Source organism: Squalius cephalus, assembly GCF_949319135.1.
Source record: "Squalius cephalus genome assembly, chromosome: 24".
NCBI lineage: Eukaryota > Metazoa > Chordata > Actinopteri > Cypriniformes > Leuciscidae > Squalius > Squalius cephalus.
Genome location: NC_137145.1, coordinates 5,361,291 through 5,491,292, shown reverse-complemented (window position 1 = coordinate 5,491,292; position 130,002 = coordinate 5,361,291). Strand labels below are relative to the sequence as shown.

The window sequence follows — 130,002 nt, the reverse complement described above, 5'->3', positions numbered from 1 at the left end:
TGATGCTATTCACTGGCATTAGAGACGAGCGCGACATTTGTTTGTTGAAAATCCTCCTTTTGTGGTCCATAAAAAAAAGAAGGCCATATGGCATTAAAACAACGGTGAGTAAATGATTAAGTAATTTTCATATTAGGGTGAACTATCCCTTTAAAAACAAAATGGTGAATATAACAAGCTGTAGTCCAGAATCCCCAGTAACGCTTTAACTAAATCACCGGTGTGTGACGTGTTGGCATACTGGTAATAAGTGTTGATAGAACGTTCTCTCCTCGGATATCCCAACTATAGTAATCCTCCTAATGAAGTAAACATGGATTTCTCCGTAATGCCCATCGTCTTGCACAGAACATTATCCCTAATCCGCTCCAGACGGCCTGATAATGACATGTGTTCCTATGGACCAATCAACCTATGCACAAGAACATTAAGAATAAATTAGCCTCTAGTTACGGTCTCCACAAATGTGTGCTGAATATGGTGTCTGTGCAATGTTCTTAGCAATAATTCAGCTACATTTTTGGTCATTGAAATCAATGGTAAACAGCAGCCCGATTCAACTGCATTGCCTACAAATGTATCAAATATGACACTCCAAAATCAGTGTTTTAAAAGACAGTATACAGTTTAATATTAAGGTAACTGTATTGATGAGGTCATTGCAGGGTCATGGGATTATCCCCGGCTCTAACACAGTTTTACGCACAGGGGGGCCCACAACTTTTTAGACAACAGCTTGTCGGCAGCCCACTCATTAGTGTCACAAACACGCACACATGCTCAAACATCCACTCAAACTGACACCAAATAGAAGGTGATGATAGTGACTGTTAAAATAGCACATTTGCTTTTGATTCAATTATAATTCTCAAGCTAAGCTGCAATCTGTCCTCATTATCACTTTATATTTAACACATTAATATTACAGTTAAACCCAACACACGACAAATACACTTTCAAACAGCCGAGATATCATTTTAACACCTCCTTTTCTACTTTTCCGACATTAATTAATTCCAAAAACAAAGATCATGACTTTACAATGAAGTTTTCTCCAAACTTTTAGAATGGATCCCCATTCACCTCTTCTGCTTCTCGGCACAGACATGCATTAATCCACTTTCTGCTTCTTTGAAGTCGAATCTCTTTCTAATTAAGGAACCACTGGCCTTCAAAAGACCTCATTCTGGAGTCATGTGGTATCTTCTATGCGACTTGACTGAGAAATACATTTGGAGTGAGGCGATTCGCTTTCTCTCAGAAATACAAATATGGTTGCAGTGCAACCTCCATGAACAGAAGAATGTCAAAAAAGGAGGAATTAACTATGAGGAGACATTGACGTATCTCACGAGACAACATTCCTGACGACTGAGAAACTACATTACACCTAGAAGTTGATGCAAATAATATTGTAATACTATTAAAGTAAAAAAAATAAACATACAATTCACCAAATATGCAGTACACTGCAAGTAACGCTTTGACATTGTTTACTAAAGAACTAAACAGTGGAACTTATGTATTCCACTCATCCGTATTCCTCAAATGCGAATGTTTGGAAGTCTGCACATGCTCCGTTCTGAGAATAACTTCTGCAGGGTTTTATGGAGTCTGCTCTCTGAATGAACCTGCGCTGTCTGTTCACCCTCCAGGCTCTCTGAAATGGATTCTGTATGTCTGAACCAGTCGCGCCACGCGCTTGTCCTTGGTATAAAAGAAAAGAGGGAGATTTTTTTCCCTTCAACACAGAGAGGTTATTATCAGAGCTTGTGCTGTTAATAGATCCGACAAACACCTACAGACTGATCCGCTTCATTTGCCGCTTGCCTTTTTGAAGCATCAGAAATGAAATATAATGAGATTTGATATGCGTTCTGGTACATCTGTCATGCAGGTATGACATTGATGTAACTCTCAGTGGAATATTTTATTGCTCAGTGGAGTTTCATTTAAAGTCAACATTATTTACTTGCATAAAGTCAGCATGAAATCAAAATAGACAATTCTTGTTTCCTTTTAAAATATTAGAATATTGCAGTATTTAATATAAATTACATCATTTGTTGTCTTCATTCAAAAAATATTTCCCTCCTATTGCAGCGACATCTATTTTTATCTCTGATGATGTGTTTACTGGCGTGAGGGCGGGGCAACCTGTCACTCAAATGAGATCCACCAATAGCAAACCACAACCATCCAATCAATTCCTGATGGACAAAATCAAGTCCCGCCCTACATTTTTCTCTTGTTCGAGAAGCTGTTTCACTCAGATCACAATAGGGAAGAAAAGGCACAACATCCGACTTTAAAGCACATTCTTGTGCTTATTGTGAACGATGCATGTTGTTCAAAAGGAAAATAAATGACGGTAAGACATTAAAGCGATCTCAGCTATGATTTTTCCTAAGGCTTTGTATCTGAACGAGGTAAATGAAGAGTGGTGTTGTGTGTGAGCTGTCAGAGCTGAACTCCGTGTGCCAGTGTCTGTGGGAGCAGCAGCAGGATTCATCACACAGAGGTGAGCGGCCCAGCCGGATCCACGGATCACTGCCAGAGGGAAACTTTGCCCTGGGCGATGCAAATGAAAGGCCCTCCAACAGATCACACATGAAGGAGACAATAAAGTCATGAGGTGTGACTGTGTGTGTGTGTGTATGTGTCAATCCACAAAAGACTTTGCAACACAAAACACAGTGCATTTTTATGTCTGACAGGACGTTTCAATTCATTCAAGGGGAATTTAAGAACATTTATAATTTTAAAATGGATCGTTTTACTATTGAAATAAATTAGTACAATAAAAATACTTACTATTAAATTAAATAATTAGGTATTACTGGACAAGCATCCCTATTATTAATACCTCTATCATATAGGCTACTTACTGTCATATCTATTATATCTATTCATATTAACCATAACTTTAGTGATAACTATATTAGTATCCACACCAGAGCTGCTCGAGCTCTTTACAGCAGGATGGATTCTGATTGGCTGTCAATGTTTTTATCATTCGTCAGCTGGAAAAATAATCATTCCGAAATTGATTCCAATGATAATCGTTTTTCTGTGTCGTTATCGTTATAGTTGTGGTGTGGTGTGGACTTCACTGTTCTCAATTAGAATGATTATTAAAACTTTTAACAATTGTTTATTGTTATAGCCTAGTTATCGTCTTTGGTGTGATTCACTTTAAAATGAAAATTCTGTCATCATATACTCACCCTCATGTTGTTTCAAACCTGTATGAATTTCTTTCTTCTGCTGAACAGAAAGGAAGATATTTAGAAGAATGTCAGTAAGCAGACACTTTTTGGGTCCCATTGACTTCCACAGTATATTTTTTTTCCTACTATGGAAGTCAATGGTACCAGAAACTGTCTGGTTACTGACATTCTTCTAAATATCTTCCTTTCTGTTCAGCAGAAGAAAGAAATTCATACAGGTTTGAAACAACATGAGGGTGAGTATATGATGACAGAAATTTCATTTTAAAGTGAACTATTCCTTTAAGTGTTAAAAGTTTGCATGCAGCTCATCCTACACTGTTTGTGCTCAATTTGCTTTAAGCTTCTTTTTGGACTTACAGTTTGAGTGGTGGATGATTAAACGGGTGAAAAGCAACAACATATAAACAACCTATAAAACCCCAGCAACCATGTAGAACACCCTAGCAACCCCTTGGAGATCCATAGCAACCATCTAGAACACCCTAGCAACCCCTTGGAGATCCATAGCAACCATCTAAAACACCCTAGCAACCACCTGGAGCACCCTATAAAGCACTCATAATGTAGCAGCAAAGAAAGAGCAAATACTGAACATTTTCAAGCACACTCCAACATTGCATGAGCAAGAACAAATAATTTTTTCTTCAGAAAATGTTAATTATCTTTTAAAGCTTAATTGTGTAATTTCTGCACCACTATTGCCACCGAATGGAATTTCAAAAATAATAACTGCTTTCAAACAGGTTTCTCAAACTCACACAATTGGTTGAAAGATGTTGAGATGCTTAAAAACAGCAATGTTCCACAGTCACAGTATTATTTGCATGGGAATTTCATGAGAATCAACCAATAAATGTCTTAGTTCTCTGCATATTTAACAGAGATAGAAGAAATTGTTGGATTAAAACTAAATTAAAGTACAAAAATGAATTGATGACTTTTATTTCTATACATAACCTGCCATGCTTCTTTCAAAAATGTGAAGTTCTTGAAAACATTTTAGTGAGTAACAAAAAGTGGAGACTAGATCACCGAAAGTTAAATTAAATCATCATATATCACCATTCATACACACATTCCATCATCATCCGAATACATATTCTAGCAGGTTCACACACACATGCGCCTTTAAAATAATGTCCTGAAGGACCACCTGTTGTCCATTATTGTGAAATATTTCTAAGGCATGAATCATAAGGGTGAGTAATTAATCACGGGCTGTCAGAATGGAGCGCAGGGGTCTCGTGGGAGGGTGAAGAGTCACATATGGGCAGATGGAGGTCAGAGTCACACCGCACACGCCATCGACAGGTTAACATGAGAGAGAGAGAGCGAGAGAGCAAGTGTGAAGACAAAAGTAAAAACAGATGAGATGAGAAATATGAGGGGAGGTTATTGGAAATAACCACTGATATTATCTTTAGTAGTTTCATAGTAGTTTCTATCTATCTATCTATCTATCTATCTATCTATCTATCTATCTATCTATCTATCTATCTATCTATCTATCTATCTATCCATCCATCCATCTGCATGTTAGTGCAGTTCACTATCTGAATTTAGAAAATGAAATGGACAGACATTTTTAGCACCACTAAATGATAGTACAAAAATCAACACTGAAAAATATTTAATGGTTTCATTCATAGATAAAGGATATATCTTAATTTCTACATTTAATTAAATGCTAATATCAGTCACTGTGTAGATAGCTGCAAAATGTAGATTGATCATGAAATTTAGTTTTTATGTTGTCAAAAAGTTTATGTTAGTTTATGACATTAAATCCATTATTATAAGAGAATATTCTGTAGGCTATACATATATGTTTTGGTATATATAATATATATATATATATAAATAAATTTGGTCTTGGGAGAAATTGATAAGTAATGCTACGAATTTTGATTGTAGATATTTCATCACAAATTTAAGAGACACTATTGGAGTCTTTTTTTTCTTGAGAGAAAAATGTGCGAGGGAAGAGATATTAATTGACTGATACATTTTATCTTTTGCTACATGAATAACTACACCAAAACAGCATCCACAAAATCCAGCAAACAAACATGAAACAAAAGCATGTGGTTTTTCAGTGCTGTTCCAGTCCCAGTAGTATCTGATACAGATAGCTCAGCTGAATAACACGTTTAAAGGTTTTTGAGATCGTCATAGAGCCTGAAGCCAGCGTGATGATCCTTCACTCTTCAGTAAACTCGTGCACTGTCGCCCTCTGGCTCTCTCCACTCAAACACTGTTGGCTCTCAGATAAAGATAATTACCACAGGCTGTAGGCTAGAGCGCGTCCCATTTTGATCTGCAGTACAAAAGATCTGAAGCCAGTGTTATCTATTCCTTCTCTCTTTAGACGTTACGCGAGTATTTGAAGTGTGTTTAGAGCCCCTTCAAGCATGTTTATTCTCAAATGAATGTCCCTTTTTGTTTCTGGCCTACAGAGAAGGAAGACAATTTTATCATTTAGCAAAAATGTATTCATCCTGAAAGACAATGAATCCACAGGGAAAACAGGCACTGAAGTGGTTCTTTCTACAGTTTTCCATGAACTCTCCTTGGGTTTACGAATACAACTCCTAGTACAAGCTTCTTACTAGTAAAACATCTGAAATAAATCCACGTATTAATGCAATAAGCAGTGTTGGGGGTAATGCATTACAAGTAACATACATAAAAGTAAAGACTCAACTCCAAAACTATAGCAAGGAGAGTCAAAAGGGTATCGTTTGATAGAAAACTTTTTACATTTGGAAATTCTCATGCTTAGAAACTGCTGATAAAAGACAAAAAATAAAAGTGTGCTCAAGGGAAATTTCACATATCTTTCTTATTTGATATGCAATATCTCAGGAAGGAAATAAGGTAGGTTTTTTTGGTGAAGTTCCACTACACTTTTTAATCGTGTGAATCTGCTGTAAATAATAATTGCCCATCATTTCCATTATCTGTGCAAGTTACAAGCAAAATGCGCCACATTAATGCTATTTTTGTATACAAGGCTCTATGAGTCTCATGTGTATGACTCCATGAGCAATATATTTACATTTGAGTGATGGATTATGTTGAGTTTGGCCTCTTTTTAATCGTGATTTTCCACGATCTATGCATGTTTCATGAAGTTATGAGTGAAAACAACATGTGAAAGCTAGCCTACCTTTTTTTTTAGCTACATCTGTTGGGTTTTATTTGCGTTATAACTCCATGAGGAATACATTTAGATATAAGTGATGAATTATGGTGAGTTTGGGCTCTATTTAATCATGCTGTAAACAATGATGTTCTATTTTCCACGATCTGATCATTTTTTATGAAGTTATACAAAAACGTGACATAAATGCTGCATCTGTTATTTACATATGGGTCTTGCAGGGCTTCAAGTACAAAAACTCACTCAAGTTTAATCAAAGCCCAAAACAATTATGCTTGTTGTTTTCTACTCCGCGATACCTTTAAAATGACATATGACACATGACTATCTGAGCTGTATGATGTTTTTGACATATTACAGTACATAGTACAATTGTTTTTTTTATTTAACAGCAAATAACTCAGCACTTAAGAGTTAATCAAATTGGGTAAATGCATTGTAAAGTTCAGAGTCTAAGCTTTCAAATGACCCCTATTTTGTGTTGATCAAGGCAGTAGTTTTGAAAAATATGATTATTAATTTCTTTGCCATAACGCAAAAGTAACATAACTACTTTCCAATATAAGTAAAGCAATTAGTTACTTTTTTAGGAAGTAACACAATATTGATTTGTAACACATAACTTTTAAAAGTAACTTTCCCCAACACTGGCAATAAGATTGAGTTTCCCTCCTTCAATGTAAATCTATGGAATTATTTTACATGTTATAATTTGAGGTATCATTCATGTCTGTATCAAAAACTATAATAAATAAAAAAGTAGTGTTACCCTTAACAAACACCATTAATGATACACTTCAAATGGTTGTATATCCTGCAATAATTCCCTATTAAGAACTATCAAAACAATAGCAAGAGTTAAAATAAAACCGTTCCAAATCTGTAACATGGTCTGGTTCACTCATAAAGATGTGCATGCCATGCAGCAATTTGCCCCAGAATGCGACAGCATTTCATACGTCTGAACCTCCAAATGACCCACTTAAAGTGGCACTGATGCCATTAATACTTTCTCAGGTCATGGCACCTTAGGATATTCAAATCAAAACACTCAAAGAGAAAGAAAGAGAGCGAGAAAAGGAAAGAAATCTTGTGTGTCTCTCAGGAATGCCCTCTATATTAAATTTATAATAGAGTCGACTGCCATTGGCTATATCTAAAACATGCTAATTTTCCTGCAAACCCCAATATCCATGGGAAAACACTTTTCTCCCAATAGACAAATCCAGCCTTAAATAGGAAAAAGAATCTTAAGTTTTAGTTTAAATCGACGCACGGTTTAGCATGGATTTTTTATATATATATATATATATATATATATATATATATAATTGATTAAAGCACAAAAACAAATCGACTCATACAGTAAATGATAAATCTCAGGAAAATACCTCCAAGTCACATTTCACATTAAAATCCACACACACACAAAAAAAATGCATTAGTCACACAGTGTGAAAAAATTAGTCATGTATAGAAAAAAAAAAGATACATCAAGATTGGGGTGATTAATTGACATGAAAATAATGCAGAAATTCTAAATAATCTTGGCTTTAATAAAGGCTTTAGTTTTATGTAAAATATAATTTCTTATTAGTGAAATATGAGCTGGGCATGTGCTGACAGGTTTTGTGAGATTCGCCAATGTTTTTGATTTAAAAATCTATATGGACGAGAAAATAATATTAAAGTTAACATGTAAAGTTTTTTTTTTATGTATTATTTTTTTTTTTTAGATATGACTAGAAACCAAGATCAAAAACCCAAAATAATTATACAAAATAAGGCTGTAAAGGCACAACAACTTAGTCATGCATTTAATTTTCTATGTTTTTACTGATTTAATTGGCCAGTTGATGAACCAATGAAATGAATAAGAGCCTCCAAGCTCCTGCTCTGCCTTTCCAGTCACGTCGCAGCATGGCATCTGGAGCGTTGTGGCAGGGGTCAATGTCAGCGAAACGGCACAAAACTCAACGTAAGCAATCAGTTTACCAGAGAGATGCTAACTCGGCGATGAGAAGAGAGGGGGGTGCATCAATGCCTAATTAGCCACTAGCATGTTCTCTTTAATAATGCAGAATTAAAAAGCCAGGAGGACCACACACACTCATGTTCACACTACAGTGGGGTTCACCCATATTCAAGTCTCAGCGGGCCCCAAAACTCAACAACACAAGCAGAAGGAGCCCCAGCAATTTACAGAACAATGGTAATGAATAGAGAGAGAGCATTTTGTTTGTGCTCGTATTCTGAATTTGTGACGAGGGAGTTGTCAAACGACTACCATCACGCTCTGTGGCTGTATGTCAGGCGCAGTATTCACTCAGGGGTGGACTGTCAGGGAAAGGCCCTGTCTCATTACACAGAAGCTGTGTGCTGGTTGGCTCTGTGCATCCACCGCTGGGGTCAGTGTAGGTTCCTATGGGGCCGGCATCTGTGTACTGACAGCTGGCGCTCCAGGGAGTGTGTGACGTTCACGCTCCCTGGAGCTCGGTACGGTACTGTACTGTACTGCATATGCAGGCAACGATAAGCTGAGCATGGTATCTTGTTTATATTTTTATTTACAAATTATCTAATAATTATATACTAATAAGATATAAACTTTTCTCCGAATTTTGAGTTTATATCTTGCAATTCTGACTTTATAACACGTGATTTCGAGTTAAAAAGTCAGAATTGTTTTTTCACTCAGAATTGGACTTCAGGGTCCAGTTTCACAAACAGGGCTTAGACTAAGCCAGGATTAGGCCTTAGGTCAATTAGGACATTTAAGTAGCTTTTATAAATGTGCCTTAGAAAAAAACATTACTTGTGTGCATCTTGAAACAAGACATATTTTAAGATATATTAGTGTAAGCTCAAACACGCATTTTAGTCTGGGACTAGGTTTGAGCCTTGTCTGTGAAACCATCTAGCAAATCAGACTTTTTTATCTCACAATACTGACTTTTTTTCTTAACAATTTTTTTCCCTCATAATTGTGAGGGAAAAAAGTCAGAAGTGTGAGATAAAAAGTTGCAATTATCTTTTAAATTGTTATATTCCATGTCAGAAACAAGCTTCCATAAAATAATACTTTACTTTATTATAGGCCTACTTTAGTTGCAAATACTCTATAAGTCATTTTATGGCTGAAATATAAAGTTATCTTAAGATTTCAAAAGATATTACTATCTTAAAAAAGTGATGTAATCGTGTGAGCGAGGTTGTTTAGCCTGTGTAGAAAGATGGGCAAGAAAAGTTTGTTGAGAGAAATTTATCTATTACCAGTTTGACATTTGGCTGCTTCATATTTATCATTAAAATCAAAACGATGATAGCCGCGGCCGTCCACTAAAAACAAAATGACATTTCCCCCCCTTTTTTCATTTTCGATAACGCTGCTGTCAGGTTCGCCCACGCGGCTTTTTTTTTTTTTTTTTTTTTTTTAAATTGGCGGGAGTTTACTGTAGGCTAAATGAGCGTGCAGGCAGCATATCAAATTCTGAGTCATTTGCTAAACTGGACGCTTAATTTTTAGGTTTAAGCAATGGAGTAGCCTACTACCCAGGCTTGTCCAAACCAACACATGTTTACGCCCTTTGAAACAACCCAGTGCAAGGGAGGTACACTTACCTGCATTCACAGCACATCACTGAAGACTAACCGTCTCTAAAGGCTACATGTCATGCGCAGAACGGATCTGTCCTACATCATCCTCAGTTCTTGTAGCAAACTTTGTGTAAACATCTGAGGTAAGCACTAGGCAACAATCAAATGTTGTGTTCGGAATGGATTGCTAGTAGGCCTACTGGTTACTGCGCAGTTACACTTCATACTGTTTCGTTTTTTTTTTCTTTTTATTTTTTTATGTGAATAAACAGTAGGCCTATGCCGTATACAATAAGGCCTGTGTTTTAAACATTAGTAGCCTATACTATATTGTTTTTTGTTTGACATATTTCATACTAGCAAACAAAATTATTATGGTAGTAAGCTATTCCAAACATAACCATTTTTATTTATAATTTCAATGTGTCTAGATTTTTTAAATAGACCTATGTCCTACATAAAATGAATATTTTAATGTACGAATTGAATGTGGTTTAGTCAAATGTGATTATGGCTCTGGCTATAACCATATGGGTCTTGACAGCTCTTAGATATATGGTTTCTGTGGTCTTAAATGGAACTACACTATTTTCCCTTGCTTTTACCATTGATTATTTTATTTTTTTTGCAGTAAGATTAAGGGACTTTAAGTTTACTTCATTTATTCATGAAAGTATTCCATATGATGTACTTTAGGGCCTAAGGTTTTGCATTCTTTCTCATGGATCCCCCCAAGTAGATGTGCGATTTTTGGTCAGTTAAGCTCATCATACTGTCCAATATTGTTCAGCAAGCACACAGTGTTGTAGTCTAGCTTCTCGTAATGCTGGAAATGAAACTGGTCCATCAGAAGTTTATCTACTTTATTAACATAGAGAGAGTTAGCAGCAGAGTTGTTCTCCAGAACTCGCTGCCCTCGCTGTGATCCGCACCTCGTGTCAGCGTCACCCTAGATAGAGACATTATTTCTCTCACCCTTTTTTTATACACCCACAGTTTTCATTTAGCATTCATTTCATTGCCTGGAGTCATGAATTTTTCATCACAGGTTTCATGATGAATAAAAGATGAAAAAGGGAAGGACGTAGAGAGCTGGAGTATCTGTGTGTTTGTGTATCGTAACTATGCGAGTCCACAAAAGGCACTGATAAAAATCTGTCACCACGCTGTATCGTTCTCTAGAGTGATAAAGTACATCACAGTATTTCCTGTACAAATGTGACTCTGATTGCACCATAACTGAGACTAATGGGAAGTTGTTAAAATTAGTTTAAGAGGGAAGTGACTGCATTGGTGGGGAAGGTCTTCTTGAAACAGAATGGCGAAAATCTCATGGCACATTAGTTTCATTAGATAAGAACTTGGTAATGAGTAATGTGTTACTTGTTATATTTATTAGATTATTTAGTCATTAGTAAAGCAAAGCAATCATTAGGCTACTTGATCAATTTGCACCATAACATCAGTGTTACTTTTTCCAAATATGCAATGTGCATTACCTTTCTATTTATTTAATTAGTTGATTTTATTTGCTTAATTTATTTTCTGAACCAATTTTATTTTTTCCAATGTACAGAAAAATAGGGATATATATTAAGATGGTTGTTGTAGTAAAAGCATAATGGGAATGTAGTTCTAGGGAGTGTGTCTCATACTAATGGAAGAAAAGTTTTCTTTCAACCCATTTTTGCTCTGGAGAAGAGAGAGTTTCAGGTAGCTGATGGTGGGGAAAAAATAACACAAAAATAACTCAAAACATTACTTTCCTTTAAAATGTATGATAGTTTTTATAATGAGTAACACTTTGCTTTTATAAATATACCAATTTTAAACAATACATTTACAAATAAATGTGAAAACTTCCCCAATGCTAATGGTAATCACAAATGGTTCAGGAGGAAGAAGTCTTTAAACAGAAAGGTCTAATTTTTTACCAGTTCATCGTCCGTTGAAGTAATTTTTAAACATTTTGCTTTGTACACCTTGACTCTCAAACCTAACTGCGTTTCTCAGGCTCTGCCAGAACCAGCCTTCCGCCGCTGGGTTTCTGGGCCACTCCAGCACACTATGTCCACACAGGCAGCGCCGCAAGTTTAAGATTCTTGACTGCCGAAGAACCGGTTCCAACAATACCAACACCATCACGTCCACGCCCTCTTCCAGAAGCTTTTGCTGCGCCAGGAAAGCCGCTATCTTAAAAATCCCACTGTGAACAAATCCCTCTGTCAACACAAATATCGTCTTCCGACTCCGGTGTACGCTCTGGTTCAGGTTATCCATGATGGGTGTACCAGGAGTCCAATCTCTTTCTGCCAGACAGAGTGGGCGAACTCCTCTTCCTTTATCTTCCAACTCAAAACGCAAGTGGTTCAGTACCCAATCTGCCACCATTGGATCCTTGGTGTCATACATAACAAAGGCATCATAGGTGCAGTCAGTCATCTTCAAGTAATAACTTTTAATTTTGGCTCTCCAGAAATTATAAATGTAGGATATGTCCCAGTAGAACACATGTATTGCGATAGTTGTAGACATCATGGCAATAATGATAGATGAGGTGAGTAGATAAAGGATTTGATCAATACTATTGTTGATGCAGGCATTTTTAAAGTCCAGATTGACCATTGGATGTCCCCTTTTGGATTCCGGAAGGTCACACAAGATGTCCGTTGCTAGACGAGGAAGGACTGTGTCACTTTTCTCTAACCAGAGATTGAAGTCCAGAAGGTCACAGGTGCAGTGGATAGGGTTTCTCTGCAGGTTCAGTGTGCGTAGGTAGTGATCGTTACCTGTCTGGAAGGATGTGTCACTGATATGTTTTAAGTGGTTGAAAGCAAGATTAAGGATCATCAAGCTTTTGACGTTTTTGAGAATGCTGTGATTCAACGTGACGATCAGATTATGACTCAAGTCTAAGACCCTCAATGAATTTGTATGTTTTGATAGTTTTCTAGTGACTTTACTCAATTTGTTCTTGCTTAGGTCCAGAGTCTCCAACTGGGGTAAATATTTGAGCTGTTCCCACTCAAAATCAGTGAGTGTGTTCCTGCTCATGCCAAGATATTTAAGCGTACATGGAAAATAGCTGAAAATATCGTCCGGTATTTCGGAAAGTTTGTTCAATGATATATCGAGGTGTGTTAGGTTTGAAAGAGACTTAAAAAGACCTTTGAATCCACGGTCCTTTTTCCACATTAAATCTAGTCGATTGGCTTGAAACTGTAGCTCCTTCAGCGAGTCGCTCCGCAGAGTCTTATTGGTCAGCGTATTTATCTCATTCCAACTGAGATTCAGCACTTTGAGGAACTGAAGGTTTTCCAGGAATGTCAGAGTGCTCCTGACACCCGCCACCTCAAAGTAATGTTTGTTGTGACTCAAATCCAAAACTTCTAATTCTTTCAGTTCATTCAGTGCTGAATCTGAACGCATGTAGACTCTGTTGTGAGACAAGTCAAGGTACTTCAGCTTGGGAAAGTAAGCAAACTCTGTACCATTGAAATATGAAGCAATGAAGTTGGAGGAAAGATTGAGGCAAGTGATATTCTCTGCTCCTGTGAATAAAATTGGATTGATGTGGTAAATGTTGTTCCTACTGAGGTCCAAAACTGGCCCTGTTGCCAGACACTCAGGTTTGGTAAACGGTGGGTAATTGCGGAACTGTTCATTTGTGTGAATGTAGGGGCCTTCGCGGCGGTTTCCCTCATTGTCATCAGAAAGAAAGCCACTTCTACACTCTTGTCTGCGAATAGGACTTGTAAATGTTAGCCTGTTGTCAATCAACGAAATCAAAGACAGGTTGTGAAAGTTCCTGAACACTGATAGATTGACATGTTGGAGAAAGTTGACTCCCAAGTTTAGAACGGATAGGTTTCTCAAATCGAAGAGAGGTCGGAGATCTTCCTCACAAAGATTGTGGAAAACGTAGCCTTCCATGTGAAGTGCTTGCAATGATTTCAAACTAGCAAAACCATTTGAGAGTTTAATTCTTGGGTAAAATGTTTGAGACGGATTGTTGTACGAGAAATCTACAACTTCCACTTGTGGGAGGACGCTGAAGAATTGTCCACTTTCAAATTCACTAATCAATGAGTTGAAGGAAAGATACAAGTACTTTAACATAGTAAGATTCCGGAACCATGACGAGTTGATTGTTTGTAAAGAATTTCCAGACAGTCGTAGGTCTTGCAGTTGGGATAGTTCATTGAAGGCATCCGGATGAATCTGTAGAGCGTTATTCTTTGTCTGACAGGTAGTGCATGGGAAAGGAGCGGTAAAACAAAAAGGGCAGTTTCCAGATAAATCAAGCACTGTCAAGTTTGTTAGATTGTTCAGATCAGAGGCATGGACTTGCTCAATCCTATTTAAGAGAAGTGAGAGTTCTTTGAGGGATCTGGGTAAAGCAGATGGTATTTTCTGTATTCTATTTCTGGACAGTTCTAGCACAGTTAGTTGTAAATGTTGAAATGTTTCATTGTGAATTGTCAGTTCTATACTTGCATTATGATAGCAGTTCTTATTTAATGTCAAAACGTTGAGTTTCTTTGTTCCTACAAAGTCTGATGGTCCAATTTTCTTGATACGGTTCGAATTGAGGCTCAGCCGTTGCAGTCCAGGAGGGAGGTCTCTAGGAATTACTGAAATCTTATTATTGTCGAGTAGCAAAGTCTCCAGGTTAGCCAGTCTTGAGAAAATCCCATGGTCTTTATCAAGGCATTTTTCAATTTGATTCTTTCGGAGGTTTATCTTTGTAACTTTAGCCAGATTCCAGAAGGCATCCTTTGGGAGGTAATGTATTTCATTTTTCGCAAAGTCTAGTTCAGTTGTATTCCAGATCAGGTTTTTCGGGATTCTTTTCAAAGATCTTTCTGAACAGTCCAAGACAACAGAGCTGTTGTTAAGCTTCACATCACATGGAAGCTTTCTCCAAGCCCAGATGAGGCCTTGAGACGAGTGGGCAATGCATATCAAAATGAACACAAATATCATTTTCTTGAGATTGTGGAGAGACTCCTGTGAATGAGAGGACGTATTGATTGAGAGAATCCATTATTCATAGTTACTTTCTGAAGCACAGTCATAAAGAGCAGGGAATTACATTGTTAAATGCAAACTAACCATAGTGGAAAAAAAATCCCCTTTCAACTAAAATTGGAGGAGAAACACATATTTTGTTGTTGGTGTCAAAGGCTTTGTTTGCATCCAATCAAACTCTATAGCATTTTAGTGTAAATTCTTCTGTCACTTAGTTAATAAAAAAATAAAATAAAAAAGCTAGTCAAATTGGGTATATGCCAACCTGGACAGGTTTCATGGCATGCTCTCATCCTCAACGTCTCAAGTTTTATCTGGAAAACAAGAAAAATACTGATACAAATATGTTTTGGGAGTATAGAGAGGTTATGTGAAGGAATGAAAATAAAATATGGTGAAAGTGTTTACTTATTATAGAACCAAAATATTATAGAACTGATGTTTTTTATATTTACACTACACTTTAAAAGTTTTGTCTCTGTAAGATTTTTTTATGGTTTTGAAAAAGTGTCTTATTCTCACAAGGCTGCATTTATTTGATGAATAGAAAACAGTGAAACAGAAATATTCTGAAATACTATTACAATTTAAAATAACTGTTTTCTATTTTGATATATTTAAAATTTTAATTTATTTCTGTGATGGAAAAGCTTAATTTTTAGCAGCCATTACAGTCTCACACTATCCTTCAGAAATCATTCTAATATGCTGGTTTGGTGCTCAAAAACATTTATTATCATTATCAATGTTTCTTTTTTTTTTCTTTTTTTTAAATCAATTTAGAGCACTATTCAACAACAAAAAAAATCCCCAAATTTCGATCGGTTGTGTAGTTGTATAACAGATCAGAAAGCATGCTTACCAGAGCAGTCCGTATAGGAAAGGCATGGTTAAGTAAAGCTGTCAGCATTTTTTACTGACTGTAGCTTCCCCTTTCAAGTTTCACAATGCTTTCTTATTTTCTGTCTGAACCACAAAAAATAGATGCAGTTTTAATCTGTATGCCTTAAAGGGATAGTTCACCTAAAAAAGACATTTGTCATTGTTTTGAACCCTATTGACTTTCATTGTAGACAAAAACAATTAGGCATTTTTCAAATTATATTCTTTTGTGTTCCATAGAAGAACAAATCATAGATTTGGAACAACATGAGGGTGAGCAAATGATTCAGAATTCCCTATTTTGTATATACACGGCTATTTTTGAATGACTGTCAATGAAGAAAGACAGTTTGCTGTCATGTGTAGTTCCTTGACCTTAACTAAACCTTGGGCTGGGTTGAGTTCGGATGGAAATTATAGGTTTTTCTCATGTTTTATCTCAATTCCCAGTAAAATAATTTTAATTGGGCCAAAATTGTGTTTATTATCCTTCAACAATATTATATTTACCAACAATTTGCAGAAAATTACTGCTAACATAGACAGGTGTATTGTGAGACTGACCAAACCAAAATACCTAAAACCTAAAGAATAGTAAACTCAACTCAAAGTCAATAGTAATCCTTTCTTAACCTTCTAATCCTACTTGATCCAGTACGTCAGATCTACTATCTACGATTGAAACGGTAACATTGTGAGCATTGCCAGCAGATCTAAACAATAACCTAATCTGCAAACACTCAGCAGTCTGTTTCTTCTGTTTGCACAGCTCTCCAGCTATGGCTAAAATCCCCCCTAATCAGCTCTACAGACACCAGGAGTATGCAAGGCCAGACTGGCACTCATCGCATGCAGAGCCGTGAGTGCATTAGTATGCCGAGGAGAAACACGGAGACTGTGAGTGGACACTCCAGCAATTAGATGCATAGCACTTTGTGTGAACCCGCAGAGGTGCCAGTGCTCATATTCTGCTCAGCACCTGGGGGCAGCTTTCATGCATTGCTTTCCAACCGCTGCTACAGTACGTGTTCCACATACAGATCGGACCATTATTAATTTTAAATGTGTTGTATCCATGCCACAGTCTTCTGATCAGTAGGGATGAGGTATGGAGATGAACAAGGCATGGTTCATTATATAGGCGTGTTTTACTCTGTGATTTGTTGCTTTACTCGTTTCAGCATCATGCATTGTGTTAGTGCTGGTGTTTAGCATGTCATTTTTATGTGCAGTGGTGACATTATAAGTTAGATTAAAGTGTTACCACTTTGTTTTCTGGGAACTTTGTGAGAGGAGCAAACAAACCTTGTGAGATGTGCTGCTTCTACTACTTTCAGCATATAAGCAAATCTTTACACAATGAGTTGAATCACTGTAAATACAATCTTGACAGTGATTTCCAGGTTGCATCCTGCACTTTTCACCTTTTTCCACCCTTTATGATCCGGTGGGGTATCTGAGCCTGAGGGGGTGTTGAATCCTGCCCGGGGCGTTATGTTTGAGTTGTGGGGATGAACTTCAAGCTCTTGAGGAATAATGAACTGCAGTTCAATAGTATTGGTGAGTTGCACAGGAGAAGATATATTTTGCTTGCACAGAGCTATGTTTTAGTATTGTGCGTGACTGGGTTTCCAGATAGCAAGCAAAGATATGATGAAACTTGATTGATGACTAGTGCTGACTAGAATTTTGCTTTTCTTTTCTCTTGTTTTTACACTGTATATTAATGCATATTTTCAATACAGTCTATATTCAATATCAGTATTCGGTCAATATAGACAGGTTAATCTCACAAAATGTCTGGATAATTTTTCAAACCAAATTCAAAACAAAGAAATTAGTTATATCTATCTATCTATAAATTTCAGGAACGTCTGTCTGTGTGTGTGTGTGTGTGTGTGTGTCTGTGTATCATTCGCATATCTCGAACCGTTAGTCCAATGGATTTCAAACTTGACAGGTGTCTTGCTACGGGCACGAATAAGTTTTACGTTGTTTGGATTAGAAATGCAAAAGATATCGCTAAATATATCGGTAAAAGAAGCACACATTGAAAATGTTTAGATGATGTTTAGAAGGTTGTGGTTTAAAAATAAACATTCTGACATAAACACTCTGTCAGCTACACTGTTTATTTCTGAATATTATATTTTATTCACGGCCATCATTTTGTAGTAGCCTATTCACAAACTGTTTGCTCAAGCGTAGTGTTTTTTCGGAGTTCACTGTGTAGCCTGCTCCCTGAATCGTCGCGCTTATTCATTTGTGGATGTTAACTGAATGTCTGTTAGTCAGATGTTCACCATCTCTTTCACGGCCATCATTTTTGTGGATGTTAACTGAATCTGTCAGTCAGCTATGCTGTTTACTTCTGAATATTATATTTCATTCTGGTGCGCTTAATGTTATCGCTACTGTTTAATAGTAGCCTACAGTAGCCTATGCTATTCACCATCTCTTTCAGGGCCATCATTTGTAGTAGCCTATTCACAAACTGTTTGCTCAAGCATAGCCTGGTCTCAGTGCTAAGTTATTACTGTGTCATGCGCGCTGAAGTTAGCCTGTAACTATAGCTATGTTTCCATCAACTTGTCAATCAAATTATCTGAAGTTCGGTAAAAAAAATCATGCGAATAAAGCTGCTGAAAGTGTGTTTCCATCAAACGGCTTTAAAGCGAATAAAAACCTGTGCGTAATGACGTCACATGCTGTTTTGCGAATTTGAATTGCAAATTGGTATATCGAATTGATTTGAGACATTTTAAGGTGTTTCCATTCATTTTCGCACTGAATCGCACAACATTCAAGCAAACATTTGCGAACAAAGTTTTGCTAGACAAAATGGATCGCGCCATCTACCAACAAATGATCAATATTGCACAAGTTGTAATGGTGCAGAGTCCTGCACGGGTTCATTTTTTGAGACCGCCCCCGCCTGTACCCGCAAAGTTCAGCAGATCTGACCCGTGCCCGCGATAAATCGCACACAAGCTAAAATCATTCAATTTAAAGTGCTTTATTTTTTATCTTGCACCTCTCTCAACATCACCATAGCCTCATGAATGGGCTAATGAGCGCTAAAGTGCACTTTGTTTTGGGCCATTCAAGTAGCCCTAGGCTACCTCCAGTTCACGCGCGGGCGCCTCTCCATGTCCTGATTATATTGCCTGAGATTTAGCTCTTATTTATTAAATCCAGGAAAATGGTTGATTAAACATTGATTAAAATTAAGATACAATTAATACGAAATGAAATTCACTTTAAAGAAAGTCTTTCTACAAAAACAAACTTAATAAAGTGGTCAAAATCATGTCTGCCCACTCCATTTGTCTCCCGATATTCGGGATTATCTTATTCATGCTTTTTTCACTTTTCATATAATCAACATAAAAAAATAAAATAAAAACTAAATCGTTTTTTAATAACAGGGCTACAACACAGGCTTATTAGCCTGCCCTACAATCATTGAATATTATTTTGCTTGATTGACGGGTTTTTATTTAAAAGAAAGAGCGTAGCCTACGTTTGTAGGCCTATAATAGGCTATGGGCAATTTATATATACAATACTTTGGCCTACTAAAATATAATTAATATTATTTCATTTTAGTCGATATTCAAGAAATTCAATCGAATTTTACTGTTTCCATAAGGCATTTTTCATTCGATATCACATAATTCGGATAAAAACGTGGTGATGGAAACATAGCTATTGTTGAATATGCTGTTAAATAGTTGCCCTGCCTATTCAACAGGATAGCTCATGTATGCAGGCTTAAACAAGCTTAACTCTCCTCTTACCGATCGTGACGGCAAATCCCCATCTTTCCAGTGTAAGCCATCTTTACTTTTCATCATTGAAACAACCAAGTTAGCTGTTTATGTGCTCTCCTTTGTTGTGCTTAACGTTGTTTTATCGGTCGTTAACTGGATAGTAGTCAACAAGTCAAACATAGCCTGATCTCAATGCTAAAACTGGCTATTATGCCCTTAAATATGAACTGATTTTGCACGGGCACTGCACTAGTTTTATAAAATTGTATTTTGATAAAATGCAAAATCCCCCATATGTGGCATGGATACAACACATTTAAATGCAAACCATTTTTTAGTACCATTTTACCAATTAAGCACATTTCCCCTTTCATTGATGCAACACAAAAAAGTCTAATTACTGCAATTTAAATTATATATATACATAGATAATATTATATAATTAGTATATTAGTGCTGCCAAATTGATTAATCGTGATATAATAATATATAATAATATACAACAATATATATAGATCTGTTGTTGAACTTGACATTAATTGTGCAATAGCAACTTCTCTTATGTTAGGAAAGTTAGGCACTTACATTATTGACTGTAGTAAAAACAGACATTTCTGTTACTTTGTTTAGTGTACTGATTGTACAGCTGAGTTTACCCAACCATCTGTGTTCTTCTGGATCTTTAAACCATCAATGGAAACATTGTGGAGAATTTCATTGGTCTTTATTGAAGTGGAGTGAGAAGGGAAACCCAAGACCGTTTTAAATTCTCATTAATCTCTTTTAAAAGCCAAGGCCATGGGAGAGACTGCTCTTTTGCTACTTTAAAAAGATGCCCTTCATAGCTCAATTAGTCTGTCCTGATTCCCAAAGAAGCATTTATTTAATAAGGCAGAGATTAAAGAAACTAATTATAAACCTTTCATTTGTAACTGGGAGATGGACCCTCCAGTTGCCCATATGAACGTGTTAATGTAGTCACAAAACTCCACCTGATGACTCATTCATTATCTCTTACTGTCCCTCCCCGAAAAATGCATCACTTCACACATACTGTATCTCTAATCTGGATTAGTTAATTGGATGCTCTTGGACAAATGATTAACAATCTACATTTTACACAAGGAGTAAATACTGGATTATGCAATGCCATATGCACTTTAAACCCCTTGGCACCATGTTTAATTGCATGTATTAATTTGTTTTTAATTAATGAATTTATTTTCTTCTTTGGGGTGTGGTTACTTAAAAGTCAACATAAAATCAAAATGGTCCCTATTTACTCTTTTAATACACATTCCTGGTCTTATTGTGAATGCAGCATTGGTGCACATTGTGGCAAACTAAAAAAAGTCATATTGAGAGTTGATCCAATAAATTCCTGATGGATAAAATCAAGTTTTTCAGTTTTACAGAAGTAAAATAGGTTGCAAATGTGATTTCTTGTTGAGATGTTTCATCATGACTCCAGAAGAGCAATAAATACAAAAACATAAATAACCATAAGTTCACAGAGAGAGGTTTTCATTGGTTGGCTCCAGCCCTGTATGAACATGCTATTGCCTTTTTTTCTTTGAATAAGCACAAATGTTCTCAGTTGGAAATTGTATAAAGTTTTCCAACTAATAATTATTATTCTCCTCGAGTACATCTGGTTAAGAATTATACATGCTCATATACCATAAAGAAATATTTCATCTCATTAACAAGCAACATAATGTACAAATATTACAATAAAACACAATTTCATCATTTATCATATAGCATATCTGTCAACGTCCAGACAAGCATAAATAATGTTTCCACATTGTATATTTACAGTCACTTTTTTCCATGCACACATATATTATTTCGATTCAGATGCACAGCATGCAGTTTCTCCATAAAATATGTGCTTGTGGATAAAATAATTATGATATGACCAGCAACCTCAATGGTGCAAAGTTCACTGTAAAGTTTTGGGGGTGTTTTCTAGAAAACCCGCAGTGGTCAGAGCTGAAGTTGAACCAGCTGCATACACTACATTCAATTGAGCAGAAGTTTGTGAAAGCTAAACACTCTCAAGCTGTTATTTTTGCACTCGAAAACACATTAGACTCAACGGATTGAAAAAGTAACATTTAAAAAGACTAATTTGTTGGAGCAAATGGCTATGACCAAGTGGTAGGCACATGTTTTTTGAGCTGTGGTGCTCACGTGGGCTACGCAAGTTCAAATTCAGCTTGCAACATTTTTCCCCACGTAATTTACTGTGCTCTCTTTTTATAAAAATGTTCAAGACACTGATTGTGAGTAAAAATGGGCATATAAATAATTAAAAGTACATTTTATGAACAACAGTTGATTTTTGTGCTATTATATTTGTGCAATTTACTTAAATAATGAAAGAAACGATATAAATATTTCTTTCTTTTTAAAACAATCTCCTTTTTAAAGTCTTTGCACAGTGTATTTTCCGTGAGCAGTTCTTTGGAGGCTGTTGAATATAAATGTAAAGTATCTATCTGGGGTTGCTCCTCCTTTTCCTGCTGGGACTCTGAGTGTTCTCCGGTTTGAGCTCTTTGTACTGAACCTGAAGAGAAGATTTTGCACAAATGAGTCGCGAATCATGTGCAAAAGAATGAAAATACGTCACTTTATCATCAATAACTTACCATCTGAATGTCTGATGGAACTCTAGACAGGAAGTCCAACAGCTCGTTGTTCTCAATGTGGTAGGGGTTCCGCAGTTTTTTGGTGAATTTATTGATACCTGGGTGGGACATGCATATTGTTCATATCCTAGTAAATCACCTGAATGCATGGACACGACTTATGTAAAAGCCTTCAGAGTAGGGATGCACCGATATGAAAATTTTGGCTTATACCGATAACCGATAATTCTTTACATTTGAAAGCCGATAAACGATGTATTGGCCGATAAACCATTAAAATCCATGTCCCAAGCACACAATTATGTTCTCATTCTAATTTTATGCAGCCTATATGACAGACTTGCTCTGCACATGTTGCACTTAACTGTATTTTCCTTTTTTGAAGCGATTTCAATCATATTTCAAGCAATTCAAAACCACCATGGCGAACTGAAGTGGCATCTGAAGTGTCTCCGCTGAAGGAAATAATCCATTATTTATCGGCTTTAATATTATTGGCCACATTTTTTTTATTGGCCAGATAACGATAACATTAAAAATGAACATATATCGGCCGATGCCGATATATTGTGCATCCCTACTTTAGAGAAATGCATCTGATCTAGATCAAACGAACACCTGTAGTTTTGGACATCTATATATAAAAAGTGCTGTGTAATTATTCTTTTTTAACAGACTAAGCAATCATTTGAATGGCAAATTGGAAAAGTGTTTTATACACAAGAGCAATAGGATTTCTCACCCCAGACCAGCACAATGTACCGTAGTGGGATGAAGTATATTAGCGTGGAAACGGCACATAGCACTGTTATGGCTAACCAGCTCAGAAAAGGCACAGACCAGTTAAACGTGCTAAAAAAAAGAGAGGAACAGCATGAGAATGAATATTAAAAAATGCATTCATTACATGAAATCAATACAATAAGGAAGCTACAAAGGTATGAAATTATATCCAAACTTCTCACTTCTTCACTCGTTCCCCAAAGCAGGCCACTTCATCCAGAGCGTTCTGAACCGTTATGATCACATCTTGAACCGCGTAGAATTTGTCCAAGAAGCCCTTTTTTTCCGAGTCCTGTTGTTTGGGTGCACAACACCCGGATAGTTAGAATTCATTTTGAGTCGTATGTACTACAAATTTTTGACAGTTGTGCTTTGGTCTGTAGGAAATCGTCTAGTAAGGTAATATGAGTTTAGTTGATAAGAGAAATGAAAGATGTGGGGGTGGGGAAGCTTTTGTTTGCTAGCTGGTGTCTCTTCTCTTTAGACTAAAAGGTTAGTTGGTGTAGCTAAACACAAAAGCAGCGAGTCTCCAATCCCAACCGCAGCTTCATTAATATGGAAAAGAGGGCCTCTGAACGACACACAACTCCCTGGAACCAAACAGAATCATATTAAACATTAGATCTAAATTAATCGCAATCAAATTATAATGGAAATCTTAAAAGTTACATTTTAAATATTGACCAATCAAATTCAAATTGTGATTATTCCATATTCTGGTGTTTGTTTTTCTAATTGTTCTTAGCGTTTTTGAGTATGTTAAATAGTGTTGAGAGTTCAAATTTTAAGTTTTCTTCGGAGATAATGGACCAAAAACATATAATATATATTAATATTAATAATATATATTATAATATTAATAATATATTTTCAATAGCAAGTAGCAAAATAATCAGGCTGCAATTCCATTTTCTAGTAAATGTCCATAAGATAAAAATTCCCAGTCCTTTCATAACAATAAATAAGTTACTACTGTATAATAAAGATATCTGCTAATGTTAATGTATAAAAATACAGTTAATAGTAAAGCAACACGAGAGGCAGTTCGGTATAGGGATTTTATATAATGATCAATAAATAATTACACTATTGTTCAAAAGTTTTTTTTAAAGAAATTAATACTTTTATTAGGACACATTAAATTGATCAAAATTGACAGTAAAGATATTTATAAAAAAAAAGTTTTTTTTACTTTCTATTTATCAAAGAATCCTGACAATGTGTCAGTTTCCACAGAAATATTAAGCAGCGCAACTGTTTTCAACATTGATGATAATCAGAAATGTTTCTTGAGCATCAAATCAGCATATTAGAATGATTTCTGAAGGATCATGTGACACTGAATAATAATATTTTCACAATATTACTGTATTTTGATCGTATAAATGCAGCCAGACTTCATTCAACAACATGAAAAAACCTTACCAACCCCGAACGTTTTTAAACTAAAGTCTGTTGACTATTCAAAAAGGAAGAGCCCTTCAATATCTCCCGCCCCAACTTCCTGTGTCAACAGGAAATACGTCAACACGTGATTTTTAATTACACAACTTTATGGGGTATTTAATGTTTGATCTAATGTTTCAATAAAATATTAATCGCTTTAAACCATGCTAGCTTGTGTTTTTCATCATGTTGCCCTTGTACACAAACGCATACGCAATAATGACAGAATTTATTCTGAACCCCAGGCCTCACCTGCGACGGGTCGGATGGAAAATCAGTGGGACGGGCTGCAAGATGTGTTATTCTTTCTCCGACAACTTACAGAGTCGGAGTTCAACAAATCAATTGTCCCCATAAATTAACAGGAACAATTTCTGAAAGCTTGGAGAGCGATACCAACCCTCGGCGTATTTTCATGACCAGCCGGCGGTAAGCTAAGTGCAAACATATGTCCAGGCTTAGTCCGGGCCTATGAGGGGTCCTTATGAATGGAAAACAGGTGTCTAGGTCATTTGTGCCAAAATACCCAAGTTAGCTCCCAGGGTCAAAGGTCAGGCCGCTAATGGCTGCCTTGTGGCGCACAAAGGGTTATGGGAACGCGAAGAATGGCTGGACTTAAACATCTGGGATATGTTGAGTATATTTGGCAACGCAAGCCTCAGGTGCAATTAAAATAAAGCACTGACACATATATTAAACTGAGTGTCCGTGCACCAACCTTTAGCTGTCCCACAGAGCTTCAGCCACGGCACAAGACCACGAACGATTGTGCTATTCTAGAAAAACAAGGCTAGATTTCCTTCGGCCAAGAGAGATCCTCTCATACTGCGCGTCACCAAGGGGAAAGAAAAGTCTTAATGAGTTAATCAGGAAATAATGAAATGTATGGTTACCTTGTCATCTTTGTCATAGTCTTCATCCACATCCTCAAGAAGGTCCTCCATCGCTTGCTATGGAGCAACAATAAGAAAAATCACAAATGCGATCTCTGAAATCTCAGTTGTTTCTGCAAGGGAAAGCAGTTTAACTCCTTCCCCGCCATTGAAAGAAATTTCCGGCTTTCTGTGTTTTTTCACCGTTATACAATTGGGGGCGCTATGACATCTTCTTAAAGAGTACTGAATTTGCGAGTACTGACTGAAACTATAAATATCAGTAGCTAGCAGATGCATATGTAAAATAACAAGATCATCAACATTAAACAGCAAATAAATCAAAACTGCCTAATGTTACTGAATGAATGATCGACACAGGACGAGCTTTAGGACTGTGAAGCTTTGGGGTGTTGATGGACTCGATCTACTCCATCTGTGTTCTGAATCCGATCTGAATGATTTTTGACAAAAATGCAATTTTCTCAGCTTTTTGATCAAAATGTTGTTGTTTTATGAAACTTACCCACATTCAAGTGTTGATAAAGAAAAAAGAATGCATGAAGCTAGGATAAAACTATCTATTGCATGCTCATATATTCATACAACAAAATATTCTGAGGGCCATGAAACTTTTGTGAAAATGATCAAAAATGCTGGTGAGAAAAGAGTTAAAATGGAGAGCAAATATATTTTGCTCTCCTGCTTCCGTCATTTCACATGCGTCTCCTCTAGATTTTCAGACGAGATCTCAAACTGCGCTACCAAAGATACCAAACTCTACAAAAGTCAATATAAATTTGAAATCACAATTCACAAAAATGAGATCCTGATATTAACTCAAACATTTCTCATCAAATTCTTTCAAGGCATGCATTTACATTATTTGATAAGGATAAAAAAAAAACACAATAAAAATAATAGCATTTAAAATAGTTTATCTTAATTTTATCAGTTAGAAAAAAAATGTTGAAATTTTTCCAGACTTTTCCAGGCCTGTAAATCACAATTTTACAATCATGAGAAACCTGTTTTCTATTCATACTCTGTGTCAACGACCGTCTCACTTGTATTTCTCCATAAGCAATTTTAACTTCAACTTCTGATACGAAGTGGATATCTAAATGAAACTTCCTTATGTCTCCTGAGCAATGAAAGATCAACCTCTGAGCAATATCACTTTCCTCCAGCGAGTTTAGAAAGTCATTTAAACACTCACGTTGCATCACATGCAGACTGATAGCATTTTAATGGCAACTGTTCCGCCATTTATTAGCCGTTAGGCCACATATGAAAACACACGCGCATACGACTCACATTTGTGACAGACTATATTTGTGTCAATCTCCTTCTGAAAGTGAAAACGATTCTCTCCGTGTGTCTGTCATGTGTCCGTCAGCTGAAATCCAGCTCACAAAAAAAGCAATAATTTTTTTTAATTTTTTTTTTATTCATGCTGGTCAATATGATAATTCCATATTTAAATTCGTAAAGAAGTGGAAAATTATTATTTTATTGTTTTGAGATTCATCTGATGCATATCGCTACTGACTCTTTGACCGGATACTCCTGAATAAAAATTTAATTAAAATTTTGATGGCTTAATTGGGAAGTGAACACCCTCTCGAGAAATGGCGCTCATTGAAAGTCATCATTCCACGCCATCTGAACAACTAAAATTGAATCAATTTTCAGGGAGTTTTGCCTACACCCTTAGAGTGATTGGCAACATTTCACGATGGCATGAAATTAGTTTGACACAATTTAATTGGAAAATGAGATAAGTAAATACACCAGGTAAGTGGAATGGCACATTTAAAAGCTCTATATTTGTGCTACTTTTAATTACCTGAAGTAATTGGAATAAAAACATTCAATTCCAGCTGTGCACACATCTTACAAAAATAAACATGCACAATATAACATAGCTGTTTATTGACCTGGAATAGTCGATGGCTAGTTCAAATAATCAAAGCTAGTTTGGGTTCGGGGAGACGTTTCAATTTCCTGTGATGGCCTACAACGACCATGTGCTTAAAATGAGCTCGAGATAAATGTCACAAATTTAGCAATCATTAGACTCATAAAAACACTCACCACACTTCCCTCGCGCGGCTCCATCCCGGAGGTCAGCCGGAAGTAATTCCAGGTCAGGAGCAGAAGCAAGGACAACGGGACCATGTAGATCTCGAAATTCCAAACCACCACCACAAAGATCTAAACAATCAGGACAATGCGACATTTAAGAGAATTATTTTACGGACTAACAGAAGTTTTGCAATTCCATTTTCCACCAAGTAAATGTCCAAATGATAACTTCATAACAATATATAACTTCCTACATTTAAGAGATCATCTAATTTTTAATAACATTAATACACTTACATATAAGTTAATAAAGCAATAAACCATGAGACAGCTCAATATAGGTATTATTATTATTCATTATATAATATAATAATATAGTTACATAGTAGTATACTAATATAGTTGTTATTCCTAATGTGTAAGTTTATGATTGCCAAGCCATTTTTTTTTTTTTTGTCAAAGAATATAATACTTTTATTCATGCATTGAATTGATCAAAAGTGAACAGTAAAATCCTTTTTGACAAAATATTTCTATTAAAAAAAAGCTGTTCTGAACTTTCTATTCATCAAAGAATTGAGGAATAATTCCATCACAGGAATACATTTTAAAATACTTTAAAATAGAAAACAGTTATTTTAAATTATAATAATATTTCACAATATTGTACTTGTACTTATTGTACTTATATATATAATATATATATATATATATATATATATATATATATATATATATATATATACTAACTGTATATAGTATTGAAAAATATATAGTATTGTATAACTGTCCTTTAAAGGGATAGTTCACCCAAAAATGAAAATTAATTTACTCACCCACATGTTGTTTCAAACCTGTATGAGTTTCTTTATTCTGCTGAACTCAAAAGTTATTTTTTGTTTTAAATATTTTGTTATTAAATATTTTGAAGAATGTTGGTAACCAGACAGTTTATTGACTTCCATAGTATTTTTTTTTTTAATACTATGAAAGTCAATGGGGTCCATCAACAGTTTGGCTACCAACATTCTTCAAAATATCTTTTGTGTTCAACAGAAGAAAGAAACTCATACAGGTTTAAAACAACATGAGGGTGAATAAATGATGACAGAATTTTCATTTTTGGCTGAACTATCCCTTTAGGCATCAAGTCGTAGCTGTAAACCAGATCTAAACTTCACTTTTTAAAGTGGAAGGTCAAATCTCGGTCGGCTAATTTTCAAGAACAGGTACAGATGAAAATAGCAATGTGAATCTATTGTTGGAGAGACTGAGAGTCTACAGCGCCTCCTCCAGGTTCAGGAGGGAGTGTGTGAATGTGAGGGAACCGTGTGAAGGGCTCTTGAGGTGTTCAGAGACGGGCAGGCGGGGGTGCGGGGTGAGGTCGGGCACGAGGTCACAGCGGGACGTCGTCTAAGAGATCACATCTACTCGATTTAGCTGAAGGGTTCTTCAGTGCTAAGCTATGAGCACACTTCACACATCACAGCTCTTCAACACACAAGAGTCACCAAACACCCTCACACTACTATCTATCTATCTATCTATCTATCTATCTATCTATCTATCTATCTATCTATCTAAAGTGAGTTTGAGTTTCTTTGAGTAGAATGTGTCATATCAATATGGTGTAAGTCTGTGGTTGGCTGTTTGTTTGTGTGTTTTTAGAAGTAGAGTTTTGCCACCTACCAAGAAAGCACATAAACTCCTGCGGGGCGACTCCCATTGAAAACAGCTGTTGATGTAGGAGCCCACATTAATGAGGAAGAAGATGCAGCGCTTCACTCGGTTAAAATTCTGCTGCAGCAGCTGACATGAGGGAATATGAGAGAGAAAATCAAGCAAAACACACACTGTTAGATATAAACCACAACACACCCTCTTCAAACAATAATGATCATTATATGGCAATACTCCTAAATATATCAAGGAATTGGAAATATTATTTCCAATATATTACCCAAATATAATCATATAGATATATATAAAATATGATATATATAATATATTCTGTATATATAGAATTTTATGACATTGAAACTAAAAGAATATTCATGTTCCTTCATATAATCATAAAATATATTTTATAAGTACATTTTCACAATTGTTTTAAGCTTTGAGGATACTCCTGAATGCCATGGAAATATTTGATATAATTTACCTATATTTTCAGAATCATAATAATTGTATTATATTTTGTATTCCAACCAAAACATTAAAACAATACACTACCCCACAAAAGTTAGGGGTTGGCAAGTCTCTTAAGCTGCATTTATTTGATCAAAAATACAGTAAAACTCTAATATTGTGAAACATTCTTACAATTTAAAATAATTGTTTTCTATTTGAATATATTTTCAAATTTAATTTATTCCTGTGATCAAAGCTGAATTTTCAGCATCATTCCTCCAGTCGTCAGTGTCACATGATCCTTATAAATAATTCTAATATGATGATTTGCTGCTCAAGAAACATTTCTGATTATTATGAATGTTGAAAACAGCTTAATATATTACTAAATAAATACAAAATATTACATACAGCAAACGTTTTACAGACTAAAATAGTTTTTAGTTACTTTATTAATCTTTTTTTATTATATTAAAGATAAAAGAATATTAATGAAAATCAAAGATAAATATTATTATCTCTTCCATCAAAGGCCGAACTAAAGAAAATCAAACAACTATGTTCTGGTAAGCATGATTTACACAAACCACCCCAAAAGGTGCGTAAAACTTGAGCATATCAAAAAAAACGAGGCAAATGTAATCATCTCCATAAGTGATGGTGTGACTGACAGCTGGGGTTAGATATACGGGTTGAATCCACGGTTGAACTCTTCACTGAGACGGGCATAAAGGACTGAAGAATCGGTCTGTTCTGCTCAATGCGCAGCTTTGTGACAGCGTCTGATTCAGCCCAGCCCCTCCAATTCAGCGCTTTTGTCACGCAGGCACATTGAGAGAGAGGACAATGAGCAGGCCCAGCCGTAGAGCCGCAGCCGGGCCCTCTGGGGTGGCCCCTCTCCTCTCATGAGGGCCGGCTTGACATTTCTATTCAACACCTAGAGCGGCAGGGCAAGGGGGAAAACGCTGCGATTCAGCACTTGTGCCCCCTGTCCCAAACACGTCGGCCTATTGTGTGGCGGGCATGGGACCGCCGGCCCTCGTTGGGGTGATTTTGATTTGATTGCAGCCATCGGATTAAAGGGACAGTTCACCTAAAAATTCTGTTTTATTATTTACTCGCCCCCTGATTCATACCCGTATGCTCTTATTTTATCTATGGAAGACAAATGTAGAGATTTCTAACACACACACACACACACACATTCCATAGATGTGATGGTTTTTATACTGTACTGTATCTTCTATCCCCTTACACTAACCCTGCCCATCACACAAAACTTTCTGCATTTTTACAGTTTTAAAATAACTTTAATTACTTTATTTTTATACCAGTTTTGCAAACGACGTCCTAAAGGGAGGTTTTTGGAGATTTTGCCAGGTTTTGGTCACTTCTGGGTACAAATTTGTCCCCAAAATATAGTTAAGTAGGCACACACACACACACACACACACACACACACACACACACACACACACACACACACGAACAAACAAAGAAAGAGATCACTAAAGCACCATAAAAGTGGTCCATATGACTTTTGCAATATAAGTCTTCCAAAGCAGGTTTATTATAGTTAACTAAAATAAAATATAAAACATTTGTATTACTTTATATAAAATAAATGATAATTGAAATTCAATTAAATATAAAAAATATTAAACTTCATTTCAGCTAATTGCAATGGAAACATTTCTCATTTTCATAGTTTTACTTGATGTCCTAAAAAAAACTAAAACTGAAATAAAAAATGAATAAAAACTATAATAAATAACCAAATTATAAATATAATAAATAATAAAAATGATAAAATTATTAAAGCTTTAACTAAATTGAAAATAGAATATATATGTATAGTGAGAATCATAATGTAAATTAATAATCCCGTTTAATAACTGATAAACCCTACAACGAAGCTTGCGACTAGCCCACATTCTTATACACAATTCAAAAATGCCATTTTGGTGTCGTCATTTTTAATGCATCACACGAGTCATCTGAACTACTTTTTGGGGTTTCTTGTCCTTTTCTTTAAAGTGTCTTTGTATCGAAAAATCCATTTAGTGATTCTTCCAAAATGATCCCTTTGTCTTTTACAGAATTCCATTCCATAATGTGGGTTTGGAACGACACAAAGGGGAGTAAATAATGACAGAGGTGCCATCATTTGTGAACTATTCCTTTTTAAAGAATAGTTATATTGTTGTCATATTACCTGTTTGGAGACTTTGGCCTCCTCTTCGATGTACTTCTGTTCTGGTGGAACGAACGTCCGCAAACTGGCTTTCACCTTGAAGCGAAACGAAGCACGTATGATTTGTTTTAATTAGTGCCGGAGTTCTCTATGCATCAATAATTATTGCATATTCGACAGTGTGAAAAAAGAAACAAAAGACACAACATCCAGCGCACACTTACGGCGTTGAAGATGACGTCTGCTTCGAGAAAGATGACCCCTTTTGTTGGCCCTGTCAGCTCCTTGTTTTTTAAGACGTAGGCCTTCTGTTCGCTGTTGCGGATCTGTGTGAAGAAGACGTGACAGCCTGCTGTCTGGCAGAGCCCCAGCGGACCCCCCTCCTCGACTGACCCCTGATCTCCCAGCGGCAGCATCAAACAGCCAGCCGCACATTCCCTCCCCCCCACCTCCTCCTTCCAGCGTTTCCAACTCTGACAAGTACCTGCTCATTACCAGCATCCCTCTGTCATCGAGACATTACCCAGGCACCGGGAGGCCCAGCTGTGTGCGCTTTTAAAGACGCGCCACCATCAATCTCGCCTTCCGCCGAGGCTATTTGTTTCAAACGCGACTATAAAAGCGCCTTTAAAAACACACGTGGATCTAAGAATTTGGAGAAGCTTGAATGGGGCGAACTTACGTTTAATAAAGGGATGGCCACTTTGCCCAGGAAATCTGCACTGCGATCTCTGTCCTCGTCGTACACCGTGATCTCCAGCACCGAGTGGATGTCTTTCACATTGCTGCGGGGTTAAAAAGAGAGAGCTTTTTGTTATCAAACACCAAACAAAATACCTAGAAATATTTCTATTCACCACAAAATTAAAATTCTGTCATTAATTATTACTCACCCTTTCGTTCGTGAGAGCTTTCTGTCTCTCCGTTGACGGCTACGCAACTACCACTTTGACGCTTCAAAAAGTTCATAAAGAGATCGTTAAACTAATCCATATGAATTGAGACTCGATTGCTTTATATGACGAACAGATTGAATTTCGTGCTGCGTAACACAAGAACGAACCTCATTGGTTCTCGCACGTCAAGCAAACATACTTCTGTTTACCACAACTGATGTGTGAGTTGATGAATGTTTATATGTGAATAAAAGCCTAAATTCAATATGTTCATCATATAAAGCGATCGAGTCTCTTCGGAAAATTTGGACTAACCCAGTCAATTCATATGGATTGGTTTAACGTTTCACTTTTTGAAAGTGTCAGTTGCGTAGCTGTCAATGGATGGGACAGAAATCTCAGTAACACTTTACAATAAGGTTCATTAGTTAACATTAGTAAACTACATTAGTTAACATGAACTAATAATGAAATACAGCATTTATTAATCTTTGTTCATGTTAATTTCAACATTTACTAATATTTGATTAAAATCTTGTTAACATTAGTTAATGCACTGTGAAGACAAACAATGAGCAGCTTTATTTTTATTAACTAACATTAACAAAGATGAACAAATACAGTAACAAATGTATTGCTCATGGTTAGTTCATGTTAGTTAATGCATTAACTAATGTTAACTAATTGTAAATTCTTACCGAAATCTCTCAGATTTCATCAAAAAGATCTTCATTTGTGTACCGAAGACGAACGAAAGTCTTACAGTTTTAGAATGACATGAGGGCGAGTAACTAATGACAGAGTTTTCATTTTTTGGCTTTCCCTTTAACACATTCCTGCATGAACCTAGAATAAAATGTTTTTTTATTAAAGCAGTTTAAAAGTTTGTTTTGATCATTTTGTGAAAATGATCAAAAATGCTGGCTGGAAACATTAAAAAAATAAAAAACACTGGCGGGGAAAGAGTTAATATTGACTATAATATTGCTTGATTTATTGCATTTATAAATATACTAAAGTCAACATGAAACACATCAACGCATTCAAATGGCATAATTTGATGTATTTCTGAGGGAAAGTGTTTGTAATTATTCAGGGAGGTACTTGACTTAAGGATTTGATTGGATGATGAATATCTTACATCATGAGGCTGTTTAAAAATAAAGGTGTGCTATAACTTATATTAAGTGATCAAATTTAAACTGGTTTTTAAAAGGCGGTCAATAAAATGGTCAATAAAAAAAACGTAGACTTGCTTTAAATAATCAATCTTATCTCAGTATACAGACTTTTTGTATTGGACTTAAGGCATTGTATTGATTCCTCCGTTCCAGCATTTTTATTTATGTGTGCTTTAATATAATTTAAAGTTTGATTGATAGATGAACTAGAAGAATTAATTTACGATACCGAACAAATATGTTTATCATGGTGAGAGATAATTGGTGATACTCTCATTAAATCACTAAAACCAAGTCATATCTATGGGGCAAAATATCATAAAGACCAGGCACTAACATCCTTTGACTCACTGGGCCGGTAAGAAAACAACCAAGCATAGCATCTTAGAATCATGATGTTGTCTATTGCACCATTCATATTTTCTGCAGAAAATGTAAACATTTGGTAACACTTTATTTCTATGGTCCACTTTAGACATTCTACTGACTAAGTATCTTTGCAACAACACGTAAACTTCTACTAAGTATTAATTTAACTAACCCTAATAGTCTACTAATGCTCTAATGAGAGTTAGTTGACATGTAGTTGCAAAGTTACTTATAGATAGTAGAGTATCTAAAGTGGACCATTGAAATAAAGTGTAACCATACATTTTTTTGATACCCGTGGTTATGCAAGCTTTTTGAAAGTCATTGCATTTTGATAAAAGACAATGTAGCCATTTTTTCCCCTCATGATAAAGTAAATGGGATACATTTTCATGTATTATTATATGAACCTATTATACTGCATTTTCATGTAATATTGTATATTACACAATCAAGGCAAGTTGCAGCTGACTGTTGGTTTTGCAAATGCAATCCACTCTGCATGTTTGACTCCAGGTGTCAGAACAACTTCATCAGCTGTGAATATTTTAATTCGTCCTCTGTTGGAAGCAGATGCGTAATGAACTCACAAGGTGAAGACTTTATTCCACTCGGGGTTCAGTGTCTTGTAGACCGTGTGTGTCTGCAGACGGTCGTTACACAACTCGGCAATGCAGAACGGGTCGCTCTTTCCTGAAACACAATGTTGCATTCAAAAGGTTTTAGTTTAAAATTCCCAACTGAGATATGAATATGATATGCATTAAATTAAATATTGAACTCTGTAGCTATAATACATTTCTAGTTAAGTATTTTTACTTGATATTATAATTAATGATGCATTTATTTAAAACAGCTTGAAATTGGTATAGGGCATCAATGCCGTGTCTTGTGCCAAAGTTTGAGCCCGGCCAACAATGTTACAAAACCATTCCCTCTCTTTCTCCACAGTATTTTAATAAACACTAGCATTCAAAAGCTTTGGGTCCTTAAAGTCAAAAGTGATAGTAAAGACATTTCTAATGTTTTATTTGAAATAGATTACTATTACCATTAATCCTGAAGAAGAAAAAACTGAAATATTAAGCTGTTTTCAACATTGATAATAATCAGAAATGTTTCTTGAGCAGCAAATCAGCATATTAGAAAGATTTCTGAAGGATCATGTGACACTGAAGACTGGAGTAATGATGCTGAAAATTCAGCTTTCATCACAGGAATAAATTACATTTTTAAATATATTACGAATAGAAAACAGTAATCTGAAAAAATGTGGCACTGAAAACAGACTGTGTGTGTGTGTGTGTGTGTGTGTAAAAGCTTTTTAAAAGCCTTTGTCCACCATGGTGTGGTATTAGAAGAACCGTGAAATCAGAGCCCATGAGGTGTGGGCCGCTCCTGAGCTCCTGAGAGAACAGCAAACCTAAAGAACTAGATAAACTCAAGAGTGAGAAAAAAATGAAATTAAAAGACTCCTCTCTTTCAGACAGTCATCTTTCCACCTCCTGAAGAGAGAGACTGAGTTGTTGACCTCACTAAAACATTAAAGGGATAGTTCACCCAAAAATGAAAATGCTGTCAGTAATTACTCACCCTCATGTTGTTCCAACTCCGTAAGACATTCGTTCATCTTCAGAACACAAATTAAGATATTTTTGATTAAATCTGAGAGCTGATCACTCCTCCATAGGCTTCTAAGGGACTGAAACTTGCTGGCCCAGAAAATGTATTAAAGAGATCGTTAATATAGTCCAAGTGACTCCAGTGGCTCGATCAGAAGTTCTCTCTGGGCCTCGAGTCTTTTCATGTAGTGTTTAAGCGTAGCGCGTCTGTGTTGCACGTCACCACGTATCACACATGACCAGCGTCGGCCAATAGTGAGCCTACGTGGTGACGTGCAACACAGACGCGCTACGCTTAAACACTACGTGAAAAGACTCGAGGCCCAGAGAGAAGGAAATGAAAAGTGGAATAAAGTCGTTATTTTTGTTTGTTTTTGCGCACAAAAAGTATTCTCGTCGCTTTATAAACTTAAGATTGAGCCACTGGAGTCACTTGGACTATATTAACGATGTCTTTAATACATTTTCTGGGCCAGCAAGTTTCAGTCCCTTAGAAGCCTATGGAGGAGTGAGACAGCTCTCAGATTTAATCAAAAATATCTTAATTTGTGTTCCGAAGATGAACGAAGGTCTTACGGGGTTGGAACAACATGAGGGTGAGTAATTACTGACAGCATTTTCATTTTTGGGTGAACTAACCCTTTAAGAAAAATGCTTGGGAAAGAGTCTTATGGGCCATCCAGTTTACAGTAGGAATGTTGGTTATTGTTCCACTGGGCACAAGTGAATACAGGAAGTGACATGTGATTTTACCTGTGACATCAGCAGCCATCAGCCCCTCGGCCCGCAGGATCTTTACCTGCACGAGTCCTATATCCTTCAGTTTAAAGAAAGACCTCAGAGAACTCTGGAAAAAAAAAAGAACAAAAGCACATCAGAGAGGCCCAGGACTACATTCACAGCGAGCAGTAATACATCCATATGTTTCTGACAGCTCTATTTTGGCCCTAACTTTCTCTAATCCCCTGTCAGAGTCCGCGAGCAGTTTTGTGTCCACGTCAAAGCCGCTCGGCCGTGGACATTGAGACAAAACCATCGAGCCGCCACGCCAGATTATCTGGTGGCTCTCACGAATACATCTTCATTATGCAGCTGTTATGAAAGAAGGTCAGTCTGCATTGGTGGTGAGTTTCTGTAAGCCGTTCACTGACCGGCCCTCCAGGGGACAGTGGCAGGACAAAGACAAAGCGTGAATAGAGAGGACAGACAACTCTGAGAGGAGCGAGATGTCTCTCTCTCCGTCTTTGTTTCATCTGAGGTACTCCACCGTCGTCCAGTTGTGAACGAGAACACGTTAATCCAGTAGTGCACTGGACTGTGGTCATCTTACTCCCCCTTCTGGTCACAGACGTGTACTACAGGGTGGATATTACCAGTTTCTGGGGACAACTTTAGTCTCTCTCAGAGGAAACAGTAATCAGCAACACTTGCTATGCAGTGTCAGAGACCCTGATGTGGATGTCAGAAATTTAGACGTCACACTTACATATCTCTTAAGGATCTGCTGCCGTTCGTGTGGGTTGTCTAGTAGGTTGACGGACAGGTCAGAGATTGAGACGGCGACTGTGGCGGTGAGAGTCACCAGCAGGACCAGTGTCCCTTTATCCTCCTCCAGCTCAAGTTCCAGCTTATGTGTCTTCTCTCGGCTCAACTTTGACAGGTCCAGCTGACATCTAAAATGATTAAACACCATCCTCAACACATTAACTTCTTATAGGTCAAATGTTAGAGACTGCTGGCAACGGCATAATCATGGGTTTGATTCCCAAGTTACAGACATAAGGCGCGTTTCCATTACAGATTTGCGCAAAACTTTTGCGATTTTTTTCTAAATGTCAACAAAAAACTATTGCGAAATGACAGCGTTTCCAATAACCGATGTTATGCGACTAAAACTACATTTTTTCCTCTTGCGATAAGTAAAATCATTCCAAAAACCAACGGACGTTGGTAGGATTATGTATATCCCAGCCACTGCACTAGCCATTATTATTAATTGAAGGAGATGTATGTGTGTTTTCCAAGCATTAATGGTAAGGAACGACCCTTATTATACTTGTGAGCGGCACATATGAGGTGTTTCTGGGTGTTTCTCCCTCATATCTGCTGCGAGGTCTTGATTGTGGCATTTATTTGAGGTTTAGAATCCATTATTCCTGTAATTCTTTTGTCTCATATGAATTTAATAAAGAACTCTGTCTCGTATTCTGTCCAAACACACCGCGTCATCTACGTCAGGTGACTTGTAAATGCGCAAAAACTGTTTCCATTGCAGTTTTGCAAAATATTTCTTTTTCGAATTGCCTGAAAAACCACCTCATGCGAGCGGAAAAACTTTTTTGCGATAAATGGGAGTTTTTGCGAAAATTACGTGTTTCCATTGGGCGTATTTTCAATTAGAGCAATTTGAAGGGTAAATGGAAACGCGGCTATAGTGATAACATGAAGAAAAGTAAATATCAGCATTTGAAATCGGACTCACTGGCCGATGAAGTCATCTCTCATTCCAATGTCTTTGTCCCAAGCTGAGATCTCCAGAACGCCTCCCTCCTCGTCAAACAGATTCAAGTCAAACTGCTCCATCCACTGAGGGTTGAGGGTCTTGGGAATTGTCTGTTTGCACAGAAGATAAAAATAAGTTACTGAAAAATTATATTCTTTTACTGGTTCTCGGTCTGCTGATACGTATGGTGAAGTGTTCTTCATGTGACATTCAGTTTGTCATGATGATGGGCAGATGTGAGATAGATAGATAGATAGATAGACAGACAGATAGACAGATAGACAGATAGACAGACAGACAGACAGACAGACAGAGGGATAGATCGATAGATAGATAGATAGATAGATAGATAGATAGATAGATAGATAGATAGATAGATGGATAGACAGAGGGATAGATAGATAGATAGATAGATAGATAGATAGATAGATAGATAGATAGATAGATAGATAGATAGATAGATAGATAGATAGATAGATAGACAGACAGACAGAGGGATAGACAGATAGACAGATAGATAGATAGATAGATAGATAGATAGATAGACATATAGATAGATAGATAGATAGACAGATAGATAGATAGATAGACAGATAGACAGATAGATAGATAGATAGAGGGATAGATAGATAGATAGATAGATAGATAGATAGATAGATAGATAGATAGATAGATAGACAGAGGGATAGACAGATAGATAGACAGAGGGATAGACAGATAGACAGATAGATAGATAGATAGATAGACAGAGGGATAGACATATAGATAGATAGACAGATAGATAGATAGACAGATAGACAGATAGATAGATAGACAGATAGATAGATAGATAGATAGATAGATAGATAGATAGATAGATAGATAGATAGATAGATAGACAGAGGGATAGACATATAGATAGATAGATAGATAGACAGATAGATAGATAGACAGATAGACAGATAGATAGATAGATAGATAGATAGATAGATAGATAGATAGATAGATAGATAGATAGATAGATAGATAGATAGATAGATAGATAGATAGATAGATAGATAGATGGACTGACATTCACAACACATTTAACTTCAATAGTGAGTGATGTATTTCCTATTGTATTCTGCTGTAAATAATGCAGGCTAGGATTATTGATTAATATAATTTTTCCTTTCCTTGGATACATCAGCAGAAAAGAAAAGTTCTTTCAGAGGAGGAGACTGAAAAAAAAAAACTTCTTTGGGAGTTGAATCGTGGAATGCTGCAGTCGTTCATACCTTACTCTTGTACTTCTGAGGGCCTAGTTTGAACTTGACGTAAGGGTCACTGAAGCCGTTCTGGTCCATAGGGATGAGGTTGCGACCCTCTATTAGTTTGATGCTCACAATGCCCTTCCACAGCTGAGTCTTTCTGTGCAGGTCCGACAGTCGAAGATTCTGCTGCTGCAGCTGCTGTTGCTGCGGTTCACACACACATCACAGGACATTCAATTCTGGCATCATCTACTCAGCCTTATGTTGCTCAAAACATGATTTTCCTTTTCTGTTGGGTACAAAATGAGATGTATAGAAACTACTTTTGTCCATACAACAAAAGTGTGTGGTGGTCGCAGCTGTAAAGCCCCAAAATTTGAGCATCATGAGGCCAAGTACACTACCGTTCAAAAGTTTAGGGTCCGTATGATTGTTTTTTTAAAGAATTCAGTATTTTTTATTCAGGAAGGATGCATTAAACTGATCAAAAGTGACAGTAAATACATTTACAAAAGTATTATATTTCAAATAAATGCATAATTCCACCACAATATGAAGCTGCACAACTGTTTTCAACATTGATCATAAAAGTTTCTTGAGTAGCAAATCAGCATATTAGAATGATTTCTGAAGGATCACGTGACACTAAAGACTAGCATAATGCTGCTCAAAATTCAGCTTTGCATTACAGGAATACATAACATTTGAAAATATATTCAAATAGAAAATAGTCAGTATTTCACAGTATTACTAAGTCTTGGTGTGCATAAGAGACTTCTTTCAAAAACATTAAAGAAACCTTACCGATTCCAATCTTTTGAATGGTAGTGTACATGGTGACAGAATTTACATTTTTTAGTGAACTATCCCTTTAAGACAAAATGTTCACAATGGGGAAAATACTCAAAGAGTGTGGAATGGTTTCACACAGACTCATGAATGAATGGGTCACCAAAGCATGAAATGCAAATGTCTTCAAAAAGGCATGGCCCATCACCCTGAGAGATGCATGACTGCGGTATCTAATGGATCCTCTGACCAGACTGCTGCAGTTCTGAACCGTAGCTGATATTAAGGACAAACCAAATCCTCTTCGAACATAAATTCTGCAAAAACGTCATTGCTAATAGAGCAGATACAGCGCGTGGGATGGTTAATACAGCAGCTAGTCAGAGAATTTGGGGGCAAACACTCTTGCTTTTTTACCTTAATGCATCCCTTCCAGCTTCTCCTCAGTAGCATGGTCTACAGAAACAACAGAGCAGGTCATATGTGTTACTGTATAAACAGGAGAGCGGGATGGAGGCTTTGATTGACACCACGCTATTTAATGCTGTATATCCGATCAAGACGCATCTTCTGTTCTTGCGCTCTGAGCTGATGATCAATGTCGCCCATCAGTCTGTTGTCTCATCTGTTGGTGGAACACCATGTGAATTTCGACGTGTTCTCCACCCGCTCGCCCAGTACAGAAGGTTTCTAATGTCTAATTTAAAGTCATTTCATGCATTATGCAGACAGCACAACATAGTACTGTATCTCTCAAAGAGCACATTAGAGTCATTGTGGACTAGCATACCATACTACTTGAATAATTATGCAGACAGTGTACAGTATGCGGTTTTTTGGTACTGTATTCCACAATGCTTGTCTTTTTAGATAAAATGGATTCAAATATAATTGACTGGATGATGCACAAAGAATTAAAAGCAGCTTAGTAGAATTTAGTCCACTATTATTTTAAATGTACATAATGCATACTGTTTCACATACTTTTGTTTTAAATAGTAGGAAGTATATAGACTACCATTCAAAAGTTGGGGTCAGTAAGATTTGTTTATGTTTTTGAAAGTCTCTTATTCTCACCAAGGCTGCATTTATTTGATCAAAAATACAGTACAAACTGTAATATTGTGCAATATTATTACGATTTTAAATAACAGGTTTCCATTTGAATATGTATTAAACTAAAAATGTATTCCTGTGACGGTAAAACTGAATTTTCAGCATCATTACTCCAGTCTTTAGTGTCACATGATCCTTCAGAAATCATTCTAGTATGTGACCCTGGACCACAAAACCAGTCACATGGAGCAATTTTATGAAATTGAGATTTATACATCACATGAAAGCTGAATAAATAAGCTGGTTTGTATGGTTTGTTAGGATAGGACAATATTTGGCCGAGATATAACTATTTGAAAATCTGGAATCTAAAGGTGCAAAAAAATCGAAACATTGAGAAAATCACCTTTAAAGTTGTGCATTTATGTTGGCGATTGTGCTGCATTCACTCACAAAAATAAATGTTTTATATATTTACGGTTGGAAATGTACAAAATATCTTCATGGATCATGATCTTTACTTAATATCCTAATGATTTTTGGCATAAAAGAAAAATCGATAATTTTGACCCATACAATGTATTGTTTGCTATTGCCACAAATAAACCTGTACGACATGTGACTGGTTTTGTGATCCAGGGTCACATATGATGATTTCCTGCTCAAGAAACATTTATTAGCAATGTTGAAAACAGTTGTGCTGCTTAATGATTTTGTGGAAACCACGTTTTTTTTTTTTCAGGATTCTTTAATAAATAGAAAGTTCAAAAGAACAGCATTTATTTGAAATAGAAATCTTTTGTAACATAATAAATGTCATTACTGTTATTGATTAATTGAATGCATCCTTCCTGAATAAAAGTATACATAAAAAATGTACTAACCCCAAACCTTTGAATGGTAAAACAGAGTATACGTGTTTCCTTAAAACAAGACGACTAGATGTTAGGGCTGCTGGATTATGCCAAAAAAATCATAATCATGATTATTTTGGTCAATATTGTAATCATAATTATCTAACACAATTAGGGGTAGGCGATATGACCAAAATCGAAAATGTTGTTGCTTGTAACAAAGCAAACTCGCAGATGCGGCGAGAATAAACGAGGCTTGAGGAACAGCACAAGTTTCGCAGCTTAATGCGATTTTAATAACTCTTTTTAATATCAAGCATGTCCCGTAGTAGTAGTCACGTTACGTGAATTGACTGATTTGGACGTCATATGTGTGGCCGTTTAAAATGCCCCTATTATGCTATTTTAAAGGTTCCTAATTTTTACAAGAATCCAAGGTCAAAAAACACTTTAGTTTTCTTATTATATACATTGCACATCACCTCATTTCTCAGAGAGTCTGAAAACCATTTGTTCGAAGATTCAATCTCTCTAGATTCAGCCTTTCCGAGAGCCTACTCTGCTCTGATTGGTCAGATGGCCCGGTCTGTTGTGATTGGTCTACTCTGCTCTGATTGGTCAGATGGCCCGGCCTGTTGTGATTGGTCTACTCTGCTCTGATTGGTCAGATGGCCCAGTCTGTTGTGATTGGTCTACTCTGCCCTGATTGGTCAGATGGCCCAGTCTGTTGTGATTGGTCTACTCTGCCCTGATTGGTCAGATGGCCCAGTCTGTTGTGATTGGTCTAATCTGCTCTGATTGGTCAGACAGCCCAGTCTGTTGTGATTGGTCTACTCTGCTCTGATTGGTCAGACAGCCCAGTCTGTTGTGATTGGTCTACTCTGTTCTGATTGGTCAGACAGCCCAGACTGTTGTGATTGGTCTACTCTGTTCTGATTGGTCAGACAGCCCAGACTGTTGTGATTGGTCTACTCTGTTCTGATTGGTCAGACAGCCCAGTCTGTTGTGATTGGTCTACTCTGTTCTGATTGGTCAGACAGCCCAGTCTGTTGTGATTGGTCTACTCTGTTCTGATTGGTCAGACAGCCCAGACTGTTGTGATTGGTCTACTCTGCTCTGATTGGTCAGATGGCCCAGTCTGTTGTGATTGGTCTACGGCTTACAGCGTGTGTTGGAAAGGAAACGGCCATTACCATATCTGAATTTCAGCTTCAGATCTTCCTCAGCCCTTGATACACAGTGATACAAACAGTAACGATGGCGTCGGTTTTACTGAATCAATTCCAGCACAAGTCGTCATCCTTGTAAAGCAGATTAACTTTCACAGCGCAGAAAACATCGTCTTCGACATCGACATCGTCAGTTCAGAATTGATTCTTTCTTTTAGGAGACAATAACTTTATTTGTCATGCACTTTGACCTTTAAAACTTTGCAGACCGTTTACATTCACAAAAAGCTATATCACACACTGCATTGAAGGATGGATTCTGAAATCCACTGCTGCGTCAATGTGTATCTTTTGAGTGATTTATAATCAGGTTATTAATCAATATTTATCCTTCTACATATTGATTTAAATGACTTCTTCATATCATTGAGATTTACTGAGATATAGAAGTATATGTATTGTACTCTCTCTATGTTTTTGAGAGAGGCACCCAACATGTGTTAACAACTGTGAAACAAGAAGTCATAGCTAGAAAATGTCATGTTCCTAGTCACCCTGGTGTGCTAAAAAAAAGGGAAATATTAATGGGAATATACTTCAGAGATATTTTACTAAAAAATTCTAGCGGTGCCAATAATTGTGGCCAACGTGTTTTGGAGAAAAACATTTATTTCATAATGTGATTTCCCCCCCACTTTCAATTCTTTTACTTCAATGAAAGGTTCGATTTTTGCAAATTTTTTCAATGAAAGATCAAGAGGATTAACAATGCAGATTTATTTTTTACAGCCATTTTTGATCATATTCAATATCAATATTGTCATATTTACCAGGGGTGCCATTAATTCTGACCACAACTGTATATCTATTCTTCTAGCTGACCAACACAGCCGAGATCACTGGGGTTACTTCAACCTGTCGTATACGTGATCGCTTCTTCATTAAAGCATTTATTAAAGCTACATTCCAACATTAGAGAATAATGATGAACATTGTCTGTACGTCTCACTGAGAGAAAGAAAATGTTATCTGTATGTTTTGGCACAATGTTTATATAATCTTTGGAAGGTTTCAAAATTGAAATCAAAACTCTTTTTTTTATTTCCTGACAGCTAGAAATAGTTTCTACAGTCTCAAGAGGAAAGTGTGAAACAAATGTGAGGTTTGTAAATGTGTCAGAATGAAGTCTTTTTGGATGCATGTTGAGAGTTTGCTGGCAGATTTCCTCTTCCCCAACTTTAACAAGTATAAAACAACATTAATCTGCCAAATGAGTCTCACCGCCTGTCTGAGGGCCTCTCTGTCCTCTGTGCTTCTCGGGAACAGAGTGACCGCCAGCTCCAGAGAGCCCAGGTCCTGATCAGGGCAGTGAGGATCTTGAAGGTCCAACCGAACATCAAGAGGTCTGTGACAAAAACATGGCTTGTTATGACAACCATTAAAAGTAGTAGAACTTTTAGAAGAAAAGCATAGAACTTTTGATAAATCTGTTTACATGGCCGCCTATGACCGGCCAAATTTGATTCCAATTTTTGGACACTTTCAGTCATGTAGTAAAATAATAATGGGTGACAACTTAAGTATGCTTGTCACTACAATACTTTTACAATGCATTTATTGTATTATGCTGCATCCACAGAATTAGATGTCATATAAACTCTTAGAAAACAACAGAACATTAGCAAAAATAACCTTGTCACCATTCATTTCATAAAACTCCTCTAGATGGTTAACTAATACATTTGAACACTGTTTTGATGCTAATTGAAAATGCATTCATTTGACACAAAAACTTGAATTCTTATATAATTTCAGTAATAATGAAGACATGATACCTCAGGTGCTCCAGAGACTCAAGATACAGGTAAGCTGAGCCCATGAAATCATCTTGAAGGCCAAAATCATAGTCAAACACCTAAAATAGATTGCAAAAGGGAAAATTCTTAAAGGAAGAAATACAGTATCGGAGATCATTCTAGATTTCAATTGAGCACATAGAAAATCAGACATTAATGTAATTATTCCAAAAGATGTTAACACCTTTTTAATGAGTTTTCAGCATAAATGCAATCCAATTTATAACTTGCTCAATAAGCAAGTCAGATTAACTCCTCTGACTGACTGATAACTGTTTTCAATTAATTAAAGTCCCCCTGTGGTGAAAATCAATCTAATAATGTTGTTTATATTCCTATGTGGTGTTTTTAATATGCTTTAAGACAAGCCATGTGCAAATTCACAAGTCAACACCATTGCTGAGTATTTCCTCCTTAGGTCAATGAGTCAACGAGTGGATCTCTGAGCTGGTGTGAGTGAGTGGAGGCGGGGCTCTTTTGCATATTCATAGAACTGAGGCAAGGGTGTAGAGTTACATTCAAGCTATTTTAAGGCATGAATAATTTTTTTCAAGGAAAAAACATTTAAATATGTTATTTTGGTGATCAAAGAGTTTTAAGGGATATAATTATTGACTACAGGAGGACTTTAAAAATAAGTCATTTTGTATTGGAAACGCTCTATATTGTTCATGTAGCAATGTTTTTGTTTCGCTAAAAAGAACCAGCTCATTAGAGTCATTTTTTTAGGAATCCTGAATTTTCAAAAATCAGTGTTTTTGATTCACCAAAACAAACCGGCTCGTAAGAGTCATTTGTTCGGGAATTGGACTGGACAGGTCGCACAGCCACAGTAGCTTTTTGATTAACTAAAAAGACTAATTCGAGTAATTTATTCGGGAATCGGACTACACTGGTCGAGCAGTAGGCTTTTGATTCACTAAAACAAACCACCTCATTAGAGTCATTGATTTGGGAATCAGACTACACCGGTCACACCGTATGTTTTTGATTCACTAAAATGAACCATCTCAGAGTCACTCACTCAGTAAGTTTTTGATTCATTAAAAGGAATCGCCTCATGGGAGTCATTAATTCAGGTTTCGGAAACACTGTTCAAGCAGTATGTTTTTAATTCACTAAAACGAACCGGCTCATAAGAGTTATTCATTCAGTTTTTGAACTACTCTATGCTGTAATCAAGCATCCAAAAAAAAAAAATAATCAACATAATGGGTGATCCATCAGCATTTAGCAATATAAGCTGTATTTTTTTACCTTAATATATAGAGGCTCCTGTAAATTGTCCACTATCAGGCAAACACGCTCGTCCCAAACCGGGTTAAGGTTCTTGTGTATGATTTTACTGCGGAAAACTTCTTTACCGGCTATTTTGAACTTCACATACGGGTCACTTGTTCCTGAAACATATAAAGTTTTGATTGCAACACACTGATATTGAACATTAGCTTGAAATAGCATATAAATACAAAGTAAAACACATTTCCCTGACAGTGAACACATATTTACAGTAACATAACAACATAAGCATCAAAGGTGCAGGTCTTACCGCCTCTGTCTCGAATGGCAAGGTTGTTTCCTCTTTTCAGCACAATGTCCAACTGGTACATTGCTGAAATAGGCAGTAAAGTCTGTATGCCACCGTTACCAGCTGCATTAATGCCCTGAAGAAAACAAACATTGTACCACAAACCTTAGTGCACACAGTGTGTCCAACACCATTAATGCCAAACCTTACAGCATGTGAGTTTTAGTTACTCAAACGTGATTATATGGGAGAACTCTGTTGTTAAATTACAATGTTTAGATAATCTCCAATAGAACTTACGCCTGGGCAGGCAATTTATGATTAAAATTAAGACAGGATGTTGCAAGATGCTAAAAACAGATAAACCGGTGCTATAAAACCACTGAGAACATAACATTGAGCTCGTCTTATTATACAGACCAAGTGAAATGCTTTATATTCTGTTCTAACAGTTTTAAATTAGAATGGCACTCTATATACTTTAACTTGACTCTTTACAACACATCATCATATTTTTGGCTCTTATAACGTAGCAGTCTTATGTAATGGCATGTTGCAACATGACCAAGTTTGCAGCAACAAGTAAATTATCTCTCCACAATGAAAGCAAAAATGTTGTGCAATGTGGCACGATCACAGAACATATTCAAAGGTTATAATAGAGTTACTTGGAGTATGATTGGGGGATTCCACAGTTTTCATACTTTTCTGAAAGTCAGCACTCATTTTCAGCTGTATTAGCTGTAGAATCTTATTAGTTGTGGTTGGTCTCTTTATATGTCAGTCAGATGGTCTCATCCTGTCTCAGTTCTTAAACAGATTAAAATACTATTAAAGTCAAATGTGAGAGTCACAATGTGGTGTAAGGGTGTGTTCACACTTGGCATGTTTAGCTCTGTTAGTGCCATCTGAACTGGTGCCACCAAACAAGCGGACCGAGACGCTGAATAGATGGGTCTCAATCTGCTTCCAAATGAACTCTGGTGCGGTTCAAATTAAATATGAATGTAACACGAACCATAGACATGTAAACAAACCAAAAACAGGAAGATGAGACCCTAAAAAGAACTGAATGCTCACGCATATCGTTTTTTTCTTGTCATAGTCGCAATGTTGACCAACCCAGTTCGGTTCAGGCCTCAAAACCGCTTATCTTGCAGCAGATCTTCGTTTGTGTGATGGAGGGATTCCTACCTCTGTTTTGTATCCTTTTCACATTTTATAAGCTCTTCACGAGTTCTCAGCTGGTCAAAATACCATCATATGTAGGCTATACACATACAACAAGCGCATTTAGCCCAGAACACAGCATTGTTTTGGATGTTCGGTAAGTTCAGTCGCAAAAATGTAATAAAAGCTGACCAATCAGGTTGTGAACATATATCCCTATTCCTTTAAGTTTGGTATCTTTAGGTTCGGTGTTAAAATGCCGAACGCTAAGTGGACCAGGACTAAATGTTTTTTTTTTCAATCAAGCAAACGAACTACAAGTGTGAGCACACCCTTATAGCTGTTTGCTGTCAGTGCCTAATATTTGTGAAGGAAGTGTAGCACTGTGCGTGTGATGTCAACTTCACACATCTGACAGTGCTTAAAACTGGGGTCCAGAATAAGTAATGTATTGTTTCCAGTGGTGTAGCCTATAATGGTTCGGTCTGGAAAGTTGTGGATTCATAAATTATTATCATTGTGTCCTTGAAGACATCAACTTGAAAACCAAAGTCATTTAAAGAAGCCATATCATGGAAAACAGTGTTGTTTTTTAAATGTAAGAATACTAGATACAGGGAAAATGAACATGAAAGAGCAAGAAACCTTGACCATTATAAGTAGAAAATTATGAAATGCCACAAAACTGTAGAATATAGCAATGGTTTTGTGAGTGATAGGGGATCTGTAGAAAAAGTGTTGATTTTTTTTTATATAAATAAATGTCTAAATATCTAAATTTGAAAAACTCTGGAATATAGTGTTCTGGATGTGTTCTATGTGGTTGCTAAGGTGTTGCTTGGATGTTCTATGTGGTTACTAAGGTGTTGCTACTGGCCCAGGTCAAAAGTGTCCACCTGCAAGTCTCTGTGATATTCTGGTCTATAGACATTGAGTCAGATTGCCCTTCAATAAGTCATAAAGTAAAAACCGCAGGTCTGATTATTTAGAAAAATATTACCACACCTCTTCTCAACAAGCCTCCAATGATTTGAGGCTAAATTCATGTCTGTAGCACAAATGGTGCGGAACGAGTTACGTGGCAAAGTATAATATTTTAGGTCTTAAAAAAACAGCACCACTAATTATGTCACATAAACACACAGGCACTATTTGACAAGCACTACACACAGTGAAAACTTCAATTTCCCTTTTTTTGCCCTTGAGCAAGAGATGAGGTCAAAACACTGTGTTCACACACTAAATGTGTTTGCAGTGTCAGCTGGAAGCAGGTGATTTGCATTGCTGGCCTTTAGGGCGTATTAAACATCCTGTTTTAGTGACAGGATCGTCAAAAATAAGGATATAGAATATTTTTATTAGATGGGAATTCCCGTAACAACATCCTGTGCCATGTCTGTGACGATAAGGATGTTCTGATGGCTAATTTGCATTTAGAAATCCAATATTTATCTTCCTGCATTTCAAAAGACAACAATATAATCTTTCTGCTCCACTAGCATCACCAAACAGAATTCCAAATATAACGAATGACACGTTTTGTCTCCTCGTCTGCTGATTGGTCAGTCAAACAGTCCTTTGTGATTCGATAATTACACTAAGCCATGTCAGGATTTTAGTTTTATTTTGAGTAATCATTCAGCCCTAGTTCCATCCCTCCCCTATAAGATCTGTCTAAGATTATTTCACCTTCCTCTGTTCTGTACTGAGTATCTTTGTAAGAAAAGAGACCTGTTGTTTCATCTCCACTGTGAGGTATACAGGTCTCTTTTCTTACAAATAATTATAATTATAATTATAATTACAAGAGCAGATCTCCTAAGGAGAAAGACACTGAAATGAACATGGTGCCAGCCAATAAAACACATCAACCGCTGCACTGAAAACCTTCTCTGAGGTTTGTACAAGTACAATACTATTCCATAAAGTAGAAACAGTGTGAGTGTGACAGCCCAAACACAACACGTTATTTTCATTAGAGATAATTAAGACAAAACAAAACTTTTTGTACTCGACGGCAACGATTTGGACCAACAAAGCAACCAGAAATCGTTCAAAATGAGTGACAGCGTCTGTCCTTTATGCAAATCTGCATTAGTGCAATGGGATATGGATACAGTTGGATACTAGTATGATGATAGAACTTAGGCAAGAGAAAATGTTTTAGAATTACACACGGCAAGGGGTTTAACAGGAAGATGTAGCCTAGCGGTTGGCAATATTGTGGTATAGCAATTACAGAGCCACTTCCTGTTTTAAAAGCAGCCTTTAAACATGGAAAGTCTGGGTCCATTATAGGGGCCTCAGAGGATGTGTGCGAAATGCACTTGTATTCGGTGTTGTAAAACAAGAAACGTGATCAGTTTTATGTTGTTTCCATGCATGTCTGATATGTAGCATTTAGGCCCTGAGCAGTCAGACACTATCATGTCAGTGAACGTTAACTGTTTATAAATATGTGTGGCTATGATACTCAACCAACCCACTGTCTCATACTAACCTTAAAGTGGCGTAACAACTGTATCAGATTAATATCTTAAAAACTAAGGACAATATAGTTTGAAATTGGTTCAAATTCGTAGAAATTGCTAAAATTATTTTGGACAAACGATTGTAAAAAATATTATTGTTATTAATATATAAAATATATATATAAAAAATAATATCTTTAAAAAGTCATGGAAAACCTGGTAGTAGAAAATTACCAAAGTAAAGTAAAGTAGAAAGTAAATCTGAATCTGAATTCAATTAACTGAAAAAAAAAGAAAAAATTATTATATATATGTAAGGAATAATTGACGACTTTATTTATTAAAATTAAAATTAAACTGCATGTTTCCATTGATTGTGAAGCTAGACATTGAAAATTCCAGATCAAGCGCATGGGGCTGCATGTTTTTTCTTGTTATGAATTGTATCCTATTTTCCATTATTACCGTTAACTACGCGAAGTGATATGGAACTGTAATGCGGTCAAGACCTGCCTGGAACTACTTTAGCTGTGCGTTTCCCTGAAAATAATGCACACCTTAGAACGTTCTTCAACCAATCAGATTCAAGCATTCAACAGCCCTGTAGTATAAATATATATATATATATATATATATATATATATATATATATATGTGTGTGTGTGTGTGTGTGTGTGTGTGTGTGTGTGTGTGTGTGTATGTATGTATATGTATATGTATGTATGTATATGTATATGTATGTATGTATATATATATATATATATATATATATATATATATATATATATATATATATATATATATATATACATACATACATACATACATACATACATACATACATACATACATACATACATATCTTGCAGCTGAGCTCAGCATAACTGCAATTCCCACATACCATGAATTTACACAGTTAAGGAAACTTAGAGTGTCAACATGCTGAAATCCACTCCTACGAGTGACGGGAATTGTAGAGGAGTTGATCTAAGTTGCTTGTATCAGTTGCCAAATATGAGTCACAGATAAATGGCAAAGCGCCACTAATACGAAACAGATTTCTTTAAAAAAAACATGCTGCTGTCTTTCAAACCTCCTAGAACCCTTCCTCAGAAATCTAACCACAAAGAAAGCTCAGGCAGCTCATACCAAGACTGTTTGTCAAGTCCAGACATGTAATGGAGTAAAGAGAGAGCCTATATGGTCCAGAGGAACTCAGTGTTTCAGTTGTTTGACTCTGATCTCAGCTGCACTGTTGGTGGCTGTTAAACCAGTGATGTAATGGATTGGGACGGACATATACAGAAAAGCTAATGTATACCAAACTTCAATGACTAGCAAAACTTTATAGCCCGGAGGTTTCTTGTTTATAGCTCAGGACAGGATTTTTCAATTATCAATTATGTAAATATTCAAAGGGATAGATCACCCAAAAATGAAAATGAAATTCTTTCATCATGTCATTCCAACCCGATTCAATCTTGTAACACTTTTGCGATAGTCCACTTAAGGCATACTAACTGTATGAGTAACTTTACAACTACATGTCAACTAGGGCCCTGTTTACACCTGGTATTAAGATCGGATGATTCGCCAACAGAGATCCTATACTGACTAAGTATCTTTCTAAGTACATTTCAACTTATTCTACTAACCCTAACCTAACAATCTACTAATAATCTAATGATAGTTAGTTGACATGTAGTTGCAAATTTACTTAGTAGAATGTCTAAAGTGGATTAAGTGGAACCGACTTTCTTTCTTCTAAGGTACACAAAGCAGATATTTTGAAGAACACGTCCTGCAGAACAGAGAAAGTCCTAAGTGTGGAACGACCTGAGTTTGAGCTAATTCTCATTTTTGGGTGAACTATCCATTTAAGCAAACTATCCGCTGTTTTCAATTATGTCTAGCAGAGAGAGAAAAAAACTAAAAACGATAAACATTTAAATCTATATTTGCTGATCTTAAAATCTGATGCACATTAGACCACCAATAAAAAGAAAATAACCAATGTAATTCAGTTCTGCAGATGGAGAGAGTCGATAACCTTACTGAACCTCACTGTTTGGCTTCAAGCCCGTGTTAATGTGTCTTTACTTTTAGGCAAGTTTCTCTTCTTGCAAACCAGCTTGGCAAACACCTTCAGGCAACTAACTATACAGTGCCAACACAACTGAAACTAACAGTTTGTAGAAAAAAACTCAACGTCATGAGTTTTTATGTTTCATAAAACAAGACAGTCCCCCAGCCTGTAGCCCTCATCCACACCCAGTATTTAAAAAAAGTTGCAGTTACCCATATTTCATAAATACTGTAGGCTATGTCTCATGCAATCGGTGTTCCTGCCCGCCGAGCTTTTATTTACATGCAATTCTGTTAAACTCCCTCTATGTCGTGGTATATGTTAATCTGATACAACGTGATCAAAGAATGTTCATATCATATGCAAATGTGTACGTTTTTACCACAAGATAAACTTGTGACTGGCACATTTTACACACAGTTTACATGCACACCTTGATGGATCTTGTTTTTGAACTATACCTTGAACAAAACCGTTCTCGTTCACATTCAATTCAAAGACAGCCTTCAAAGACTGATTGTAGCGCGAACCAATAGCGTTCGACTGCGGGCAGTGGAAGGAATATTTAATTGGTTGGAACTACTGAACGAATACGCCCTCTTTCTAAACATTTGAGTGAAGAAAATCATCATTTACATGTAATCATTTAGCAGACGCTTTTATCCAAAGCAACTTACAAATGAGGAGAACAATAGAAGCAATCAATCCAACAATAGTGCAACAAAATGCAAGTGCTGTAACTAGATCCAGCTAGTATAGCACAGTACAGGTAGCAAGTTTTTTTTATTTTTGTGGAAAAAGGGCAGACTATTTTAGTAGTCCTAAAGAATTACAAGCTCGTTCTTGTGTGGATGGGAATCTGAAATGAGTTTGACTATGCAAAAACATCACTTTGCATGTACAGATGTCAAAATGGACATGCACAAAAACACCTGATTCAGGTGTTTGTAAAAAGGTATGTTGATAAGGGAAGAAAGAGGCCGAAAGTTCAACAAATGCGATTCCAAAATAAATAAACACAAAATGAATGTAGAAAACGGCAGCCCCTTACAGAAGACCGCTGCACACACATCAACCTAAAAACATAACATAAATGTCCAGGCCTGGTCTTCTCTCTTCCTTCACTTTGCTCCTGTGAGAGATCCCTGCCACAGTGTGCAAGGGCAAGGATATACACAAGCATGCATGCAACAAAGTGATTGTCTACTGAGCATTCCAGGAGTTCTGAACTGACACCAGATTTGGACTTGCAATGGACTTGGTTTTTGCTTGATGGTATTCAAAGTTGGTAGTTGGATTCAGCAAAAGTGGGACATCGGGTAAGGTGAGGCAAATAAGCTTAATAGTCAATTGCCCTTTAAATCCAATCTAAAAATGTATCTCTGACATCATCCTGGTGGATGTGATCAAGCTTTAACATCTAACTGATTTGAGCCTATGTGTTACCCTGGTTTTACAAGGTGTCTAGCTGAACCATGCCAGTCAAGCTGAGGTGGTCGAGATTAACCTGCACACCTTGATCAAGTTGGTTAAGAGTGGCAGATCACCTTAAACCTGAAACAAAACAGCTACCCAGGTTACAAAAACCAGCTTAAACTAATATGACGTTGCTTTTCCAACAGAAACCTGACTCTAATTTATCACTTTCTATATACGGAAATGCATTTATTGTATTTCAATTGCAGCAAACATATTTTCAAAAGGCCTAAATTCATTGTTTCACTTTTACTGATGACCTTAAAAGTTAAAGTCGATCACTGTCAAACAGGAATTACATTAAATATGATTTGAATACATTCACATTTAGGAGAGCTGTCGGCTGTGGCATCACAAATCCCTGAGGGCTCAGTTATCCATAATAAATTTACCAAAAATCTGTTCCACTTTTGAATACTCACTCTATATAAAAAAAAGTGATTTTTAAAACATCTGCAAATGTAATGTAGACAGACTAGCTTTCAAGTTGTATAGGATCCAATAAAAAACGAAAAACTGCATCCATCACTTATTACTGCAGTGCAATGACAAAAAAAAAAAAAAAAAAAAACTGAAACATCTTACCACACTTTTTTTGACCTGTTCTTCATTACTATCCATCACAGCATCATCAATGCATGTGGACCCTTGCGGTGCAGGTTTATGTTGAGACTGCACCAATTGGGAGAGTGACGGTTTGGAGCTGACGGTTCTTTTCAGCATCTGGATCTCCGCACCGAGCGACGCTGCTGCTGCTGCCGCCGCCTCACCGACACTCTGCTCCCGCACGCCGCAGCGCGTCCTCCCGCTGTCACCGTCATCCAGGGCTGTCGCTGCGCTGGGCAGATTGGGTTGTGACGAAGACATCGCTCGGTCCAAACCATTTGGTCGTTTCTTTTTAAATATCCAAAACCCACTTTCTTGCCTTCTCTCCTTTTTGCCCAGTTTGGGGCTGCCAGTGAGTTTGGATTTGCCGTGGAAGGATTTCCACAAGCCCCGCTGATGCTGATGGGATGGAGGAACATCATCCATGTCCAGTTTCCCTTCCATATGATCTCTCTGCAGTCTGCTGCTGTGTCCCAGTCAGATGTTTCTGTCAGGTTATGTTAAAAACATGCAAACCAATGCAAATGGCATTTACTTCAGTGTTGTGCTCAGCAGAACATGTTGAGTGTTAAACGTGTTTGATGCGGAAGTAGAGTGATGGAGAGGCATAGGTTCCTCCACACCACATCTGCAAACCTTTGTTTCATAAAACAAGACAGTCCCTCAGCCTGTAGCCCTCATCCACGCCCAGTATTTAAAAAAAGTTGCAGTTACCCATACTTCATAAATACTGTAGGCTATGTCTCATGCATGAGGTGTTCCTGCTCGCCGAGCTTTTATTTGCATGCAGTTCTGTTAAACTCCTCCTACGTCGTGGTATGTTAATCTGATAAGACATGATCAAAGAATGTTCATAACATAATGCAAATGTGTATGTTTTACCACAAGATAAACTTGTGACTGGCACATTTTGCGCACAGTGTACTTGCACACCCTGGTGGGTCGTGTTTTTGTGAACTACTAGACCTTGAACAAACAAAACCGTTCTCGTTCACATTCTGACAGCCTTCAAAGACTGATTGTAGCGCGAACCAATAGCGTTCGACTGCGGGTTATGGAAGGAATGTTTGATTGGTTGGAACTGCGGAACGAATACGCCCTCTTTGCTGGGTTTCTAAACGGGTTCGTGATCCGTGAATGAACTAAATTAATACGTTCGTGCTAGTTAACAAAAGGAATGGAAAATTATAGGCTAATTTGCTTTGTTGTAATTTGTGAGGGATGCGTATGATGTTAAAAAACTTTCTAGGTTTTCTTTGAACAGTTGTTTTACTCGACGACTTGGAGTGATTATAGTTGTCTCACTGAACGAATCTTTCGAAAGATTCGAGTCACTGGGATGATTTAAACCCCCCACCTTTAGCACATAAGCATTTTAGTTTCAACATACTTTAAATTATACTTTCAAACTAATATATTTGCAGAGGTGTAAAGGCAGGGCTTTTACTTTCTGACCCCTGAACTTTACAATGTAAACTTAGCCAGCTGATTTCACTAACTTGGTAACAGTCAATTCTAACTCCTGGCTGAAAAACCGTGATAATTAGCAAATCCAGGTGATTGGAACAAAATACTGAGGAGGACTTTTACTTTCTGAACCTGGACTTTACACCTCTGTATATTTTAATACATGGTGATGTAACAAAATAACATAGGCTTCCATGAAATGTGAATTTGGAAATGAGGAATCTGAAAAAAAAACATTTAACAATGATGAAAAGATGTACAGATCAGACAGGCTCTACCACAGAGGATGTTTATTTGTCAAAGGAATCATGACAGATGGTGCATTTATCATGCTCATAGGAATAGCTTGAGTAAACACATACAGGCCATACAAATCAATATCTCAGGGCATCCATCTAAAAACCAACAACAGGTGATATTAAAATATCTCAGAGCCTTTTTACTGATAAAGATGGTCTGATATCCATTTTTATTTTTTAAATATTACAAATAATTTGGTATTTTAGAGCTGGAGCAGCTGTCTTAAATGGCATTTCTGTCAGGACCACTATCGTCAAATACGATTGACAATTAGCATACAGTTTGGATTGGTGGTATGGTTCCGTTCTGGGCGAGAACTCCCTGCGCATCCATGCAGCCTAGCATGGATAAGAGCAGGGAGAGCAGCAATAACCCCCCTTTGGGTAAACAGAACAGAACCAACATGAATATATGCAAATATATTTAATTCAAGATTTTAAAATACAACATAATTCGAGAATTTATTCTGATTCAAGGGGAATCAGAATGCCAAATCCTGACTGATGAGAAGAGGAGCTGGGGAGGGAGGAGGGTAATTCGCTCCTGAGAAACACGATAGCTGCTGATAATACTGAAGGAGCTTATCATATGTATACGGTGATAGGCGTCGTATTCCTATAGGTAGATGTGGATCAGCTGAGAGTCAGCTGATGCGAGCTTGACTAACTTTACCTGCCAGAACTAACGCTACGTTTGATATTATAACCAGAATTATACAAGTTGTTTGATCTGAGAAAATTCTCTTTAACATACAGCAAAGTCTGCAACTGAAGGGTGCTCTGATTAGGCCTTCAGAGACAAGTAAATCAATAAACAATTAAAAAATAATTAAGGTTTAATAATACTGTTAAAGGGTTTGCTATTAACAGCAAATGTTGATACTTCGTAACTGCGTAAACCTCGTTCAAAATGTAATGACTTTGTTGGTATAGCTGCTTCAAAAGTAGAAAATCACTCAAATGTTTAGTTTTCCACAAGCAAATCAGCACACACACCCGCGCACACACTAATTACTAAAAAATCATTTTTAAAATGAGATAGAAACAGGTCACAAAAAAATAGAACAAGACAGAACATTTGCCATGTCTACTGTGAATAAAGCAGTCTTTGCCATGGAAACAGTCATACAGCATCACAGACTGTACAAAGTGTGAAAATGAACGAATCACTAAATCATTTAGCTAAACTAAATATTTCTACTTGGAGCCTGGTTTTAAATATCAGGCTCAGAAGTGACCCTGTTAACCGCAGTGCTCAACACATGCATTCATATCTGTGTATTGTGTTTTAACATACAAATACATTACATGTTTCACTACTGCATATCCTTCAGTGTGATGTAAAAGTGTTATGTGTCTGCTTGCAGACAAGCAGAAGTATAAATCAGCCGTTTCTGTGCAGGAATAGATTCACAGGTCCTGTTCATGCATCTGCTGTTGCATTTTCTGAAGCATCTCCTGCATCCTCCGTAACTGTAAGGGACAAAGTGAACAATATTAGGCAGATTCAGCATTTGCAAATGTCCAAAAAATACTATTTTCCTGACTAGCTTTGTGCTCAGGGCCACATTTAGAAAGTTAAAGGGATAGTTCACCCAAAAATTTAAATTCTGTCATCATTTACTCACCCTCAAGTTGTTCCAAACCTGCATGAGTTTCTTTCTTCTGTTGAACACAAAAGAAGATATTTTGAAGAATGTTGGTAATCAAACAGTTGATGGACCCCATTGACTTCCATAGTAGGAATAAAATCAATGGAAGTCAATGGCTATAGTCAACTGTCTGCTTACCACCATTCTTTGAAATATTTTCTTTTGTGTTCAACAGAAGAAAGAAACTCACACAGGTTTGGAGCAACTTGAGGGTGAGTAAATGATGACGAAATTTTCATTTTTGGGTGAACTATCCCTTTAAGAAATGAAATAGCTAGATTAAGCAGGACTGCTGACCTCTTCATCCTTCATCTTTATCAGCTTTTCTGTCTCTACGTCAGGGGTGGACAGTGGTAGTATCGGGATGGGACTCTCCACGCGATTATCCTGGGTCAGTTTGCTGGTGAAAACAGAACATTTCATAAGTGAACTAAGTATTTTTTCCTATTATGTTTAGTAAGATATTTGGAAAAAACATTGTGACTTACCTTGTCATTTGCTGTATGCACTGCGCCCTGTAGTTTTCATAGTGCACGTCACACGTGATGTCTTTCAGGTCGTGCATGTGTGAGCGAATCAACATGGTCCTCAGCTTGACGAAATCACAATGGGACTGATTGTCCACTGTGACGAAAAAGAGTTGGAGGGGGTTGAAATTGATCTAGTTGGTTAATTATATAAATTTTAAGTCTTACTTTCGATGTATGTACAGAGTTTGTCTTGTGCAAAATGTAGATATTCAAGCACAGATTTGTACTGACCTTCCACAATGCCCCATGGGTAAAGTCTCCCTCTCACCCGCTGACCTTTGACCTCCACTATTGTGTTGCTTCCAATCACAGCAAATGGAGTGCTCTCCTAAAAGCACAAAACATAGAGAGTTATATTTCTTGCTTTAAGTTTTAATACCCTTAGGCTTGGTTTCACAGACAGGGCTTAGATTAAGCCAGGATTAGGCCTTAGTTTAATTAGGACATTTAAAAAAGGCTTTTACTGTAAAAAAAAACATTACTGGTGTGCATCTTGAGACAAAACAATGGCACTGACATATTTAAAAATATATCAGTGTAAGTTGCTTTCAGTTAAAACAGCTCAAACATGCATTTTAGTCTGAGACTAGCTTAAAGTTTACATTAGTTAGATAGTCAGGTTCTCTAGTAAGAGTTGAGTTTATAGCAATTTTTTTGAAGATTTTGACAGGGTTTAAACTAAATCTTTTTAAAAAACGTATGTTACTTGAAATAAATTAAACGTTAAATGCAATTTTTTTAATATTATGCTTATTTTATTTCAGCTAGTTGCTAGTTGCAACCAGACATCAACCTTGGATGGAACAGAAAACATAATTTTTCATGTCTTGTCATTAAGTACTCAAGCATCCATTTTATATGTCATAAAACGGACCTTCAGCTCTCGGTCCTGTTGCTTGAGCTCCTCGTCCTCATCGGAATCACAGTCTGGGAACTGGTACACTTTGATTCCGAACTTCTCAATCTCCTCTCTCACCTTGAATAGAAGGATCAAAAACATTCGTTACGTCAGAAGCCCTGACACTATCGAGCAAGGACACGCTGTGCGTATGAATGTGAACTGAGCGTGTGCATGTATAAACAGGCTGAGGTGGAGGTCCGCTTTACCCTGTCCTTCATCTTCCTCATCTCTGCTGGCGTCAGACAGTCAGCCTTGGAAATGAGTGGAACTACATTCACCTTGTCCTGCAGAGCCTTCATAAACTCCACGTCCACGGGCCGCAGCCTGGGAGGAGAGCAGATATATATATATATACAGCATATATATATATATAGGGCCCTATCATACACCTGACGCAATATGGCACGACGCAAGTGTTTTTTGCTAGTTTCAGCCTGACGCAGTTATCATTTTCACGTTCTGCGGCACATTGTTTAAATAGCAAATGCATTTGCGCCTATTTGTGCGACCATTGGCGTGCTGGTCTGAAAACGAGGTGTGTTCAGGCGCATTGTTGGCCCGTTGCTATTTTGAGGCAACAGAAATAGACTGCGCCATTGACCAACTGAACCCTGGTCTAATGTCAATGTCAATGTCAATGTCACATTTATTTATATAGCACATTTCCAAGGCCAAGGGCCTACCAAAGTACTTCACAGTAAAATACACAAAAATATTAGTCACACACTGATACATAAAAAACAATGAAATAACAAAATACTAAGAATAAAGGTACACATATAATACAACATTCATCAAGGCGGCTCCCCTGTGCCAAAAGCTACTTCAAACAAATGAGTCTTTAGCAATGATTTAAAAGTGGACAGGCTACTAGCAGTCCGCACAGCTACAGGCAGTGCGTTCCAGAGAGTGGGAGCTGCCACTGAGAAGGCTCGATCACCACTGGATCTCAGTCTAGATCTAGGAACCTCCAGGACCATCAGACTGGCTGAACGGAGGTCTCTGGAAGGCCTATGCAACCTGACAAGGTCTGTAAGGTACTCTGGGGCTAGCCCATTAATACATTTAAAAACAAATAAAATAACCTTAAAATCAATCCGATACTTTACTGGAAGCCAGTGAAGCGATGAGAGCACTGGAGTAATGTGCTCCCGCTTCTTCCTGCCACTTAAAAGGCGAGCTGCTGCATTCTGTACAAGCTGCAGACGATAGAGCTCAGACTTCCCAATGCCTGTATACAAGGAGTTACAGTAATCCAGGCGAGAGGTAATAAAAACATGAATAACTTTTTCTAGGTCAGCCTGTCTCAGATACGGTTTGACTTTAGCTATCAGTCTAAGCTGAAAAAAGCTTGCCTTAACCACAGCACTAACCTGCTTATCCAGTTTAAAAGCACTGTCGACAATCACTCCAAGATTCCTGGCATGGGATCTTAAGTGAGGTGCTAGTTGGCCAAGGGAGCTGGTAAGAACCTGAACCAACTCTGGACGACCAAACAAGACAACCTCCGTTTTATTCTCATTAAGTTTTAAAAAGTTTTGGTCCATCCATGTCTTAATATCGCTCATGCAGTTTATCACAGCCTGCAAAGATTCTTTAGCTGGAACCTTTAGCGGTAGATACACCTGCACATCATCAGCGAAGCAGTGGAAGGAGATGCCATGCTTCCTGAAAATGAATCCCAAAGGTAGCATATACAGGGTGAACAGGAGTGGACCCAGAACCGACCCCTGCGGTACCCCACAGGTCAGAGGGGCCACTGAGGAGGAAAACTGTCCCATTTGTACAGAAATTGATCTGTCTGTTAAATACGACTCAAACCACTGAAGGACAGTGCCTTTTAAGCCAACACAGTGCTCTAAGCGCCACAGAAGAATTTTATGATCAACTGTGTCGAAGGCTGCAGTCAAATCAAGCAGAATTAGAATGGCACAGTTGCCAGTATCAAGGTGTAAGAACAGATCATTAAAAACTTTTAAAAGAGCAGTCTCCGTGCTGTGACGAGACCTAAAACCAGACTGAAACTGTTCATAAACATCAGCTGTTTTTAAAAATTCTTGGACCTGAATTAACACAGCTCTTTCTAAAACCTTTGAAATAAAAGGGAGCTTAGAAATAGGTCTAAAATTAGACAAAACCAGAGGGTCTAAGTTCTTCTTCTTCAGAAGAGGCTGAACTATGGCATGTTTAAAGGAGGATGGAACGCAGCCAGAACTTAGACACAAATTAATAAATTTCAAAATAAAAGAATCCACCGAACAGAAGACCTCCTTAAACAGACATGATGGAATACTATCAGTTTGACAGTTAGCAGGGCGTAAATTTGCAACTATCTCATTCAGTTCAGAGAGAGAGACCGGTTCAAAACTGTCAAAGACAGCTGTGCTTGCTAAAGGAGCTGAGGGGACCTGAGCAGACCGAGAGAGTGGGATTCTAATAGCAGAAATCTTGTCTGTAAAAAACTGCAGAAAAGCCTCACACAAGCTAGAAGAAGGCTCCATACAGACAACATCACCAGAGTTCACTAGTGAATCAAATACATTAAAAAGAACCTGAGGCTTATGAGCATTTTTTGACACAAGTGAGGAGAAATATTCAGTTTTTGCAGTTTTTACAGCCTGCTGATAATTAATAAGACTATCCTGAAGGAGTTCCCTAGAAATTTGAAGATTGTCCTTTTTCCATTTTCTCTCCGCCTGTCTACATGTGCGCCTAAGTGTACGAGTGGACTCATTCAGCCAGGGCTCCTTCTGTGGCTTTATGCGCTTTAAAATCATGGGTGCAATCGAATCTAAAATCTTAGTACAGAGAGAATCAAACATTGCTATGCATTCATCCACACTGCGGTCATTAAGATCATCCAGAGAGTATAAAAAAGAGTCTTTAAAAATATCACAAAACAACTGTGGAGTTCCAGAATTAAAAACACGAAGACGGCGCAGAGGAGCTGCGCTTAGAGAGGGAGCAGGCACAGAGATGGAGAATAGAACAGGTAAATGGTCAGATAGAAGTGTGTGGCCGATCTCAGTTATCTGTATGTCCAGCCCATATGACAGCACAAGATCCAAAATATGACCCTTTTCATGCGTGGGCTCCCGAACAGACTGCATAAGGTTAAAAGAGTCAATTACATTCATAAAGTCTTTGACCAGAGGTCTGTTCTCACAACACACATGTATATTAAAATCGCCGACAATCAAAAAGTGGTCATATTTAAGAGTGACACCCGATACAAAGTCTGCAAAGTCCCGAACAAAGTCTTTGTTGAATTTTGGTGGCCGATAAACCACCGCACAAAGAAAAGTTTCCGAAAGCTTTACCTCAAAGAGTTGCAGCTCAAAGCTGGAGTAGCCTGCAGTTAAAGATTGTTGACAGCAAAAAGTAGATTTAAAAATGGATGTCAATCCTCCACCTTTACCGGTAATACGAGGGGAGTTGAAGTAGTTGCATCCAGGGGGAAGAAGCTCAGATAAAGGAGCAAGATCACCTTCACGGAGCCAGGTTTCCGTCAGGAACATAAAATCCAAATTACGTGCGATAAAGAGATCGTTCAGTAAAAACGTTTTGTTTGTGACAGATCTCACATTCAGCAGAGCTAGATTTAAAGTAACAGTGTCAGATGCAGACAGGACATGCTTCAGGGAGCTGAGGTTCCGACGATCCACACCTCTTCTCCTAGTCGGTACACGCCAGCTGGCAGGGGGGAGCACCAGCCGATCGGGGTCCACCGAGCGGCCGACACCGCCTAAGCCACCAGCGTCAGGGAACACCGGCCGGATCCATCGGTCCCTGAACACCCCCGAGTGCAGAACAGCATCGTCCAACAGATACAGCTCGGTCCAGCGACCAAGCCCACGAATAGTCCTCAGAATAGCCTCGAACCTTACCCGGACACCTCCGCGTTTACCACGTCTTCTGCGCCGTCTCTTAGAAGCATGATAGAGAGGAGGGCGCCTCAGGAAGGCCGGAATTTCCTCGAGGCATGGAGGTGGAGGTGAGCTTTTCAGCAGGTCAGGTTTAATCTGATTGCAGAAGACTCCAATCTCAAGCAGAGTTTGGCGATCATAGGTGAGAAACGATAGTACGCCTTGGCAACATAGGTAAAATAATAATAAATATAAAACAAAGACAGTGTGGAGTGACAGACGGCCAGCCAAACATCTCGGCGCCATCTTGCCTTTCAGGAAATAGCAGGAAACATTGGTCTAAAGTCAATGGCGCAATCTATTTCAGTTGCCTCAAAATAGCAACTTTTTTTTTTTTTTGTTATTTAAAGAGATGTTTTTTTGTTATTTAATGTGCGCCTAAAGGTGAGTCCACAACGCATGTACACTTTGCTTACTACACACACAGGCACGCGCAGCAGCACACAAACATTTTTAAACAAGGATTACAATGTAAAAGATATTGTGTACATAAAGATATGGTGGAATCCGGCTTGTCCCGTAGATGTTCTGCTTGCTCGCTTAAACCTCGTGGACGAGAAGATCCGTTTGCGCTCTGGAGAAGCGTTCAGTCTTTCCACTTGCAAATTCCGTCATCTAAATAGTGAATTCGTCATGGCGCGAGCGCAACTGGCTTTTAAAGGGAATGGAAGATGAGACTCTGATTGGTTTATTACACGTTACACCCAAAACACACCCATTACTCATTAAGAGAATAGAGACAACCCTTTTGGACCATGCGCCGGGAGCGCCGACCATTTTCCCATCGTTAAACTAGCAAAAGTGGATTCGGACACATGCCCTAAGTGAACTTGCGTCGTGCGCTTTAGACCATGCGCTTAGATCGTTAAAAAAGGGCCCATAGAGTCAGGCATATATTACCCATGGCCAAATGGAGGGATGAAGTACAAGCAGCAGTGAACACGATTATCCTGGATGTTCTTCCTGTTTAAGCCACTTTCATCCCGAAAATACTGTTCAAACTGCTGGTCAATATAGTCAGTATTGGCCTTCCAGCTGCAGGATTGAGAGGAAAGTGTCAGATTAGCAGAAAAACTACCAATAATTGAATGAACAAATCTGTGGTAAACTCTAAGTACGTACGTACCTCTCCGTATTATTGACAGCGTCTCCAAAACCTGGTGTGTCTACAATGGTCAGTTTCAGCTTAACGCCCTTCTCCTCAATGTCAACGGTGTGTTTGATGATCTCCACAGTCTGATTGATACGCTCTAATCAACAGAACACCTATTTGATGACTTTATTTAAATTGCAGTAAAATCTGCGAGCACGGGAGTAGAAATATACCTTCAGCATTCAGGAGTTTCCTGTCCTTGTACAGATCTGTGAGGAACAAGCTGTTGATGAGGGTGGACTTTCCAAGACCAGACTCCCCTGGAAAACATGGAGTTTAAACATTCAGAAATGCACGTATGGCCCAGATACATTGAGATGTCACACTCATGTGGTCGAGGCACGATTGAATTCTGTCGTCTCTCCGTAATCTCCATATAGTGAAAAAAACCTAGACTAAAATGTATTTAAAATATATTTATTTCATACTATGTATAGTACAAATCTATTAACATATTTATTGACATATCACTTAAGACTTACTGATATAAATATTATAATTAAACTTTATTGCACAATGCACATTTCTTAATATTAAGCCTAAAATGTGTTTTAATATCATTATTAGTAAGGATATTATGATCACTGTATAATATCAGTCGTTAAATGTAAGATATGTAAAGTGTACCTAAAGTCTACTTGCAATAGTTCCACAATCAAATATACTTATGTCTTTGGTTGGACCTCAGCACTATTTCTGGATAATTAAAGTGCATTAAGTACAAAATTAGTTGTTCCAATTTAGCAAACTTTAAGTATATCAATTTAGTATACCAACAGTACAATTGCAGGGTATTTATATTAACTACATAAATATGTAAATGTATTTCTAGTATACTTAGCATAACATTTTCAAATACATTTTGGTATATTTATTTTTCACTGGGGTTGAATCATTAAAAGTGGCAAAAATACTTTTTACTTCCTGTTTTGGTGATAAGCAGTGTTGTTTAAGTATTATTTATATATTATCATAGTATTCAGTCATATTTTGAGTATTATTTTTATATTTTCAGCTTTCATTTAATTTCAAGTAATTTTGTGACTTTTTTATATTTCTATTTAGCTTTATTTTATATTTATTTTAGTCATTTTAGTAATTGAACTTAAACTTAAAAGTCGTCATGAAACGGAAGTTGCAATAATCTTTTCTTCTTCTCCATTGTGGCGTATATCCAAGTGAAACAACTTCTGGAATGAGGAAAAAATTTAGGGCGGGTCTTGATTTTGTCTATCAGGAATTGATTGGATCATTGGATTGTTGTGGTTTGATATTGGACGATCTCAGTTTGCCCCGCCCTCACGCCTGTCACTGCAAAAAGCATGTAATATTAGTCTCAGTTTTCCCCAGAATGTGTCTGTGAAGTTTCAGTTTAAAATACCCAAAAGATCATTTATTATACCTTGTTGTAAATGCCCATTTAAGGAGTGGAAGGAAAAACATGCTGTTTTCTACATATATCTTTAAATGCAAATGAGCTGCTGCTCCCCGCCCCGCTTTCCAGAAGAGGGCGGAGCCTTTACAGCTCATGCTTTGGATACTCTGACAACAACAAAAATGAAGAATGTCACATAGCAAAAATGTCAGAAATTTTCAGTAGTGGTGTTCAGCCTTACATGTTCGAACCGGAGTCGCACACTGATGGAGAGACTCAGTTACAACTTTTAGAAATGCAACTGAACGATTCTGAATGGTTAGTGAATACATTTATGTAGCTGTTGTGGTGTTAAATGGATTCAACTCATCGACTAGCATGTACCGTCATGTTAATCAAAAAAAATTCAGAAACAACTTTTGTTCAAATCCAGCATTGAACTGACCCTCGTTTGTGAAGCAGTCTGGTGTAAAATGATTTGCGCAAATTTATAACACTTTCTTTGGCACGTTTCCTTCTTAAATGAAATTCAACTATGGTGTCCTCAGTGGCTCAGATGCCTTCGGAGACTCTTATGTTCATTGGTACATCCAATAACAGAACATTTGTAATGTTTTTTTGGTGCAGACATTGTATATCTCCAGCTGCTACAGCGAGGAAACAGAAATGGCGGACCACTGCGGCTCACTCAGGGCGGGATCTATGCTAATAGGGCAGATCGTCACCAGTCGTGGGCGGGGCTTCTGGAACCACTCGTTTGGAGAGACTGTTTATGATTCATTGGGATTATTAAAAAGGAGTGGTAATAGGTCCCTTTTAATTTTTTCATCCAATATTTATGTTTTATTTCAGCTTTATTTCAATGAAGGAATACAATATTTAATAGTTCTAATTTTAGCTTTAGTTAACAATAACAACACTGGTGATAAGGAAACTCACCTGCCACCATGAGTGTAAAATCAAAGCCTTTTTTGACCGACTTCCTGTGAACCTGGTTTGGGAGGGTGGCGAAGCCCACATACTCTTTTTCCTGAAAAATTGGATTATAATGGCATAATATAAAGGGTTAGTTCCCCCAAAACTGACAATTCTGTCATTAATTACTCGCCCTCATGTCGTTCCGAACCCGTAAGACCTTCGTTCATCTTTGGAACACAAATGAAGATATTTTTGATGAAATCTGAGAGCTTTCTATCCCTCCATTGACAGTACCGTCATTGCAACTTTTAAGGCCCAGAAAGGTGGTAAAGACATTGTTAAAGTAGTCCATGTGACTACAGTGGTTCAACTTTAAGGTTATGAAGCGATGAGAATACTTTTTGTGCGCAAAAAACAACAAAAATAACGACTTTATTCAACAATCCCTCTCTTCCATGTCATTCTACGCTGTTGACTTAGTGTAAAGAGCTTCACACGCATATGTCGAGGTGCTCACATGACCAGCCTCGGCCAATAGTGAGCCTACGTTCTGACGTAGAACCAGGAAGCGCTGCTCTCTTTACACTACATCAACAGCATAGGAGAATGACCAGGGGGGCAGGGTTTCATAAAATATTGAAGCTTCCCCGGGCGCCGCCATTGATTAGCGGACCGTCTGCTGTTAGCATTCCATTGACTCCCATTCATTTTGCCGTCACTTTGACAGCGAATAACTTTACATCTGAGGCGTTTGAAGACTCCATTTGTCCATTATTTATTTCTAAAGAAACACGAAAATGTATAAAAGGCTCCATTACCTTGTATCTTACGTTATGGCCCCGTAGAAGCTGTTTTTGTAAAAATAGGTTAACGATTGCGTCATAACCACGTGACTCTCTGTCGCACAGTAGAGAGATTACCGTATAGACAGGAGGAGAAGCTCGCGGGCAATCGGGGGGACGTGGAGGCAAAATGACAAAATAATTAATCAGAATACTTAGCAAAAGTTGCTCCTGCTCCTAGATCATGGACACCTCCTACTCACACTCTCCGTCTCTGCAAGTTTCGGAAGGGAATGATTCAGATTTCTCTTGGCACAGCTACTAGAAGACAGACGGGTTACTCGCGTCACATCTACGTCGTCAAGCTCAGTTTGAGTCTGCACAGTACACTCGACCATCAGGAAGTGAGAGCTTCTAATTGACTTCACTTTTCTCCGTTGAAACCTATGGGGTCGCTGTGTCCAGTTTATATACTGTCTATGAGAATGACGTGGAAGAGAAGAGATTGTTGAATAATGTCGTTATTTTAGGGGGAATTTGCGCACAAAAAAGTATTCTCATCGCTTTATAACATTAAGGTTGAACCACTGTAGTCACATGAACTATTTTAGCGATGTTTTTACTACCTTTCAGGGCCTTGAAAGTTGCAGTGACGTTGCTGCCTATGGCTGGTTCAGAAACCTCTCAGATTTATAAATTATAAAAATATCTTAATTTGTGTTCCGAAGATGAACAAAGGTCTTACAGGTTTGGAACGACATGAGGGTGAGTAATTAGTGACAGAATTTTCATTTTTGGGTGAACTATCCCTTTAATAATACAATGCTAATACTACCACATTAATTTCCATATCAAAACAACTGTACAGTATGCAAAAAACGGACATAGGCAAGCCAAATCATGTGATTGCTGAAGGGATAAAAATGAATCCAAGCGCCCCACCCCCAATCTTCACAGCCAGCCTAATGTATGCCACACGTGCTACATTACTAGGGCAATCCCACAATTCCTGCCATGTTTCATTGTGCTTAGTGAGTCTGTGTGGGAGCGGTCATGCCTGAAGGCCTCACGGTCCATATTTCAAATATTACATAATTTATCCTATTATATAAAACCTCTCTGCTGTCATATATAATCATTATGCTTGGTTTGCATCACGAATATGCAAATTTGGTCCTGTTTATTGGTCCAATTCATCTTAGAGCAGAGTATATTCAAATCTCTAGGAAGGGAATGGCTGTGCATGACCGAATGGCCAAGTTTGAATTTGTATTTGCAACTCAAACACAATAAGACTAATTAGTAGTGTTTGCTTTTGAGATAGCATTAAATAAAATAGCAAGTTTGGGTCAGAAAGTGGAGGTCAACTACTTAAAATCTGTCTTTGTACAATAGACTCCTGCTTGGCTTCATCTCCAGGATTGTTTGGCCTGTCTGGAGAGAGGTTTATCCTCACCTAGGGCCATGGATATTGGATTTGGCTTTCAAGCATACTTGGCAACAGTCTCAATCATTGGAAAGCGTGTGTGTGCATTCGTGGGCGTTCACAGACAAATAACGCAAGAAATGAATTGGATGTTTCCTAGCAGAAAGAGGCATTAGCGTTACTTTCATCAGTCGTCCAGAGTGACTGACAGTTCGCCCTCGGGTGGACACACGGAGAGCTAAGTGCACATTTAGACATTTCCTAAGCCAGTGCACAGCAGACCACATGAACATCAGCTTAACTCACACTTATCATGTTTTCTTAAGAGAATGTGAAATAATTTAAAAGAACAGACTATTATTTTATTATGCATTGTGACTTTATTTCTCTACTATTTAAACACATTTCTCCCCTAATTCTCATTATAGTAATGTGTATTAGTGTCACAATGCAAATAATCTAATTTGCAATCAAACACGATTCATTTTCTTTTCAGCAAAATGCAATTTATTACTTTTCTATATGGTGTTGGAGGTGGAGTATGGCCTTTCTTTTAAGATCAACGCATGACGCATATAATTTTAAAATAGTTATGCAATTAGATTCAGTGACATTTAATGAAAACTTTAAGACAGTGGCTAATGATGATGGTATCAGCATCGTTCTCATTGTTCTCAAATGATGCAATGCATGCAATTCTCCTGCTGCTTTACAGTGAGGTTAAACAGAGACATGTGAAATGTGGGACACTGAAAGCAGGCGGTGAGGATTAGTTTCATGCATCTCTGAAAATGGACAGCATCCATGAATTTGATGGAAGAGATATTTGCAGTCCTTAAATAACTGATCAAATATACATAATATGATATTTCGGTGTTCATTGTTTGTTACTCTCCTAACCAAACAGCTGTAGATAGAAGCTATGAGTGATGAATGATGCAGGAGCGCTATTCATAGCACTGTCCCAGAAATATATGCATGCTCACAGATGTGGATTAACCTATGATAAACTCATAGAAATGCAGCTCACTATTTATATTGATGATTACATACAGACAATAAAGCATGCTTACCTCTCCATCCTCTGTTGTGTGATGTGAATGCCCGCAGCAGGTGAAGGATGCAGACGCCCATTCAAGCGTTGAGAAATCCACAACGATTGATGCAAACAGACACATTACATTTCCTTTATTAAATCCCGCTGCTATTTCAGTCACATACCGTTAATACTTCCCACATCTTACCTGATTTCACCGTTCGGCTCTTGTACCTGGCGCTGCTCGTCATCCCGACCGCTTTCGGAACGCGAAATCCCAAACCACTATGGAGAAGGCTTGCTCATTAATATTCATTTTCCCAGCCTTCTCATTGGACGCTCTATTTAAATACTGCTGCTATTGGATGGCAACCGCGCAACTGCATTATTACGTAATTAATATTCATTAGAAGAGGTTTAGCCATAGTAGGTTTCATATTGTGGCTTTCAGAACAGCTGGAATAATTATGATGCTGCCGAATGCGAAGGGGAACGGTACCTATATCTGATCATATAGGGCCAACCATTTAAGAATTCATTTCATTGATCACATACAACTGATAATAAATCGATATTTAGCCTACATAAAATAAAGACCATGTGATTTACAAATACTTAAAGGATGTATTAATAAATAAACGGACACTTTCAAAATGACCAATAATTCGACATACCTACAGTGTTGCTGTATTTAATTATTTAGTTAAATATAAAATAATAATAATAATTTATTTTAAAAAAAATAATACAGTTCTGATGTTGTTTTAACGCAGAGGCGCATGGTGGCAGTATAACGTCATATCCAGACTCGTTGGTAGTTCTCCATAATGGTTTGAATGAATGGATGTATGTGAGAGCCTTTGAGTGCTCAAATTATCTAGGTCATGTATGTATTCTCATGCATTGTGATTTTCCTCATAGAGGACAAAGTGGAAAGGAAGATGTCTGGTGAGAAACACAATAGTGAGACCCTGCTCTGTAAAAACTGCCCAGGAAACTTGTGACAGGTTACCAGGCCCGACTATAGGGAATTGTTCCTCTCTGTGTCAGAAATGGAGCGGTTTGTTTATTCTAAAAACACAGCAAATAGGAACATGCTGACATTGTAACTTTGTTGGAAAAAAAACGAAGTAGGCCAGTGAATGAATGTGGCCTGTATTGAGAGAGACATTTCCTCTGAACGTTTGAGGTTTGTTGAGAAAATAATATTGATATATCAATATTCGCTTTTACCTTACCCCATCCCGGCCCAGACCAGTACGCCATCTTACATTGCGTGTAGTTTGAGGATTTGGTCAACTACGTTAGAAACATGTCAGACCATTTCAATGAAAACTTAAAGTCATCTTAGCTGTGTAGTCCTCAAACAAAAGACCAAAGAATTCAGCAAACCTGTTATTTTAGCACCCCTTTTTTGCTATAAAATCTGAGGTTTGCGTTTGGCAAGATTTTTTTTTATGTTTTTGAAAGAAGCCTCATGCTCACCAAGGCGGCATTTATTTGATCAAAATACAGTAATATTGTTGAAATATTATTACAATTATTTTACATGGAAAAGCTACATTTTCACATTATCCTTCAGAAATCATTCTAATATTCTGATTTGCTGCAACAGAAACATTATAATTATTATTATCAATGTTGAAAACATTGTGCTGCTTAATATTTTTGTGAAAACCGTGATACGTTTTTTAAGCACTTAAATAGGAAGTTAAGACAACAGCATTTATTTTGAAATAGAAATCTTTTTTTATATAAATCCCAAGTTCCATCATGAAACTCTAGATGGCGCAGGCTGATGCGCCCTTAATGCCAGCTGATGATACTTACACCGTTAACTACTTGGCACAAGCTGATTGGTTCAAGTCGCATCTGTAGCCAATGAGCTTGCTGCTCAACATTTAAATGGCTGGTTACCATTCACAATAGCAGTTCGCAGCGCGCTTTGAGCGTTGCTCTGAAATCCTCCACCTTCCCCAGCTCCACCTGAATAGAGAAATCTATTCTGCCAAGACCAAATACATTAATATTGTCATATCCATTACCATGCTAAAAATCTTCCGATCACTTTTGATCAATGAATAAATTAATATAGGCTACTGTATGAATTTCTTTCCAACAAAAATCTTTGCATTATGAAGCAGTGTGACATTAATTTGTTATAATACAAATAAGCATTGTGGATTTCATCTGTTGCAATGAAAAAGTCTTATCAGACCAGACATTTGCATATAGCGTTATATGATCTAAAGTTAAGAGTCAACATGTGTATCTGGTATAACTTTCAATGGCACCAGAGTTAGCCCAATAAAGCATAGGCCTACTGAAAAATGAGAGGCACATCTTAACGATCTGTGGTTTGTAATCAGCTCTTCAGCCTAAGAGTTTCTTTTGTGTTATTAGTCTGACGAAAGCTGATATTCATAAACAATGGTGCAACAAAACAAAAACATCATAAACACAGAGAGGCAGCGCTGCTGACGATCGCTCATGCGTCCACACTAGCGCAGGGACAAACTGGAGGAAAACAATGATGGGAAAATCCAGTAGGAATGATCCAGCTGCTCACCATGATCACCTTCCTGTGCTTCAGTGCTGGTTACACAGCAGCCAAACAATTAATGCTGCAATTAACAAGCCTCAGTTCCACATCTGAACAATCCCAGCGCAGCTATTTGGCAATCACACAAGCATTGTTGTTGCATTTTCATTCTTCAATAGCCTCGCTAATTTACAATTCATTTTTTATTTGAAATCATGGCTCTGATGTCATCATGCTTTCCCGCTATTTCAAACAGTTTCTCTTTACCTGGAACAAAGGCCAGTGTTGCCAAGCTTTGTTGCATCGTTCGAAATTGTTTACATATATCTACATCTTTACTAGCCTGGAAATCCAGACCTAAATCTGAAAGATTAATGGTCTGGCGTCCACTAATGAAAATCGGCCAGCTCGAGGGGCGGCACCAAGTGTGCATTTGAAAATCTCACTGCACGCAATTGGATAACACTACGACCAATCACAACAATAATCCCCATACGCTTAGCTACCAGCGGAGCTAACTGGTAGATTAGACTCTTGCCGTATCCGGTCAGCAAAACAGCAAAAAACGCCCTTCTTGCAAAGGAACGATTCGAGCGGGGTCTTCTGTTCCTTTTTTAGAGAAAAAGCCAAGTCTAACTCGTTCATTGTAGCGGCCAAAGCCGTTTCAAACAACTGGTGTTCATCCATAGCCATCTTGCAATGTTTACTAATGACTTCGACGTCACAGCGCTGTCGTCATCTCGCCTCTGGCCCGCCTATATCAGATAACCCAATGTGATTGGTGCAGCTTGGATCGAGGGGCATATTTAATGAGCATCATTACTCGACACCAGAGTAAACTCGCTGAGCAAATTCAACTTGTGCTCTCGCGAGAACTCTGGATTGGGGTACATCTTTACATGTACACATACTGTATTGATACTTTGCACGTGACGTCAGTTATACTGGCTGGCGGGCAAGAACGTCATTCTCTAGCAACGAAAACCAGTAAACTAATCAAGGATCTTGCCAGGACGTTGCCAGTTTTAATATACAAAAGTTGGTGTTTTGAGGTGTACACGACATGCCAGATAGTAGTTGTGCGATTGGATGCACTATCCGCGTTTGTTGCCCGCCAGATATCACGTGACTGCAAAGTATCAATATCTTTAGATATGGCTCACTCGTTCAGTCAGTGTAAAGGACCGTTCACACCAAGAACGTTAACTTTAAAAAATAACTATAACAATAACTTAGCTGCACCAACGCAGATAACGTATTTATTAAGCACGCATCTTTCTCATAGTTAGGCTATCGTTCACACCAAGTACGATAACTATAACGATATAGTTCTAAAAAATAATTCTAAATATAAAAGAATAGCAGAGTCCACACCACAACTATAATGGCTCGTTCACACCAAGAGTGGTAACTATAAAAAGAACTATTAGCGTAGGCTACACACTAACGCACAATATTGTTATGTTTATTCTAAGCACGCACTGCCGCTTTAAATGCTCGAGCTCGTTACAGCAGGATGGATTCTGATTGGCTGTCAATGTTTTTAATCGTTCATCAGCTGGAAAAAATCTTTCTGAAAGTGATTCCAACTATATCGTTACGTGCTGTTATCGCTAATAGTTGTGGTGTGGACTCTGCTATTCTTTTATGTTTAGAACGATTTTTAGATATCTTTATTGTTATAGTTATTGTCCTTGGCTTGGCGTGACTGGACCTTTAATGATAACGGCACAGAAAAACAATATAATTGGAATCACTTTCAGAACGACTTTTTTTTTCAGCTGATGAACGACAGCCAATCAGAATCCATTCTGTTTTAAAGAGCTCGAGCTCGTTCTTGGTGTGAACGGATCTTATGTTTATTTTGTCGCTTATGTTATTGAAATAAATTTGTGAGACAAATTTACCTTTTTTCAAAATATCGTTAATGTTGCACCTTAACAAGTGAAAAGTCTGATCACTTATAAAAGTAACAAACTAGCATTCTTATTTATTTGTGCAAACAGTTTACAGAAAAATTCTGTGATCCAGCATCTCGTATGGCATTATGTAACCTGGTAGCAGTGAAGATTACATAAGCACCACACAAAACATATGGATGTGTGCCAGTTGCAGTGACGCTGAAGCACCTTATTTGTTTCGTCTCAAAGTGCTCCAAGAAACAGAACTTACCACAGGATGGGCATGGAAGCTTTCTGAACGCTTCCTCCAATGGACAGCAACAACTGAGGCTCACAATAACTTTGCTTGGGAAACTGGCATCTCAGGAACACATAGGGTTTGTGTTAAGCATCCATACAATAGCTCATTAAAGGTGGCTCGAGCGGCTTTACACCACCTCGGTAAAGATGCCCGGTCCATGCAGGAAACGTTTATTGTTCTGTACAAGCTGTTTCTTTGTTTCTCTTCTCACGACGAACAATTGAAGCACGATGGGTGGGGGTTAAGGCAAACGTTTCTTTATGTTCACGTAAAACCCAATTCAAACTGAAAGCTTGCAATGAATATTTTTACACAAAGAAAAATAGTCAGAAATGTAAGTGCAGGAAACTTGGAAAATAATAGAAATATATATATAAAAATAATTATAAAAAAAACTCAAATAAACTTTTCGCATCTAATTATTATTTTCTTTGTAATCTTTATATATATATATTGGCCTATATTTAAGTGCAATATATTTACTATTAGTTAGTAAAACACTGCCAGAAAATATGTTTGATCAATTTTAAGTTTTATTTAATAGAAAATAGAATTAATACAATTGTGTTAATACATTTAATGTAAGTACAAACATCAAATGTATGTCTTTATAATCAAGAAATGCTTTTGACATTTTATTTATTTTTCAAATTTGTAAGAAATTTGATAGTCAGCTAATCTAATTTCCATGAAATCTAACTCCCATTTCTACAGAAACCTCATTCTTAAAATATGTCGACTCAAGATTGATAGGGAAAATGGCTCAGGAAATTTGAAGGAAACAGTGAGTCAGATGAGTTGTATTTTCACCACTGTGAGGGGCCCAGAAAGAACCAGTTTGCCCAGGGGCATAAATGAGTAATTCCCAGCTAAATATTGGATAAAACGATAGTCATATTTGTGCAATGACTGCAAACACCATAGGAAGTACCTAAGTCATAATTCCTTCAGAAATGACAACATTAATGTACAAGATACAATCAGACCTGCTTCCTGGTGATAATGGACCTGGATATAAACTTCATCACTGCACTTGAGGAACACATTGTTCATTTAGGTTTATAAACTAGCAAATAATGAAAGATGGGTGGGGTATTTTAAAGTACTTCATGACTCTTAAAGTTTGGCATTTGATTATTCCAATGTGCAATTTTGAATATAAACAAAACTCTCATTGGCATAAATCACCTTGAAGCTTGCACATTTCACAAGCTCATTGTTTAACCATTTACTCATTACATTATCCATTAACAACTAGGCTATATAGCGTACAGTTTGGTTAATACTTTTAGTTAGCTATACAAAAATGAAATATACATTCACCCAGTTTATACTCTTTCACACTGCTTTAATATGGGTTTTCACATACAATTGCGTGTTACGTTCGAGCATGTGTGTGCTTGCTATTGCTAGCCTGTCCGAAACTGCCTACCTTTAAAGCTACACTGTGTAATTTTTTAAGTTGATTCTTAGAAAAAAAAACGTTGTTCTTTCAAAATGATATGTGCTCATTAATGTGTAATTACTTCTACCAACTAATCAAGTATTCTCGTAAGCGTAGAATCTGCCATTTAGAATACATACGAGCGAGTCTTTCGAATGGCGGCTCCATCTTGAAAATACATTAGCCAAAGAGGGACATACCTGGAAATTCAAGCTTCGCCTTTCGCGTTTTTACACTCAGTGGCACCGTGACGAATGCGAGGGGGAGATTACTCGCGACTGCCGGCAGATTTGAAATATTACGGCCACTGTAGGAGTTAAAGCGCCCTGGGAATGGGAGGGGCTAGAAAGTAATATTCAGTTGGTAGTCATAAACAATTTCACCGCAAGACGGGAGAAAATCCTACACAGTGTAGCTTTAAATGTCAACATTATCAATATTAATAGAACAGGTTGAAAATCACAGGTTGATCGCCCCAAACACTTACGGTTTTAATGTAGCCTAAATTATATTTTGATGGTTTGATAAGTATGTAAATCTATGTTTTTATTTCCACCTGTTTAAGGTCTTATATAAAATTACGCAATAATTAAGCATTTTTGAATAAAGTCAAACATTCAGTTCAAGCGATGACAAAATCACTGACAACTGTTTAGAAAGCTTGTGAAAGATTAATAATATGAAAATGAATGGTTGGTTGGATAGTTGGATTCAGTATCACACTAGAACAATAGTCGTGAGGGAAATAATAAGACAGAACAGGATTTCCGCACTATACAACTCCATCCTTCCCCAGCCCACGTGACAGCATGGCTCACCTCAGCCACTGTTCGTCATCCACGGGCTCAGATTCTCAGCTGCTGTGGCCGGTGCCAAAGAACAAGGTCTTGATGCTTTGTTTCTGTGCTCACGTCCTGACTGATGTTATGAGGCCCATTAGATACGTGTTTAAACCCAAACACCTGGCGTAGCCTCTGCCCTGAGCTCAGACTAGAGGAAACATCTGGAGAAAACATGCACATCAGCATTTTTTGTGCACTTCTGGTGCTAGGTGTCTGTCTGGACCGCACTCACGATTCTTGCTGAAAGTGATAAAACACATCGCCTCCTTGGAATGCTGGGACATCCGTGGCTAGTGCACGAGCTGAGATCAGCCTTGATTAACGCAGCGTTGTTTGTGTTCTTTTTAATTATACTTCCATTGTGGATGAGAGCTGATTGTTCTCAGGAAATTACGCCATTATTAGCTGACCCTGTTTTAATGTGTGTTCTGATTAAACGTGTACATCCATGTTGCATTTTTAAGAGAGCATAAACATCAACAGGAAGTTGAATTATCTATCTATCTATCTATCTATCTATCTATCTATCTATCTATCTATCTATCTATCTATCTATCTATCTATCTATCTATCTATCTATCTATCTATCTATCTATCCCTCTGTCTGTCTGTTTGCCTTTTTATCAATCTATCTATCTGTCTCTGTCTATGTGTTTCCATAGACCAAACTTTTTAAAAGTTGTTGTTTTTTAAACCTTAAGGATTAACAATAGTAATGTATGCATTCTGGTCTGATTGTACATTTCCATTTCTCTGTTATCAAAAAAAGCCACTTTTCCTTCCGAACGGTAATTTTCTTATCAGATTCCTCCCTATCTAAGTAGGTCACGAGGAATGGCTGTTCTTACGCTTTGCACAGATGCCACACTAAGCAAGGATACTTCAATGGGTGCAATTTGGGTTCCTAGGGGGGATATTTTCCCATAGTATAAATAGTTATAAGTAGTAAACGTTAGCGTTTTGGTGTGGTCTATCTTGTGATCATCATGCTACATTTACTTTAAAGTAAGCCCATTAACAAAAAAACTTGAATCAACCAATGATCATCTGTCGCTGTCATCAGGCAATTACTGGCATCCTGTTAACATGTTGTTTTTTTTCAAACAAAGCGAAATGCAGTTCACAGGATAGCGTTGGCAACATAAACACTAAAACAACAAGGAGGTTTAAGACAAAAGCTGATAAAACCGAATAAACTATATATACTGCATTTGTTTTAATGTTATTTTTTGTCAGTTTACATGAGACAATGAGAAAATTTACATTTAGAAATATTCACATGTTGTTACTGTAATTTTGGCAGCAAATGGTTCTTGCACTTTGAAAAGCAGCTGCTTTACCGGTAGTAGGATACACCTTTCTTTTTTTTTGGACCCAGCAACCTGATTACAGTAAATGTTAGCTTTACATGGAATTGAGCCTCCTTTGCAGGCGTTCACTCCAGTAAAACTTCTGGACATAGGAAATTATCACTTCTGGGAAAGCAGCTGTGTGTGAGAAAGCACTGTCCATTAACTGAAATCTAAGTTATATTAAATGAAAAAAACTTAATTTGAAAAAGAATTATTAATAATAATAATAATCATACATTTGTATACATGCAAAAATAAAAAAAATATGAATTGTCTTTACACTTTCGTTTTCGTTTTCGTCATTGGTTCTGATGAATCAGAGGATCAACACTGTTTGGCTCTTGAGTCTTTTGGTATCTAAGGTGGTACGGTAACCGCCTTCTGTCATTTTCTCTGCAGCTGCATGTTCACAATCACAAATATGAGACAGTTCACCCCTCTTCCTGTTTTTCCAGCGCCACTCCTCGGCATGCTTTAGGAGAGGAAGTAACAAATCTAATCATACATTATGACTGTACACATGACACACTGGGCTGCACGTAGATAAAACCGTATCACGCAAGGTGAAAGACATTAAAGGATTGCCATCACTCTAAAAAATGTTGGGTTTTTCAATGGTCAAATATGGACAATTTAAAATGTTCAACCCAATGGTTGAGTTTGTCCATATTTGACCCAAACATGCTACAACCCAGCATTTTTTTTAATTGACGTATAGTTTTTGTCATGTTTTTCAGATTGCTATAAAATGCAAGAAAAATGGCATGGTTTTTGCCATGTCGTATGGATTTAAATATCAAAACAATTAGATTTTTGTTTAAATTTAGAAAAATGTGTAAAATTTTGGTTTAAATCCAAAATCACATACTTCTCTACTATATAGGCGAAAAACTTTATGTAACAAAATACGTATGTTGGAATTGACAGCACTCGTAAAAGAGTAGGCAAAAAGTACCGGGATGACCTACTATTTCTGGTGGGATTCTGAAGTGTGCCGATGGACACTTTACTGTCCCATGAGGCAACGAGTGAGGATTTATGAATGACAGTGAAGCAACGCAACTGACGCTTGCAGGTCACATGATAATGACAACATATGTAGTACGTCCAGATTACATTCATACTACACACACTTATATAAATCTTTTTTAGTGGTCGTGGAGTAATAACTTATTCAAAATAATGCGATTTTGGACACAGCTAATATAATTCCTCATGACATTGTTGAACCATCGATTATTATTGGTTGACACATTTTTTTTATTTTCAATTTAGAAAAACAAGTAGGGGATTTGTGTATTGCAAAGAGCCAGATTAAAAAACGTTACTTAAAGCAGGGTTCCTCAAACTCGGTCCTGGAGGCCGCTGTCCTGCAGAGTTTAGCTCCAACACTGATCAAACACACCTGAGCAAGCTAATCAATGTCTTCAGGATCACTAGAAACTCACAGCTAGGTGTGTTTGATCAGGGTTGGAGCTAAACTGTGCAGGACAGTGGCCCTCCAGGACCGAGTTTGAGGAACCCATGACTTAAAGGGTTAGTTTACCCAAAAATGTAGTTCCACCCCGGTGAGACATTTGTTTATCTTTGGAAAACAAATGAAAATATTTTTGATGAAATCTGAGAGCTTTCTGTTCCTCCATTGACAGTCTATGCAACTACCACATTCAAGGTCCAAAACGGTAGGGAAGACATCATAATCCAAGTGACTCCAGTGTTTTAACTTAAATTTTATGAAGCGAAACGAGTGCTTTGTTTAAAAATAAATAAATAAAATAAATAAATAAATAAATAAATAAATAAATATATATTATATTATATTATATTATATTATATTATATTATATTATATATGTATGTATAAGAGTGTGCATTCGAAGTGAATGAGAAAGACGGCTAGATTAATAGTCAGGCAAATGGATGAAATTAGTCCTTTCTAATGTATTCTGAATTTCTACTGTAACTCGGCTGTTAATGCTATTTTGGCTGGTTAGTGCTGCGTTTTTATGGCTTTTCTAAGTGGACGCCTATAAAGTTGTTTAAGACATGTTGACCACATTACAGTTAATTCGCCAAACGATAATTGAGTTATCAAATTAACATAACTTCAATGAACAACATCAAAACACCCCATATAAAATGAGAAAAGTTTCGCACAAATTACTAGGCTATGTGCTGAAGCGACCGAGATTTGGTGCAGGTGTGCTCGCTCTCCCTCACACACACACACACACACACACACAGTATACTGTAGTACCAGGCACGTGCCCCCCTTGTGCAAACTGCATTTCTTCCTAAAGAATACCAGGAAGACAAGGAAAGCACACTTATATCTCTGCTTCTGTCACTTTTTGAAAATGATAGGGTGCGTTTCCCGAAAGCATGCCAACTATGGTCTCAAGTTCTGTCGTTTTCAGCATACGAGTCGGTGTTTCCCGAAACCATATAGTTCCAAGGAACATTGGCAAGCATCATCGCAAAGTTTTGTGGTTGGAACGTTTTGGGTTGGAACGACAGCTCTCGAGGTGTGTGGATAGAAGCAATTTCTTGTTTGCATGACATGTGGACTTAATAAATCCTTATCTTGAGCAAAATAAGCAAGCTGACATTCAGTACAATCTGTATCTTTTATTTAGAATACAAATGTAATTTACGTCTTTTAGGTTGTCAAGAGATTTAAAGCACTGTTTTTGAAGCGTGCGCATGTGCGTGCGTAATAACTGAGAAAAAAAGAGAAATAGTAGCCTACTCAGATGCAATGTCCGTAATTTATAGCAAAACAGCTATCATTATTTCGATCTCAAACAAAGTCATTAATATAAGTTATTACTCCACCACGTGCGTGACATCATTAACCAGCGTGGTTGAACAACCACTTTGCGACAATATAGTTTCGGGAAACAGTAATGTCTAGCTAGTTGATTTCTTCAACGATGCATCGTACTATGGTAGTGAAGCAGCGGGATACGTCCATAGACTGCATAAAAACAGGTTACGTCGTTGTACGGGAAACGCACCCCCAGAATTGTAATGAAGTTGAGCGTTATCCAGCATTGTCCAGCTCCTCTCACTTCTGATTGGCTGTTTGGAGACGCGCTGCGCTCTGATTGGCTGGAGCTGCTCCTCTTTGTTGTGAGTGCACTATAACAGCATCCTCCCTGCATACCAGAGCAGCAAAACTCCAACTGCATCTCATCCTGCAACACTGCCAAGCGATGTAGATATACTTCTGCTCAAAACACCTGTTTTAGATTCACGGGGGAATCTAGACTTCACCAGACTTTCTAAACTAAGAGAAGGAGCATCAAAACAACTTTGCAAAGATGATTTCTGCATGTCTGGAGATTATTGGACTTGGCTTGAGCGTCATCGGGACTCTTTTGGTGATGGTGGCTTGCGGGTTGCCCATGTGGAAAGTGTCCGCCTTCATCGAGGGCAACATTTTGGTGGCTCAAAACATCTGGGACGGGCTTTGGATGTCCTGCGTGGTTCAAAGCACAGGTCAGATGCAGTGTAAAATGCACGACTCTGTCCTGGCGCTGACCACTGACCTCCAGACTGCTCGGGCTCTGACGATCATCTCAGCTGTCTTGGGTGTCCTGGCTCTGATGATAACCATCGCCGGCGCTCAATGCACCAATTGCATCAGTCAAGAGTCCATCAAAGCCAAAGTAGTCAACGTAGGAGGGGTGATATACATCATCGCGGGCTTGTTCGTGTTGGTGCCTCTGTGCTGGATGGCCAATAACATCATCTCAGAATTCTACGACCCTCATGTTCCTTATTCAAAGAAGAGAGAAATCGGAGCTGCGCTCTACATCGGATGGGCAGCATCTGCCATGCTTCTGGTCGGAGGAGCAATTCTGTGTTTCTCCCGTCCACAAGATGAAAAATCCTCGTATCCCCTCAAATATGTGCCTCCACCTACAAAAAGCACATCTCTCAATGGGGACTATGATAAACGAAACTACGTGTGATCACCTCAACCATTAACCATGGACTAGTGGCTCTGCTCAAATGGACTTTCAAGGCTGTAAATCTGTTTAGTATTTGGTTTGTTCACCAATAACCATTCTTTTAAATGAGAAATTATTTTTTTAAGGACAAATATTCCATATTCATTAATGCTGCATGTCATGATACAAAGAAATGTTGATTAAAATAGTTTTAGATGGAATAAAGCATGTCACACTGCAGGACACCGTCAACATCCATACATGCAACAGGTCTTGTATCAAACTAGATGCAAACATTCAGATAATGGAATAACAGAATGTATTAACACGTTTGAGTATGTTTTTCTGTCATTTGTTATATTAACAGTATGTCATGGTAATAATGAATTAGATATACACGGGTATTTTTGTCTTTGTTAATGATATTAGGGTCAACGGACATCGATGTGGTTTGGGGGGGGGGGGGGTAGTGTTGAAGGGAGGGTCTATATTTCTTGTTTTTGTTCTGTTTTACGATACTGCACTAATTAGACACGGTCTGTGCTTCAATAAGACACTGAATAATGCCTATTGTTCTGCTTATAGACTCCAGGCTGCAGTTTTTACACAAGACTGTTTTGATAATCAGATGCTCAGATTCACTGAAAAAAGGTTTCATACAATTTTGTACAAAGTAATAAATAAAAAAGTTTTTTGTTAATAATGTGCCCTGTTGCATTATTTTACTGGTACATGAATGATGCATGCTTCATATCCTTTAAGTGTCTGAAGTGTACACTTTAATAAAAGAACTGTAGAAAGAGCAATGTCATTTTGTTTAGGGATTTTTTTGTTTCTGATAAAAAAATAAAAAATAAATACATTCCCGGCTTGTGTTTAAATACAGTTGAATTTAATAAATATTCTAAAAGGTACAGGCCCCCTAAAGGGACATGGTGATGGAAAAAATATGAGATGGGAGGAAAAAATATATTTCAATGCTTTTGCCAAAATGTTTGTGTTCCCCAGAGAAACTTTGCGTTCACTCCCTAAATGTTTGCGTTCCTCCGTGAAATTTTGCGTTCTCTCCTTAAATGTTTGCGTTCACTCCAAGAAACTTTGTGTTCGCTCCCTAAATGTTTGCGTTCGCCCCCTAAATGTTTGCGTTCCTCTGAGAAACTTTGCTTTCGCTCCCTAAATGTTTGCGTTCGCTCCAAGAAACTTTGCGTTCACTCCTTAAATGTTTGCGTTAACTCCAAGAAACTTTGCGTTCGCTCCAAGAAACTTTGCGTTCACTCCTTAAATGTTTGCGTTCACTCAAAGAAACTTTGCGTTCACTCCTTAAATGTTTGCGTTCGCTCCAAGAAACTTTGCGTTCACTCCTTAAATGTTTGCGTTCGCTCCAAGAAACTTTGTGTTCACTCCTTAAATGTTTGCGTTCACTCCAAGAAACTTTGCGTTCACTCCTTAAATGTTTGCGTTAACTCCAAGAAACTTTGCGTTCACTCCTTAAATGTTTGCGTTCGCTCCAAGAAACTTTGCTTTCGTTCCCTAAATGTTTGCGTTCACTCCAAGAAACTTTGCTTTCGTTCCCTAAATGTTTGCGTTAACTCCAAGAAACTTTGCGTTCACTCCTTAAATGTTTGTGTTCCCTCCAAGAAACTTTGCGTTCACTCCTTAAATGTTTGCGTTCGCTCCAAGAAACTTTGCGTTCACTCCTTAAATGTTTGCGTTAACTCCAAGAAACTTTGCGTTCACTTCTTAAATGTTTGCGTTCGCTCCAAGAAACTTTGCGTTCACTCCTTAAATGTTTGCGTTCACTCCAAGAAACTTTGCGTTCACTCCTTAAATGTTTGCGTTAACTCCAAGAAACTTTGCGTTCACTCCTTAAATGTTTGCGTTCACTCCAAGAAACTTTGCTTTCGTTCCCTAAATGTTTGCGTTAACTCCAAGAAACTTTGCGTTCACTCCTTAAATGTTTGCGTTCACTCCAAGAAACTTTGCTTTCGTTCCCTAAATGTTTGCGTTAACTCCAAGAAACTTTGCGTTCACTCCTTAAATGTTTGCGTTCGCTCCAAGAAACTTTGCGTTCACTCCTTAAATGTTTGCGTTAACTCCAAGAAACTTTGCGTTCACTCCTTAAATGTTTGCGTTCGCTCCAAGAAACTTTGCGTTCACTCCTTAAATGTTTGCGTTAACTCCAAGAAACTTTGTGTTCACTCCTTAAATGTTTGCGTTCCCTCCAAGAAACTTTGCGTTCACTCCTTAAATGTTTGCGTTAACTCCAAGAAACTTTGTGTTCACTCCTTAAATGTTTGCGTTCCCTCCAAGAAACTTTGCGTTCACTCCTTAAATGTTTGCGTTCGCTCCAAGAAACTTTGCGTTCACTCCTTAAATGTTTGCGTTAACTCCAAGAAACTTTGCGTTCACTCCTTAAATGTTTGCGTTCGCTCCAAGAAACTTTGCGTTCACTCCTTAAATGTTTGCGTTAACTCCAAGAAACTTTGTGTTCACTCCTTAAATGTTTGCGTTCCCTCCAAGAAACTTTGCGTTCACTCCTTAAATGTTTGCGTTAACTCCAAGAAACTTTGCGTTCACTCCTTAAATGTTTGCGTTCCCTCCAAGAAACTTTGCGTTCACTCCTTAAATGTTTGCGTTCACTCCAAGAAACTTTGCTTTCGTTCCCTAAATGTTTGCGTTCACTCCAAGAAACTTTGCTTTCGTTCCCTAAATGTTTGCGTTCACTCCAAGAAACTTTGCTTTCGTTCCCTAAATGTTTGCGTTAACTCCAAGAAACTTTGCTTTCGTTCCCTAAATGTTTGCGTTCACTCCAAGAAACTTTGCTTTCGTTCCCTAAATGTTTGCGTTAACTCCAAGAAACTTTGCATTCACTCCTTAAATGTTTGCGTTCGCTCCAAGAAACTTTGCGTTCACTCCTTAAATGTTTGCGTTCACTCCAAGAAACTTTGCTTTCGTTCCCTAAATGTTTGAGTTAACTCCAAGAAACTTTGCTTTCGTTCCCTAAATGTTTGCGTTCACTCCAAGAAACTTTGCTTTCGTTCCCTAAATGTTTGCGTTAACTCCAAGAAACTTTGCTTTCGTTCCCTAAATGTTTGCGTTCACTCCAAGAAACTTTGCTTTCGTTCCCTAAATGTTTGCGTTAACTCCAAGAAACTTTGCATTCACTCCTTAAATGTTTGCGTTAACTCCAAGAAACTTTGCGTTCACTCCTTAAATGTTTGCGTTCACTCCAAGAAACTTTGCTTTCGTTCCCTAAATGTTTGCGTTCACTCCAAGAAACTTTGCTTTCGTTCCCTAAATGTTTGCGTTAACTCCAAGAAACTTTGCATTCACTCCTTAAATGTTTGCGTTCGCTCCAAGAAACTTTGCGTTCACTCCTTAAATGTTTGCGTTCACTCCAAGAAACTTTGCTTTCGTTCCCTAAATGTTTGCGTTCACTCCAAGAAACTTTGCTTTCGTTCCCTAAATGTTTGCGTTAACTCCAAGAAACGTTGCGTTCGCTCCAAGAAACTTTGCGTTCACTCCTTAAATGTTTGTGTTCCCTCCAAGAAACTTTGCGTTCACTCCTTAAATGTTTGCGTTCGCTCCAAGAAACTTTGCGTTCACTCCTTAAATGTTTGCGTTAACTCCAAGAAACTTTGTGTTCACTCCTTAAATGTTTGCGTTCCCTCCAAGAAACTTTGCGTTCACTCCTTAAATGTTTGCGTTCGCTCCAAGAAACTTTGCGTTCACTCCTTAAATGTTTGCGTTCACTCCAAGAAACTTTGTGTTCGCTCCCTAAATGTTTGCGTTCACCCCCTAAATGTTTGCGTTCGCTCCAAGAAACTTTGCGTTCACTCCTTAAATGTTTGCGTTCACTCAAAGAAACTTTGCGTTCACTCCTTAAATGTTTGCGTTCGCTCCAAGAAACTTTGCGTTCACTCCTTAAATGTTTGCGTTCGCTCCAAGAAACTTTGTGTTCACTCCTTAAATGTTTGCGTTCACTCCAAGAAACTTTGCGTTCACTCCTTAAATGTTTGCGTTAACTCCAAGAAACTTTGCGTTCACTCCTTAAATGTTTGCGTTCGCTCCAAGAAACTTTGCTTTCGTTCCCTAAATGTTTGCGTTCACTCCAAGAAACTTTGCTTTCGTTCCCTAAATGTTTGCGTTAACTCCAAGAAACTTTGCGTTCACTCCTTAAATGTTTGTGTTCCCTCCAAGAAACTTTGCGTTCACTCCTTAAATGTTTGCGTTCGCTCCAAGAAACTTTGCGTTCACTCCTTAAATGTTTGCGTTAACTCCAAGAAACTTTGCGTTCACTTCTTAAATGTTTGCGTTCGCTCCAAGAAACTTTGCGTTCACTCCTTAAATGTTTGCGTTCACTCCAAGAAACTTTGCGTTCACTCCTTAAATGTTTGCGTTAACTCCAAGAAACTTTGCGTTCACTCCTTAAATGTTTGCGTTCACTCCAAGAAACTTTGCTTTCGTTCCCTAAATGTTTGCGTTAACTCCAAGAAACTTTGCGTTCACTCCTTAAATGTTTGCGTTCACTCCAAGAAACTTTGCTTTCGTTCCCTAAATGTTTGCGTTAACTCCAAGAAACTTTGCGTTCACTCCTTAAATGTTTGCGTTCGCTCCAAGAAACTTTGCGTTCACTCCTTAAATGTTTGCGTTAACTCCAAGAAACTTTGCGTTCACTCCTTAAATGTTTGCGTTCGCTCCAAGAAACTTTGCGTTCACTCCTTAAATGTTTGCGTTAACTCCAAGAAACTTTGTGTTCACTCCTTAAATGTTTGCGTTCCCTCCAAGAAACTTTGCGTTCACTCCTTAAATGTTTGCGTTAACTCCAAGAAACTTTGTGTTCACTCCTTAAATGTTTGCGTTCCCTCCAAGAAACTTTGCGTTCACTCCTTAAATGTTTGCGTTCGCTCCAAGAAACTTTGCGTTCACTCCTTAAATGTTTGCGTTAACTCCAAGAAACTTTGCGTTCACTCCTTAAATGTTTGCGTTCGCTCCAAGAAACTTTGCGTTCACTCCTTAAATGTTTGCGTTAACTCCAAGAAACTTTGTGTTCACTCCTTAAATGTTTGCGTTCCCTCCAAGAAACTTTGCGTTCACTCCTTAAATGTTTGCGTTAACTCCAAGAAACTTTGCGTTCACTCCTTAAATGTTTGCGTTCCCTCCAAGAAACTTTGCGTTCACTCCTTAAATGTTTGCGTTCACTCCAAGAAACTTTGCTTTCGTTCCCTAAATGTTTGCGTTCACTCCAAGAAACTTTGCTTTCGTTCCCTAAATGTTTGCGTTCACTCCAAGAAACTTTGCTTTCGTTCCCTAAATGTTTGCGTTAACTCCAAGAAACTTTGCTTTCGTTCCCTAAATGTTTGCGTTCACTCCAAGAAACTTTGCTTTCGTTCCCTAAATGTTTGCGTTAACTCCAAGAAACTTTGCATTCACTCCTTAAATGTTTGCGTTCGCTCCAAGAAACTTTGCGTTCACTCCTTAAATGTTTGCGTTCACTCCAAGAAACTTTGCTTTCGTTCCCTAAATGTTTGAGTTAACTCCAAGAAACTTTGCTTTCGTTCCCTAAATGTTTGCGTTCACTCCAAGAAACTTTGCTTTCGTTCCCTAAATGTTTGCGTTAACTCCAAGAAACTTTGCTTTCGTTCCCTAAATGTTTGCGTTCACTCCAAGAAACTTTGCTTTCGTTCCCTAAATGTTTGCGTTAACTCCAAGAAACTTTGCATTCACTCCTTAAATGTTTGCGTTAACTCCAAGAAACTTTGCGTTCACTCCTTAAATGTTTGCGTTCACTCCAAGAAACTTTGCTTTCGTTCCCTAAATGTTTGCGTTCACTCCAAGAAACTTTGCTTTCGTTCCCTAAATGTTTGCGTTAACTCCAAGAAACTTTGCATTCACTCCTTAAATGTTTGCGTTCGCTCCAAGAAACTTTGCGTTCACTCCTTAAATGTTTGCGTTCACTCCAAGAAACTTTGCTTTCGTTCCCTAAATGTTTGCGTTCACTCCAAGAAACTTTGCTTTCGTTCCCTAAATGTTTGCGTTAACTCCAAGAAACGTTGCGTTCGCTCCAAGAAACTTTGCGTTCACTCCTTAAATGTTTGTGTTCCCTCCAAGAAACTTTGCGTTCACTCCTTAAATGTTTGCGTTCGCTCCAAGAAACTTTGCGTTCACTCCTTAAATGTTTGCGTTAACTCCAAGAAACTTTGTGTTCACTCCTTAAATGTTTGCGTTCCCTCCAAGAAACTTTGCGTTCACTCCTTAAATGTTTGCGTTCGCTCCAAGAAACTTTGCGTTCACTCCTTAAATGTTTGCGTTCGCTCCAAGAAACTTTGCGTTCACTCCTTAAATGTTTGCGTTCACTCCAAGAAACTTTCCGTTCACTCCGTAAATGTTTGCGTTAACTCCAAGAAACTTTGCATTCACTCCCTAAATGTTTGCGTTCCTCTGTTCCTTCACAAAAAACGAACACAAAACATTTACAAGATAATGCAAAAGCATTGAATTCACCATGTCCCTTTAGGGGCTCCGTACTACTTAAAAATATCATAACATTTATTCCTTTTGTGAATGTTTTGCTTTGAATAATGCGCTTTTGCTATCTTTCTTTTAAAAATAGATATATTTTTAAATACATTTTTAATGTGTTTATCTTAAGTGTCTAATATATACTTTTTAGGTGGGCCACTGTAACCAAGGTTAAGTAGCCTATCATCTCACGCATTGTTATAGCGATGACAACAAAAGCCAAGAGCCATGACCTTTATTCTCATTAAAATCATCAGCATCGTTTCTGGTCTCAGGAATTGTGGAACTTTGACCCAGTTCCGAGACCTGTGAGAAAAGCTTACATGCTCTTAACTGACAGAAACTGCACACAAGATGTGATGGCGCCTCTTCTTCCCTGATGTGCCGGTAGATTAGAGTCCAGCAGCAGGAGGGACTTAAGCCAAATCTGGTCAAGCGCTCATTTCCCCATGAGCTCAGGAAGAAGGGAGCCCACAGCAGATGTATGAGTGTTAATTATTTAAACAGGTTTTTTTTTTTTTTTAAATGGATCTCAAACAAGTTTTTTGAGACATTCTTATTGCATTGCTGATTGCTATACAGTTTGTGCGTTCTTTTTTAAATCTTCAACACAAGTTCACATACATATGTTCATACCTCGGTTAAAATATAATGATTTTACGTTGCTTCAGTCATGGCATCCATGGTAGTGGACACGAAAAAAATCTAATAGAAAATTAACTGGCACAAATCTTGTTTTTTAGAGTCATTTCTACATCGGAGAAGAACAAATATTATCAAGTAGCTAATAATAACTCAGAGGGGAAAAAACAGGTCTGAAGGGGTTAAAGATATAAATGGTTTAATTGAGAATCATATGCAAAAAATGTTTTCACATAAACCTGGAAATAAATTGTTTTACGATACTGAAAACATAAAACAGTTAAGTAATTATGCAAAATGAATAAGAAATATTTCATAGTCTGCTATGAAACAGAAGCATTTTCGCTAATGATCTCAAGACTTTTGAAGCCCACTGAAATTTGTCGATAGTTTCAGCATTGTAATTTAAATGGTCCAAAGAAACATCTGGAACATCTGCCAGTGCATGTAAGCAGTTTCAAAATCCTTAAACTGTGTCCCATGTCATGAATAATGTACCTAGAACCAAGAGTAAAAACTATTAGTAGGGAATTTTCTGCAGAGGAATATTTGCTGTTACAATAAAAACTTCAGATAAAATAAAAAACTTCAGATAATTTGTAGTAATAAAATTGTATATTATTATTTATTTTAAAATGCATAACAAATACATCCAATTCATTATGTACAATCAGATATGCATTTCAATTCCCAGTGAAATCAGCAAAGTTCTTTAGGTCAAACTGAATTAGTCCTTATGGCTGGTGCTCTAGTATGATTCAATGCAAAAGATCCAGGCACTCTACTGCACTCTTGTGGCACAAATATGAAAATGCACTTTCAGAATCAGATCAACATCAATACAGGCGTTCCTTCATTCAGCACTGGCCAATCACAGTAACAGTTCAACCAATCCAGGCACTGTAATGTAACAGCAGTGTTTTGAAGAGCGAGTTGGCGTGGACATCAGCTCTTCTACTGTTGATATTCTTTGAGAATGCTGTTTGCAATGACTAATCTCTGGATCTCACTGGTGCCTTCATAGATTTCTGTGATGCGGGCGTCCCGGTAGTGTCTCTCGGCGGGCATGTCTGTGACGTAACCCATTCCGCCCAGAACCTGGATGGCCTTCGCATTTAAACAAAATACTCATGTTACTGGATCTATGATGTGTGAATGTTTCTTGCTTTAGAAATAAAAATATATACAATCAGGGCTTGACATTAAAGGACCTACAGACCTATTTCCCCCCCACCTACAGCGATTTTTGTGTGAGCATATCAGTGGACATCCCTGACCACTCGGTGAGTTTCATGTCTTTGTAAACGAAAGCTTAATGCGTTTTAGGAAGGATTGTTCCAGTGCACCTATGCAACCATTCTGTAGGTGGGGGGGAAAGCGAAAGAAACCTAAAATTCTCGGGACAGCAGCATGTGTCCAAATTTTAATCTTAACCGTTCTATTTAATCAGAAACGATCTGAAAACAGGGCTTTAAGTGTAAAATACCAAACTTGTCCTTTAACTTTTTTGCTCACCAGCCACTGTGGCTAGTGGTTTTCTTAAAGGAGAACTCCGGTCAATTTTAACATTGAGCTATTTTTTTTGTAAATTTGGAGTGCTGTCAATACAGAGAACAACGACAAAAAATAAAATAAAAATAAAATGATATAAAACATAAAAATGATGTTATTTAAGCCAGCGCTCATACCTGTATTTACATCCTGTTTTCGGTCGAAGTCCAAAGTAGTCGATTGTCGAGTTCACGCGCGTGATCATAGGTAACTAAACCAATGCGCGTGAACTCGACAATCGACTACTTTGGACTTCGACCGAAAACAGGATGTAAATACAGGTATTTGCGCTGGCTTAAATAACATCATTTTTATTCATATCTTTCACATCTACTGCAGTCAGATTCACCCGTGTTCACTCTGAATGAATCACTCACATTGGCTGTGCACTTGTAATGACACATCAAGGATGTTAAGAGGCTAAAAGCAGGTTTAAAACTTGCCCCATTGAAGTCAACAGGGTGCAAATTTTAAAAAGAGGATAACATGGTGTAGGCAACACCGACTTTTGTCGTTGTTCTCTGTACTGACAGCACTCCAAATTTACAAAAAAATGAGCTCAATGTTAAAATTGACCGGAGTTCTCCTTCAAGTTACTAGCTGCTCAGCATTATCACTGGCCACAGTTTTGACATCGATACCATGGGGAAAGACTGCCATATAGATATTTTTAATATTATCTCATAAATTGGCAGCAGGAATATTAGGCTGCTGTCACTTTAAGACCTAATGCACAGATCCATTATACTGTTACACATACGTTTTCTTTCTCAACTGTTCATGTTCACTTTAAGGCGAGACACTACAGGTGAATAGGGTAAAATTTGTAACTAGGAGATATCACCATGAAACTTTCCCAGTTGATTACCTACATTAAGATGAGAAAAAAAAATGTATTACGAGTTTTCTGTAATTTAATGTTTAAATATGCAAATTAGGCAATATCTAATTAAATGTGCGCTAATTTGCATATATTTTAAAAAACGAAATCTGAGTATTGGATAAAGCCAGGTTAAAAAAAATGTTTTTCATTGTGTTCACATATTAGATGGGAAAAAAATTACAGAGGGATTTATGGATATCTACTTTTGTTATCCTGTAAATCAGAATATACTGTCAATAGCCTTAAAAAAATGATTTTCGCCATGTTTTTTGGAATAAAATGTTATATAAATCAGGCTAGGAATAATATATTTACAAATCCCTATGTAAATGTCTTCATAATATAACTAGGTACAAGACTGGAAAGTTTGGTGTATATTGGTGCTACTGAAGTGGAGATTTCGGACTTGGAGTATGAGAGAAAAGTCATTTTGAGAAAACGGGCTTTAAAGATTTATCATCAGCCAATGAGATTGCGCATTCAGCCCTTTTACTTTCACGATTGGTTGCTGATAAAAAGGAAATGACCATATTTGGATCTGACAGCATTGTACAGGAGAGAGAGAGCTTTCCAGCAGTGCATGTGATGACAGGGAGCAGACAGAGATCGTGGAGCAGCATGTTGATTAAGAACGCCAACTTTTGTTGAATTTATGAGAAATCTACAGACGCAAACAGACAAAGTGTAGTAAAATAAAGACCTAAATGTGTATTTCGGACTTTTTTTCCCACCACAAGTCTGAAAGAAGACATGTTATTGAAGACAAATATCCCAAAATCTCTAAATTGACCAGTAAAAAAAAAAAAAGATGTTTTTGCCTGCTGTGTCTCGCCTTATACCATAACTGACTGTGTTTACATGAATACTCGCCAAGGCCAGCATTTTTTGTCCTTATTTTGTGTCTATTTGACTTTAAGCAGAATAAGCAGCGAAAAAGAAGTAAATTTAGTTTTGAGAGGCGGCTTTATGTGCCGCACTTTGGGTGAGAGCACAAAATACGCACAATCCCACGCCAAAATTCAAGCCCTGTATCACCAACAACAAGAAACGAGTGAGTGAGGAGAGACGGGTTTGTGTCTGTCAGAGAGATGAGAAAGAGAGAGAGAGAGAGAGAGCAATGCTGGTATCGTGTATCTATTCTGTGGAAAATGAGTATTGGAAGCGTTTCAGATATTTCAGTATCGATATGTAGCGGAAAAATCTATATTTTTGGCAACACTACATTGCACTTAGTTTATGATTTCAGATACCTTTTTAAAAGACTACATTTGAAAAATGTATATATTATATATAAAACTCAACCAGCCAAAGTGGCTATTAGAAGCAGGGTTCCCACACCTTGGTTAACGTCAAATTCAAGAACCTTTCAAGGACTTTCCAAGTCCAATACCCTAAAATTCAAGGACTTAATGTGGGGACACATTTCAAGTGAGAGGAAGGTTACATCGTGTTACCTTGTAAGATACATTGTTGCGCATGTTCTCTAGACTCCGTCGCTATGGAAACAAAGATGCTAACATGCAATCACCCGCAAATTAATGTGTGGGTCTATGTAAAATACATAATTTTACCTTTAAATACGGGACCATTCTTTGTAATCTTCTTTGGTGAGCCAGATATCTTGAAATTAGCATTTTCCAGGCATCACGTTTCTGCGGTTTCAGACTATTTTTGCAATGTTTCACGATGTGTCTGTGAAACATTGAGGTACCATCGTAGTAGTTTTGTGCGCGCGTGAAAGTCATGGCAACGTACAACACAAAGTACCTCACGCGGGAAACACATAACGTAACGCGTAAACGCGCGTAACTAAAGTAAATGCTAGTATGCATAGGCCACGAAGTGTTGGCGTAATAAAACATTAGCGAACCAGATGGATTAATATGGATTTTTTTCGAGAAAACTTTCAAGGACCTGTATCTATGTATGTTCATTTATAAAAACTTTCCAGAGCCTTGAATTTTTTTTTTCAGATTCACAAACTTCCAAGGATTTCAAGGACCCATGGGAACCCTGTAGAAGTGACTGCATTACACGCCACTGCTGAAATACACTTGCATTTGGCTGGTTGGCAGGTGTTAATGTCAAGCCCTGTATACAATATACAACATTTCTGTATGATTACCTGATGGGAGACAAAGGTAGCAGCTTCAGATGCAGCCAGTTTAGCCATGGCAGCTTCCTGGAGAACAAAGAAACACACATATATACAGTACATATTTATAAGCTAGATTTTTAACAGTGTCTACTAGGGAGTTTCTTATGCGGTCTCTAGGGTATTTGGAGTTTATCAAGTATAAACAATCAGTTAGCACATATACCGTGAATTTTACAATCGTTTTTTTTATTTTTTTTATGAGAAGACACACTAACCTTAGTAAAAGGTTTCTTTGCATCTCGCAGCATTGCAGCTTTCCAGGTGAGAAGACGAGCGCTTTCTGTGGCCAAGGCCATGTCTGCCAGTTTAAACTGAAAGAGGCATTTATAGATCATCCCAGGTGAAAGATGAAAACACTAAACTTTCCCACTTCCTTCCTTACCTGTATTGCCTGCAGTTTTCCAATCGGAGCGCCGAAAGCCGTTCTTTTATGAGCGTAATCAGCCGCACAGTCCAGCGCTGCCTGCGCGATACCAATAGCCTGCGCTGCGATACCAAGCCGCCCGCTGTCCAGAGTTTGCTGTTAGAGAAGCCATTAGACTTAGATCACAAGTAAACAAAGCAAATAGAATGCAAACGTGAAAGTGCTTTATAGAGCTGCACGATTCTGGATAAATTGAGCATCACGTTTTCTTTGTTTAAAACAGAGATCACGATTCTCCCGCAATTCTGAACAGATAACTTAACAAAATAATCTGTAATTTACTAGAGGTTCTGACGAAATGGTAATTGCAGCAGTTTCTTTAAAATGTATAATTAATCTGAATTATTATTTTTTTAAATTTGAATGAATGATTCAATGACTCACTCTAAAATACTTCACTTGTTTTATTTGAACAAACTCTTGAATGAATGATTCAATGACAAATAAATGTTTTAACAGTCACTTGTCGCCACCTACTGGCGTAATAATGTAATCAATACAATCGTTATTTGAAGCGCTATGTTACTTTCTAAAGGGGATTTGCTCTATTTTGATCGCTTTCGTAGACATCAGTGTTTATATCCGAACTATAAACTTTTATCCCAGTTCTTCTGTGATAATATGAATATTTGTAACGCAGAAATAACTGTATGGTTGAAAAGACTGTTTGTGAAGTTGTTTCATACCTACACATGACAACAGCTCTCTCTGTATAAGCGGCAGCGCCAACGCAGATCTGAATACTCCGGTGTGATTTTGTCAAAGGTTTAATAGACGCAGACGAATTGTTGTCATTTAGGAATGAAATCGCAGATCTTTTAACGATTAATCATGCAGCTCTAGTGCTTTAGTTTTATAACTTGCCTAAAATTAAATGGTTTTAAGAAGCATTTTAAGTTTGCTTGAATCATTTTTACATATAGGAGAAAAACACTGGCATGACAACAGCATGTTAAAATCATACCATTGCAATTTTAAAGCCCATTCCTCGCTCTCCCAGCATGTTGCCGAGTGGGACGCGGCAGTCTTCCAGAATGATATTGGCAGTGGATGAAGCTCGAATTCCCAGTTTGTCTTCTTTCTTCCCCAAAGACAACCCCGGATGAGGCATCGGCACTAGGAAGGCACTAATTCCCTGTAGAATAAAAAAACATTACCATACTGAAATAATTATAAATATATTTCTTTGAAATATTTGAAAATGTCCCCTATTCACCCCTTGAATACCAAATCAAATGGCTATTCACATTTTTCTGAAATTTAAAAAAAAAAACATTAATTACAATTATTCTGTATAATCAATCTTTTTCAGATTGGTTCATTCATCAATGCAACTAGCACCTTGTGTTTTAGGCTCTTGTCTGTTGTGGCAAAAACGACGGTGGCGGAGGCGTCCCAGCAGTTGGTTATCCAGGCTTTGGTTCCGTTCAGAATCCACTCGTCTCCCTCCTGCCGGGCCAGTGTTGATGCTGCACCTGCATCGCTGCCGTTTCCTTATAGCAACAAAACACATCTTTAGCACATTTCATACCACACACAGTTGAAATCACTGATGTTACTGTAAACACAACAACTCTATGGATCTATAGATCGTGTGTGACATTGCACCTGTGTTTTTCAGAGCTCACAGAAATGCAGTCGTGTTTACCTGGTTCACTCAGAGCGAAACAGCCCACTTTTTCCCCCGTGGTGAAGGGCGTAATCCACTGCTTTTTCTGTTCTTCTGTGCCAAATTTCAGAATTGGACCCAGGTACAGTGACTAAAAACAAATATTTGCTAAATATGTTGTTAACAGTGCAGCTTAAGGACATTTTACAAACTGAAAATATATTTTGTTTGAACTCTGTTTCAAATGACAAAATATATTACTCATTTTTTTCCCCTAATAATATGTTTTGCAATGACCTAAAATGAATTTAAAGATTGGAATTGTATTTTTAGCAGTGTATTTTTGGCTAATTTTGGTATATTTTGAAATAGATTTAAAATATATATATATATGAAAATATATATTTTTGCCATATGGGCATTGCATGTGTTTGTTGTTTAACCATAATCTTAAAGGGGACCTTTAATGTTCCAAAAAAAAAACATTATTTTTCACATTTTTTACATTTTAAATGAGGAATATTGTGACGTGTTCGTTCCCGGAAGAAAACTCAAGACTACAATGGAGGCGTTTCAGGGAGTTCAGAAACACTGACACTGATATAGAGAATAACTCCCACTGGAGGGACTTTGTAGAGCTTTTTCATGCAGAAACAGCAACATTACACACTAAAGAAAGATGAAAATGTAAAAAATAGGGCTGTCAACACTGATCTATATAGAATGACTGTCATTATATAGATCAGTGGCTGTCAAACAATTAATCGCATCCAAAATAAAAGTTTTTTTTTTACATAATATATGTGTGTGTACGGTGTATAATTATTTTCTATATATAAATACACACACATGCATGTATATATTTAAGAAATATTTGCATGTATATACTGTGTATATATATTTATATTATATATAATTTATATTATATATAAATATTTTATATATAAATAACACATTTTTCTTAAATATATATGCATGTGTGTGTATTTATATATAGAAAATAATTATACTCCATACAGTATACAGTAGTTACAGTAAACTTTTATTTTGGATGCGATTAATCGCGATTAATCGTTTGACAGCCCTAGTAAAAAAGCATTTACAGAAGCATAAGTCGTCATAGTTGGGTAAACTTCTATAGTGGTGAATGGGAGGCGACAGCAAATATAATTTTTGTATTTGCTCTAAAAAGAAATCCACGATAGCGTTTCAACGCCTTTCCAAAAAAGGGAAAAAATATAGAGACTGATTACGGCAGTCAGAAGAGAGAAAGATGTCAAATTTTGTATTAGAAACACCCTCACAGCAGCGTTAATTAGTTTTTTGGTCATTTACTGCCAAGGTAATATAAAAGTAAAGCATTATAAATGTTTTTTTAAATGACAATATTAAAAACTTTACTATATTTGCGATGTTGGTAATGTGTGGAAATGTGTCATCAGTCAGTGAAAAGAGTCCATAGGACCCCTTTAAGTAAAGGTAGATGTTTCAGCAGAATTATAAGTATAGAAGATGCTACATTTGGTTTGTAACTTACGTTTTGAGAACTAAAAAAGTATGTTCTATATAGTATGAATGTGTGTAGTATGAGTGAAATTCAGAAGTACTACATCCGCCATGTTGTCATTATCATGTGACCTACAGCATCAGTTGCGTCACTTCACTGCCATTCATAAATCCTCTCCCGTGGCCTCATGGGTAGGGCTGTCAAAAGATTAATCGCGATTAATCGCATCCAAAATAAAAGTTTGCGTTTACATAATATATGTGTGTGTACTGTGTATAATTATTTTGTATATATAAATACACACACATGCATGTATATATTTAAGAAATATTTGCATACATATACTGTATATATATTTATATAGTTTATATTATATATAAATATAATTTTTTTTATATATAAATAACACATTTTTCTTAAATATATACATGCATGTGTGTGTATTTATATATACAAATTTAATTATACACAGTACACACACATATATTATTAAAAACAAACTTTTATTTTGGATGCGATTAATCGCGATTAATCTTTTGACAGCCCTACTCATGGGATAATAAAGTGTCTATCAAATGCTCACTTAAGAATCTTGGCGGAAGTAGTAGGTCATCGGGGTACTTTTAACCATGTATTCGGACAAACTACTCAGTTTTTCAGATATATGGTAGGGAAGAACGTGTCTGGTTTTGGACGTGGCGCGAGTAAAAGGCGACTCACATTATTCACACTGACGATTACTCCAGTCGAGGCACATCCTCTGCTGAGCTCCTCCACAGCGAGACAGTACGCGAGATAATCCATCCCAGCTCCACCCAGACTCTCTGGCACCTCTATAGCCATGACTCCCATCGCTCCGAGTTCCTGAACCTACACCGGTCAAAATCAACCACAGTCATCCTCATATGCTCAGATCAAGAGGCAGTGACTGTTGTAGACTGTGGAACTGCATGGCAGAGGTTTCTTTTACCTGCTTGGCTGGGAACATGTGATCTTTGTCCAGCTGGGCAGCGATGGGCGCGAGTTCCTTTTGGGCGTAGTCTTTACACGTCTGCCTCATCATCTGGTGCAGCTCTGGCAGCTCCGCCAACTGGGTCAAACAGCGAACGCCATGGCCTACCGCCATGCCTAGAGCTGATGGGGTAAGAAACGGGGATGATATCAGCATGAATTTTCAAATGAATAATGATAAAACAACTTAAGAGAGCAATTAATGCTACATGGATTAACTTGCATAAATGACACCTATCCACCTTAAATTTTTTTTTTTTTTTTGGTCACCAGTGTCTGTCACCAGTGTTTACCGAGATTGATGACTGATGACCCCAAAATAAGTTTTATTCTATTAAAAAGAACAGCTGAACAAATAAAAATATATTGTTTAAATTGTTACTGCCTTTAGTTATTATTTTGGAATAAATGTAAAACTGCTTAAAACACTAACTTGATGAGAATTATACTTGGTTTTAATAAATAGAACATTAATAACATTGTAAACCTCCAAAATAGAATAGATTTTTTTTATGTAATGTAAGGTAATATTTAACCAGGAAAATGCGATAACATTAAGTGTAACTGGGACATGTATTTATATTTGATTTATAATAAAAAAAAACTGTGAGGACTTTCACCACTGCACACTACTGTATATGCGAATGAAATAAAAGTTCACGCGCATGCGCAGAACCTGCAGAATAAAAGTAGGTGAAAGATCATGGAGAGTCTGCGCACTGTCCATAATAGCTATAATGTTAAAAACAGCATTAAAGTGTAGTGTTCTGTTTGTGTACATGGTTAAATCCTTTCATATAACAAATCGAAGTTCACAATGTGTGATTTTTTTTCTTTTTTTTTAAATCAGGACCCGGAGTGACATTTGTTATGTAATCTATATGAAACAGTCAGCTGTCAGGGTAAAGATTAAACCCATAAATGACAATAACCATCCAAAATAACACGAACATAGTAAACTAACATTTCATAATAACGTATTCATGCCTTATAATGGAGAAGCCATTTCAAGTTCATTTTAATAAGATAAGCACTGCTCATGATTTTCTTATTATATTCGATGACTAGTTTGTTGTCTTAAATTAAGTCCTAGCCGAAACAGCGTCACATAAAGGGAATAATTCTATGTTAATATTTATTCAGTTTCCAAAAGAGATTCAGACAGTCAAATGTTTGTACACTTTGATGGGCTTAGAATCATTCTGTACTAGTCCCTTTAATGAAGCAGCTGCAAATGCATCCAGCGGTATATTATATGCAGACAGAGTCGCTCATGAGCTGTGATGACACTGGCGTAAACATGCAGTAATAATCAGTAACTCTACTGACCTCTCCGTGCTTTGAAAAGCGCCGCCATCTTGGCTCTAATAGGTCTGCTTTCGCAACAGCAAACAGGAAGCGGTTTGCGAGCGGTCGTATCATGTGATCATGACGTTACGCCGATGTTATTATTTTAAGTTTAAAATACATTTTTTATTTTTTATTATTTTATTAATGTATATTCATTCGAAATGTGTAAGTAAATTAAGGTTTCAAAGCACTGAAATCGTAGTAAAAGAGAGCAAGATAAATTTCAAAGAAAAACTGCATATATTGCAATACTAAAAACATTAGACTAAATTTGTGAATATAACATTATTTACATGGCACTTCAACTTATCATGATTTGAGCTTACATTAATTTATAATATTTAAATTTACATAATAATGTTAATCTATTTTATTTGAAATGTCTATTCTAAAAGTTTATATTATAATGTTTTAAATAAATTTGATTTATTATTTATATATACATTTAGAACATATTATTAACTCTATATTATATTATATTTGAATGATGGAATATTTTTTTTCCATGAGATTTTGTTTGTTTGTTTTTACACAAAAATAGCTCTAATAAAATAAAAGAGATTTTGAATATTAACATTTCCCCTAATAAATAGTTTTTTAGCCTAATGAATTGTGCATTTGTATTGCGTTCTTTAATGTTACTGATTAATGCTAATGACAAAATTAGGAAAGAGTAACAAGACAAGTCAGCTTTTCTTATTTTTCCAAAACATGTTTATTATTGGCATCATAAAAAGTCAGTTTTATGTCCTGGACCATTTAAATGAATCTATTCTGGGGTGGGAGGAGTCAGAGAAAAGGGGGAGGAACGGGGATAAAAAGTGCCATGAGAAGGCTAGTTGCTATGCTGTAAGTTCACTGTTCACTGTTTAGCGGTGGTCATATTGAAGCAGCCGCGCTGGTGGAACTGCATGTCCCTCACACGGCGCATGGACTGAATCTGAGGCTGGAAGGCGCAAAACTCGTTGTAGTGTCTGTAGTCTCCGCACTCAAACAGATACTGGTATCCTCTGTAGCCGGGGTACTGGTATCCCACCCAACTTTAAAAAGAGGAAGAGAGTCATTCAGAATGTGTGAAAGATAGTATTGCTGTTTGGTTAGTTTCGATGTGTTACTCACGCTCCACCGGGGACCTTCACGCTGCCCACTCTGTCGCAGAAGCCATGCGCCCACAGGGTTGGCACGTCATCCTCCTGGATCTCCATCTTGTTCCCGTTGAAGTCGGACAGCTCAAACAGGCAGATCTTGTGCTCCATGGGGTCCTGTAGGCATTATGACCAATTAGAAGCATGCATTTGAATTCAGTTAGTGTAAAGGAGAAGTTGCGAAGTGTCGTACCATGCGGATGGGTCTGAGGGACATGAGACAATCACTGCGGTAGCTGTTTGACCAGGTGTCCCAGCGAGGATACTCGCCCTTCTCCAGGATGAACATCTCGCCACGGAAGTTAGTCTGCTCGAAGGCAACAAAGCTGAAGACATGCACATCATGGAGAGATGTGTACCAGACAGTGGATGAGGGGGGGGGAGAAGGGATGACAGCATGAGTTTGGAGGGGAAAGGATGGTACCAACTAAATAAACTCTATAATAGCATCTCAATGATCCTAAAATGACACTGATTTATGCTTTTCTCATCCACATTAGACACAATCCATTGGCCAGTGACTTACGGGCCGCACTCAACAATGATACTGCGGACTCTGTCCATTCCGCGTTCACAAACGTTCATGCACTCGTTCTGGACCTCCATCATCCTGCCCTGGAAGTTCTCCTGGTCAAACAGGAAGATCTGCAAGAGAGGAAGACGTAGACCATGAGCAGGTATCCCACTTACTCACTATTGACTTCATGGATAGTCTCTAATCATGAACCTTTTTGGGAAGCATCTTAAAAGAACCATTTTTCTTAGTGTGAAGAACATTTATAAAAGAACCTTTTTTCCCACTATAAAGTTTCCATGGAGGCTAAAGGTTCTAAATGGAACTTTATATGCAAATAAAGAACTGTTATATTTAAGACTGCTGAAGAATCCTTTTGATTCCGCAGAGAACAGTTCTTCTTAAAAGAACATTTTAATAATCATTTTTTGGAATGGATATTAAAGGGTCTTCATGGAACCATTGATTTTTTTTAAGAGTGTAGGTTTCATGCTAATCCCAACATTACTTAAATGTCAGTTGGTGGTTTGTCTGCCCAAATCCAGTCCTTCAAACGCAGATACTTACTTTGTAGTTCCCCATGAATCCGGGGTCTCCGGTCTTGAGGGCCTTGCTGGTGGGGGCAGGGGCGGGAGCTCCCTTGTCCTTGGCATCAGTGCCCTGGTTGGAGGCGGACTTGGTGGTCTGAGACATGGTGAAGGGGTTCAAGAACGTCTGTGGGAGAAAGAGCAAAGGGTGGGAAAGGTCATGAGGCTTGAAATTGGTGCACATACTCCAAAATATCCATCAGGGCTGGTGTTGTGGGACAGGGGTTGAATGGTAGGGATGGTAGGGTTTGGGCTTTGCATTTAAAATGGCTGCTTTCAATCCCACCAAAACCAAAACAGAAAAATAAGTGAATCCAGGGCAATTCCCTATACTACATCCATGAGATAATAGTGAAGGGACTCCCAGCTGTAGCTGTATCCACTTGACCTGGGCTCTTACCTGCTTGAGTACAGCTGTGCTGGGATGGCTGGCTCGTGCTGGCCCCCTCTGACCAGTGCTCTAGCTTTTATACCCTGGCAAGGGGAGTGCAGAGGCCCTCGGCGTACAATAGAAACACGTCGTCATCAGAGTTTGCCCGTGCCAAAGCCGCAGGGTCATCGCATAGCCCAGAAGGCTCACCCTGAGCGCCTGTAAGCATTTTACTGTCAATGGAAAGCCCTGACAATAGCACTTTCCCCTTTAGCCTACACTCTATGCTATAGGCTACATATGGACGAAACGTATACACACAGGTCAGAGGTCATGTGATGCTAATCCGCTCTACTCTGCTCTCTGACTCTCTTGAGCATAACTGCTGTGATGTTTGCATCAGAGTTACACTCTTATTTCAAATGCATTCTTGATGTTTACTAACAGGTGAAACTCGAAAAATTTGAATATCGTGCAAAAGTTCATTTATTTCAGTAATTCAACTTAAGGTGAAACTAATATATTATAGAAATTTACATGCAAAGAGATATTTCAAGCCTTTATTTGTTATAATTTTGATGATTATGGCTTACAGCTTATGAACATTTTCCAAATTTCTGAGATTTCATTTTTCATTTTTCAAATTTTTGAGCTTATTTCATAAGCTGTAACCCAAAATCATCAAAATTATAACAAATAAAGGCTTGAAATATCTCACTTTGCATGTAATGAGTCTATATTAGTTTCACCTTTTTAAGTTGAATTACTGAAATAAATGAACTTTTGCACGATATTCTAATTTTTCGAGTTTCACCTGTAATATAATATAACAATATCATAGTTATTTAAATTGTAAGTACATTGATTTTGTTATATATATATATATATATATATATATATATATATATATATATATATATATATATATATATATATATATATATATATATTTTTTTTTTTTTTTTTAATCAATGAAAAATATGAAAATAATAAATGTAGTATTAAAAATTATATTTATTAAAAAAATATACTGTAGTATGGATGTAGTATATATAGCTACATATTAAATATTATATCTAATACAATGTATTATATTTAATACACTTAATATTATTATTATTACTATTGGGCCATACTATTGGCCATAAGAAAAGAAACGTCTATATACCACATCGAAAAATACAAATACATTGAAAATGTAATATTAAGCCTAAAAGAAATAATTAGAAACTGAATGATTGGGATTGGGAATCATTGTGTTTCTCATGATTTCTTTGGATTAATATTACATGTTAAATGGCATTTTTAAAACATGCTTGTGTCTTTAAATGTAGTGTGATAGCAGATGCAGAATGAGCTTGTTATGCAACTGAAGGATTCCACATGGAGTTCCACAGAATCTCACTGGCACTCTTTGAACCTGCGCTGGGAGATTTACGGCTACAATCTTCTGAAATGAATGCTGCAATAGCCCTGTAACAACTGCAATGTATCTCTCCTCACTGACTCTCAGAATGATTAGAAATAACCTTTGAAAAATAGGAGCAGCCTACGAACCTTAACATGATTTAGCTTTATAGGAGGCTTTTACTGTTTTTATCTATCTTCATTTATATACCGGTAGTAAATGTTGTTGTTTTCTGACATGACCTTGAGCTGCATTTTTATATATGAAATGTGATATATACAAATAAAAAGTTGTTTTGTCATAGTCAAATTTTTTGTTTGTTTAATTTTACATTATATGTCCTTTATTTGCAATGATTAAATGCCAGAATTCTGTGTTTTACAGATAAAAACAACAAATCCAGAGTGGTTAAATTATTTCTGTCAGGTTTTCCCTATGTTTCTGAGACTATATGGAAATGCCAGTTCTGAATTATATAAATAATAACACATATGATGACAATAAAGATAAATGCGACAAATAATATTACAATATACACTATCGTTCTAAAGCATGTTTTTTTTATTCAGCGAGGATGCATTAAATTGATCAATAGTGACATTTATAATGTTACAAAAGATTTATATTTCAAATAAATGCTGTATTAAACTGCACAGCTGTTTTTAACATCAGAATAAGAAATGTTTCTTGAGCCGCAAATCACCATATCTGATTTCTGAAGGATCGTGTGACTCTGAATACTGGAGTAAATTCAGCTTTGACCACAGGAATAAATTACATTTGAAAATATATTTAAATAGAAAATAGTTATTATATAATATTTCACAATATTCAGTATTTTTGATTAAATAAATGCAGGCTTGGTGAGCATAAGAAAATAATAACATTAAAAAAAGACATTAAAAAATCTTACCGACTCCAATTTTTTGAGGGTAATTTGCAAGTGAATGTGCAAAGCTTTTGTAAAATGCATTAGATTTCTATTTTTCATCTGAAAAGAAAAATCTAGAATATGTAAGATCTTTAATTTTTCAATGTTTTTTTAAAGTGTATAAATAGCTTTTTTCCCCACTTTTTTAACTACGTGAAACTATTAAAAATTATAGGGACCTAAATTAATTTTTTTCCTCCACATATTCAAATGACATCTATATGTTTATATTATTTATATTTGCCAAATTTTTCTAGTGCACAAAACAAGGGGCATTTTGAAACATTATTTTTGCATCGTTGCTTACAGCACACATGCAAACATTTTAAATAATTGAATTTCTTTTATTACTGTAAGTGCATGACATCTTCATAACTGTAGACATGCAGTGACCTCCCCTGCCATCAATCATTCTTTTTAACGCATTCACCGAGCCAAAACAAGAGCATCATAATGGAGCGAGACCAAGACCACCACATCTCTCCCTGAGCATGACACCGTCTCAGATCCGCGTCGGCCCTTAACATGTATGTGCATGTGACTCGAGCGTATCCAGGTCTGAGTGTCCAGGCCTGGCCCGGCGGGGATAGTGTGGCGTTTGCACTTCTCCAGCTGTATAGATTTAACTCCTCCTTTGTCAGCCGGACAATGGCAGGCCCCTCCCTCGCTGCTGAGCCGGGGCTTTTACTGGGCCCTTTGCCAGGGGAGGCTTTAAAAGGGTAGATGCACATGCCCAGCTTTCACTCTCACATCAGGACGTCCCAAGGGCATCGAAGCGAGGTGAGTTCTTCTCCGCTACGGGCCCGTTGTCTGTCCCCCACCTCCCTCATACGTTCACACCGCCACCAGCCTCGGCTTCTTTCAGAGAGGCTTTCCTCTCATTTGCTCTGAGAACTAGAGAATGACTCCAAAAACAGAGTCAGTTTAGTCACATAGTCAACTTCTGCTTATGCAAAATCTCATTTAGCTATGTTTTGAGATATGATTTTGGCATTTGTTTGTCAGGTTAATAGACTAATTATACGTTTAATCTGCAAATTTGACTTGTACAAACTTGCTCTTTGTTTTCTAGCAGACGAGATGACTCACCATTGCACCAAGTTCTCTGGCCATTGGAAGGTACGCTTGACACGGTGCTGTCACGCATCAGGATCTGCAAAACAAGATTTCACTTTGTCTGAATAGATTGCATAATGATTGCAAGAGTGCTGTTATCTGGAAGGTTTTGCTGTAATTCGCTAGTATAATTCTTGATATGCAACCACTGGTGCTGAACTTTTATAGTAGTTCACATCCCATTTGGTCTTTTCCCCAACGTGCAAGTCTTAATTGTGCCCTTGAAATCTTTAAAGGTGCCCAACCTCTGTCTTCCAGATCATCGTGTACGACGAGGAGTGCTTCCAGGGTCGTCACCATGAGTTCACCTCAGAGTGCTGCAATGTCATGGAGTTCGGTTTCGAGTCCGTGCGCTCATTGAGAGTGGAGAGCGGAGCGTGAGTGTTTTCTCCAAAGTCTTTGTTCCATAGTTCCAGAGGTTTGTGCCAATTGTTTAGACTAACTGTGACTCCGGATTACCTAAACCGTGATTTGACCCTTCACACACACGAAAAACAGCTCGCTTTGTTTGTTTTTTTCTGAAGAAAATGCGAGTGGTATCCATGTAGAACTCACTGTTATGATGCTGGAGAGTTGTAGGTGGTTGTCAAGGCGTTGCTATGCATTTGCTTCTATTTGTTGTAAATAGTTCTACGCATGTTGAGTAATTCTGGTAGGTTGCTAGGGAGTTTTGCTACCATATTCTCAGTGGTTTCTTAGTCAAAAAAGCCCAGTTCTCTAAATTTGGCTCAGGTCTCGCCCTTAAAGTAAGTCTGCTTATCATTCATGTTGTATAACAAACAGTGCTAGTTAAGTGCCAGAAGTTTAATATCCAAGGTTAATGGTTTGTTAAAATCGCTAACCATTGGTATGAGTAATAGAAATGGTGATTCTTGGTCATCAGGGGTTTGTTTCACAACCGTGTCCTTATTTCATGTGGCATTTTTTTTTTTTGAGCAGAGAGGTCACTTAAGAAGTTGTACAAGGACAGTCTGAAATGAAATGTTCATGGGCCTATCCAAATAAAAGTGTTATTTTACAATGATGATGATGTGAATAGAAAACATTTTGTCCTGGCACTGAACACTTTTGTCTTGTTTGGCCTCTGAAGAAAAGTATTTTTTTGTAAGAAATCTACTATGTGTGCAAGCCTTTCTCCTGGTAGAATTTTAGTTCACAGTAAAAAATGATTTCTCAAAGATCATTGGAGAATGTTTTACAAGAAAATGCCATGACAGTCTTCTATTTCAAAATATCATGTTTAATTTGCATTCGCTTTTATTTTTATATTTTACATTTTCATTCAGTTTTAGTAAGTGTGTTATATGCTTTCATCATTTTTCTTAGTCTTTTAATATTTCTATTTAGCTTTAAATTTTTCCTGTACTAAGTTACTTTAGTACTTCAACCTAAACCAAGGCAGCATTTCTAGTTTTTCGTCTAATATGCCTATATGTATTTACATTTTAGCTTTATTTAAGTTAACAAACTATTTTTAATAGTTTTAGTTAATGGTAACACTTTATTTGACAGTGTCATTTATATTACATGTAGTTACTATAGTAATAACTATAAATTATGCATAATTGCATGCAACTAACCCTAAACCAAACCCTAACCCTAGTATAGTAAGCTGAGTAATTACTTAATATTAGACATTAGATATTAGACGCCTTTAAATAAAGTGTAACCTACTGTAGTAAACCATAACAACACTGTGGTCCACAAGTTCTGCCAGAGCTCCTGTCTTCACCCACTGTTTCTCTTCAGGTGGGTGGGCTACGAGCACGGCTCTTACCAGGGTCAGCAGTTTGTGCTGGAGCGTGGAGAGTACCCTCAGTGCGATGCCTTCGGGGGAAGCAACGCTTACCACATCGAGAGAATGACCTCCTTCAGACCCATTTCCTGTGCTGTAAGTTCACTTAACAAACCACATCATACATAATTGACCCAACCTGCCATTTTGCATTGATTTTCTATACAATATCCACAATGATTGCAATTAATTCATATTGCAACCATCGTTTTGAGAGAGAATAATGCTCCATGTCATTATGTTTGATATGATTGTACCCAGAACCACAGGGAGTGCAGAATGACTATCTATGAGATGGAGAACTTCCTGGGCCGCAAGGGAGAGCTCAGTGACGATTACCCTTCTCTTCAGGCTATGGGATGGTGCAACAACGAAGTCGGTTCTCTGCGTGTTCAGTCCGGAGCGTGAGTATCTGAATGGCTTTCCCCCTCAATGCTTCCATTTCATGCTTTGTTTGTTCACCACTATAAATTCTTCTCTCTGCATGCGACAGGTTTGTGTGCTACCAGTTCCCTGGTTATCGTGGATACCAGTATATCATGGAGTGTGACCGCCACTGTGGGGAGTACAAACACTTCAGGGAGTTTGGCTCCCATTCCCAGACCCCTCAGATCCAGTCCATCCGCCGTATCCAGCAGTAACGGATTTCTCCTTGCCCCTCTCCTTGCAAAAACTCTCATGCCCCTTTCTGCCCCGATGCTAAATAAACTGTCTTTCTTAAACCTCACTGACCTCCTGTTATAGATCTGTGTCCAAAAACATATATAAATAAAACAGTAGAGTGCATTTACTGAAACCTCAAAGCAATAGTGAGGCTTTTTGGACACTTAAAAATAATAATAAATGGTGTGCCTTTTATTACAAATTGTTTGAAACTGGTTTTGTGAAGAAAGCTGCCTTTAATCATGGAGGGAAATAAAATGCACTTTCACCCTTTTTCCGTCAGAGGGAGCAATAAACCTACAAGCCAAATGATTACAAATAAGAGAGGCATGCAATAAAAAAGAATCCGGTTTAATGAGAAACCAAATATATTTAGCACGAAAACAGTTCATAACATGGCTTAACTTGTACCTTAGAATGATGACTTAAATGCCATTGTTTGTCAAATTACATCATATGTCCAGGAATTGAAAGAAGAAACCCAAACAATAAAACAAACAAAAAAATTCTAGATGCAGTGTTGATAAAAGAGGTGGGATGCGCTTACACAACGATTTTATTTAGATAACATGGCGCAGCGAGCGAAGACTTTCCTACTATGATGTAGCCATGGGTTATGAATATTAATTACGTAATGCGACGTACGTGAGTAGGCCCATCTGATTTGCTGAAAGTTGCGTGGGCGCTATTCAAACAGCGAATTAAAAAGTCCTTTTATGGAGAAGGCTTGACTTATGAATATTAACGAGGTACCGTGAATGGGCGCTTCAGGAAGGTTACTAAGCAACGTCAGCAGAATCTATTTAATATGCATAACTCAAGCCTTCGCCGTAGTAGGCTTTGAAGTTATGCGTGCTTCGTTTTTTATTTTATTTTTTTGCGTGCTTTCGCTTTTATTTAAAGAGAGAGTATACACTGCGTAAGTTAAGAGTCGAGAGAAATGTGAAAAAAGAGAAAAAAAAAAAAGAAAAAAAAATTAAAACAACAATTCTGACGTATATTTCAGTCAAAAGCCATTAAAAATGCAAATAAAATCAAACTGAATAGAGATTCAAGACTATCTATACAACCCACAGTCTACTATTGACCATTTTCACAGACTGTGATGACGCGTTTTAACGGTCATCAACATCGTAAATCGTGCAACTTTTTTTTTTTATATTTTAAGTTTATTAAAAAAAAATTTTTTTTTAAAAAAAGCTTAAAAGCTTTATAAAAAGCTAATTTTATATTAAAAACCCTTTTCACATTTCCGGGTTTCTCAGAAGCGGAAGTCATCATAGTTGGGTAAACTTCCATAGCGGTGAATGAGAGAGTAGTTCATTAAAAAACAAAACAAAAACAACAAAAACAACAACAACAACAACAACAACAACAACAAAAAAAAAAATATATATATATATACACACACACACACACACATATATATATATATATATATATATATATATATATATATATATATATATATATATATATAATTGTGTTCCTTTTGGCATTTGCTTAGAAAAACTCCACAATAGTATTTTCTTACAAAAGAGCAAAAAATAGAGCGAGATTGATTGACGGCAGTCAGAAGAGAGAAAGATGGAGAGATGTCAACTTTACCATCACTCCCATAGCTGCTGTGTTAGAAACACTCTCACAGAAGCTTTAACATGTTTTTTTTTTTTTTTTTGGTAATTAGATAAAAAGTATAGTGTTATAAATGTACATACATGTAAAAAAAAAAAAAAAAAAAAAAAAAAAAAATATATATATATATATATATATATATATAAACTTGCTGGATTTACGGTGTTTATGGCTATTTTTTTACAGTCTATGGTTAAAACGCGTCATCACGGTCTGTGAAAAAGGGTCAGTTGGGCAATTTCCACAGGCAATTTCGCGTCGTTCTTCACTGGAATTCAGCTCCGCCTCGTTCCAGTTCCAGTTCCTTGTTTTGCAACACCAGCGCCGGGTTTTGCGTCGAACCAGCCGCTGGGAGGAAGTGCAGCTCTCAGAAGAGCCTGAATTTCACTTCACGACGCGCCGTGGGGCTCAGCTCACACACAAGCACTAAAACTAGAAAATAGTCGTATATTCCCATCTGGATTAACCTCAAGCAGAACTCTTTCCCGGAGGGTCTGAGTGGAATCGGACTGGAGTGTTTTATGTGGACGAATGTTGTGGTTTTGTTGAGCGATGTCGGAAGAGATGAAGACTTGGATCTGCGACCCAAACACGGATGGAAAAGAAAAGAGTGGTTTCTTTCGGCAGTAACATCGAAAATTCAAAATCAGATCTCGTTTGGAGGAAAGTACATTTAAAACCCTAGAACGAAGCGTATTGGGGTTAAAAGTCACGTCGTGTTGTTGTTGTTTTTTCTCGCGAAACTCCTAGTTTCGTCCATATAAGCTTGAGTTTGAGACGCACAAGATCTCGCGCAGAGATTTCAGGGTGAGCTCTTTTTATTTACAAGAAACTAAAGAAGCACAGTAGCTGTGTTTTCCATATATATCCCTGCCTTGCTGTTTCATCGGACCACGTTTTGTGACACCATCGCGACTTTTTTTTTTTTTTTTTTTTTTAGAAAAAGGAAACTCGGATTGCTTTCGTTCACATTTGCTTATTTCCTTTTCTAGCGCCCCCCTCTCATCTGTAGGTTACAGAGTAGAGCAACATCTCAGCCGTTCTTGCCCTCATTATATAAATAAATTGACGAGCAAGCAATTCCAGTTAAGGAGGAAAAACAGTCTGCATTGAACCGCACAAGGCAATGGACTTGCCACATCAAAACACAACTAGTTTAATTTTGTCTCTTTAATTGGCTTGTGAGATCAAGCTTCAGGATCAGCAAGAGGAGTGACAGGCAGATCTCAACCATCGTACTACAAAAATGGGGATTTGTATGTGATATCACCAGGATATTTACATGCATCTGCCGTTTAGATCTTGAATGCTTTTAGTCTCGCATTTGTGGATATTCAGGAAACAATCCAGCCCGTGTCGCACCGATAGCCATTATTTATGTTTCTCCAACCATTGGGCTTCAGATTTCCACCATCTTTACGCCTTTTAAGAAGAGGGGGATACATATTACCCTTATTATATGCGGTCTGTTTGTTTGCTGTCAGCTGGTAAATGTGATCAAACAGGGAAATATTGGCGTCCATTTTCATTCCTTATTGTGTTTTTGCAGCGAGCTGGCTTGCTTATTTTAACACCCTAAGGATATCGTCTTGTCCGCTCGTTTACTACTTATTTTCTGTATCTAGTTGGTTTTAACCGGATTGCATGGCCGTTTTGATTAGAGGATCATCTTGGGGATTGATTTCATATGACACTGATGGGCCAGCTTGTATGTATTAGTAGTTAACCCGCTACCGCCGCTATTTCCATCAATCTGAACGAACAGTTGCTCAAATTAACTTGCATGTAATTTTTTTAACGGTCGTTATACCGGCAAGTAGGTTGTTCGCGTTAAACTCACCCAAAGGATGAGTGCTGGGTGGGGGCATCTGCAGGCTAGAATCGCTTAATCGATATTATCGTTATCACCATCTAAGAATTATTACTGGAGATGATGCCATGCACATATTTTCTTCCTCTTTGAAACAAGAAGCCATTTCTGCAATTCCTGTGGACCTGAGGGTGACGTTGCTTCATAGATAAGCACCCTATAGATTTTTTTTTCTTCTTTTTTTTTTTTTTCGTGTATTTTCAGCCACGATGGTTTATTTCTGAGAGAATTTTAGTGGTTTGGAAACACGATTATAAAACAACTGGGGCTGGAATAGATGTTCGCGCCTCTCTCACGCATCATCATCCTCACCATCACCACCACAGCTCCCGCGCTCGTCTCGTGCTGTTGATTCCGCCCGCGCGCGAGCGCGCAACATCATCGTTCCCTCACTGCTGGTTCTGGTACCGTTAGCGAGTCGGTTCGACCCACAGGGCTCGAAGATGGCGGACCTCGAAGCGGTTCTCGCCGATGTCAGCTACCTGATGGCGATGGAGAAGAGCAAATCTACTCCAGCTGCCCGGGCGAGCAAGAAAATCATCCTTCCCGAACCCAGGTAAGCGAAACGAGTCTGTCTGACACTTAATTCATGCATAATATATTATAATATTTGATCGTGAAGAGGTGGGTTGACGTGCCAGCATATTGGGTTATTCATTTCCCCTGTATTTTGACTGAATATTCGTGTAGTTTGACGTTAAATTAGCGTTAGAAATTCTCTGTTACCATTTAGTAATGGCCTCTCTTGTACACACAGGGTTTGCTGTTTACTTATTGCTTTCGCTTACAAAAAAAAAGTACTATGGTATTGTCGGACAAGCTACTCGTTTATTTGGAGATATACTTTATTAATACCATATTATTTAATTACTTTAGAATGGCAAGTAACAACGACGGTATGAATAGTATAATTAGGCCTGTTCTGAGACCAGCACTTTACCATGGTGACACCACAGTACTTTTTTCTAAGCGTTGGCAGGTAAGTTAACGCTGGCTCAATCCTAATTATTGGGGTTTTCTTGTGTTAAAAAGCCTATGTCACTCATTTTGTGCTGTGTTTAGTGTTTTTGAGGTTGTTCAGCAGTTACTGAGGCCTTTTGGGAAAATTCCCCCGTGTGAATCAATGGCTCTTATCACCTGTAGATTTGTACCAGGTTGAGGGTGATACTCACTGTAAACAGGTCGAAATTCTGACATTGGCCTCACATTTGGACTTGCATACTCAAGGCATACAAATGCCCTTTGTTGGTTTTTTGTGTGACTTTTTTAAACTGTTATACCTTGGAAACGTAAAATATGACATTATCTATTGTAAGGGAGTATAAATGTTCAGATGATGAATGTTTCTCATATCTCATACCAGTTAACATTCAGTCTGCTAATATTTTCCATTTGATTAATCAAACAAATAATCCACAGATTATTGAATTAATTGATGTACATAAACCACTTATTAGCTAGGCATTCAACAACACTTGCCCCTCAGGCCCTGTTTACAGCTGGCATTAAGATGCATTTTGGTATCACAAGCGGTCATTAAATACAGGTGTAAACGGGGTGTAAAACGTTTTGAGCTTGTTTTGAGCTTACTTCCAAAGGTAGTCGAAAACGCATTCGTCTGGATTGCTTTCGTAGTGTAAACGCTCATATGGTCGAATGTGTTCAAACAGCCTCAAAAGACCGCACACTCTTGGCCTACTGACCTAAAGCATAAACATTATGGGAAGCGCCAAGTTTGGTTTGAAGATGAAAAATGTGCCCAGGACAATCGGGGCTCCAGGCTGTGACCTTTTTTTCCTTCGGATGCGACTACATTTTGTTAGAGGTCGCACTGGTGCCAAAACCATGTTGCCCAACTGGTTAGAGCTGCCATTTTTGTTACACTTCGTGGCAAACAAACACTTTTTCCACTTCCTAATATATGGTAAAAAAAGTAGGAAGTCACAAAAGTCTCATGAAAAACAAAATCTTTTCTTCATTGTTACTGAATTACACTGAAAGCATTAAAGAGCTCTCTGTTTATAATCGCTGAAGGTGACGGTCAGTTCAGTATGATACTATAAAAGAACAATGGCACTTTAGGGCTGGGCGGTATATCGAGTTTGGACGATATATTTTTTTGAAACGATATGGAAAAAGGCAATACCGTTTATATCGATACAGTAGTTTGATGCGAGCACATCTGAAAAATAGCGGAGGACGCAGTGTGAGCTGCTGCAGTGAAAGTACATAAATTTGTCCTAAACATGACACAAGCTTATATTAAGGGCTTTAGAATAACTGGTAAGATATAGTTAACAAGTTTAAAGCAGGTTGTCCTGTCAGATGCTGTGACAGATACTGTTGCTGACTGACAGATAGATACTGGCGCTGTTTAATGCGTTTGAGATGTGGTGCTTTCCTCAGTGCTTAACTTACATTTCACAGGTATATTCTCCATCTGTACACGTTAGAAAGTCAAACAAATATGTCAATTTCACTGTCAGGAGTGGACGAGCCTTCTGCAAGGGAATCTCCGCTAAAATTCAAGCTTCCATGAATGAGCGCCAAACAGACGGAGCACAATAGAATAGTAGCGCAATAATTCTGACTAAAATATACATATTGCTAAAATATTTGGTGTTGGAGACAATAAATGTGCCATATGTGGAATTGTCATTATAATGGGGTAATCAAATGCAGGTTAATATAATTAGTTTGTGCTTTTGTTTTTATTTTCATTTTTACGTTTTTTCGTTTTTAGATTGTAATGTTATGTGATTTTAATCACCTTTTTGCACATAATACATTGCATAGCCTATATTACATTCGCTATATTTGTTTCCATATCCCTCAAGATCAACATTGTTTGTAGGATATCATTGGGCAGGATGTGAAAACATTTTTTTTAAGAAATAGATTTTCTTTATCCAAATAGAAAAACGTAGAAAGTACCGAGATATATCGTATATCGCCATTTAACCAAAAAATACAGAGATATGATTTTTTGGCCATTTAATAAGAGAAATACTTTAATAAGAGTAGAATATTTAGCCTCAATTTCCCTATAAAATTTGTTTTTTGCACATTACTGTTCTTAATAAAAGTTAATTGTATCTGCATCGCAATTCAAGCTCAGTGCTTTACCGGCAGATTTCCAATAATCAAACAAGTAATATTATTAGTTAATTTCTCTTATTAATGCAAAAAATCAGGTGCTTGCGCCACCATCTGTAGAACTTGGTCAAGCGGCTGTCAGAGCAGAAACGAAAGCTCGCTCGCTTCGTATGTTTTTCCATCGTTTCCGGGTGTGCTCACACATGTAAATTGCTCGAGCTTATTTTGTCCATTAGATTGAAAGATCTGAAAAAAAATGCATTTGGCCGCCCATAGACCCTGCCCTCGAAGAATTCGGGACAGAAGTGGTTGAAAGTGGACAAAAGAGACGGATTAAAATACCATGTGTAATCCCATCGACCAAAACTCATCTTAATACCAGGTGTAAACAGGGCCTTAGAAAGAGAATACATTAATCAGATGGTTACTTTGGTGTCTTTTAGAAATACTAAAATTAACTAAATAGACCTAGTATATTTTTAGTTATGGTCTTTGTTGGAGTTGATTGTACCTGTTCTCTCAGATATCATGCTAGAACTCCAATGTATGTATTGGATTTTTTTATTGCCACTGTCCGAAAACTGTAAAAGTGATAAATTGGCTATGCCGTCACTTTTTATGTAGTTATTTGGCCGTTTACAACCCCGTCAGGAGACTGAACAGTGAACACTATAAATGTTGTTTAAACCTGCTTTTGGTAACAAACCGAGGCCAAATCAAAAGGAAATGGTATTTCAGATTTCATATTTTGCTCATCTCATGGGATCACTATGGTGATATGACTGTCAGTTTTCAATGTAAAGCCTGTAATTCAACACAAAGGTTTTATTGTGCAGTTTACATGAACGTGTCTCAATATAGACTCTGCATCCGTGGAATTGCAGTAGTTGGAATGTTTTTAAAGTTTATATAACTCTTAAAAGTGATTAGCGATCTCTCAGTGTAGCTCAGGGCTCAACTTTAAGGATTTTTTTCTGCTGGGTTCAAATGTGTGGCCCCACCTCAAAAATTAATAAATATAATAAAATAGGTATTGTTTTCATTAGGGGTGGGCATTTTTCAAAAATATTGAATTGGAATATTTGGGCTCATAAAAAAAAAAAAAAACACCAATATTCGATTATTGTATAGAACGTACATATACACTTGAGTCAGCATATGGTTATCATGTTTATATTGTTTCACATGGTAAAAATAACAAGAATATCCACATGCTAAAGTGAGGGACACAAAGATAAGTTTCTTATTAGGCTATGTAAGAAAGTTTCTAACCGTGCTTTGTGTTTTCTGTTCTTAAACCCATCTCCCTCAACAAAACTTAAAGAAAGTATATGTCTCGATAATTTTGCTGTTAGATAGGCTGTTATCTTCTCGGCTCGCTCGGAGAGCAGGAGTACTGAATGGTTTGAAATCGCTTGAATGTTTAAATTTGCAAGACTTAAAAATACGTGCAAATGATAAACTTAAGTGGAAGTCTTGTATCGCGGTGTGCAGCTCGCTGCGAGTTGATCTGATGAACTGTGTGGTTTAAATTACACATTTAACCAAGGTGTTATAGTGCAGAAATGTTTGCAGAAATTTCCTGAATCATGAGCGCTAAACCTGCAGGAATTAGTAAAATTATGCACAATACCTGGCCCGCAATCCCCTGCCGAAATTCAGGCCCTGATGATTATGATAATAATAATAATAATGTATTATTATTGGTATTATATTCAAGTTGTTTGGCTTCCTAATAAACACCAGTGTGAATGTGATGTTGACTGATACACTATCACAACTAAAAAGAGGTTTGAGTAAAGTCCAGGCACAAGTCAATGCAAAGACTCTTTACTCTGTTCAGTTTGGTCAAAGCACTTTGGTTCACTTAACTTTTAAATGTACCAGTCTCCAAACACTGGTAAAGATAAAAAAATGTTGTTTAACTTGTTGCTTTAACTGTTAATTAAACGCATTAACCTCCGTGTTCATGACTTTTGTTTTGTAGCATGCAGTTTAAAATCGTGCCCCGATTTTTGTTTATGTGATCAGTCTAAAACCTTGATCCAAAAATGTCTTTAGTGCATTTTAAGTGCTTAATTTTATTACGGAATCTTTCGGATTACCTCCCACTTATTTATAGAGCTGATCCTTAGTGATCGTCACCCATGTAAACACAACATATAGCCCTGCAAAAGCATTCAACTTCTGTGAGTAGGCCAGCATCCGAACAGAGCCACGGTCAACTCGCAGCGAGATTCATTTACGCTTAATCATCTTCCTTCCTACACCAAGGCTAATATAGTGTCTCTCCACGGGCCGAGATGAGGCTTGTGCCGGTGGGCTATTTAGCATCCCGGATGAAGTGGTAATGCATGGTACGAATCTGAAACGATAACGCTTGGCTTTTCCGTTCAACAAATGGTAAGCCATACATCCGCTCCTCATTGTAATTAGTCTGCTTTAGTGGCTCTGTTTGCTCTGAGGGATTACAGTAGTCCGCAGCAGGGCGGCATTACCACAGATCGAGTGAAAGCATTAGCCGTTGACATCAGTGTCCCCATCATTAGCATTATTACGGGCTCCATAAGCTTCGTGCCACTCCCAGCTGCACCTTCTGACTTACACAAGCCGTTCAACGTCAGAATCTCCTGGTGACATTCGAGTGCTTGTTGTTATTCAGTAAGCAACTGTTTTAAACAACTGTGGTGTAAGAGAGCCATATCAATATCCCATATTGGCAGCGGTAAGGATCCATTGTGCATAAAAACATAAGCTGATGGTACAATAAAGGCGTTTGTTAATAAATAGAAGGTACTTTGTCCTTTGCCAGCAGTGAAAGTAGCGGCGGAGAGAGATAGCGCGGCTCTGCTACATTCTCCTCGGGCCAGTCGCGAGCCCGCTGGCAGAGAGGTGAGATTTTGACAGCATGACTGGAAGTGTTTGAGGAGCTGGGCGGGATTGTTTGACAGCGAGACGAGTGGAAGAGACTGGAGATTGTTTCAGTCACGTAGACGTTGGACCGTGGGACGGAACTGATGCGATTGCAGACAGACAGAGAAAGAGATGAATGTGTCTGAATCCAGTGAGAGACGGACATCAAGGGGTCGAGGATGTTGTGGTTGAACGCACGGGTGCAATCCTACGTTTTAAATCGCATCCATTAGTCGGTGGTTTTGAACTAGTTACCACTTTTGCGATGCTAAAGGCCAGTTAATGTGTCATAATAATGTAGGCTAGGCCAGGTGATAAAATATGCATGCGCTGCAGAGTAAAACATGTAGTCATTAATAAATGAGAAGTTTGTTTATGTCTTAAAAGGGCTCATTGAAGGCTTGAGGTTTCAAACACTCAAGTGAATGGTTTATGAGCGCTCCAGATATCAGCTTTTGGTTTTTACAGTAATGTGTCAGCTCATTTACTAGGGCACGCGCTAAAATGTTGCTTTTAAGCCTATATTCAAGCCTTCAAGTCATTTCTAAGCAGATACATAAAAAGAGCCGATAAAGCTCTTTTTATGTATCTGCTTAGAAATGACTTGAAGGGTGGGTTTTCAGCATGTTAAATGCAAGAATTATTTTGTTATATGCACCAATATAACAAATGCATGCTAATAAACAGCAGTACTGTTCAAAGGTTTGAGGTTGATAAGATTTTTAATGTTTTTTTAAAGTATCCTCTTATGCTCACCGAGGCTACATTTAATTGATCACTAATAAAAGAAAAACTATAATTTTGTGAATATTATTACAATGTAAAATAACTGTTTTCTATTTTAATATATTTTAAAATAAAATAAAATTCCGGTGATATCAAATTCATTACTCCAGTCTTGAGTGTCACATGATCTTTCAGAAATTATTCTAATATGCTGATTTGCTGCTCAAGAAACATATATTATTATTTTCAGTGTTGAAAACTGTGCTGCTTTATATTTGTAGAAACTGTAATATTTTTTTTCTTTTAGGATTGATGAATATAAAGTACAAAAGAACAGCATTTATTTGAAATGGAAATCTTTTGTAATGTTATAAATGTATTTATTGTCACTTTTGATCAATTTAATGTGTTATTGCTGAATAAAAGTATATATTTCTTTAAAAAAAAAAATCTTACCATTTTAATGAACATTTTTGAATGATGATTAAAAACAAATTGTTGAATTAAGTCATGAATTGATTCAGAGAAAAAGCTCAAACTTCCCAATGCCATTTTTGCAGTGCACGCTGTCTTTAGGAAACTTAACGGCCAAACATAAATTGCATTATTTCTTCATGGTATTCACAATATTGCAAATATATACGAATATAATGAATATTAATATATCATTGCACAGCCCTATTTATAATAGCAATCCTGATATCAGCCCTGTCCTTTGGCCGTAATGTGTCAGGTCACTACAGGAGTGTCTGTTTCTGGTCCAGGACTGCAGGAGCATGTTTGGGGACACCTCTATCTCTCCTGACCTGCACTCTGACTCTGTGGGGCTGTGCTTGGGTGATAATGAGCCCTTGGAGGGGGTGCTAATTGATTCAGTCTCCCAAACTTGCTGCTCATTAACACCCTCTCCCAGGGCAGTGCGGCAGTGCCCTCCTTTGGGAAGCGATGGGCAGAGAATTAAGCAGGTGGTTGTGGAGAAATCTAAACTAAGGCCGGGATCGAGGTGGAAGGACAGTGTGGGAGGCTGACTTCAGGAAAATATTCCCCTCAGTGACTCGAATCCAGTTGCACCTCTCTCAAGGCGAGATGGGTTTTAGCTGGTGTGGGGTTTAGATGATGTTTGTTTTGCATATGAAGTCATCTCTTTATTTTTACCCATTTTCTCGCAGTATTCGGAGTGTCATGCAGAAGTACCTGGAGGAAAGGGATGAACTGGCATTTGACAAAATCTTCAACCAGAAGATTGGTGAGTTTTCTCAATGCTTCTTGTTGCTTTGACCCAGTTTTGCATTACCAGAAGGTCATTTCAGCTTTGTATAAGGGACATTTTTAGGGCCCAAACAGAGTAATTCTTTGAATAAGCATCTAGAAAACACCACATACCCTCGAGGAGAACATTTTAATCACCATGAAGTTAAATAAGGATCTTGTAATTCCTTTTTTCTTATCTGAGTCAAAGAAGGCTCTTTGTTCTTTATCACTGGCCATTATATCTGCTTTTCTCTGAACAGTCACCTGAACAGTTAAACTCTTTGTCAGACAGCGTGTCGTACAAATGCGCTTTTGTTGTAGTTTGATGAATGCATATACCCAAATAACCTCAGGTATAACCTAGTGAAAGCATGTTTTTTTCCGCTTGGTGCTTTTGGAGAAAAGGCGTTTGCTGTAATGTGTGAAGTGTGAGCTGTGAAGGCATCATGGGAACACGGCAGCCAGCCCCAGATTTTGATTAACTTTAATTTTTACTTACTTTTGTGTCTGAAGTCCCAAGTGAGGATCTGCTTCAGTGGTTTCTCTCTCCCTCTCCTGACGTCTTTCGCTCACATTGCCTCCATGGATTATACAATAATATGCTGATAGTGTCTTATGTTATGTTATGTTAGTTGAGATTCTTATCACCTACTATTTCAACCATCAAAATGAGAAAAGCCAGGTTAGATGTTTTAGAACAGGGTTTCCCAAACTGAGGTTTTTGAGATGATAAAAAGTTTCTTATTATTTATTAAAGTAATTGTAAAAAAAAAATAAAACCCTTAATCGCTTCTTATGAAATTTGATCTTAAAAAGATTAAATATATTTGAATATATATATATATATATATATAATATAAAAATTACATGTCACGTAACCGACATCAGAGATCTGTGAATATGTGAATTATTAAATGTAACCTTAAAATCTCAGGGAGTACTGAAAGTAAAATTAGGGCCGCATGATATTGAAAAAAAAATGTGAAAACTTAAATAATGCGGTATTTGATATGCAATATACAATATGTGATGCGATAATGTATTATAATCTATTTAAAAACTGAACATGATATAACCTATATATGTTTCACGTTCTTTCTGGGAACGAAAGCACCACTACAACGTCTGAAAGTGAACAGCAGTGTTTTAGCATTACGTACTGAGTATTGTCATAAATCTGACAATGTAATTTTAACATCAATGTAAACAAAACAAAAAAACTATTTAAATTCCAGAAACTTTGCTCAACTTGGTAATATATAGTTATATCAACCTGAAAACTTAGCATCAAGATGGACGATTAGTTATTTAAACATTTTTTTAGTTTATCTTTGTTATATTAAAAAAAGAACAAAGAGGCAAACTACAAACAATTGGACAAATACAATAAAAGAAAAATACAAATGAAATAAACAGTGCTTTAAATTTTTCAGATAGGCCTACATTAAATCTATTTAACAGTAGCATTCAAGTAAGAAACAATACAGAAACTGAATAATCAAATGTAGAACTGCAGTCTTCACATTAATTCAATATACATTGATTCATATTAAAGCTACAAAAGTGATTCTCTTTTTCTTATGTTGCATACTATATTAGACTGCTGTCACTTTAAGAGCTAATGCACATATCCCATTGACACACATTCGATTTCTTTCCCAACTGTTTACGTTCACTTAAGACATAACCGACTGTGTTTACGTGAATACCCACTCAAGACAGGCATTTTGACATAACTGTGTGTGTATTTGATTGTTTGAGTGCAATAAGCCGTGAAAGAGAACTGAATTCGGGATCACGTGCTGTCCGAGAGGCAGCTTTCTCTGCACACGCTTCGGGTGTGTGTCAGACAGTGCGAGTACCGATATGAGTTGAGTTCTGCAGCTTATTCTGCTCAATAACTTTTTAACATCACTCAAGCCACACGTAAGGAACAGTTGCATTCCCAGCCTGTTCTCTGCTATATATGTTGACATAAAATATGTTGATCTCCTTCAGTACTGTGTGAAAAGCATCCCATGATGCACCTCTTGTAGTTAAGAAGCTATTGTAATATGTTGAAAAAACGAATAATAAATAATGCATCGGTGCATCCAAACATTTGACTGGTAGTGTTTATGTATTCTTATTAATGTTTTCATAAGCTATATGTTTGTGTGACTGTCAGTGTTGTTACAAAAGTGCACAGTGTATGATGAGTCACTCTTGTGTATATATAAACAAGTGACCTTCCTGAGTGGGAAACCTGTTTGTGATCTTAACAGGGAAATCAAACTGCTATGCGAGTGACATGTCTATAAGGCTTAGTAAAAACAACAAAAAAGCATTAATTAAATGAAAGAAGTATTTTCACTAATGCAAATATCTGACGTTTGCAAATATTCCAGGTCCTTTCTGAAGAGAGACGTGAAGCAGGAAACCAAAGTCCGCTGCGGTGCCGCTAGTTCACCGTACTGAATTTGAATGACAAATGTCTCGGTTTTGCATCTGACCAGTGGAAGGAGATAATGACTCAGCCGCTGGTTGCATAATCAGATGCTTCCCTTCTGTCTTTGTCTTTTAACCCTCGTTGCTGTGGCATTTCGTGTTTATTTGATGAACCGAATAATGTTGCATGATGGCTTCTCTGAGTTAATACTTACAGGTCGCGTTCAGTTGTCATAGCTGTGGCATATTGGTTTGTTTTGTGCATAACGTTAACATCCAGAAAACGTTATTGCATTGTTTCTCATATGGTTTGTCTCTTTTTAGTAGACTGTCTTGATTTACTGCCAAAACTTCCTACTGTGAAGACCCTACACTCGCTGTGATCCACCTAGTCATATGAGACCTAATAGGGAGCAATAAGTAGCTTTTACCATTAAAATTTCATGAGAAATTAATAGAAATGAATCTTGTTTAGCAGGAGGAGATGTAGAGAAAAACACGAGGATGAAAAGCTCAGGCTCAGGGGTGTCTGTCGGCCGAGAATGACAGGGGAAAATGCCATCCTCCTGCATTGATTTAATTTGGTTTGACAGTCACAGCCATGAAGACGTTCTCATGGAAAAAAACGAGCGTTTGATGTTTGACTTTATTGGCAGCAGAACTCGATTTACTGGCACATCTGGAATGGTCTAGATACTGTCTATACATGTTATAATATGAAAAGCATTAGTAAACATTGAAAGATGGAGCAAAAGGGTTGTTTATCCAAGGCTGAAATCTTTTTCTTTTCTTCAGCAAGATTTGAGATGTCGTGCTGAAGTTTAACACTTAGGTTAAGATCGTCAACGTTGTTCTGAATGTTTTGATTGATTTTAATGCATTTTTTTTCTCAGCATTGTAAGTTTTGAAGTGATTAACAGTCCTTTTGAGCCATTTGACCAGTATCTGTCTGCCGTAATGGGAGAAAAAACATCATTTTCCTCCTTTGTGCCCGACAAGTGGAGCATTTCACAGCTATCACTGTTTTCTTTCTACGCTCACAGGTTGAGATAAATAATTTTGCCCCCATTCTTAAACTCTTCCATGACCTACATGCACCAAAGATCTTGCATGGTCTGCAGATCAATAAGCTTGTTGCGTTGATGCTTTTTTTGTCTGGGAAGTCACGACTGGCTGTAATAAATAATGTGAAGATGAATAGCCCTGTTAGCAGAACGACGTTGGTGTATCGGTGCATGGACACTTGTATGCATGGATCTGTGCAGAAACGTGACTGTTTGACAGCAGTTTTTGGGCTGATGATGTCTCTACATCCCCCTCTTCATGACACATGATTTATTGGACGGCGATGTTGGTACTGTGAAACAGAGATGCTGCACTGCAGTGCAATTCTGTCTCTCCTTTGCACTCTTAAATACCGATTTTAGCCGATTCCGATTAAAAAAATTTCTAACCACTTTACAGCACACACAAATATTTATTTTCGATATTTTCTTTAACCCTTTCACGCGTAAGTTTAAAATATTCTAACTGACACCCCCACCCCCAGAGTGAGTTTTTTCATTCGAGGCGAACGTTCCCTTTAATGTTTCCATAGCGACGCGTCACGCGATACACCGCAGCCACAATAATACTGTATGACAGATGTGTCGCTTTTATTCCGCTTTTCCTTTTTTATTCAAAATATTCACAAACTTGCTTACCATGTCATCAATCAGCCTATCTGTTATTCCGATTCTCAAATACGTGTAGTGAGTGTGTTTGGTCGTTTAAAAACCTTTATAAATAATCTTGATCTATAACATGAGATGGGCGCCGCAATGTTGTCCTGTCAGTCGGATTTACAGCACGTGAATTCATCAGTTTCTCCCGAAATAAATGCAAGAACGTGGCCGGTGAACTGAGAAGAATAGAGTAAACTTTATAGTTAAGTTACTTTCACTATGTTTGTCTGATATGAATAACACATGTCGGCAAATTATATTTGAATAGATTGTTATTGCTGCTTCCACAGACATCAGTGTGTATTTTACAAACTCCAAATGTATTGTTTTACTCGTGCTTATGTGTATTTAAATATCTGAAACCTAAAATAAACATTATGAGGTTGAAAACACTGCTTAGTTGTGATATATGACAGCGCTGAACGCGTCCGACTCTGGCTCAGCGCCAGCCAACGCGCGAAAGCACAGTTTGAATCTGGCAGTTATGCGACGTCACTGAACATCCTAAATGTGGCACCGTAACATTACTCAGGGCAGGAGCACATAAATAAAAATACCATATATGAGACGGTACCGCTCAAAAGGTTAATCATGCGGCGCCCGAGTGCATTTGACCGGCATAAAATCGGCATATGTCAGACTGACCGGCCGGTCGCCAGTCATGGCCGATCACATGAAAATCGGCCAATTCCGGTCACCAGCCAATCAATCGGTGCATCTCTAAATATTTCGATATATTGTGCAGCCCTACTTATGTTGTTATGAAACTATAGATGTTTTCTTCCATGTGGCATAAAAGGATATCAATAACACATTTAAGATTCATGCATTTGTCAGACACTTTTATCTAAAGCAACTTGTATCGCATTAAAGGCATAACACTTTATCAGTTCATGCATTCCCTGGGAATTGAACCCATGGCCTTGGCATTGACATGCCCTGCTGCTTGAGCTACAGAAATGATGATGATAATAATACTAATAGTAATTTGTGAAAGAACAGGCATATTTTACTGCTGAAAAAAATGCACATGCATGAGTGACATTCTGTGAATAGTGACTTTACATTCAGTCTGTTTCTCACACAAAGCTGTTGTATAGCTTCAGAAGACTTGTGTATATAGTGCAAAAAGTTATAATGCTATAACTTTTAAAAAATACTTTTTTTTTTTTTGGAGCTTGACAGCTCCTGGTCACTTTAGTTGAATGGAAAAGAGTGGTTTGGACATTCTGCTAAGCTTCTTCTTTTATGTGTTCCGGAAGAAAGACAAATAGGTTTGGAACAACATAAGGGTGAGTAAATGACGCAATTAAAATTTTTGTCAGAAGTAATCCTTTAAACCACTCTTACATGCATTTCACACATCATTTTGAATGAAAGAAATGAATATTTAATGTTAGTTCAGACGTAGTATTAGTGCCATCACGCTTCTTAATTTGTCCTGTCAGGGTCATCCATAACAAGCGAAAATACCATCAATAGCTGTGATTGCTCTGCTGTGAGTCAGAGTACTTGTTTATGATACACAGCCAGATGAGCAGTCTCTTCATTTCCTGGCCCACCCCCCTTCAGAACCATCACTTATCATGCAGACCCCGCCTCTCTGTTTATCGTCAGTAATGGTTTCACGATGACAGGCCAGAGAGCTGTCAAAGGACACAGTCCACTCCGTCCCAGAGCGCACACATCTTAAAACCATCGTCGTATCTCTGCGATCGCTTTCAGCCGGTCGGCTGTCATTTATTCTGCTGCATGCGTCTCATGGCTTTGATGCCTGAGGGAGGCGTTCACAGCTCCTATTGATCTCCCTAACGTTCCGATCTGTTGTTATGTTGTTATTCCTCTATCTGCCCTCCTCCTGGTTTCTTCATTTGTGTTCTGCCTGTCCACCCCTCCTCCTCCCTCATTCACATCTCCCTTTATCTCTCTCTCGTTCCATCTGTCAGAGTTCTGGAATGGATGTTTGAGAGTTTTGTGTTGCTTAGCAACTGCGGTTTCCATGGGAACGCCAAAGATATTCTTTGTTTGCTTGGCGACCGGGAAAATGAAATTAAAAGATGAATTAGGAAATCGATGATTTCCATTCAAAGGAAGCAAATAAAACCCCTAACAGATTATACTCTGATATAATAGTAGGATAATTACACCCATCCTCTTTCTGGCCCTAGGCTGGTAGCTCTGATTGGTTGGATTGATCAATGCCTATTAATGGTTTAGGTTTCATTTTCACTGTGTTTAGATGGGCCAAACACACATTTGGTGCGACCATTGTCTGTAATGCCATTGTGATACGTGCCCGAGAGTGCAACATATTGATGCGTGTCCTTTATTAGCGAGTCAGATCGGCTGTGCCCAGATGTGTTTGTGTGTGATTGAGCTCATGCATACGTGTGCATGTGTACACTAGCATTGCATTAATTGACACTTCTTTGATCCACCAGCCTCTGTTAATTGCTCTGGGATTTGGAGAATTAATTGGCCAGTCAATGTCATTATTTCCACCCCACTCGCCCTCTCTCTTTCTCTCTTTGGCCTACACTAGGGATACTCAAATTACGCAGCTTAAGGGACACTTTTAGAAAATGCATGGTGACTGGGGTCAGTGAATAAAATGACCTGGTAATATAGATTGTTAATGTTTGCAGGAACTATCAATTACATCTATATCTTTTACCAGCTTTTGGTACATTTGTCTTAAAAACCCTTTCCATTTTCCATTTATTATGTATGATGTGAATTTTAGCACATTTTATTTACATACTAGAATTTATATATTTGTTGCATTGTGTTGCTCACATGCAGTCCAGACATAGAAGAGACAAAATTAATGGCTAGTTTGTGGTGGCTGTCTCTCCTTTGAGTATAGACCAGAGACCATATTAATATTTGAAGGCTGCTTTTCTCTTCCCGTTGCTGTGTGAACTGCTAGGAGATGCTCTGGAGAGCTAGTCTACCTGGCAAAGCGGTGTTGAACACATTGCATGTATGTGGAGAAGGCAATCCCACTTAGCAGTGCAACAAGGTTAGTGAAAGCAATACATCCTAGATGTGGAGCAAAGAGAGAGGAAATGTCAGTTAGAAATACATTTAGATGACAGCACTTTACAGTAGTGTTCAGTTAGTTATGCCGGGCTCTAGACTCATTCTTCCCACTGCATTTGCAACAATTTTTAAGTTGGTCCCACCAGTACATGTTTTGGTTGCACCTTTTCTTTTTTTTTTTTTTTTGGCTACAACATGGGATTAATCAATGCATGCTGATGAATAGTTCTCTTAATTTGCATACCCTAGTTTTGCACTGATGTTAAAAGACTGCAGTGACACAAGACCCCATGTTGGCAAAATGTTTTGATATTTTAACTATCAAATGAAAACCATGAAAACACCATGGATGTTTTTTGATGTTTGATTATTTTTGCCTTTGCCTATATATTGCCTTTGCTGTTTCCTTTGCTCAATCAGTTCCTACCTGTCCGCACCTGTGCTCTCGTCATCATGATCTGAGACTATACTGGCTCGTCCTTTCCACCAGCATCCACGCACTTCACACTTTATTTTTTTAATCAGTAGGGATGCACGATATATATCGATATCGGCCGATAAATGGTCATTTTTGATGTTATTGTTATCGATCCGATAAGAAAATTAGGCTGATATATCAGAGCCGATAGATAATAGATTATTTACTTCAGTTAAGAGAGGCGCGCTGTTCACCATGATGGTTTTGAATGAATTATAAATTGATGACTTGTTTAGATACACATTGTGTAGGTAACTATAAAATTTGCTCTATTGTTCTCACACTTCACCAGCCACTTACTTTAATGTATTTCGGGAGAAGTGGATGAATTGATGTGTTGTAGCCTGACAGATACAATTCTCTGAACTGCCGTGCGTACTAACATGGCGCCCATTGTGCGTTATAGATCAACTAACATGAATCATGATCATTATAAAGGTTTCTTAAAATACAAAACACATTCACTTACATGTATTTAAGAATAAAAATAAAATATATCAGCCAAGGACTGACTGACATAACGCAACCAATCTCAGTTCGTTATTTGTTCCGCGTCATGTTTACTGTGAAAATGTAAAGTCGATGTCCATACAATAACAGACCGGTGTACATCTAATAAATTATTAATTCAAGAACGTTCTGCAAGTTTACTGCAAGAATAGAGCCGCGAACATCACATACATTTGAAAATCCAGCATTTAGTTGATCCTGAGCGCTCATTGCCACAGTTGTAAACATGACGGCGTTCTTCTTCCACGGTGGGTTTCGCGTCACGGCATTTAAGGTGATGCATTCTAAAATAACGCTCACCTTGTGTAGGACATGCAATAAGTCAGGAGAGGTGTCGTATTTGGCCAGAGAAGGCAAAAAATGTGAAAACAATTGCTGGAATTTAAAGCTGGTTTGTAGCATACCATGACTACTTTAAATTATTGCATTTGGGTTATAGGTGGCTTAGGTTTTATTGTGAATTTGTCATGTCAATTTGTTGAGTTTTTTATTTAGACTACTTATATAAACATTTTAGAGTAAATATATACATATATTACATTTTAAGAAATTTTTTTTATTTTATTTTTTCAATAAAACATTCTTTAATGTCATTCACCATAGTTTTGAGGCTCTCTTTTTTTAAAGTATCCGTTTAGGCACCGGTACCATTTTAAAAGTATCGATTTGGCACCGGTATCGAAAAAAAAAAAATACGATACCCAAACCTATATATATAACAGTCCCAATTATAGTTATAAATGTGCATTGCTGTTTGAGCTGCGCACACTAAAAATAAAGATGATCACCGGTACAATTAAGTGCTTTACTGCATCGTTCATTAACTCAACCAAACGCATCCTATATTAGAATAATCATATCCATGCGGAGGCGATTCTGTTTTATTTATCCATGGCACATGCATTTTGTTTCTTTATATGCAGCCCAATGTTTGCATTGTTTAGGTATTTTATTTAATTTAAATTTTTTTTGTTAGACAATAGATTTTTTGGTAACACTTTACAATAAGTCTTATTTGTTAATGCATTAACTAACATGAACTAACAGAGAGCAATATGTTGAAGTGTTTGGGACATGGCTTTTAATGGTGAGCCTTTTGTTTATGTATACAGGCTATCAAAGTATATCAAAATTTGAATTAACATTTATCGGCCAATATATCGGTTATCGACTTTCAAATGTAAAGAATTATCTGGTTATCTGTATCGGCCAAAATTTTCATATCGGTGCATCCCTAGTATTCCGCTATTGACCTCTTAATTTTTAGATTACTTAATTCCAAAATTTCCTGAAGTCCTTATTTCCACGTTTCCTGTAATGTTCTGTTGTGCATGCATGAATTTAACCGCTACTTCCTTACATTCTACTGTTACCGTCTACTACGGGAGAATAGCCGATTTGCCGTAGGCGATAGGCCTAATATGTGACAGATTATAATTCCCTGTAACAGCCGTTCTGCAAGCTTGAGCTTTGCGTCAGCTGTTGTTTTAGTCATACTCTGATATGTTTATAAGACAGCAAACTCATTGGATAAAAAAAAGACATGCAAACTTATGTTTGCATTTGTTTTAGTCATACTCCGATATGTTTATAAGACAGCAAACTCATTGGATAAAAAAAAGACATGCAAAC

General features: G+C 37.5%; 8 protein-coding genes across 13 annotated transcripts in view; 3 read left to right on the top strand and 5 right to left on the bottom strand.

The window, feature by feature from the left end:
- Nucleotides 1–11,584: 11,584 nt before the first annotated feature.
- On the bottom strand, nucleotides 11,585–15,951 carry tlr8b (toll-like receptor 8b). 2 transcript variants are annotated; one of them, XM_079862083.1, is made up of 3 exons: nucleotides 15,887–15,951; nucleotides 15,290–15,338; nucleotides 11,585–15,003 (listed from the first exon to the last, which is right to left on the bottom strand). In XM_079862083.1, exons 2-3 carry the CDS (start codon nucleotides 15,302–15,304, stop codon nucleotides 11,932–11,934), a joined length of 3,087 nt encoding a protein of 1,028 aa, XP_079718209.1. In that variant the 5' UTR covers nucleotides 15,305–15,338; nucleotides 15,887–15,951; the 3' UTR covers nucleotides 11,585–11,931. The 2 variants fall into 2 exon arrangements, with proteins under 2 accessions (XP_079718209.1, XP_079718210.1); XM_079862084.1 differs by lacking the exon at nucleotides 15,290–15,338 and having other exon boundaries at nucleotides 15,887–15,892.
- A 4,435-nt stretch (nucleotides 15,952–20,386) lies between these two features.
- mctp1b (multiple C2 domains, transmembrane 1b) lies at nucleotides 20,387–55,496 on the bottom strand. 2 transcript variants are annotated; one of them, XM_079860922.1, is made up of 20 exons: nucleotides 54,690–55,496; nucleotides 46,923–47,037; nucleotides 46,631–46,773; nucleotides 45,353–45,432; nucleotides 44,799–44,922; nucleotides 39,674–39,853; nucleotides 38,397–38,527; nucleotides 37,401–37,587; nucleotides 36,668–36,761; nucleotides 34,883–34,985; nucleotides 32,529–32,631; nucleotides 32,071–32,172; nucleotides 31,868–31,942; nucleotides 29,212–29,331; nucleotides 27,532–27,651; nucleotides 25,456–25,512; nucleotides 23,299–23,408; nucleotides 23,076–23,185; nucleotides 22,334–22,431; nucleotides 20,387–22,251 (listed from the first exon to the last, which is right to left on the bottom strand). In XM_079860922.1, exons 1-20 carry the CDS (start codon nucleotides 55,152–55,154, stop codon nucleotides 22,180–22,182), a joined length of 2,589 nt encoding a protein of 862 aa, XP_079717048.1. In that variant the 5' UTR covers nucleotides 55,155–55,496; the 3' UTR covers nucleotides 20,387–22,179. The 2 variants fall into 2 exon arrangements, 1 of the variants encoding a protein (XP_079717048.1); XR_013819997.1 differs by having other exon boundaries at nucleotides 21,190–22,251; nucleotides 25,281–25,512; nucleotides 54,690–55,309.
- A 954-nt stretch (nucleotides 55,497–56,450) lies between these two features.
- On the bottom strand, nucleotides 56,451–70,465 carry septin5b (septin 5b). Of its 2 annotated transcripts, none has more exons than XM_079860867.1 (11): nucleotides 70,370–70,465; nucleotides 66,953–67,043; nucleotides 64,812–64,898; nucleotides 64,612–64,735; nucleotides 64,386–64,520; nucleotides 59,766–59,883; nucleotides 59,533–59,634; nucleotides 58,890–58,986; nucleotides 58,617–58,752; nucleotides 58,426–58,528; nucleotides 56,451–57,949 (listed from the first exon to the last, which is right to left on the bottom strand). In XM_079860867.1, the coding sequence occupies exons 1-11, from the start codon at nucleotides 70,424–70,426 to the stop codon at nucleotides 57,887–57,889; spliced, it is 1,113 nt and encodes a 370-aa protein (XP_079716993.1). In that variant the 5' UTR covers nucleotides 70,427–70,465; the 3' UTR covers nucleotides 56,451–57,886. The 2 variants fall into 2 exon arrangements, with proteins under 2 accessions (XP_079716993.1, XP_079716992.1); XM_079860866.1 differs by having other exon boundaries at nucleotides 70,213–70,404.
- Nucleotides 70,466–81,740: 11,275 nt separating this feature from the next.
- On the top strand, nucleotides 81,741–83,237 carry cldn5b (claudin 5b). The gene is made up of 2 exons (XM_079861464.1): nucleotides 81,741–82,720; nucleotides 82,754–83,237. Exon 1 carries the CDS (start codon nucleotides 81,880–81,882, stop codon nucleotides 82,531–82,533), a length of 654 nt encoding a protein of 217 aa, XP_079717590.1. The 5' UTR covers nucleotides 81,741–81,879; the 3' UTR covers nucleotides 82,534–82,720; nucleotides 82,754–83,237.
- A 6,614-nt stretch (nucleotides 83,238–89,851) lies between these two features.
- On the bottom strand, nucleotides 89,852–100,226 carry acads (acyl-CoA dehydrogenase short chain). Its single transcript, XM_079861734.1, has 10 exons — nucleotides 100,149–100,226; nucleotides 98,779–98,942; nucleotides 98,529–98,678; nucleotides 96,341–96,452; nucleotides 96,034–96,185; nucleotides 95,657–95,827; nucleotides 94,651–94,788; nucleotides 94,484–94,579; nucleotides 94,236–94,292; nucleotides 89,852–90,783 (listed from the first exon to the last, which is right to left on the bottom strand). The coding sequence occupies exons 1-10, from the start codon at nucleotides 100,174–100,176 to the stop codon at nucleotides 90,631–90,633; spliced, it is 1,221 nt and encodes a 406-aa protein (XP_079717860.1). The 5' UTR covers nucleotides 100,177–100,226; the 3' UTR covers nucleotides 89,852–90,630.
- A 696-nt stretch (nucleotides 100,227–100,922) lies between these two features.
- crybb1 (crystallin, beta B1) lies at nucleotides 100,923–106,261 on the bottom strand. The gene is made up of 8 exons (XM_079861529.1): nucleotides 106,214–106,261; nucleotides 105,875–106,018; nucleotides 102,816–103,004; nucleotides 102,396–102,542; nucleotides 101,841–101,959; nucleotides 101,508–101,640; nucleotides 101,289–101,431; nucleotides 100,923–101,209 (listed from the first exon to the last, which is right to left on the bottom strand). The coding sequence occupies exons 4-8, from the start codon at nucleotides 102,519–102,521 to the stop codon at nucleotides 101,032–101,034; spliced, it is 699 nt and encodes a 232-aa protein (XP_079717655.1). The 5' UTR covers nucleotides 102,522–102,542; nucleotides 102,816–103,004; nucleotides 105,875–106,018; nucleotides 106,214–106,261; the 3' UTR covers nucleotides 100,923–101,031.
- cryba4 (crystallin, beta A4) lies at nucleotides 101,927–108,761 on the top strand. Of its 3 annotated transcripts, none has more exons than XM_079861531.1 (6): nucleotides 101,927–101,991; nucleotides 106,197–106,243; nucleotides 106,499–106,617; nucleotides 107,990–108,131; nucleotides 108,297–108,439; nucleotides 108,529–108,753. In XM_079861531.1, exons 2-6 carry the CDS (start codon nucleotides 106,205–106,207, stop codon nucleotides 108,674–108,676), a joined length of 591 nt encoding a protein of 196 aa, XP_079717657.1. In that variant the 5' UTR covers nucleotides 101,927–101,991; nucleotides 106,197–106,204; the 3' UTR covers nucleotides 108,677–108,753. The 3 variants fall into 3 exon arrangements, with proteins under 3 accessions (XP_079717657.1, XP_079717658.1, XP_079717656.1); XM_079861532.1 differs by having other exon boundaries at nucleotides 101,937–101,991; nucleotides 106,200–106,243; XM_079861530.1 differs by lacking the exon at nucleotides 101,927–101,991 and adding an exon at nucleotides 105,712–105,904 and having other exon boundaries at nucleotides 108,529–108,761.
- A 1,905-nt stretch (nucleotides 108,762–110,666) lies between these two features.
- Nucleotides 110,667–130,002, top strand: part of grk3 (G protein-coupled receptor kinase 3) — a 56,436-nt gene continuing 37,100 nt past the window's right edge. The window contains exons 1-2 of the mRNA XM_079861274.1: nucleotides 110,667–112,759; nucleotides 120,108–120,184. Of these exons, the coding sequence (XP_079717400.1) occupies nucleotides 112,647–112,759; nucleotides 120,108–120,184 (190 nt within the window). The 5' untranslated portion in view covers nucleotides 110,667–112,646. The remainder of the gene's footprint in view (nucleotides 112,760–120,107; nucleotides 120,185–130,002) is intronic.

Bases quoted from the DNA above. Each gene is read 5' to 3' on its own strand.
- mctp1b (XM_079860922.1), bottom strand. From the start codon at position 55,154: ATGGAAGGGAAACTGGACATGGATGATGTTCCTCCATCCCATCAGCAT. The intron at 36,762-37,400 runs GTAAGTGTGACG...TTTTTTTTCCAG, and splicing joins AGCAGATCCTTAAGAGATAT to AGTTCTCTGAGGTCTTTCTT. The intron at 23,186-23,298 runs GTGAGAAGTTTG...TCTTTTTTTTAG, and splicing joins TTTGGGGAACGAGTGAAGAA to CACGTTTAACTGGTCTGTGC.
- septin5b (XM_079860866.1), bottom strand. From the start codon at position 70,317: ATGTGTCTGTTTGCATCAATCGTTGTGGATTTCTCAACGCTTGAATGG. The intron at 59,884-64,385 runs GTAATATATGCC...CTCTCCTCCCAG, and splicing joins ATCCCTCCATTTGGCCATGG to GCTGCGGCCCGTGGACGTGG. The intron at 58,529-58,616 runs GTAAGTCACAAT...TGTTTTCACCAG, and splicing joins TGCATACAGCAAATGACAAG to CAAACTGACCCAGGATAATC.
- cldn5b (XM_079861464.1), top strand. From the start codon at position 81,880: ATGATTTCTGCATGTCTGGAGATTATTGGACTTGGCTTGAGCGTCATC.
- acads (XM_079861734.1), bottom strand. From the start codon at position 100,176: ATGGCGGCGCTTTTCAAAGCACGGAGAG. The intron at 98,679-98,778 runs GTAAAAGAAACC...TGACCGGTGTAG, and splicing joins ACATGTTCCCAGCCAAGCAG to GTTCAGGAACTCGGAGCGAT. The intron at 94,789-95,656 runs GTATGATTTTAA...CTTCTCTAACAG, and splicing joins TGGGCTTTAAAATTGCAATG to CAAACTCTGGACAGCGGGCG.
- crybb1 (XM_079861529.1), bottom strand. From the start codon at position 102,521: ATGTCTCAGACCACCAAGTCCGCCTCCAACCAGGGCACTGATGCCAAG. The intron at 101,641-101,840 runs GTAAGTCACTGG...GCATGTCTTCAG, and splicing joins ATCATTGTTGAGTGCGGCCC to CTTTGTTGCCTTCGAGCAGA. The intron at 101,432-101,507 runs GTACGACACTTC...TAATGCCTACAG, and splicing joins CCCTCAGACCCATCCGCATG to GACCCCATGGAGCACAAGAT.
- cryba4 (XM_079861530.1), top strand. From the start codon at position 106,205: ATGACTCACCATTGCACCAAGTTCTCTGGCCATTGGAAG. The intron at 106,618-107,989 runs GTGAGTGTTTTC...GTTTCTCTTCAG, and splicing joins TTGAGAGTGGAGAGCGGAGC to GTGGGTGGGCTACGAGCACG. The intron at 108,132-108,296 runs GTAAGTTCACTT...GATTGTACCCAG, and splicing joins TCAGACCCATTTCCTGTGCT to AACCACAGGGAGTGCAGAAT.